Source organism: Heterocephalus glaber, unplaced genomic scaffold (genome assembly GCF_053883595.1).
Source record: "Heterocephalus glaber isolate CG9 unplaced genomic scaffold, H.glaber_assembly_v1.0 deba00001509, whole genome shotgun sequence".
Lineage (NCBI taxonomy): Eukaryota > Metazoa > Chordata > Mammalia > Rodentia > Bathyergidae > Heterocephalus > Heterocephalus glaber.
In genome coordinates this window covers 30,625,623-30,747,518 of record NW_028258325.1, presented here as the reverse complement: position 1 = coordinate 30,747,518, position 121,896 = coordinate 30,625,623, and the positions used below count along the sequence as shown (strand labels likewise).

The following is a 121,896-nucleotide window of genomic DNA, read 5'->3' as shown; positions in this document are numbered from 1 at the left end:
TGAGGTTATAAGGAGATAATGAATGATTGGAAACTCGAAGGACTACTTTAAGGGAGAATTTGCAAGGTGCAATACACGGGCACAACATTGAAAAAACAAAACCCTCTTTCTCTTCCCACATCTGCCCGGCCCCAGAACCCAGGAAGACAGACGAGCCGCAGCAAATCCACGACCGCCCGCGGCTCCCGCGAAGTGCCGGCAGCTTCAGGTCAGGCAGGGCTTGGAAAGGAAGCGGGCGATGTAAGAGGCGGGGCCGGGCTTCGGTGGGCGGGGAAGGGGGCGGGGCCATCGCCTAGCCCCTGCGGCGTCTGCGTTTGGAGAGGAAGCAGAAGACACGAGAGGCGGGGCCAGGCCGAGGGAGGCGGGACTTTGAGGGAGCGGCCCCACGCAGGCGGAGCCAAGGGCAAGAGAAGAGGCGGGGTCGGACAGAGATGGGCGGGGCAGGAGGAATGGGGCGGTCGCCTAACCCGCGGGGCTTCGGTGTTTGGAGATGAAGCGGGAAAGCCAGGGAGAGGTGGGGCCGGACTGAGGTGGGCGTGGCCTTGCCGGCCGGTCCCAAGGCGTGGCGGGAAGGGGCGGGGCAGAGCCGAGGTGGGTGGGGCCCGGGTGGAGCCACGGCGGGGCGGGGTTGAGGCGCTCGGGATCCAGCCCAGCCACTTGATTCGCCCGCCTGCTCGCGGCTCTGCTGGCCTCGGCGCGGGACGCTGCGCCCCGGGCAAGTAGGGCGAAGGGACCAGGCGATGGCTTCGCAAGGGGCCTGGGGGTCTGCAGTCCTCGCCGCTGCCGCCTTCGTGGGACGCGCCATGAGTTCGCCGCTGGCGGCCTCGGGTGAGTGCCGAGTCGGGGCCGGAGCACCAGGTGCTCAGTGGGGTCCCCGCTGCGCCCCGAACTGTCGAGTTGCGGCACAGCCGCGGGACCCCGGCGCCGAACCTCTAGCTGTCTGGGGTGGCCGGGCAGGGCACGGCGCATGGCAGCGGCTGTCGGCCCTCCCTTCCCGCCTTTCCTTTCTCAGGCCTCTGCTGAGGACCTGTACCGCCCCAACTCTGAGCCCTTCAGGGAGTAGGAACCGTGCCTGGTGTCGCCTTCCGCAGGTGCGATTTCTACAGAGCCGTGCTCTTCTCACCCCGGGAACCCCTTTCCTGCCGCCCTTGTCCTCAAAGTCCCAGAGAGCGGAAGACCGTGACACGGGACTGGGTGCTCTGTCCTCGTGTTCCTCCCTACTTCAACCCCTCCCCCCTTAAGAAAAGCCTTAGAACCTCGAAGAGTTCCATTATCTTTCCAAGTTTTCATTTATTTTAGTGGTTGATGGATTCGTGCAACAGGTCAGGGATTCCAGATTTCTTCCCATCCCTTGTTTTCTGGATGCATTCGGCTTGGAAAAAGAGAAGGCACATTTGTAAACTTATACTTGATTTTTCTTCTCTGTGTCGGTTCCTGTCATCACAAAAGAAATTTGTGGTCAGGGCAGGAAACTACCAGCAGAGATGCTGAAGTCTTCTTGTACCCAACCATGATGAACTGTGAGCAGGAGTTTTTAACTGAAATCTCTCTGGAGGAGGTGTAGCTCTTACAAGTCCTGTCTCACACTCTTGTTTTTATAACTGCAGACACTACAGATTCCTTACTGTTCTTCCTCCTCTTCTTCCTCATAGCAAGTTTTTAAAAAAATAAACTTAATTCGTCTTGGCCATTTGGGGTTACAACAGCCTGGACTCTTACGTCAGCAGGCCTTTCCAAGCTTGCCTTAGGTCCAAATAATAAGCAACTGGAAAGCTTCCAACAATGACTGTCTCCTCCATAGAGATGCACATGCTGCTCTTCCCTCCTGAGAACATTCCAGTCACTTACATCTTTTCAACTGGCTTTTTTTTTTTTGGTACCGGGGATTAAACTGGGGACCTTGCACTTGCGAGGCAGGCACTGGAACCACTGAGCTAAATCTCCAGCTCCCCACTGGCTTGTTAATGTGGCTTTTGCCTTTTTTTTTTAGGAACCAGAAAGGGTTAGGAAGGAACAGACTGGATAATATGTCTCCTGAGCCTGTATCAGCAGACCCATATTTCCTTCAACCATCCATGCTGGGGAAGAGGCAATAATTGACATGTTTTATTGAATGAGAAATTTTGATTTTCATTCTGTGTTTCAGTGGGCATATAGGTATATAAGTAGGTTCACATTGGACTTGAGATTGTAGACTGTGCTTACAGGGTTAGAATGAATTGCTCCAGAATTTAGGAAGAAGAGTTTGAGAGTAAAATTGTTAACAAATTTAGCACATGGTATGTATAATCAGCCATCAGCAGGAGAATTCAGCCCTAGAGCAGGTTTGTGTTTCCCTGGATCTCTGAGCAACATTCAGGTCTTAGGACATACTGTGATTGAAGAGAACTCTTGTCTAATTGCACAGTAACCTTTTTTTAAATGAAAGTTAATACTTAAGAAGAATGAGGTATCTAAAAAGGACACAAAGTATAAACTTGTTAGTGTGCCTTAATAGTCAACATCTGATCTCCTTGGAGTCAGATGAAAAGTAGGAAGAGATAGGAAGTGATGTTGAGAGCGTGCTGCATGCCGGACTTTGGGTTAGGCACTTTATATATTTTTAAAAAACTTTACCCTCATAACCCTATGAAGTATTGATTTTCATTTTAAAAAACTTTACCCTCATAACCCTGTGAAGTATTGATTTTCAGTGGGGCAGCCGAGGCCCACCATCACATAAGTATTCTATCAGTCAGCAGAATCATTAGGAGAGGTATGTGTGTATCTTTATGTTTATTTGTGATAACAGCCTGCTTGATTCTAAAGTTCATTCTTTTTCCACTGTACCCTACTGATGCTCAGAGAAAACTGAACATAAATTAACCTTGGCAGTGTAGCTCAGATTCTAAGACAGTTTAAGATATCATAAAATTATAAGTGTGTGGTTAGTTAGAAGTTGTGAAAAAGGACGTACAGCTCTACAGTGAGTAGTGGCAGAGTCTCTTACTTCCTTCCTAGTGGAAGAGTCTCAAACTTCTGTTTCTTAGCAGCAGCATTCAAAACTATATACCACAAGCACTGCAAGGGATGATTTTCCACGTGTTGGCTTATTTATGTTCTTAGTTCTCTGGTTAGTCAACCTTTGAGCTTATTAGTTTCTCTACCAGACAGGGAAGGATGGAAATGGTCCAGGTGCTGATGAGATGAGAAGTATATAATCCTTGGGTTCTGTGGGTTTCCATCCAGCCTCCTGATTCTTCATTTAGATGCTAACGATAAGTTTTGTTAAATTCTTCATTCTCCTTTGGCCAGGTAGCTGCCCAGCTGTATATCCCCATAATCCAGAGGATGGACTGATTTGAAAAGCACCCCTTGGAGTTTGGGATTCCGTGCTCAAATTTAAGTTAAAGAGGAAATGAAAAATTTGAAAAGTGCCCATCATTTCCTCTCCTTTGTCCCCCCTCCACACATACCAAGAAATGAATCAAGCAAATTATTTGGGGAGTTTGAAGTAGTTGGATTTGAATGAGAGTGATCTTGGTTCCAAGTGCTAGAAACAAAAATTTCATCATTACTTTTTAAAGAGTTGTTTGGCTGTGATGTAGAAGCCTAATTACATATTAAGCCAACAGAAGTAAATGATTAAAAATTGACAGAATGATCGGAGTTTTCATTGGTTAAAACTGTCATCTTAAGTGAGTCTTACTATTTTAAAGCATGTACTTCAGTAATTGGTAAAGATTTGGTGGGCTGCTGAAAGCCAGTAGAATAATGAATCTGGTGTGGCTTACAAGGACAAAATTTGAATTTGGGGTTAATATGTTGTAGCAACTTTATTCTTTTTGTAAGAAGAAATTCACTTATTATTACTTGTTATGTGGCAGGCACTGGTCAAAATACTTATCCCAGTTAATTCTTAAAACATCCTGTGGGCTGTATAATTTTATTCCTGTGTTTACAGATAAAGAAATCGAGTCTCTGAGAAGTTGAAGAAGTCACCCAGCTGTGTAAGCTGTGTTCTGACATTGATTTAGATTTGTTCAATACAAAGCCCATTCTTTTGTTTCTTGTGAGTAAGAAAATTCGTTTTATTCTAAGGTATTTGTAAATACTCAGAAGTAACAGGGTGGTGACATGATATAGTGGAAAGAGCACTATGCTTTAATCAGAGTCCTAGACTTGAAGTCAAAAGTTAAAGGAGACCTTGCCTCCATTTCCTCACCTGTGACGTGGCATCATGCCAACTTCTGTCTTCCTGGCTGCCAGTGAGGATCAAATGAGCTGTGATCTCTTTATTTTATTCTGTATATCTTTTTTTTTTTTTTTTTGTCCTGGGGATCGAACTCGGGACCTTGCGCTTGTGAGGCAGGCGGCGGAACCACTGAGCCGAATCCCTGGGCCTGTATATCGTTTTTTAAATTTTTATTTTTTACTATATTGCTTTCCCAGAGTGTCCCTTAGGCTTGATATATATTATAATATCAGTTAAACTAGTCAACAACTAGTAAAAAATAAATTAGTTAAAAATCTAATAAATATAGGCTACATGTTCTTTAAGGCTTTTTTTCCCCCTCCAGTTCTGGAGGTGGTGGCTTTGCAAAGGTAGGTTCATTTTCATTTTCTAAAAGCCCAGAATAGATACCTCAGATTCATGAGCTTGCTGCTGTCCAATAGTTCCATGAAAAAGCCTTTTCCCATTCATTCCCACTCAGCTGAAATACTAAGAATTTTTGGAATTTTTTCTCCCCCCAGGTATTTAAAGTTTATGAGGAAAGGGAAAGAGAATCACCTTTGGTTCCATTACTCTGATCACTTGCTGTTGTTAGTCTGTCATTCTGGTCTTCTTGACATGTACCTTTGGCTTGGACAGGATCACAATGCAGTACAATCTTAGTGCATCTTGGCCTGCTAACCTTATGTGTGAAGTGTTCGCCATTCCCTCATACACTCAGAAAATGGCTGCATAATGTTCCTTGTACAGGATCACTGTTTTTTGGTTTTTTTTCAACCTCATTTTATATCCTTTTAGGAAGTTTCAGTTGTCACTGAAGTTTCTAAGTGAGTTTAAAGATGGTTGTTTCAGTGAACACCTTTGTGCATAAGCTTTGTCTAAGTTAAATATTGGAGGACTCCACAGAAAATGAATTCCTGAAAAATCAGTTTGGGGTTCAATGATATTCACATTTTTGAGGCCCATTGATGACTCCATTGTTGATCCACAGGCTGGCCCAGTTTATGTTCTTACTGCAGTGGTCTGTCAGACTCACTTTTCACACTCAGTGTTGTTCTTTTTGAAAAACATGCTTGCTAATTTGTTAGGCAAGAATTGGTACCACAATTGTTTTAATTTGTATGCATTTGATTACTCATGAGCTGATATTTTCTCTAGCGTTTGAGCCATTTTTAAATGTCTGGAATTCTTCCTGGAAAATTTTCAAATGTAAAAAGCTCTGAAAACAAATTTTTTGTAGGCTTTTGGCATACTCTGTTGTTGATAAAACATAAGCTAAATCCATATGCGATTCTAGAATACATATTTATCCGTTTGAGTATTCATATGTTTTCTGCAATACTATTACCAAATTTGATTTCTGAGTGCTACTTGATATTTGCTAAATGCACTGCATTGCCTTTCTAGAATCACAAAGCCTGAATTTTTTTTTTTCCCCATTAACTTTATTGGTACATTTTAGGTATAAAATACAGTTACATTCATCATTGGGATCTTGTACCATTACATGAGTATCTTGGTTCTTATTTTTTATCCCCTTCCCTTGCCCTCCCTTCACCCCCTCCACCCTTCCCTATTTGCAAAGATCTTGTTTTCATTTTTTTCCTTTTCTCATATTTTTTCCTTTCCCTTTTTTCCCTTCCCCTACCCCTCCCAATTCCCCTGCTCTTTTAGACCTTTTCTTCCTGTTACACAATATCAGTTATACATTTTTTAAATTACAATATTAAGATCTAGGAGACATTACCACAGATTTTACAGAATTTAAAAGGATATAGAAAGCATATTACAAAAGTCTTTTTTGAAATAAATTTGACAACTTCTAAGAAGTACCTTGGAAGACAAACTAATGAAACAAACTCTGGAGGAAATAAAAAATTTGAATAGCACCTATTAAAGAAAGTATATTCCTAGCTTGAAAACCTACCTATATGACAACAGCAGGCTCATAAACATTTTAACTGATAAATTATATCAAACAGTTAAAGCAGAAAAAAGAAGGAACACTTCTCCCCTCATTTTAGGAACTCAACATTGTGCTAATCCTAAAACTGGATAAAGATAATAGAAGAAAAAAGTATGAACATAGATAGAAATTTGTTTAACAAAAGAAACTCTTAGAAGTCAAATCTGGCAGGATGTAGAAAGTGGTTTTGTTATAGGGATGGCAGTGTTGGTTCAGCATTGGAAGATCCACCCCCAAAAGTCATCATTTTAACAGAGGACAGGAAAAAGCCATATGATCCTGTCACTAGTTGGAGAAAAACTATTGGACTAAATTCTACAGCTGTTCATGGTAAAAGCTATCAGGACACTAGAAGTAGAACAGAAACTTCTCAACAGATCAAAGACATGTACTCCATACTTCCAGCGAGAATGCCTTATATGAATGGAGAAGATACAATGCTTTCTCCTTAAGGTGGGCAACAAGGGCAGATATGCTTACCCTTTATCTGTCCATTAAACTTTGAAACCTAGTCCCCACCAAAATAGTCTGGCAATAAAATGACACAACTAGGATAGGATTGGCAAGGTAGAAGCAAAATCTTTATATGTAGATGAAATGATCATCTACAGAGAAAATACTGAGAAATCTCTAGGAGCCCCTAGAACTTGTACTTGAATTTAGCAGGATTAGAAAACACAAGGTATATATAAAAATTCAGGTCTGTGTATACTTGCTATAAATGAAGAATTGGATATTGAAATTTAAAAGTTAGGTAGGAGTACAAAGAACCTAGAAAAGTTAAAACAAAAACAAAAACAGTGTTGGAAAATGTTTAGTACCTAATTTTAAGACTTCTTCTAAAGCTACAGTAATCAAGGCAGTGTTGGTGTAAGGAAAGACATATTGATCATTGGAATAAAACAGAGACTCTAGAAATAGAACCACACGTATATGGTCCACTGAGTTTTGAAAGATTATTTAACATTAGCATTTTATAGAATATAAACTCAATTCAACAGCCGAGGAGGAGATAGTGTTTTCAGCAAACGGCACTAGAACACCTGGTATCCATATATAAAAAATTAACCTCAACCCTTTTTTTCCCACACATGAAAATAACTTGAAGGGATCTATGAACCTAAATAAGAAAGCCTAAAAGTATAAAACTTTAAGAAGAAATTATAAGGGAAAATATTTATGAATTCAGGGTAGGCAAGAACTACCTAGGATACAAAAGACATGATGTATAAAAGAAAAAAATTGATAAATGGGATGCCATCAAAATTTAGAACTTTAAATGACATTGTTAAAATGAAAAGTAGTCCTTGAACAGACCATATTTAGAATGCATATAACCTATGAGCAGAATATATAAAGAATTCTTAGAGCTCATTAATAGACAACCCAATTAAAATGTAGACATAAGATAATAAATAGCCAGTATAGCACAAGGAATGGTGTGCAACACTAGAATCAGAAAAATACTAATCAGTACAATAATAAGATTGAATTATACACTCATTAGGGAGATGAAGTTCAAATTTTAAAAGCCTTGTCATGACTTTTTCTTTTTGTTGGATTCTCCCACTTTGTGTTTAATTTGTCATGCCCAATGGATTCATTCTGCTGGGTTTCCTGGGGTTGTGATCCTCATTGTCTTTTCCTAGGATATTGTCTAAAATTTTTTGGAGTGCCGGTTTGGTATTCATGAAGTTCCTGAGGTGCTCTTTGTCATGAAAGTATCTTATTTCTCCATCCATTTTGAAAGATAGTTTTGCAGGGTCCATCAGTCTGGGTTGGAGGCTGTTTTCCTTTAGGGCTTGAAATACATCACTGCAAGCTCTTCTTGCCTTGAGGGTTTGCACTGAGAAGTCTGCCGTGATTCTGATGGGCTTTCCTTTGTATGTGATTTGTTTCTTTTCTCTCACTGCTTGTAGAATTTTGTTCCTCTGTTGGATTTTTGGAATCCTAACTATTATATGCCTATGTGTAGATCTTTTTGATTAAGGCTAGCTGGAGTCCTATATGCCTCACTTATCTGTATGTCAAGTTCTTTTCCCCTCCTTGGGAAGTTTTCTGCCATCACTTGTGTGAACAGTTTTTTTATGTCATCTGCACTCTCTCCTCTTTCTTCCTTGCCTCCAGTCAGTCTTATATTATTCTTCTTTGCATCGTCTAGCAGCTGCTGGATTGATTTCTCATGTTCCCTTACAATTTTAAAGCAATTTTTCTTTTCCTCTTCACTAATTGCAATCTTATCTTCTATATGTGAAATTGTATCCTCACATTGGTTCATTCTGCTGCGCAGACTTTCGATGGAGTTTTTAATCTCTTGGAAATCTGTTTGTATCTGTTTTATGGATTCCATTTGTTTCCTATGTTGGGATTCCATCATGTTCCTCAGATCCTCTATTTTTTTATCTGTGTCCTCTCTAGATTTATTAATCATGTCTTGCACCATGAGCAAAATCTTGGCTGTTATCTGAGTAATTATTTCTGATTTCATTTTTTCCAGATCCTCTTTTGTTGCCAGTTCAGAGAGTCCAGGTGGTTGAGTATCAGATTGTTCCATCTTGTTTCCCTTTGGGGTTGCTGTAGGTGATCTGGAAGTCTGTTTTTGAGGCTTGTTTATGTGTCTTCTCATTTCCACGGGGGCCGGGGTGCTTTTGGCGCCCACGAGGCTCATCTTCTCTGCCCTAGGAGCCTGGGATGGAGGCGGGGAGCTTCCTTCTGAGCGCTGGAACGGGCTCACCTTCTCTGCCCTGGGAGCTGGGGATGGCAGCGGGGGAGCTTCCTTCCAGATGCTGGGACCGGCAGAGCTTCTCTGCCCTAGGAGCCTGGGATGGAGGCAGGGAGCTTACAAAGCCTGAATTTTGAAGCACATCTCACCTCCAGAATTTCAGATAAAGAATTATGGTCCTGCAGTTCTTCCTCCTTGATGCATGTACTTGTGTCTTTTGAGGAGTTAAATGTAAATATCCTGTTGCACAACAATAAATATCTGACAGATTTTTAAAGTAGCAAAAATCTTGTGAAGATTTTTTAAAATGGCCAAATATCCTATGAAGAAAACAACTCCTTAACTGCATAGGACTTCAGGAAAAGAAATAGTACCCTGATATTCTAGTGTGGAATGTGATAAAATAAGGATACCTAGACAAGCTGAGTTTTCATTTATTCTGGGTGGCTTTATGGATGAATGCCCATTGTAATGGAACCTTGATGGATAGATGGAGAAGTTGGGCTTAATTTCTTTGCCTTCCTCTGCCAGTTACTGACACAGCTCTCTTTGTAAGAGAAAGAAACCGAATCTGCTCAAGGGACTTTCTGCAGGATGGGATGGGTGGAGGGTTGGAAATACCCCAGGCAACCTGAGTTCTGTGCCCAGTCATCTTACCTTGAGAATCCTTTTGCCAAACATGTTGAACTCAGGGGACCTCGTTTTCCATTCCCATTTGCAGTTCCCCAAGGCCCTCAGCTTCTTGTCTTTGTTCCTTTGGCACTGTCCCAGGATACCAAAAAGTGACAACTCGCCAGCCTGGGGTTTCCTGTTTTCTGTGCCACCCACCAACCCTCCCCTACACCACTCCTTCAAGATTTCCTTGCATAGTCCTGTGTACAGCTGCATTCCACTAATAAAAGTACCTACTTATAATTATTATAACAAGTAGGCAAGTACTGCCTTGTTGGGGATATGGAGAAGGTATGGTCATGCTGCTTCATGGAGTTATTGTCACAGTTACATGAGATAAAGTAAGTGAGTGGTATAGTGTTTGGTGGGTACTAAGTGCCCAAAAGGTATATAATTATTATTTGTTCTTAACCAAACACTTACCTCTTGCAGCTGAGGATGAGAAAGTTCCTAGCCACTCCAGAGATCTCCTTTTGGGTCCTCTGCCACTACCTGAGGCAGCTCCTATCCCTCTAGCTCTTTGAACTGGGTGCTGGTGCTGTGGGAAGGGCAGAGTAGGCTTTGGGGAAGCAGTGGTGGGCAGCACCCCAGGCCCCAGGCACGAGGGGAAGGGGCCAGGGGGTGGAAGTGGATTTTGGGACAGAGCATTAGCTGTGAAAGTCAGGCATGGAAGAAGCCATTGCCTTTATCAAGGTAGAATGTGATACTGTCTTTTGGAAGAACTTTGGAAGATTCAGCAATTGGTTTATTTCTAGCCAGTCGATCTGTAGGTGTAATCTCAAAATTGTGGCATTTCCTATGATGTAGTTATCAAGTCAGTGTGCGTTTTGGTTTTCCAGGGTCTGAGTGGCTCTTGGGCATCTTCTCATTGCCCAGTGGTGAGTGCTGTGGTGAAGTAGCCTCTCATGATGAGAAAGCAGAAGCTTTTCGTATTAGGACTGGAAGGGACCTTGACAGTCTCAAAGCTTACTCAGCAGATGAGGAAACTGACTGTGATATAGCAGGCTTCGTGACTCCCTGTAGGACTTTCCCTTTCTGTTCAAGCTGTCTCTCCTTTGAAGTGTGGCCAGCTTTTCTGCTTTTACAAGTTTCCTTGGTCTTCACGCTCAAGTGTCTGGTTTCCCACTCTTTAGATCTGAGATGGAGCATGAGAAGAATGATTTTGGTTGGCTCATGGGAATAATTGTTTTGTTCTTAGCAAAAAAAATTTTGAGTTCAAAGGGGACTCTGATGGTCATCTTGTTATTAATATCCTTCTATTGCGGATGGAGAAACTGAGGCCAGAAAGTTTCAGTGGCTTGTGAAATCAGGTGTGGCTTAACCCATAGAGGAGCCCATAGAGAAGACTATGTGTGTCTTGTTCACACATAGTAGATCCAAGCACAGAACCCAGAATAGAGTAGAGATTTGAAACTGAATGAAGGAAGGAAGCCAGAACTAGAATCCAGGTACTGTAACTCTTGGTCCAAGGCTTTTTCTTTACAGTAATGTAAAGAGTTATCTTTCCAATATTTACCTCCAAATCTTAGCTGTAAGTCTTCATCCTTTCCCCTGAAGGCAAGAGGCCCTTTCTTCTGCTATCTTTCATGGACCTTGTTGTTTTGAGGGCAGAAAAATCCACCCACAGAATAAAAAAGAATTGTTATAACAAGTAAGCATGTGCTGCTTTATTGAGGATACTAAGAGGAAGTCTTAGTGAACTTTTTCAGTGCAGAGATTTTAAAAACCCAAATCCACCCATGAAGCTCTTTTTAGAGATGAACTAAATTGAATTGTGTTTCTACAACGAGTGCTTCAAATGCATCTAAGAATTGTGTATATATCCAATTCCTAATATCAAACTAGTTTATCACATTCTAAATCATTTCACAGGTACCTTAGTTCATTTTCTGTTGCTGCAATAAAATGTTCTATCTAGACTGAATAATTTAGAAAGAACAGGAGTGTATTTACTCATGGTTCCAGAGGCTGGGAAGATAGAAGGATGGCTCTGGCCTCCACTTGACATCTGGTGAGGGCCTTCTTTTTGCATTGTGACATGGCATAGGACATCACGTGGTGGAGACAGAGCAAGTGTCCCAGCTGAGGTCTCTGACTGCTTTTTTTTTTTTGTGATGCTGGAGATCTAGCCAGGGAGGGGCTTATGTGTGTGGGCCAAGTGCTCTAACACTGAGCAGCATCCCCCACCACAGCTCAAGTCTCTCTTCCTCTTCTTATAATACTGTCATAATAGCCTTACCCTCATGATCTCATCTAGTCCCAGATGTCTCCCCTCAAAGGGCCCCCTCCATACACTATTAACATTCAAATTTGGGGATTGAGTTTCCAACCCATAGATTTTGGGAGACACATTCAAACTGTACCTGTCTTTAGTGATAGAGTGTTGCTAGCACCTCAGTAAGTATTGTATGGCCCAGGGCCAGAGTACCTAACCCAGGGCTTAGGGTGGAGAAACAAGAATCTAGTACAGGTTGGGCAAGCTTTCTGGAGAAAATCAGTTTAACTTCACACATGCACAGCTATGGTATAGTTAGCCAGATGCAAAGAACTAGTTGTCACAGGAGAGAGGATGGGCCATGCTTTGGATGTGGCTTGGGTGTGTCCCCAGGGATTCATATGTTGAAATTTAACCTCTATTGTGGGTATTGAGAGGGAAGCTTCATCTCACTAAGGCATCTGACTATGGTGGGGCTTTTGGGAAGTGATTAGGATCATATAAGGTCATCAGGGCCTTATAAGGTCATATAAGGCCTTTATGATTAAATACTAATGGCTTCATGAGAAGAGGAAAGGAGACCTCAGGAATGATACACCCCCCCCAACACATAAACACACACAAGGACTCATGTGTATTTGTGCACACGTGCTCCTCTTGCCATGTGATGCCCTATACCTTCTTGGGACTCACAAAAGGCCAGATGCAGGCCTTGAAACTCTCAAACCGTGAACTAAATAAACTTCTTTTTCCTTAAAAGTCACCCAGTCTATGTTATTGGCAACAGAAAAATACTGGAGGAATAAGCAAGTAAAGCTGCAGCAGTGGCTCCCAAACCCGAGTGTGCAGGAGCCCTGCTGGAGAGCCGACAGCCAAGGTACACGTTGTAGGCCCTGCCCCAGAGAGGCTGCAGCTGTAGGTTTGAGGGGGAATTTGCTTTTCTCCACATTTCCCAGTGATCCTGGCCAGTTATCAAATGTGAGCAGGAGAGCTGGGAGAAGAGGTGGAAGAAGGAAGTAGGTTGTGTCCTCTTTAGCCAGAATTCCCTCTCAGCTTCTTGGGCTGTCCATACCCTGTCCTTTGCTCATACTTAGGCTGAGGTCAAGGGTGACATGTCCAGGAAACACTTCTGCGTATTCCTGCTCACTGTCGCCTCTGTGAATGCACATGTTCCATGAATACATGTTACAGCTGTTCCGTGTTATTTAACCCTTAATTACATGCACGGTTTTGCATTGTGTGTGTTTTGTCTAACTAGGCCATCTTGAAGCAGCTAAGTATGTGAGATGTGCTCCAGTATTTGGTTTCTTGCTCAAATTTAATTTCTGCAAGCACTGTGGGGAGTAAATGGCTGAATTCTCTGTTTTTTTAGAAGTGAGGAAACTGAGACGAAAGAAGAACAAATATGAACAGAAGTGAGATTTCTTTCTCAATTCACAGTGGGGAAGCCAAAGTTAGATATTGTTCTCAAATCTGTGCCCTGTATCACTGGTAGAAGGAAAGTTTTAGATTTACTTTGTCTCATTTTTCATTTTTATTCCATCTACTTAAAGAGCAAACCAAGGCATCTTAATGAATTGAACACAAAGTTTTGTTTTTAGTGGGAATTGGTGGTTTATCTTAGGAATTCATCAGGAATCATCCACTAGCTTTTAAAGTAAATATTTAAAGGGGGTAATTCAATTTACATGTCATTCGATTTAGAAAGCATTTGTATACAATTTTGGCATGGTAAAGATAGGAAGGATAAATAGCTTTCAGTTGCTAAAAAGAGAAATTAGACAATTTTGCCATTGACCTTCTTAACTAGGAAAGTTTATCTGAGTGGTTGAAGATTCATAAATACATGATAGGTAGGGCTAAAAGCAAACCAACAAAAAATTTATTTCAGTACTGGTAACATGCCAAGCCTTCCTCACTCATATGTATACACAAACATAATGTGGTTTTCTGAGATTCTTTTAGAGAGTGGAAATTTGAAGAATTCATTAGTAACTTGTGGACACTAATTTTCAGTCTCTAATAGGCCTCTTAACTGCATGTCCCTAACACAGCTCTGTGAATTCTCCACATTATAAAAAATGGCAGGCCAGGATTGCCTGGCACTGGCAAGGTGGCAGATGGCTACTGAGCAGCGTTCCTTCACTTTTCATTGCAAGTTTGTGCTATACACTTGTGTGGCCTGAATGCTTTTCTTGTTTCCTCAGTTCTTTCCCTTTCCTCCCCCTCTGTGAAGGACATGACACAAAACAGCCACGAAACAACACAGGCCTTGGCCAGTGCTGAAAGCTGAGTGATAGAGCCAGGAAACTGGTCTTGAGGGGGAAACTTACTTCACATGTATATTTGCCAAGTCAGTATCTTTCATTAGTCTGGCAGGCAAAACTTGCAGATATTTTTTTTACCTACAGTGTGCAGTTAATTTAAGAATGCAGTTTTCCTTATTTGAGATACTGCTAGGTATTGTGTCAGATAAAAAACAAATTTAGTTTCTATCCCACACAGACTTGTGATTGAGAAGGGAGAGATAAGCTATGAACAGCTATGTCCTTCTGGTACAATGGGGAATGGGCATGGCGTACAAGAGAATCACAGACCAAGTGCTGTGTGGGATCACAGAGGAAGGAGACTTTCCTTCTGATGAGTGGGGTGGAAGGGACTTCATAGCGTAGAACTTGGTATGGAAGTGATCCTTATAGGAGTGTTGGGGACAGCGTACTGGTCACATGTCAGCCTGAGCAGAGGCGTGGAGATGGAGCAGGAAAGTCAGTGCAGATCCGTGGGGACAATGGCTCCTTGGTGAAAGCTGTATGAGAAGGGAACCTACAGGGGACACTGAGGCTCGGCTGTGAAGCACCTGATATTCTTCACTTTGTTGTGCAGGCAATGTGGGCTGAGGATGGGTTGTGGGTGGGAGGACATAGAACCAGACTAGGCACTGCCCTGTGACTGGGCCCCCAGGTGCTGAGCTGAAGAGGATCTGAGTTTGCCACAGGGCCCCATGCAAACAGGGAGAGAGAGAGAGAGAGAGGGAGAGGGAGAGGGAGAGGGAGAGGGAGAGGGAGAGGGAGAGGAGAATCAAGCAAATAATACTTGTTTTGTCCTGTATACATTGCTGGAGGATAAAATGAATAATATAGTCCTTTGTATGTAACACAAATATGACCAATTCAATATAAGTCTCATGCAATTTCTAAGATATATAAATAGAAACAGTTGTTTTTGGTTTAAGGAATACTGGGAAATGAGACCTAGGAAGTAAGTGCAGTGTATATGGCCTTATTAATGGTGTGAAAGGCAAGAAATGTTCATTAATGGTAAAAGCTAGCTAATTATTTGTCTTCAGTTAGAGTAAATCCTTGGAAATTATACAAATCAGTGTGACTACTGGGTTCTGAACTGTTAAACTCACTCACCCTTTCCTCCCTCCCTCCCTCTGTCTCTCTCTCTCTCTCTCTCTCTCTCTCTCTCTCTCTTTCTTTCTGTTTTGAGGATTGACCCAGGGCCTTTGTTCTGCATCTGCAGCCTTTCTGTCTTTCCTTTTTTCTTTTAATTTTTTATTTAGAGACAGGCCTTTGCTAAGTCAGTAAGTTGCCTAGGCTGATCTTGAACTTGTGATCCTCCTGCCACAGCTTCCCACAGTGCTGGGATTATGGGTGCACACCCCACTCTAAGCATTTATTTTTAGAAGACTATAGAATATTTTCATTTTTTAGCCCTGTTGTTGGTCAAATCCACATTGTTTTCTTCTACTTCCAGAGCTGGAGAGCTGTCAGTGCTAGGGTGATCAATGTCTGTAAATAAAACGCGCAGATGAGCCTGGGAATGATTTTTGAATTCCGGCTTGGTTCTAGGATCCATTTCTGTCACTTTCTGGGAGTTCCTTTCTCAGTCTCTCAGTGTTTTAGAATGTGATTGAATAGCTTTTGGGCAAAGAAAAACAACCAGTGTGAAAGTCATGTACTGTCTTAGTTACTTTTCTTGTTGCTGAGACAAAAAAAAAAAATCAGACACCCAAAGTTAAAGGAGGAAAAATTTATTTAGCTCAGTTTATAGAGGTTTTAGTCCATAATCGGCTGGCTCCAAGGCAGGGTGACTTCGCAGAGGAGAAACAGTTTATGGTGGACAGAAGGTAGCAAAGCAACAAGGGAGAGAAAAGGCAATCCTCTTTCTGTCCCTTATATTGTATGCCGCTACCAGGATTAGGGTAATGCCAAAGCAGTGTACTGATTTAGTAATCACACACCCTTAATCCCAGCATCACACTGTCTAGATTCAGCCACCTCTGAAAAAGCCCCATCTGTGACTGCATAATGTACCTTGATGCTTTCTTATTATGAAAGTAGTAGTTACACAAACTGTGGACGTGGTGTCTCAGGATGGGTAGGAATGGGAGAAGACTTGAGAGAGGAAAGATAATTGTTTTGCTTGACCCGTATGATAGACTAGTTGGCCTTTTCATGCTAGTTCAGTGCTGCACCTTGAAATCTTAATATGTAAAGACTCTTGATGTTGAGTCAGCGTGGTATAATAAAAATGTATGTATTTTGTCTCTGTTCTTGATTTCTGGCATAGAACTTCTAAAATCCTTAGGGATTATTTTATGGTAGGAACGTCTTTTGCTATTTACAATGAGCCCTATTTAGGCAGCACTTAAGTTTTTGCCAGTGAGTTAACTCTTGGTGGGGCACCTAGATAGCTTTAGGATGGAACTGGTTGCCTAGGAACCAACCATGTGTCTACAAGGTGGGTGCTTTCACCCTGGCCTCTGATTGAGGGGAGGTTGGGTTCAGACACTAGCACGCAATGGCTTAGTCAGTCTTAGCTATGTGATAGAGCTTCATAAAAACCCTGAGACTCCGAGGCTGCAGGAGCTTCTGGGTGGTGATCACAGGATGTGCTGGGAGGTGGTGCATCCAGAGAGGGCATGGAAGCGCTATCCTCCCTCTATACTTTGCCCTTTGTCTTTTGCCCCGTACAGCTCTTTCATTTGGCTGTTATGGAGTTGTAGCCTTTGTAATAAATCTGTGATCATAAATATAGTATATTCCTGAATTCTACAAGTCATCCTAGTAATTACTGAAACTGAGGGGGGAATCATGGGAGCCCCCAGATTTGTGTCGGCTAGGCAGAAGTGTGGTTGTCCTGGAGACCCTGTTTGAGGTTGGTGTCTGAAGTAGGGGTCATCTTGTGTGACTGAGTCTTTTACCTGTGGAGTCAATGTTTAACTCTAGATATTTAGTGTCAGAATTGAATTGAATTGTAGGACACCCAGTTGGTGTTGGAGAAGTGGGTATTGGAGAAATGAAGCCATCAGGTTTTTCTCATTGGGAAAACCTTACTTATAATTTTTGAAACATTGTGCCTGGAGTAATCTCTGAAATTACACTTGTTTTTTATTTTGAAAAAAGCTTAAAAGCATTTAAAAAAAATCAGTTGGAAAAAAAATAGATTAGGCCAGGCCTTACTATCTTATGTGTTTATATTGTGTTTGACAGTATAATAAAGTGAAAGTTATAGCTATTATATAGTTTTCTTTGACTCTTGTTCCCTGTGGTATAGACCAAAGGTTTCACAGCATTGTATCTGCCTCCAGTAAATGGAAATGTCTAGTATGTCAATATTTTGGATTGTAATTCTAGGCATTTCCCCTATCAAGAGGTTTCCAGTACTGTGTTCTGGTTTACCTCTGTAGTATTACTATTACTATTAGGGTGAATCGTGTAATATTGCAGTTATTTGACTAGTTTTGACCTACAGTAATGACAATTTTTTAACCTAATAGTAATGAAGGGCTCTTTATTGATTTTGTAATGTACTATACTGATTAATACTAAGATATTTTTGAAAATCTAAAAAGTGGAAAAGTAGAAAAATAACTTCAATGTTTCACCAACCAAAGATAAATATTGACTGTATTGGAAAAGTATTGTCTAACAGGCTACTTTTTCCTATATGTAGGAAAAATACTTTCAAAAAAATATTTTTGTGATTATTCTGTGTTTAATTAAAATAAGGGAAAATGAGAAAATACAAAGCACACTGAAAAGAACATAAAAATAATTCTAATCTCACCACTCAAAGATAACCACTGTAAATGTTTTGGTGTCTTTTTGTTTTCCTTATAAAAATTGGGATCATAATAGCACTGAATACTGCTTTGCATGTGTTTTTTTCATGTAACATTTTTTCATAACAATTGAGACTATTTTGGACAAAGTAGGATAGGATAAATCTTATTTCTTACAGATTGTTTCTTTTTAAGAATCAAAGGGAAATTTAGGATTTCTAAAAAGTAATAAGCAGTTTCAACAGTTACATGCAGATTAGGCATTTAAATTTTGCTTCTTATAAACGATAGGCTTTTTCAGGAAAAATTTGTTTTTGTTTTTACTAAAAATAGATACATTTTCTTGGAAAGGATGTAACTTTTTAAAGCACTCTCTTTTCTCATTAGCTAATTTACTAGAAAAACCATTGTGTCACTGGAGATTTATTATTGGAGTCAGACGTGCAGGTTGTCTCCTTGAGGGTCTTATCCAAGTACACAAATACCATATTACCTATAATATAGACAGACTATGGGTAATTTAGTTCCATGGAATTTTAGTTACTGTGGCAGTCAAGTATGGGGCTCTTGGGCTCTGGGGCTGTGAGGCCAGCTGCCTGGATAACAATATCACCTTTGCTACTTGCTGTGTGCCTGGTGTAAGTTACTTGATCTCTCTATGCATAGTTTTTACATGTGTAAAATGGTATTGAAGGTAATAGTGAAGCAAGGAGATTAGGGAAAGTTAGACAGATAGGCACAGGTCCTGAATAGTTAACCTAAAGTAAACTAAATGTCTCGGGTTAAGTGAGTTTACATACGAGAAGGCTACATTTGAGAAGGCCTGAATAATTAACTTAAGCAAACTGACTGTAAGGGTCTAAAGGAATGCAAGGGAAAAAGAACAGGTGTCTAAACAAATGGGAGAGACCTCAGAGAAAGTGAAATGCAAAGGAAGCAGTAGCTTGCATTCTGGACATTAACAGTCCACCTGTAACCAGGAGCATCCCTGCCTTATGTCACCTTTCCCCGTCCCAAAAACTGTATAAAAGGCCAAAGGATTTAAACATCTACAGTGTCTGCCTTATGGAACCCCTCCCCAAAGAGTGGAGTGCTTTTCCTTTTATTCCTTCTTATGATAAACATGCACTTGGCCATTCCCCACTGCTTGCTGCTTGCTGTTTTGTTGGCTTCAATCTTACCCCCAAACGACCTAAGAGCTAGAGGGAGCTGGTTACAGTAGTACCTACTGTAAGGGTTAAATGAGTTATTATCTATAAAGTACTTGGAAGAGAAACTGCAAATATCTATCAGTGTGTGACTATCATTCATAGTATTTTTTCTGTGTCTAGATTGTTGCTATTGATTTTCAGAATTATTTGAACTTTGTGCTCATGACCTTCACTTTCATTTCTCCACTTATAATCCACTTTCCTATGTTTAGGGTTTTCTTTATTGTTCCTATTCGATCTTCTCCGTGTTCATCTTTCCTAATATACTGTTTACTTCCTGTCCTTTTCCCTCTTGTCCTTTGCATCGTCTCCAGAAGCAGGATGGGGATTTCACACAGGGGACTTCATCGAGGACAGGACTTTGTGGCTCCATGGTTATTCACCTTCACTTCCCACTTCCTAGATTCTCAGAAGCCAGATCACATGTATGTCTTGCTGGAACACTGCCTGGCTTAACCTGTGACTAATTGGAAAACCCTCCACTTGGGACTTTTGTAGTTTTCCATTTAATCATTATTGGCTTCCTTTTCCTGGAAGGAAGTAAGCTGTGGGCTGGTGTGTGGGATCGTGGGCGACCTTTACCACTGAGGTTCTGGTTCTGCCTGCCAGAGCCTTACCTTGCAGACTTAGGGATTCTGCACCCTCCCCACAGCAACACAGCCTCCTCCTGTCCAGCTTCTGTGGGCCATGGTCTTTTCCTGTGTGATTGACTTTGGATCCCCCACTGAGCTTGTTTGGAGAGCAACTGTTTTATGCTGACAGTAATAATTACCTCTGATGATAATAATCATCACAGGAACCCTAGCTAACAATAACTGAGTACCTACTCTACTGAGCACTTGGGTGACCCATATTAATCTCATTTAATACTTGGCAATAATTTTGTTATTGTCCTCACTTTATAGATAGGGAAACTGAGGCACAGAGAAGTTCAACAACTGGCCTGGGGTCTCACAGGTAGGATGCAAGTTGAACATGGTGCAGTCAAGAAAAAGCTGGCTGCTTCTTTTCTTCTTAGGGAGCAGCCTTGGCTGAGTCTGGGCCCTGCCTGCAGCAGACCACGGTTCAAACCTCAGCCCAACCATTCCCTGTATGAGTGGCTGTTCTTTATTGTTGCCATTTCTAAAATGGGTTTAATAACGATCCCTTCTCAGAATGGTGGAGATTTAAAAAATAGATAATGAGCTGGGTGTGGTGGGCAGACCTGTCATCCTAGCTCTGTGGGAGGCTGAGTTTGAGCAGTCTGGGCAACCTAGTAATTTAGTGAGACCCTGTCTTTAAATAAATAAATAAATAAAACAAAAAGGGCTGAGGATGTAGGTCAATGTGAAGGGCCAAATTCAATCCCCAGTTCTGGGGTGGTGGTGGGGGCATTAAAGCTTTCAGTAAAGTTTAGCTGCTCTTAGTAGCTGATGGTAGAGTAGTTGAGCATTTCAAAGGCCAGGAATATGGAGATCAAAACCCCCCAACACTCTGCGGATTAATCACTGTCTCCCTGTCTCTCTGCTGTGTTGGGGTGGAGCAGGCCCTGGGCCCAGTCTCCCTTTCTTTGGCCCTTCTCAGCTCCAGCCACTCAGCTCTGCCCCTTGCTTGTTTCCCCATGTGTTTGCTTGGGCTGCTAGAAATGGTTTGGCTGGCTTCCCAAGCCCTCCAGGGCTGCTTGTGCACAGAAACCAGGGATCTGGCTCCCCAGGGCTTGGTGCTCTGCACTAGCTCACTGCGTAGGTTCCTGGGGATCTGCTCATTCCTGAAGGAACACCTGCTGGCCTGGCTGTTGCTACTTCTGCTGGAAACTGGCCATCTGGGCCTGTCTTCTGCTTCCTGTTTTATGGCTTTGTTCTGGCACTTGCTCCTTAGTCTTCCTCCCATAGTTTAAATAATTTTTGAGTCCTTGCTTGGCCTTCTGCAAGGAATGTACATGAATAGATCTGTTATGAATCGCAGACCTCTGGAAAGTGGTTAGTGGCCTTTGGTGAGGTTACTTAAGGTTGGATTTAGTGTCCCTGTAGGTATCTGGCAGATTGAAATGAGATGTAGTCCTGTGAAAATTGAGCTGAGGGCCAATTCCCAAAGCCGAGTTTAGAAATGTGCTGCTATTTGTAGCCTTCTTTTGAGTCTTTGCAAACTGGACTCTTCTGTCGGTTTGCTGAGCACAGGCACATACTGGTACAGTATTACCATCATCTGAAAGGGTCTATCTAGCAGGTGTGTGAAGCTATTGGCTGGGTCATGTGTCTAGTTCCCAGGAGAATCTACTCATTTGTGTTTTGGGGAATGGTTGGTGTTTGTTAGGTTGGGTGTAAGTTCACTGGACATTCTTTCTCACCCAAGTAGGAACTTAACAAAACCACTTCTCCAGTTAGAGTGACAGAGGAGACTCCATCCATAACCTGGGAGTCCTCTGTCTGCTCCCACAGGTGCCATGTTGCAGATGTCTGGGGTGTCCTTGGTGGTAGAGGTCAGAGGTGCCAAGAAAGGACACCCTCCCTTCCCTCTGCTTGGGGACACAGAGGTATTGGATTTAAATTGGGATTTTACTTTGAGTTCTGTGTCCCATTTGTCTTTGGTGAGTGTCACCACAGTGTGACTGAGTGGTGTGCTCTTGCGATGAATGGCCAGAGAGATGACAGTGGGGCTGAGTTTTAGTTTTTCTGTAGGAGTCATTCCTCTGTCTCTACCAGTATGGTAATGTCATGTGAGGCCTCTGATTTATTTCCAACATGAGGATGTCATCAAACATCCTTGCGACTAAGTGTCTCAAATAACTAATAAATGTGTCAGTGCATTGAAAAGCATCATGTTATTTGGATGAAAACTTTTATATCTTATACAATGTGTCACTGATGTGTATGATTGAAAATTTCCTTTTCCCTCCTTCCCTTCTCCTTCCTTCCCTCTTTCCTGCATCCCTCCTTTTTTTCTTTCCTCCTTTCCTTCCTTCCTTCTTCCTCTTTCCTCCTTTTCTTTGTTTCTTCCTAAAAGATTTTCAGATGCCATTTAACTAACACTGCTGGTCCAAATTGTGTTTGTGGCAATTATCATAACTTCCAAGTACCGTGGTTTGTGAGTAATAATGTGCACACACACATATAGGTGAATGAGATGCTTTTTGGTAGATAGAAAAAGGTCTTCCTTTCACTCTTGTCTTTATGATAGCTATGGAAGTATGAAATATATTTTAACTGAGTGATCTTTTGACTTTTTTTGCAGTTAAAATTAATATTGGGAAATGTGCTGATGAGATTTTTGAAAAATTAAGCCAGTACAAATTTCATCTCATTGTAGCTAACTTTAATAATTTTTCATGCGGATGTCTTTTACATTAAAAGAAGATGCATGTGGAGTTCATTATTAACCATATACGATGGGACCATTTGGAGGGAGGCAGCCTTCTAGCCTTGCATTTTAGGGCCCTGGGGGGGGCAGGTAGGTAAACCTGGGCTGCAGGCCAGCTCTCTGGTCTGCCACTCAGTAAGACCTCAGGCCACCTCTACTCCTACACTGCTAGTGAGAGTGTGGGTCCCAAGTCCCATTGCCTGGGTCTCTCCTGTCCAGCCACACACTGGGGTGTATTACTGAATCCCTCAAGCCTTGTTTTCCTCATCTGCAGCTGGGGCAAAGAGAGAACCTTCCTTACAGATGTTGTGGAGATGAGATGAGATGAAACACAAACATTTAGAGCAGCATCAGAAATGACAAACACTCAGTGAGTGTTACATGATGTGGTTACAATGACTTTAAAATAGAAAGCCACTCTTGATAACACATCCCTTTTCCAGACAACCCAAAGGAAATATATTAGGTTTCTGAAGTTTCATTAAGGTCACTTCAAACAAGTGACATTTTAAGAATTCCATTTGAGGGCCGGGGAGTTAGCTCAGTGGTTCCACCACCTGCCTCGCAAGCGCAAAGTCCTGAGTTCAATCCCCAGTGCCAAAAAAGAAAAAGAAAAAAAAAAAAAGAATTCCATTTGTTCCTTGAATGATCATAGTTTACAATTGGAATGGTACAGATGGGTCTTTAGTAAAACTCTGTGCCATCCACTGGCCACCCAGCCCCTTCCTAAGAGTCATTCAGGGCCACTAAAGCTATAAAAATCTTGGAGATAACCACACTGAAGACAGCAGAGGAGGAGGGGCAGGGGAACAGGAAAAGAACGGGGTGAGGAGTGGGTGCTGTTTCCCAGGCGTGCAGTCCTTTGGGCCCTGTCCCTCCTTACAGCCCTTAGAGGATTCCACTCATGCCCTCTGCCCCTTGGGGTGTGCCTGGGACCCCCCAGCCTTCTTTTCCTCAGGAAAGTGGTTGTGGCTTCCTGGTCTGTGTCCCAGAGCAGAGCTGATGAGTTGACCTCCTCCCATTCTGGGTCAGGCCTGGTCAGATGAGCTTTCTGTTTTCTCCTGAATACAAACCATTGTTTGAAGCAGAGGGAAGATTCCAGAAAGAGAAGTTGCACTCCTTGCCTCTCCCTTCTCCAGGAGGGTGTGGGTTGGGCTGCAGCTGTTGTGTGTTGTGTGTTCAGCCTTTTGGTGCCCCTTGGGGAGCTGTGTTCAGTCTGGGTGTTCTGTGGCCTTAAGAAGTAACTTCCAAGCCAGGTGTGGTGGTGCACACCTGTACCCACAGCCACTTGGGAGGCCACGTAGGAGCATCGAAAGTTTGAGGCCATCCTGGGCAACCTAATGAGACCCTTTATCAAAATAAACACTAAAAAGGGGCTGGGGATATAGTTTAGGAGCAGAGCACTTTCCCAGCAGGAGTGAGACCCCAGGTTCAATCCACAGCACATCCCCCATCCAAAAAAACAAAACAAAAGAAAATTCAGTGGTAAATCCCAGATAGAGTGGAGAATGGTAGGGACTTTCCATGACTCTGCAAAGTCAGTTTCCCCCCTTTAGTTTAAATTGAAATTCAGGATGGTAAATATTTACATTTCATCGTTTTTAAAGTTTCTGCATATTGACATCACTCTCCTTTCAGTCCTTTGTTCTGGGGGCAGCCTGGGGTTCAGGATGATTTCCCTTCTTTCCCCAACCTCCTGCCTGCAAGGAATGTTTGTTCCTCTCATGTCCAGTGACACAGTTTTCCCTTTGAGGTTAAATATGCAGTACCCTCTTCTTGGATGGTCCCCTTCCCGCCTTAGCCTCTATGTCTTTCCACAAGTGAAACCCAGTTTAGGGTGCAGGTGCACCCCAAACAATTCCTTTTGAGTAATGGGATTGGAACAGGAGTCCATTGTCCCCTTAAAAATGATGATTGTCATTAATAATGATAATTTCTGAAGGGTCCCTGTACCCAAGTGATGCTGTACATTGGGGGTTCAGACACTGGGATTGCTGTTGCTGTGCATTTCACTGGGGAGCTGTTTGCGCTTCCCATCTGTTTCTAAAGTGGTTTTTGCTGCCCTAAATCAGCCTTTGGTACTCATGTGTATGGTAGAATTTTGGGAACTTGGACAAAATAAAGAGCACTGAGGTTGTGTGGATGCAGTTCGGGTTGTGGGATATTGTTTCTCTGGTGGATGGACTTTGCCGGCAGACACAGTCTGGGGTCTCACCCTGGCCCCCACCCTTCACACCTGCATTGGCAGCGAGGGTGGGGCTGCAGTAGCTGTTCACCTAGGAGTTGATCTGAGGCTGGTGCAGCTTAAGTTTCACTACAAAGTTTAGTGCTTATTTATATACTGACTCATATTGTCCTCCGATCCCCATATAAGCTCATTCGTCTCCTCATCCATTTAAAACTCTTCGAGTTTGGGAAGGATGTGTCTCCATGACTGGCCCTTGTGAGGCACTGTTTCAGAGGCTCTGTGACTCTTCCATCGCCACAGAGAAATAACTTTGGGGGGTTTTCAATGTAGAATATTATTTGCCTCTTTGCTTCTAACTGTAGAATATTCTTTGGTTCTTCTGCTTTTATTAGTGTATGTAATTGATTTAAACTTAAAGGTGGTCGTTTCGCACTGGCCAGTAAGTCCTAGCACCACTGAGGCAGGCTGGAGAGTCAGTCTATGGACTTGTTACCAATGCAGTCCTAAAATAGATCCACCTGGGCTTTGTCCAGGCTCTTACCAGTGTTTAACTGGGTCGTGTGACCCTGGGCAGGTGACATCCCTTCCCTGAGCCTCCTCTTCTGCCTCTCTAAAATAATAGTGCTTGCCTTATTGTGTTATGACACCTGGAAACCCTTGAGATCCACGGTCTGAACTCTAAATTATGTAACTCCTCCCTAACCCCTGAGGTCAGATTGAATCTATTAATGTTCATGCGGCAAACCAAGTGGAATCGAGATTGCATCTCTGTATATCAGGACAGTACAGGTTTTGCTACCAAATGAGTTTGTCAGGTTTTATTTTGCTGTGGAGTGAGTTGGAAGAGAGTTGGCGGATTGACTTGTGGACACGGAGGAGAGGTTTGTGTTTTTCTGTCCAGTAGCCTGGACCCAAAGTGATCTGTGCACGGGGGTGGAGAAGTTGGGGAGTTACAGGGTTTTGAGAACTGTGAAAGATACAGGCTCTTGTTTGTAGGTTTTTGAGAGAGGCTCCCAGAGGGTGGCTTGTTTAATGTCACAGAGGTAGTTGGTGGCAAAGGTGGACGAAGAAAAACCCTTTAGAGAGAAATCGATGTCTAGCCATCTCAGTCAGAAATCTAGACCAAGAACAGACTATTCATGGATACTGTGACTTAAATGTTAGCCTTTTAAAAGTGTGCATATATGAGTGTTTTCAAAGCTGTTTTTCAACCAAGCTTGGCAAGAGTTGTCTCCTCACCAGCCAGGTCTCCTTTCCGTCAAGTCTGTTGAGTCTGTCCTGGGAAACCCTAGCTTCTGAGAGCGCACACCCTTTCCTGATAAGAGGTGCAGAATTGCTATCAGAGCCATCAAGGTGCTCTTGGCCTTGGCTGGCTCAAAGCTGCTTGGGAGAGGTTCCGAGGGCCACCTCATCTGGAGTCTCTGGTGACTGCCATCATCTCCCCCATTATTTGGCAGCCCTCACGGTGTGCCCACTGGGCTAGAGGAAGTCCCTTTCTGTGCCACCCTGTCTCCACTCCTCCGAACAATGAGGTGAGTTGGGAATATAACTGTTACTTGGAAATGAGCTAGAGAATTGCTTTTGACTTTTTTAGATTGACTTCCATTCCTTATACTTTTTCCTTACTTCCCTGCGGTCTTCTCTCTTTTTTACCTTCGGTCTCCATTTGCAATTTTCTCAGCAGGATCTTAGCAAAGCACACATACCTAGAAAGTGCTCAGAATATGGTGAATTAACTAAATCCCAAAGAATTTTGATAAACACTGGCCTTTGTTTGCTGTCATTTAATGCTGTGGAAGGGAATCCTGCTTATCAGTCTGAGCTGACAGTTGTCTGAATGGCTCCTGCTGTGTGCTGAGATTCTCACTGAAATGATGGGTTTGTTCTTGGAGAGGCAGCTAGACTGTGGGGACCCAGGTTATGACATTTGTAGGTTATGACATTTGTGATTTGGGAATTGGGACTGGTAATTGAGGGCAAATTTGCAGTTATTCATCTCGTTAACTGCTTTGGAATCTGACTGATAGGGAATATATGGTATTTCTAAATATATCAAGTTTCTTGCTGGGCTACGTAGAACCAACTTATAAACCTTTTTTATTTGGGTAGACACTAAGGGTAATAAGCAGGTGGGATCCATTCTACATGGCTTGAAACCAGCACAGCCATTTAGTAGCCATGTGACCTTGGGAGGCTTTCTTAACCTTTCTGTGCCTCCATTTCCCCATCTATAACATAGGGATAATGCTGGTGAGCATTTTATAGCTTTATCATAAAGATGTAATGCTTAGCTTTCTGTTGCCTCATAAGTGCCCTATAAGTGTGATAGTAGTTCATTTTATTTATATATTTTTTATTTTTAAATTTTTTTTAGTAGTTCTTTTTAGTAGTAACACTGGTATAATAGTATCAGACTTCAAAGCACTTCTGGATTCATCTCAGTCCAAGCTATTAACTTCCTTATACTATCCCACTTACTTTCCACTCTGGCTGTATTGCTTATCCCTTACTGTCCTGGGCTTTGCAGCCTGCATTGTACTCCCTGAATATGTTAATACAATTGAGGTTGGAGTGCACATTTCAGCTGTGTACTGAGTGCACTGTGCAGTCTTCACGGGGTCCTCCCCTTCCTTCAGTCTCTCAGCTAAGCCTGCCCTCTCTTAAAGCCCCCTCTCTGCCCCTGCCTCCTAGTTCTCAGTCACTTCTGATGCAAAAGAAACTAGAGGCTATCAGCCACCTCTTTCCTCAACTTCCTTCCACCTACTGTAAAGGACGGGCTTAGGAGGAAGTGTCTCTTTTCCAGTTCACAGACTTAATCTGTCTCCTTCACAAGGAAATCATTGTTTCAGGGTACTTATTCCATATTCTTTTTCAGTCTCTCCTTTTCACTCCTGTCTTTGACGCATTAACAAACACTGCTATGGTTTGAGTGTATCTCTCAAAGGTTCATGTGTTGGGAAGCTAGATCTCAGTGCAGTTGTGTTGGGAGGTGTGGCCCAGTGGGAAGTGTTTAGGTCATGGAGTTGGAGCCATCATGAAAGACTAAAGTCTTATGTGAGTTCTCACTCTTCTAAGAGTGGATTAGCTGGGCCAGGGATTTAGCTCAGTGGTTCCGCTGCCTGCCTTGCAAGCGTAAGGACCCGAGTTCGATCCCTGGTACCAAAAAAAAAAAGAGTGGATTAGCTATGGCTACAGCCTTATTGTTAGAACAAGGTCACTATAAAGCGAAGCTATGCTCATGTTGGCTCTTTTGTATGTGCCCACTTGCCCTTCTGCTTTTCTTTTTTTCCCCCCAGTACTGGGGATCAAACTCAATACCTTGTGCTTGCCAGGCATGTGTGGCACCACTGAACTACATCCCTGGCCCTGCCCTTCTGCTTTTTGCCATGAGTTGAAGCAGCACAAAGCCTTCACCGGCACCATACTCTTGGATTTCTTTGCCTTCACAACTGTGAGCCAAAATAACCTTTTTTCCTTATAAATGATGTAGTGTCAGGTGTTCTGCGATAGCAACAGAAAACAGAATAAGATAAGACAAAACAAAACAAAAACTCCAAAGCAGTTTTCTCCCTTTACCCTGAACATGAATTACTTTCCATCTTGGCTCATTCTGTGCTTCTGGAAAAAGTAGACTGAGCTCAATGTCTCCATTCTTCAATCCGGGAATCTAGCTTCTGCCTTGCCTTGTGGTTCATTGGAAACTGCTTCATCCATGGCCTCCCCTGGGGCCCTGGGGAGCCTGCTGTGGTCCCACCCCACTCTTCACTCTCATGCAAGGGTGCACCCCATCCTCGCAGGACTTGCCCTCTGGTGCCCACAGACCCAGGTGTGTGTCTCCTGGTAGACTCAGCTCCAAGGGCTGTGGCTGGCCTTGTCCTGTGGATTGTTTTTCCTTCCCATTTTATTCTATTTTTCCAATTTATTTTCCTTTATCTTTAGGATTTTAAAAGAATGTTTATACCAAGAAAGTACAGAGAAATAGGGAGTAAAATCCAAAAAGAGAGAAGTTTTAACATTCCACGCGGCTTCCTAAATTAGAAACTAAAGGTTTTCTATGTGTTCTTAGAGTGTATGTGCCCTGATTTGTCTCTGTTCTTCTCTAGTCTTTCTCAAGATCCCTCTTAGTTTTTTTGTTTTTTTTTGTAAGAAATCTTAACATGAGTTCTCTCTCAACAATCTTTAGGTACACAATACAGTACCGTCAGATCTCTAGAAATTATTTTTTTGTGTGTGTGTGACAGAAACTATATCCTTTGAACAGCAACTGTCAATTTCCTTCTCTCCCAGTCCTTGGCAAGCACCACTCTACTCTTTATTTCTCTGAGTTTGGCTTTTATAATCCTCCTTTATCTGTGGTTTGGCACCCTGTGGTTTTGCTTACTCATGATCAAATGTGGTCTGAAAATATTAAAAGGAAAATTATAGAAATAAAACATTCAGAAGTTGTTAATTTACATACCGTTCTGAGTAGTGCAATAAAAACTTCAGCCATCCTGTTGTGTGTCCTGCTTCATCTGGCTTGGGACGCAGATCTTTGTTTGTTCAAGATGTCCATGCATTTATGCCACCAACCTGGTAGTCACTTAGCCATCTCAATTATCAGATTGTTTCTGCGTCAGTGTGTTTGTGTTCAAGTAACACTTATTTTACTTAATAATGGTCTGAGAGCACAAGAATAGTGAAGTAGCAATTCAGATACCATACACCAAAGAGAAGCTGTAAAGTGCTACTTTTACATGAAAAATTGAAAGTACAATAAAATTTTAAGAGATGGACCACAAATTTTTAACTTTTATTACAATATGTTGTTATAATTTTATTTAGTTATTTTTAACCTCATACTATGCCCAATTTAAAATTTAAGCTTTTTCATAGGTGTGTTTACATGGGAAAAAACATAGTATGTACAGGGTTTGGTTCTATCTGTGATTTCAGCTGTCCACTGTGAGTCTTGGAACATACTCCTTGCAGGCAAAGGGGAGAATACTGTATTTTAGATACCTCCCCTAAGAGAAGTCATGTGGTATTTGTCCTTTTAGAACTGACTTACTTTCACCCACGTTATTGCATATGCAGAATCCATATATTTCCATTGGATATATACACCATAATTTCTTTATCCCTTCATCTGTCAATAAGCTTGTAGGTTTTTATACCTAATCTATTGTGAATAATGCTGCATGAAAGTACAGGTATCTCTTCAAGTTCCTAATTCCAGTTCTTTTGGATACATACCAGAAGTGGGATTTCTGGATCATGTGGTAGTTCCACTTTAATTTTTGGAGGAACTGCCCACTATTTGTCACAGCAGTGGCACCACTTTTCATCCTCTTCCTAGTTCAGTTGCTCTTTTGTATTGCATCTGACCCAGCTGACCACTCATTGCTTCTGGAAACTTCTTCTCTGTGTCTGAGGGAGGAGCCCTGGCTTCTCTTCCTCGGCTCCCTCATGGAGCAGAGCCAGTTGCTTGGTAGACATTGCTCTGGATGTGCTCCTGCATACTTCTATGTCTATGTGTTTGTCTTAGTCCATTTTGGGCTGCTGTAACAGAATATCATAGACTAGTTAATTTGTAAACCATATGAATGTGTTTGGCTATGGTTCTGGAGGCTGGGAATCCAGGAGCATGGTATGAGCATCTGTGCAGGGCTTCCTGCTGCATCATAACATGACAGAAGGGAAAAGTAACCATGTGTGACGAAGAGAGGAAGGGTAGAGAGTACACTAGTCCTTTGATCAGGAGCCTACTCCTATGACTAACCACTTCCAGGATAATGACGTTAATTCATTTACAAGGGTGGAGCCCTTGTGGCCTAATCATTTCCTAAAGGGCTCACCTGTTAATACTATTACAGTGGTCATTAAATTTCAACATAAAGTTTGGAGGGGACATTCAAACCCCACAGCATTGTTCAAAACTGATCTCATGATGTCCTCCCCAGGCCGAGTGTGTTAGTTTGCTAGGGCTACCTCGCAAAGTTACATAAAGTGGGTGGCTTTACATACCCTAAATTTATTGTCTCACACACTTCTGGAAACTGGAAGCCCAAGATCCAGAAGTCAGCAGGGTTGTTTCCTTCCTAGGGCTGTGAGAGATTCTGTTCCATGAGTCTGTTCTGGCTTATGGAGGTTTTCTGGTCATCTTTGTGTTTCCTGGCCTGTAGAACCATCATTAGATCTCTTCCGTTATCTTCACATGGCATTTTTCTTACGTCCATGTCTGTCTCCAGATTTACCCCTTTTATATGGACATCAATCATATGGGATTAGGATCCTCCCAATGACCTCATTTGGACTAAATTGCCTTTGTGAAGATCCTGTTTCCAAGAATTGATTACATCCTGGGCAAAAGGTTGTTAAAAATTTCAGTTTGGTTGGGGTTGATACAATTCAAGGCATAACACCAAACAAAATGGCTTTTTCCACATATTTCCTGTCTCATGGATGGCAGCAGTGTCTGTGTTGGTCAAGCAGGAACTTGGGCATCATCTTTATATGTCACTAGCTGTTGTATTAACTTGAGGTCCAAGAACTTGCAGAAATTGTAAGATTTTGAAGTTGGCTGACAATCTCTGCTGCACATCTTTAAGTATCTATAACCTTGGTACAAAAGCAATACATAATTTTAGAAAGTTACAGAAAAACATGAAGATAAATTTTATTCTACCATATAGAATCACTTAATATTTTAATTGTTTCTTGCATTTTTGGTTGATTACTAGTTAAATCATATTGCATGTGCAGATACTGAATCCAGCTTTTAAAATTCAACATTGGACCACTTGTGTTTGACCATATCTCCACAGAATCATCATGAATAGTTTTAAATAGTGTGTATTATTCCATTAATGATACATAACATCAACTTAGGTATTTTCTTCTTATCCTATTATCAAACATATAAGTGTTGCTGTTTTTTGACTTTTATAAATGATGTTGAGACAATCTTTTTTGTTTGTTTGTTTTTGGTACTGGGGATCAAACTTGGGTTCTTGCACTGAGCTAAATCCCCAGCCTGACAATCTTTTTTTTTTTGGTACCGGGGATTGAACTCGGGACCTTGCGCTTGCGAGGCAGGCGCCGGAACCACTGAGCTAAATCCCCGGCAGTAAACTTTTTTTTTTTTGGTACTGGGGATTGAACTCAGGACCTTGCGCCTGCAAGGCAGGTGGTGGAACCACTGAGCTAAATTCCCAGCCTGAGCCTGACAATCTTAACTATTAATTTGGATTCAGTAAATAATTTGTTCATAATTCAGACATGATTCAGCTGAGAGTAAAGGAGAAAGACAATGTTTTCAATTTATTAGTGTTAATTGAAGTAAAGCTAAACCTATATAGGTTAACTAGTGTTTTAGGCATTATTTGTAAATAATTACTTAGATCACAGTAGAGTCTCTTAATTAGCATATGTTTGTGATATATAATAATCACACTAATTTTGGGAATAAATATAGACAGATATCATATCTGATCATCTTATCCCTTTTCCCCTTCCGGCATTCCCCTCTCCCCTTTTCCCTAGTTCCCCTTTTCTATCTTCAAAACATAGATTTTCTAATCAACATTTTTCTTGTCAGCTCTTCCCCGTAAGTCCTTAACAGAGCTGTGCAGAACTTCCTGGGGTGATATAATTCTGGGGTGATATATATTCTGATCTGTCCAGAATGGCAGCAGTTAGCCAAATGTGAATTTGGGTACTTGACATGTAGTTAATGCAATGGAGGAGCTGAAATTTTAATTTTAGGTTCTGCCGACTTCAATTTATGTTTGAGTAGCTACATGTGGCTAGTGGCTACCAAATTGGGTAGGGCAAGTCTGTAATGATGATTACTAAAACACTTTCATAGTGCTTACCTTTCCATAGTCACTCTTCTGAGTGCTTTACATATTAATATATTTAATCCTTACACTGATTCAACAAGGTAGTATGTGGCTACTATTGCTGTGTACCACATTTCTCCAAAGTTTAGTGGCTTAAAGCACCAACAATTATTTATTTGGCTTAAGGATTAACAGTTTGGGCCAAGTTTATCAGAGATAGCTCATCTTTACTCCCTGCAGATGGGCCACAGGATCTGCTTCTAAGCTGGGTTAGATTACTGGTTGGCAAGTTAGTGCTTGCTGCTGCTCTCTGTCCATGGGGCAGGTAAGAGTCCTTAGCATGGTGGCTGAGTTCCAAGAGCAAGTGCTGCAAAATACCGGAAGAGGAAGTTGTCAGTTTCTTAAGGCCTGAGACCAGGAAACTGACAAAGCATCAACCCCAACACATTCTACTGGACAAGCAAAGCAATGTGTGTAATAGGGGAGGAGATGGAGGCTTCACTTTTCAGTGAGCAAAGTATCAAAATATTGGAGGTCATGTTTTAAAATTATTGTAGATGGGTACAGCAGTCATTTGATTTCATTTTATAGATAAGGAAACTGAGCACCAACAAATGAAATTACTTGCCCAAGGTGAGTCTACTAAGTGGCCAAACTATAATTTCTGCCAGGCAGCCTACATTTTTAACCTCAGTACTATATTATATCTCTCTGTAATTCATACATTCAAGACAGGCATGCATGGTGGCACACACCTGTAATCCCAGCACTTAGGAGGGTAAGGCAGGAAGATTGCAAGTTCAAACCCAGCTTGGACAACTTAATGACTTAGTGAGGTCCTGTCTCAAAATACACAATTAAAAGAGGGCTGGGGATGTAGCTCAGTGCAAAGGCCTGGGTTCATTCTCCAGTACCACATACACACACACACACACACACACACACACTCTCACACAAAAAATACATATCTTCTATTTTTTTTTATGGTACAATCATTATGAAGTGAATTATACATATTTGTAAAACACAAAGCTTTGTAAAGATGTAGTATGTGTAAGGGGTTGCTCAATGTCAAATTCATAGTGAAGACACATTCTTGGTCACCTAATCCACGAGGTGGTGCTGAGCTCCAGTTCTGAGCCCCTGTGCTTTCCATTCCCTGTTTCCTGATGCCACCTAAAGAATTTAGCATAGCCAGATTGAAACGGACCATGATTCTGAGAAAAACTCCCAAGTCTTTACCTATTCCCATTGTATAGAGTATTTATAAAATTAATCAGTCAATCAAACATTTAGAACTATAAATAAAGTTCAACAAATCTTTCTGGGTTTTACTGATAGGCTTGAAGTTAAACCCTAATTTAGGTGGTAGATTTATTACATATATTTAGGGGTGGATATACCTATCTCTCTCTCTCTCTCTCTCTCTCTCTCTCTCTCTCTCTCTATATATATATATGTGGATGGGTTTTATATATATACATATATACACATACACACACGTGTCACTCATTAGCCACATATAAGATGGAAATTATACCTGGACCAGTTTCCAGAATAAAATAAATATAAATTTATTATAGGAAAAAACCAGACACAGCTGAGGTGGCTACTCCATAGTCAGAGCAGTGCTGGACAATACATCTCATATTTATAGGGTCTCATTCTAGTTTCCTACACATTCTGCTTTCTTAACTCAGGAAGAGCATTGGCTTGCTCCTTTGATTAACCATTTGTTTTCTTTCCCATTTTTATCACCAAAAGTGCAGTTGCCTGCTTGTTTTCTGTCAGGCAGCTGCTTCAAAGTCCTGTTAGCTCCCCACCTCAGTTATGCATCTACACTCTGGTGTCAGACTGTGTGGTTAAAATCTATCTCTATAAGTTGTTCACTCTTTGGCCTTGAGCAAGTGACTTAGCCTACTTTAAAGTCCTGTTAGCTCCTCGCCTCACATGCACATAGTCATGTGTTGCTTAACGATGGGGATGCATTCCAAGAAATATTTCATTAGGTGATAATGTATTTACACACCTCAGTGGTACAGCCTACTACACACTTGAGCCATAAGGTGCAGCTTGTTGCTCTTAGGCTCTGAACCTGTACAGCATGTTACTTGTATCAGTCACCTTTCCTACTGCTGGTGCAAAATTCTTGATACCCACAGCTTAAAGGAGGAAAGGATTACAGTATTGGGGCTTATGGTTTCAGAGTGTTTGGTCCATGATTGGCTGGCTTCAAGGCAGGAACATCATGGCAGAGGGGCGTGGTGGAGCAAAGCTCTGTGATAACTGGGAAACAGAACAGGGGAACAGCGCCAATGAGAGATACCCTCCAAAGGCAACCTCAAGTGACCCACTTCCTAACAGCGCATTCAACTAAGAACATCAGTGGATTAATCCACCTGTGAGTATAGCATCCCATGATCCAGTCACTTTTCCTTGAGTTACATAACCCAGTCAGGTTGACAATGAAGCTTAACTATCACATTACTATACTGAATACTATAGGAAATTATCACACAGTTGGTAAGTATTTGTGTACTCAAATGTAGAAAAGGCACAGTGAAAATACTAGGTGATAGGTGATAAAATTTTTTTAAATAGCAAAACATTTAGGTGATAAATATTCTTAAACTTCATTATAATCTTAGGATCCACCCTTATATATATGTGGTCTATTGTGGATCAAATGTCATTATGCAGTGTGTGCCTGCATTATATATATGTAGTTTCTTGGGAGAGAAATGAGAAAAAAATTAAAGCTTACCTCAAATTCTAGAAGTTGCCTGATAAAATAATGACTGCAGCTTTCACAAACTGAAGGAAACAGTTCTTTGCATTTCAAAGCCAGTGGATTTGTCTATGTGTGAGAGAGGTGGCCCTTTGTACAATGGCTTCTGATTTGCAGATTAAACTTGTTTGATACTGTTTGCTGCCATGATGAGCTCTGCTCATTTCACACTATTTGTTCTCACTATAATTTTGACAATACTCATTCTTTTCTTACCAAATATTCTTCTTTTTTTTTTTTTTGGTACTGGGAATTGAACTCAGGACCTTTCACTTGCCAGGAGGCAGGTGTGGCACCACTGAGCTATATCCCTAGCCACTTACCAAATATTCTTGAGAAAGGTTATAGCTTGAGAAAGTGTCTATAGCTTTCTAATTTCTGTGTTTCTTAAGGAGTTTATGTGAATCTTCCTGATGTAGAAAGCCCTATGTTATCATTTCAGAATCAGAATGTTCCAAGTGCTGAGAGTCTACTTCAGCCAAATTCCATGTTTTCCTTGAGTCTTTGCTGCCTTTCTCCCTATTTGTTCATATTGTGATACTTTGCAGATTTTCTGTACTGTTTGATCTTTCTTTTAATTGGCCACACCTTATAATTAGGTGCTCTGGGCTTTCTGCATCTTACTTTCCAGGGGCCACATGGCACCCCAAGGTGACTGTGACACTTACCTCTGGTATATACAGCTAACGGTCCCTCTTTCCCAAACCACACTGCCTCACAGACCAGCTTCCCTGTTCTTCATCTCATAAGACAGGTCCTCAGTGTCATTTTTTCTCCTAATGAGTGTTCCTGAGTGTTCCTTCTGCATCATTTCTTACCATCTGTCATGATCTGGCTGTGTGCTGACTTGCTTAATGCCTGTTTCTGATGCTACCTACAAGCTCTGAGGTGGCAGGAGCTGTACTTTATGTTGTTCATCGTTCTACCCAGCTCCCAGCAGGGGCTTATCACATAGTACGCATGCAATAAATGGTTGGCAAATGGATAAACATGCACAGGCTTCCTTTTTTATATTGATGCTCTCTGATTATTTCCTCTTCTTCATACTCTAAATATGTCAGTTTACTGAATCCTATTAAAACATAAGTTCCATGAGGAGATCTTTGTTTTGCTCAGTGTGATAATATTTGCCTCCCAAGTACCTAGAATGATGCTTGGCAAGGTCATATTTTCATGTTTCTGTGACATGGCCATGTTCTGTCTATATTGCTGTGTTACAGAAGTAGTTCTAAGTGCTTTGCATGCAGTCATTTATTTCATCTTCACCGTTGTCCTTGCAAGAGTGGGCAGGTACTGTTAGTGTAAGAAACCAAGGTATTAAGATGTTAAATCATTGTTCATTGTCACACATATGCTAAATGCTGGAGCTAGGTATCCAGCCCTGGGCTCCTGAATCCATGCTGTTCACCACTGAGTACCATGTTATAATATCTTTTAATGTTTATGTGCATATTCCATGTTGAATATATCACTAAAACCCTGTGCCTCGTTGCATACTCTGTGGGATTCTCAGCAGTTGAAGAAGTACTAGTTGTCTTCAAGAGATTTAAAAAACCAAAAGTGGCCCAAGGTAGGAACAAGTGTGTAAATGGCAAAGGTGGGAACTTGGTCTGTTTTAGGCCCACCCTGGGCTCTCTCCCTTTGTGCTGAGCTGAAGGACCCCCGCCGCACATTCTCAGCATGGCCTGAGGTTTGAGGAGCAGACAGACACTTATTTATTTATTTATTTACTTATATTAATACATGCTTATGGTGCATAATGTTTACGTTCCTTGTGTGGAGTTGGCACATGTGTATAACAAATCTTAATGCCTTTTTAAAAATCCCCTTTCTTTCTCTCTTCTTTCCTTTCCCTGAATCTCTTGGTCCCCTTCCCTTTTAAGAAAGATCTGTCTTTCTACTTCTTACTATCTTTTTTGCTCTTTATGTATAATTTGGGTTCCTCATATGAGAGAAACCACGCGGTATTTCAGCTTGTGTAGGCACTGATTTAACGTGAACACTTCCTGAGGATTGTCAGGGTTTTTGCCCCTCATAGACATCTGACAGCCATGTCTGTTCTTTCCTGTAGACAGTGGTAGCAGCCACATGTTGCCCTCCAGGACAGAGACGACCCCGTCACCTGCAAACGATACAGGGAACGGACACCCAGAGTACATTGCATATGCGCTCGTCCCTGTATTCTTCATCATGGGTCTCTTTGGCGTCCTTATCTGCCACCTGCTTAAGAAGAAAGGCTATCGTTGTACCACAGAGGCTGAGCAAGATGTCGAACAGGAAAAAGTTGAAAAGATAGGTAAATAACCTGGCTTCTTTTTCTTGGTGGGATGGGGTAGGGAAACAGTTTTTAAATAAGAAGCCGTACTTGCATACTTCCTATCTCTGCGAGGCACAGTGAGCCATGTGAACAGCAGCTCTGGGTAGCAGTGTACCTTTCCCAAGAATCACACCTAGAGTTTGAACCCTTGCTTTCGTTAACTGGCTACCTAGTAGGTATTTACCTGCATTGGTCCTGTGGCCTTGGGCAAGTTACGTGCACTGTGAATCTCTGCTGTGTATGACTGAGCTGAAATTTATCTCTAATTCATGTAGTTGGCATTTTAACTTAATTTAAATGAGGATAATAGTCTCCATTCTGTAGGGTGGTTGTGCAATTTAGAGAGGAGATTTGTTAGTGGTTGGGACATATGGTCTCTCAGAAAAAAATTAATCCTTACTGTTACGATTGAATCTGAGTCTAATAAGAATGGTAGGAAAACTAAACAAATGTCATCATTTTTGTAGTCTTACTCTGCATTCTGTAATATTACATTTTTGTTCTGTCTTGAGCCTGCATGATTGAAATATGATTATGTAGTAAATGATTGTGGGAACAGTGCAGGAAAGTATGATAGGAACCAGTGCCTTAGTATGAACCCCATGGTGTCCCATCCTTTCCTTGTCACCTGGAGTTTTAGGGAGGGTTTGAATAAGTCTGAGCCATGAATCCTGTTTTCCTGTCATTACTTTCTAGTCAACTTTTTGGGAGGTTTTCTGACTTGGGCCTTGATTATTAGTAGATAACTCTCCATATCCCGTAGAGCCCCGTTCGGGCAGTCTTTGCAGAGAGGTGGCATTTGGAGTAGGTCACCCAGCGAGCAAAACCACAGGATGGCAGGGGAGAGGGACCTCATTCCTTGCCAGCTTGCTGGTCTGTTTGTCTTTTCCACCCCCACTGACCTTTGAGGCAGAGGCAGAGCATGATGGCAGGATGAGTCATGTTTAAGCTTATGACCAAACCAAAGTGGAGCATTTGTCAACAGAAAGTGGGGCCTGCCCCTCTGCTCCTTCTTAGATGTCTGTAGGTTAGAGTTAGCCATCAGGTTCTGTGCTGTCCCTCTGAACATGTGCATTCATGTTGGAGAGTAGCCAACCCTGGGAGAGAGAAGACTCTTTTCCTGTACACCTAGATTGTTCTTGATGAACCTGATAGAGGTTTCCACCCTCCTTCTTTCCTTCCCTGTGTATTGAAACAAGTTATACAGCTTGGTTTCTGAATGGAGCCTTGATAGTTTTTCAAAGACCATCACATTATATTGCTGGTACAGAGTCCTCCAAAGTAAACTGAGTTTATGGGCAAATAACCAGGGTCAAAATTTAGATAATTGGGAAGTATATTCAAAAGGATGAGAGTTTTATAAATGAGAATGAATATCTAACTTAAAAAATAAATCAGTGCTCTTAAGTTTATGCATTAAGCTGGAATTAAAAGCTAAGGAAATTTGTTTCTTTTGTCAGCTTTCTTCTTTGCATTTCCTCTGAGGGTTTAAGGAAATGATGAGAAAAGTAATAGCAGTCAAGAGTATATGAATGCATTTCTATACTGTTGTTTAGAAAGTGAGTGGATATTTGACCATGAGAAGAGATTGATAGACAACTCTGATACTTTCTTTTTATGTTTGTTATGCCAGTAAAGTCACAATACATGACACTGGAAAGTTTGGGTCTGAAGGAGGAAAGCTAGAATCTCTGCATCACACATGACTACCTGAGCTTCCTGGAAGCTGTTCAGTGAGGTCTTGGGCCCTGACACTGAATATCTAATTGACTTTCTGCCTGTGAGTGGCCAAGTGTGATACGTTCTCCCACCCTCTTTTCTCTTTCAGAGCTGAATGACAGCATAAATGAAAATAGCGACACTGTTGGGCAGATTGTCCATTACATCATGAAAAATGAAGGTATGGATATTTTAGTGTTCAGAGCAATTTAGTATTCTTGTTCTATCACAAACCTGCTTTGAAGAATCAGGATTGGAATGGGCTCGCATTGATTTTACCTAAGCTCCCTAATTCCTAGGCTTCCAGCATTATCCAGGTGCGGGGAATTCACATTAGTATGTTTCTGAGTGCCAGCTGACCTCGGTGTTGAGGAGAGCCAGCCCTGGGGCTGATGGCTTCTGTTCCAATCCCGAGCTCCCTGCTTCCAAGTTGTGTGCAGTTGGAGAAATCCCATTACTCCATGAAGCCTCAGTTTCCTCCTATGACATGGGAGTCATAATAATATTTACGTCACAGCACTGTTGCAAAATAGCATGTGAAATACTGTGTAATAATTAGCACTCAAATATTATCTATTACTTTGTTTGTACTTAAAAAATTGTGGTAAAATATACATAAAATTTGCTACTCTAACCGTTTTAAAGTGTAGAATTCCGTGGCATTGAGTTCATCCACCGTGTTGTATAAATATCACCACTGGTAGTTACAGAACTTTTTATCATCCCAGACTGTAACTGTACACATGAAGCAGTCACTCCCTATCCCTACTCCCCCAGCCTCTGACAGCCATGCCTCTGCTCTGTCTCTAGATTTGACTGTTCTGTTTCTGTTATCTGTTCTTAAGTGTGAAAACATTTAAATAGCTTATCCCTTGGAGTACATGTCTTTCTCCTGTGAAATGTATTCTAACCCTTCCTCTTCTTCAATGGAAGCTTCATTGCATTGTGACTGATGGTCATAGTTCTGACCACTGGTATTACCTTGAGAGCATCCCGCCCTGTTTTCTGTTGCTGTCACTAAACACCACACACGCTACTTGGGAAGAGCAGAGGTTCGTGTGGCTTGTGGTTCTGGAGGCTGGCATGTCTGTTGGTGGCATCTGCCCTGCATCTGCTCAGGGCCTTCTCCCTGTATCGTGACATGGCAGAGAGTATCACATGGCATTTGGAGCAGTTGTGTCTGAGAGAGAGCTTGCTTTGTGCCAAAGTCACTCCCTCAGTAACGCATTAATCCTTGAGTGGATAAATCCACTCTGGGCAGAGCCCTCATGCCCGTCACCTTCCAAAGCTACCACCTCCAGATACCATATACATATGATTTTGGAGACTAAGTTCCGACACATGAATTCTGGGGACCCACCCAAACCATAGCAGATTCTATCTCAGTAGTTTCTGAGATGTGGAGACTCGTTGCCACGTATTCAATAGCTGTGGATTCCTATACTTTGAGTTCTTGTGCCAGTTTAAAAGCACATGTTTTCCCTGGTCTGTCTTTGTTCTAATTGGCACTGGATGAGTCATGTAGCATGCACTGATAAGAGCAGGGCCATTTGTCTAAAAGCTGAAGTCCTTATATATTCATCAGTAAATACCTGCTCTTCTGCCCTCACCACTCTGCCTGCAGATTCCCCCACCCCTATCTTGCCCAGACTGTTTGTCAGTGTGTTCTGCTCTTGTCTGACTGTTTTTCACTTGGAGGAACAGCAGTTTCAAATGCTTCCGCATAATTTCCGGTGCTGTTTTTAGAGTGTGCTTTATATGTATTTGTCTTAGTTAGATCTGGGAGTTTTATGTGTGTAATCTCATCGAATCCTCAAAACATCACTATAGTGTTGACATTGTTATGCCCGCCTTACAGGAGAGAGGGAGTTTCCAAGGAGTTAAATTCACATGGGTAGTGAACAGTCCATCTCTTTCCATCCAGTTCTAGATACTGTGTGCCTTTAAGCCACAGTGTTGCCTCTCCTCTCTCTTAATTTGCAGTTTTCAATTTCTACAGTCTGTAGAAATCAGCCATACTGTATTCATGGTGGTATTGTTTTTTTATCTATTTAAAAAACATTTTGTTAGTACATATTTGCAGTACATAATGATTAAATTCATCGTGGAGAGTTGGTACATGTGCATAACACCTATTAATTCTATTTATTTCCCCTCCCCCCTTCTTGTTTATGATTCAAACACGTCTTTAATTTTGGAAATTAATTTTAGTTCAGGCAACTGTCTGTTGGAGGTCGGATCTATTAGCTGCCCTGTTTCCCTACACCCTCACGCCTCGCTTTTGACACAAGATACGTGGGCTTTTTCCATACTAAGCATTTCTCTAGCTCTCCAAACACCAGCTGGGTGTCCTACAATTCAACTCAACTCTGGCTGTGTGTGCCTGAGAGTTAACATGTGATCCCTCCATTAAGGGCTCAGTCCCAAACACTGTCCCTGGTTTAGATGCCAGTCACCAGTCCAGGCCTCTGGTACTTGTGACCCACAAGGTATCAATCATAAAATTTCCACAGACTCCTGCTTGGGTTTAATAGTTTGCTAGAAGGTTTTTTAGAACTCAGGGAAACATTTTATTAACATCTATTGGTTTATTATAAAGAATGTAACTCAGGAACCACCGGAGTGAAGAGATGCATAGGACAAGGTATTGGGGTGAAGGGTGGGGATACAGCTTGCACCCCTCTACCCGGTCCCCAGTGCACCACCCTCCCAGCACCTCTGTGGGTCTAGCAGCCAGGAAGCTCCTGGAATCTTGAAAGTTCCAACTCTAATCCCTCAGCTTTTCTGATGACTGGCCCCACCCTAACCCATCCCAGTAGACTCAGGGGCTTTAGTGGCTCAATATGAATATCAGACATTCCCATCTCTCAGGAAGTTCTGAGGTTTTAGGAGTTCTCTGACCCACCTTCCTGCTGACTTTTCCTCCCTACATTAAGGGTTGGATTCATGCCAGTTCTATCTTTTCTTTTTTTTTGCTACCGAGGATCGAACTCGGCTCCTTGCGCTTGTGCAGCAGGCAGTGAAACCACTGAGCTAAATCCCCAGCCCTGCCAGTTCTATCTTTTAATCTGTGAAATAGAGCCAAACTGAATAGCTTTTGGGTGGTCAGAGTTTTCTTGCAGATGGAAGTTTGGAAAATACTAGGGACTCTGTAGCTGAGCTTCTTCGGCGGGCCCTTAAACTGTCTGCAACAGTGTAAACTGAGAGTACTGCGGTTACTCCTCGAGATCCTTGATTATTCCCACGAGGCCAGAGATCCCTTTGTGAAGTTCTTACCTTGACACTGTTTATACATGGCAGAAAGGACACCTTTACAACCAATATGATTACGAAATGGGCTCTGAAAGGTGATGCGCTGATTGTGCAGTCCTGCTCTTCTAGCTATTCAGCCTGTGCGGGTGATGGGTGGACACCCGGACACTAGAGGAGAAGGAGAGTGGCAGGGTTTAAAGCACCTGCTCTCTGCTCACACAGACCAGAGATTGTGGCCGAGTCTGTCCCTCTGTACTTGTGTAACCCTGGCCAGTCATTTACTATCTTTAAGCCTCAGTTTCTTTATCTGTAAAATGAGGGTGATAATTCCTCCTATGGTTAGGGTCATTGAAGAGTCCAGTATGGTAAGGCCTGTAAAGCTTTTAGCTGGCATATAAATTTTGGTGGTGGCAATGTTAGTTACAGCTTGGGACATTTGGGGAGTGTATAAGGAAAAGTTTGAGGAAATAGTGGTAGGAGACACAGCAGGACATTTTTTTCTTGCTTGATTTTGACTTTTGTGCCTATTATCAAGAAGAAATTCAGGAGGAAAAGAGAGGAAGAATTTTCTAGAAAAACCTACTAATTAGAAGATTTCTTCTATTCTTTTTCCCTTTAACTGGTTCCCTCACTTGTGGAAGGAAGTATAGTTGACAGAATGTTGGCATGTGTCAGGAAACTGTCTCCTGGCTTATTGGAATTATGAGCAATATGCAAGGAGGAGAGAGATAGCCCGTCCTCTGTATCCATGAATTCAACCCAAAATTGAAAATGTTCAAAAAAATTGCATCTGTATTGAACACGTGCATACTTTTTTCTTGTCATTTTCCCCTAGACAACACAGTATAATTGCTGTTTATATAACATTTACATTACATTTGGTATGATAAGTAATCTAGAGATGATTTAAAGTGTGCAGGATGTACATGGGTTATATACAAATACTACTTACATAAAGGACTTGAACTTTTGTTATCTTTGGGAGGTCCTGGAACCATTCTTCTGTGGATACCATGGATAACTCTTTATTCAAGAGAACTTACCATTCTTTTATTATAATTTCACAACCAAATTAAAACATGTGTTTAAGTCCTAACAGTGGTGTTTCAAAAGTCTTCTCATTACAAGAAGACAGAAATGTTCCCAAGGGACACGTTACTGAAATTTACTCCCTGGTATAGACTTGAAAGTTGGCCCAGAGGTGGGGTATGAATGTTTGCGCACATGTGTATAGATGTGGACGTGTGTGTCAGTCCCACATGCTCCCCCTGCTCAGACAGGGTGGGTGTGAATGACGTTTGCATAGAAACTAGAGTTTACTCTTAGAAACTTCACTCAGTGCAAAGGGGCTGTTGGGTAATTATTTCTGAGAGATAGGGATGAGTCACAGGAATTCATGAAATCATGAGAAATACAAGTACACAAGAAACAAGCTTGAGTAGTGACTCTAATATATTTTATCTTCCTGGTATCACTGTATAATTTGGTGTTTTCATTTTAGAGGCATTCATCATTTTATGGGTGATTAATCTCAGGCAGCTATTTAAACTTTTGTTTTTAAAAAACTCATTACTTTAAGTGCTCTTGTTACTATCTTTGTTTTCATACCCTTTGTTATTTTTCTTTTCCTCTGTTCATAGTTTTGAAGTTTGATAAATGATAACGTTTAGTAAGTGTGAACTGACAAATTATTGTATATCTTGTATACAATAAGATACACAATTGTATGTGGGATTGTATATCTTTATTAGTCCTTTTTCTGTTACAATATTGATATACCTGAAGCTGGAATTTTATCAAGAGAAGAGGTTGATTTAGTTCACAGTGTTGGAGGCTATAGGTCTGAAGTCAGCCAGCTGCATTGATTTGGCTCTCTCTGGTGATGGCCCGTGTGGCTGGGTCACATAACAGTGGGTGGCATCATGGGGAAAGCATGTGCCAAAGGGAAAGGTCACATGATGAGGGAAGTCAGAGCAAGTCATGAGTTGGGCTGCCTTTATTTTTTGGTGCTGGGAATGGACCCAAAGCCTCACCATGTTAAGCAGATTGTCTATCCCTGAGCCTCATCTCCAGCCCTCTTTTTTTAACAATGTTCTTTTGAGAACCAACCAGGGTACCATGAGAACTGTATCAATTCTTTGTTGTTGTTGTTATTGTTGTTGTTGTTGTCTTCTTTTTGAGACAGGGTCTCCCTAGGTAGTTCAGGCTGGCCTTGAACTCACTATGTAGCCCAGGCAGGCCTCAAACTTGTAGCAGTCCTCTTACCACAGCCTCCCAAGAGCTGAGGTTACAGGCCTACCCCACTGCACCCCGCTGAGAAGTGTATCAATTCCTTCTGAGGGCAGCACTACCTGTGACCTAACCACCTTCCACTAGGCCCCGTCTACCTCTTAAAGGTCCCGCCACCTCCCACATTGCCACACTCGGGATAGTCTTGTAACATATGAATCTTTGGGGGAGATAAACCACTTCCAACCTACAGCAATATCCAAACCCTTTACCTGAAAGAAAATTGTTTTCCTGGATCCTTTTTATTAATCAGAAAGAAAAATACTTTAATTATCTTTGTGTGTGGGAGAGATACTGTGGGTCAATTGTTGGTATTTTTGTAATGTCAAGAACCTTGTTTTAAGTCAAAACTTGTGTTTAGAAGTGAATTTTGACATCCTCATGGAAACTTATGAAGGGCAAAGAAAATGTTTCTTTTAGCAAAGAGTGGTATGTTGTGTTAATTTCTCCCTCCCTTCCTTCCTTCCTTCCTTCCTTCCTTCCTTCCTTCCTTCCTTCCTTCCCTCCTTCCTTCCCTCCTTCCCTCTCCCTCCCTCCCTCCCTCCTTCCATCCCTTCTTTCTTTATGCAGTACTGAGGATTGATCCCTGGGCCTTCTCACTGAGATACATCCCCAGCCCTTCTAAAATTTTTTCAAAATTTTGAGAAAAGTTCTCTCTAAGTTGCTTAGTTGAATACATAAGACTGGGACTTGCAGTCCTTTTGCTTCTGCCTCCAAAGTGCTATGATTATGGGTGTGTGCCATTATGCCTAGCAAATATGTCTTATTAAAAAAAAGATTCATGCACTCTCAAGGGTGTGTCCCTCAGGAAGATGAAAATTGGATCTTGGGGGAGCCAAAAAATTCTTACTCTCTTACAACACAGCTGTGCACAAAGAACAGAAAAAGACAGGTAATATATCTTTAGGGTTTCACTTTCCCAGGAGGCTGATAAGGGGAAAATGTGGAAAAAGGCTTCTGGGTGGGGCTAGAAGGAAAAGCAGGTTGAGAAGGACTGTATGTAAACCCCTAACTCTGAACTCCCACACAGCAGGGTTGGAGCTGGACTCAATTGTCCTCTTCTGGGGATGTCATTTGAATGAATGTTCAATGTCCGGTGGTAGTGGCTAACATGGTAAATAGTGATTTTTTTTTTTAAATTCTTTCCTGTCTCGAGAATCTATTGTGGTTAGTCATATGAACAGTGCTTTAAAGATCAATGGAAAAGGTTAGGAGTCAGCATTAGTATTGGGCCTTGCCAGTTAAATAGCCAGGAGAAACAGCATTCCCGGAGGCTTTATGCACAGGAGCTGCAGGGAAGGGGCCCGGGTGTGACCAGGGGACCCCAGAAGCAAGGATTTGGTTTGCTTTTGTTGCAGCCTAGCTTCCTCCTATCCCACATATTTGGAGGTTGTTTTTTTTTTTAAAAAAGAGAACATTTGAAGCCTAATTTAATCTATCCTATATTATAAAACATATGTGTTGTGATCAACACTTAATTCTCTGACACATGTCCAGACTTCAGGGTCCGAACTGTCCAGAGGCAGAGCTAAGCCAGTTGGCCCACCTCCCTCCCTTACCCTGGGGTCCTCATCCGTGAAATACAGGAATTACGTTATGTGTTTTTTCCAGCAGCTTTTCCGATGTGATAATGCTGTGACTACTCATTCATCCTGTGTTAATTCTTTAATTTCATTTTTATTCCTTAGCAAACGTGGATGTTTTGAAGGCGATGGTAGCAGACAACAGCCCGGCTGATGCTGAAAGGTAAGTGCACCTCCTCCTCCTCCCACCTAGTGGTGCATTTTTTATTTGTTTGTTCAGCTATGACGTTTGAAACGCTGTTCAGCCAGAGCAGGTTTCCCGACTTGGCTCTGTGGATGTTGGGGGCCAGTACCCCTTTGCTGCAGGTGTCTGTGCACTGTGGGATCTTTGACAGTGTTCCTGGCTTCTGCTCACCAGATGTCCGAGCACTGCCCCTCTTTGACCCCGCAAGGTGCAACAAGCCCAAATGTGTCCACATTGTCTGTTCCTGAGGGCCCTCCCCTGGTGCAGAGCTGCTGTGGAGAGATCCGGGCCGGAGGAATGAAGGCATAGGGCCAAGAGCACGAACACAGCTTTGGGACTGGGAGCTTTTGGTCTAGTCTTCCCTGCACCGCTTCCTGGCTGCTTGTGCTTGGGTGAGCTTGCTGACCACACTGAGCTCCAGTCCACCATCTATAAAATGGAGATAACCCTGTCTTGTGTTGACTTCATTAGGTTGAAGGAATGGGAAATATTGGGGCATTGAAACTGCCTTCCTAATAGGGGGATTATAAGCAATTTGTGTGGGCATACCCGCCAAAATGTGATTTTATATTTCTGATTCTAGGTTATGGTCACTAAGCACCATAGTCCTTCATAATTAAGGACAAATGTATAGTTTTCATTTTTCCAAAAAGGAGCATGTATTGAGTGCCTGATGTGTACTGGGTACTGTGCTAGACATGGCATTCACAGCACTTTGCCCTAGAGGAGCTCATTGTGGGCACAGAGGTGGGCATGTAAGGCATTACAGGAGATGGAGCCTGAACCTGCTGCAGGAGCAGCACACTTGGGGGATCTAGGAGCTCTGTGGGGCTAGCAAAAGTCACAGTGACTTAGGGAAGAGGCATCATCTGAACCTGGTGTTCCAGAGACAGGGCTGTTTATTCCAGGACAAAAGGGGCTGGGGTACAGTGTTTGACCTGGGATGGCCAGAGAATGTGCAGTGGTAGCAGCGTGAAGGCCAGGAGGGCTAACTGGGCCTGAGAGCCATGGCAAGAGGTTGGATCTTTTGCTGCTTCATGAATGGGCATGCACATAGCACAGGTTGAATATTAATGCATGTGCCACCCTGGAGGGATGAGATGAGCTTTGAGTGCAGAGAGGTGAGCTTGGGAAGCTCCGGTGATGTGATTCACAGATGGACACAGACTGCTCCCACAGTCCAGCCCTGACTGCTGCAGATAGCTAGGTTTACGACCATATCAGCTTCTGGTGTCTTTGTCTCAGTTGTCTTTGGGTATCCTGTGGTAGTTGTCAGGTTTTACACACAGGTGGTGCCTGATAAATGATTGTGGGATGAATGTAGTTGAAAGCATGAATGCAGCTTTGCAATATTTGGTGATAAATTCACATTGTTTCTCTCTGGGAGGTTCCTGTTATGGGTTTTTAAAAACTTAGAAAACATCCCTAGAGTACAGCAGGGAAATTGATTTGCTGAATGTGGATCCTGTCCCCTCACTTGTGGTCTGTACCTTTTTAAAACATGAGTGAGTTGGGCAGGTGTTTTGGGTCCCTTTCTGCATCTCATGTGCCAGGCTCTGTGATGCACCACCGGCTCATTCCTCTCTGTTTTGCCCTGTCCTGTTCTAATCCTTCCTCTTGTAGTGGCCAGAGCCTGGATATGTGCCATTTGAAAGGAGCCAAATCTGGCCTACATACACTCGCTTGCTATGTTTTGGCTGATCTGGCCAAATTTCTTACAGATGATTGGAAGTGGTTTCCATTGTTTCTGAATCACCATGTTGTGTGTTCAGTTACACCGTGGTTCTTGCAATTCAACTTTCTAGGTTTGGATCTCCGATCCACACTTCTTTGCTTGTTACTTAGCATCTCTAACCTTGAACACCCTCTGTTTTATTTCTACTCTTTGTGGTCCTGAGGATCAAAGCCAGGGCTTCCCACATGATAAGCAAGCCCTTTACCACTGAGCTTTATTGCCTGGCCAATCCTTCTTTATTTTTTTCTTTTTGAGATAGGGCCTCAGTATGTAGTTCAGGCTGCTCTTGAACTCACTATGTAGGACAGGCTGGCCTCAAACTTGTGACAATCCTCCTGTCTCAGCCTGTGGGTGCTGGGATTACAGGCATGTGCCACTGTGCCCGTACCTGTAAGGAAATTATTAATGCTTGCATCATAAGGTTTTTTAAAGATTAATTGAATTAACACAAAATTCTTGGAATCCCAAGTCTTAATTTTTCTTTTTCTTTTTTTTTTTGGTACAGGGCGGGGATTGAACTTGGGACCTTGCACTTGCGAGGCAGGTGACAGAACCACTGAGCTAAATCCCTGGCCCAAATTTTTCATTATTAATATCAACACCATCAACATCTGTTTTGAGCATCACTGCTGATAACTCGACCTGAAGCTTTCTTCCTTTGATGCAATAGTCCCATTGGATTGAATAGTCTTACAATTATAAACCCTCTTATAATTCCATTGGACTTTAAGTTTTTCTGTCTCTCAGGGCATTAGTGTTCAGAGGATCATCCTGCTGAGAGTTCTAGGCAGATGCTGAGCTGCGTGTGAGCAACTAGCATGACTGCATGAGAAGGGAGATGCATGTTTTGGAAAGAAAACTCATACTCCTAAGTCAAACTCTGTATCATCATTAGAAGCGGTGGCTTATTTGTAGCCAATTAATTGAATTCTAGAAGTGATAAATCACATTATGATTGTTTGAAATGTGTTGTCACCGTGTGGTCCTGAGAGCTGAGTGCCTGTGTCTAAGGTCAGTCTACAGAGTCCATTTGTACAATTGTTTTCCCCATTTTAATCCTATTTCTTACATGACAGGGAGAGAACTCTTTGGCTGGGAATTCTTTCATGAAATCAGTGCTAACTTTTCCTTTCCTCTTCTTCCCACCATAGCCCCTTGACCCCTACTACCCCCGGGAGCCCTGTGAGTCCTGGGCCCTTGTCACCAGGAGCTACTCCAGGGAAGCACATCTGTGGCCACCATTTGCACACCGTGGGTGGAGCTGTGGAGCGAGATGTGTGTCAGAGGTGCAGGCACAAGAGATGGCACTTCATAAAACCCACCAGCAAGTCCAGAGAGGCTCGACCACGACGCCAAGGAGAAGTCACAGTTCTCTCTGTGGGCAGGTGAGGTCCTTTAGAATTCTCCTGGTTTGTGTGGGTTGCTATGTGTTAAATGTGAAGTATGTGCTCCTAAGCCTGGCTCAAGTTAGACCTGTGGGCTTTTGGATGTTTTCTGATCTGGTTATTTTCAGTTACAGGAGACTCCTGAAAGGCACCTATTGCTAGATCAGGAGATGTATTAATTAAGGGAACCAATTGATTACCTATAACAAAACTGAGAACCACAACTATATACAGCCTAGACCTTTAGTTTCACTTATGGAAATGTAAGCACACAATCAAGGAACAGTGTTTTGGCTGGCTCATCAACCTTTTCCAGTTCTAGGCCCCTTCATCCCATGGCTGTGCCAGGTTTGTGAGCATAAGGGGGTTTGTGGAGAATAATGCACCAAATGTTTCTACTGAGATAGTCCTGGGAGTGGCGCATATCACTGTGGCTCATAATCCACTCAGAATTAATCACCTGGGGACTCCTGACTGGCAGGAAGCCATGTTGCCAGGTGCCAGGCAGAAGAGATGAGAGGGATCTGGCACTCTGCAACCTCTGCCACATCAGGTCCCTTGCAAACTGTGCTGACTGCTTACTTTAGTTCATCTCCACTGTGTCCTGGGTGTCTCTGTCCTAAAGTACCATTTCCTTGTGAAAGAAGACCCTGCTATTCGAGGGACACATTAAGCTGACATTAAGCATTTTTGCAGTTCCTGTAGTTAGAGTGCTTAAGTCCTTGCAGGAAGCTCATTGCTAGGGCCACCTTTGGAGAGGCAGGTAGATCGCCAGTGCTGGAGACTGGGTAAGCATGTTACCAAGGCACCTTCTTTTTCTATGGAAAAACCTCTGGCCAGAGGAGGCTGACTCATTGCAGCCTTGAATCCTCACACCACTGCTTACAAATGTTACTGAGGCCCCGTGCCTCAGTTTCCCCCTGCCTAAAGTGAGGATGACATACTCACGCATCCCATAGGGTTGCTGTGAAGACTCAAAGAAATGACTCAGGGAAAGTTTTGAGACCTATTTGGGGCACTTCTGTACCCAGGAAATATCAGCCACTTTTGTTATTATCCTTATTTTAATTTATTTGGGTTTCATTATTTTGTTGCATAAGCCACAAGAAAACTGAGGGCTCTTTGCCACTTGCAGCAAAATGGTACAACTCTTGACCACAGTGTTTTATTAAGAGGTAGAGTCATGGGAATTTATGGATACAGACGAGTGGGAACCTGTAACTGTTTGGACAAAGCACATTTTGTTTGCTTTAAAAAAAAAGTCTGCTGAAATTTTCAACCTATATTCAGTATGGCTTCTCGAATACCTGAAATCCACCTCTCTTTCTGGGCTATTGGGCCCTGTGAGGATTTAATGTTTACAGGCTGTTTTTCAGCCTGTGTTGCTCAAGGGTCTTCCAGTTTGACAGAGTACGTCTGTGTACCCAACTTTGCCCCTGCTCATTTCCTTCCTCCTCCTTATGGTCGGTGATCTCATTTGGAACAAAGGAGAATTTTATTTTATGTCATTTTAAAGGAAATTAAGACCAGAACTAGAAAGATATGCTATTGAAAGACTATAGGGATGGATTATAATATTCTAAAAAATTACTCAATTAATGAAAATCTCTTCCTTTACTTCAATTTTTTCCTTAATCGTTAATGAAAACTTTATCTATATAAAACAAACAGAAACAAACCCCCTGACCATACCACCAGCTAGTACTGAAAGAACACACCTTTGTTTGTGTTTGTGTGTGTGTGTGTGTGTGTGTGTGTGTGTGTGCGCGCGCATGCGCATGTGTGCACTAAGCTAAAAGGATCTGATAGGATTGAATTTTTGTGAGGTGGTTACCTAGTGCCTATTTGGCTTATGACTGTCTAGTTTGCTAACCCAGTTATCTTTTTCTCTGAGCTTCTATGGTTACAGAAACTTTTGTTAAAACCCATGTCATTGTTAGAAACTGCAGTGGCGAGGCTCTTTAATATTTGAATACCTGTATTTTCTAATTTACTTTCATACTCTATAAAATATCACTGTAGTCTGTGATGTAGTTGAGTCACAAAAGCTGGACACGTGGGCAGGGCACAGGGGGATTTGCTGGTCAGAAATGTCACTCTTGTTGAATATATTTTCCATTCCTATCCTAACTTTTGGCTGAGTTTGTTAGGGGTCTTACAGATAAATACTTTTGGACACACTCCTATTTCTTTCTTAGTGAAAAAGCAAAGCCATCACATCTCCCTTTTTCCTTCCTCAGATTTAGAGTCACAAAAGTGGAACACAAGCCAAACCAGAAGGATCGGAGAAGTTTGATGTCTGTTAGTGGGAATGAAAATGTCAACGGAGAGGTGCCTGTGACACCGGTGAAACGAGATCGAAGTGGCACAGAGTAGAAGGTGAGCTGTAGTTTGGCAGCTGTGGGGTGTGGTGGTGCACGGTGGGCAGAGGTGCTGAGAGCCTGTGCCAGTCTGTGCCACATGGGAATGACCCTGCACAGGGAATGGGAAAGCGTTTCTGGAAGGCTGAGGGGACTGAGTGGTCACACGTGTGTGTTAATTCCCTTTGTCAGTGGAGGGGAGAAGTTCTGTTTTGGTGCTTCTCCAATGGTCTTCCAGGCTGAGAGGGGCTAAAGATGCTCCGGAAGCAAACTGGAGGAGTTGCTCCTGAGCTCTCTGCTAGCCTCTGTGTGCTAGTTTTTTCTGCCTTGCTTTGGGGAGATACGGCCCCTTCTCCTACCTTAGGAGGCACGTAGGGGCTTTCTGTGAAGAGGAGAAGCTGAGTAGATCGGTTTGCCTTATGGCTCTGAGGCAGTTCCTGTTAAAAAGAAGGATGATGAAATGAACAATAAAAGTAGCTTATATTAAATCAGTATTCTAGTCTTCTGGACTTTGTGCCGGTGTACATCTCTGATGTATGTCATCATTATAAACGTCCCTAATGGGTTGATGAGATCTTCCCCCTTTTACGGAGGAGGAGACTGATACATGGAAAGGATAAGGTACACATTGAAGATTATATAGCTGGAAAGAGGAGCCAGGATTTGAACCAGAGTCTCTAACTCTTTTTTTTTTCTAGTACCGGGGATTGAACTCGGGTCCTTGCGCTTGTGCAGCAGGCGGTGAAACCACTGAGCTAAAAATCCCCAGCCCTAGAGTCTCTAACTCTTAAGATCAAACACAGCCGCCTTCCCTTCAACCTACGGTGCTGATGAAGGGTGAGCCCTGATTTCAAACTTCATGGTTGAACATGGTAGCCTCTCCTCATCTGTGGGTACTTACACTAGTCACATCCAAGTATTTAGTAGCGACAGATGGCCAGGATGCACCCTGTTGGATATAGATTGTTTCTATCATCACAGGAAGTTTTATGGAGCAGAGAAAACAGTACCGTAGGTGTTAGAATTGGACTGCAGGGTGACGGTGGTAAAGAGAAAAGCGTCCTGAAAAATGTCAGGGAGGGCTTGTCTGGGAAGAGAAGTGCCTATTCAAGTCTAAGGTGAGGAAGCCCAGGCAGGTGAGCTGCCAGGAAGGTGGGGGTGATAACGAGTGTGTGGGGATGGGGTCATTACTTTGGCAGGGCACTGAGCGATGGAGCAGGTTGTCTGTGTAAGAACCTGGCTTAATCTAGCCCCTGATTAGAGCATGGCCAGGATTGGGAGAGGTGCAAGAAATTAGGATTGCTCAACTGGCTTTTTGGCCCAAATTCTGTCTGTATTTGACTATGGGAATTTGAAGTAATCATCTCAAGTCTTGACCACATGTAACTGGTTTACAATGTGCTGTTTTCTGCAAAGCACATTGTCATCCAGCAGGATTGTATAAAAGAGGATTGGGGAGCTTCACTATTTGGAAATTTTACTTATGTACCCTTAACCTTTATTCTCCTCGGACGTGAAATAAAGGTATTAAGTACGTTTAGTTAAGGCCATTGCCAATGGTGTGCCTGGCATACAGGTGATGCTGTATAGAGGGTATTCAGACTGCGGTGTGCTGTCGTTATCCACAGTGTGCCCACCGGTCCTAGAAAGGGTCTACTCTGGGCATCCAGCTTGTTGTAATTTTGAAATTCAAAATAAAAAAATTTATTTTGGAAAAGCAGAAAGAATTATAGGAATGCCCCTGTTCCAGGAAATAAATTAATTATAATACAGCTTTTGGGGTCCTCTGTACCTGGCATACCTTGACAGACCATTCCACTTGTTAACTTATTTGATCATAGGACAGCAATAGGTGGATGCTAGGTACTACCTCATTTTGCTGATGAAGGTATTAGGCACAGAGTTTAAGCATCTTGTTTAAAGTTATTAGCAATGAAATGATGATTTTAGAGTCAAAGCCAGGCAGCCTGGTATCACAGGATTCATTCATTTAAGTCAAGGACAAATAGGTCCCAACTCGGGTTGGAACTTACTGGGGTGACACCATGTGATTCTTCCAGTAGGGCGTGGACTCAGAGAAAGAACTGGAGGAATGTCATTGGCATTTTAAAAAATCATATATCCATTAAGTTTTTTCCTGCTAGTTTGCATGTATGTCCCATACAAGGAAGAGTATAGCTGGGATATGTAATGTGACTTGAGTTTTCAGCTGGGGCAGTGTGAAATTTTTCCTTCTGCCCCAAAATCTGTGGCTCTCGACTGAATCAGATTTGCCCTAAATGTAGCTGATAAAGTAGTAAAGGCATAGTATGTGTCTTTTATACAGTTGAATATGGTGTATTTTTTTCCTGAAAGATATTTTTGTTCAAATTGGGAGTTTTATTTAAGCTGTTTTACTGGATTCCTTTGTTTTACTACAGATCCAAATATTTAAATGCAAATGCAGATTCACTCATTGATTTCTTTTCTTTCCTTCCCTCCCTGTCTCCCTCTTTCCTTCTTGCTCTTCCTCCTTTCTTTCATTTTTTGTAGCAGAAACTAGACTTGGTGTAGTCAGTCCTCTGCATCCATAGGTTCCACAACTGTGGATTTAACTGTAGATCGAAAATACATTTTTAAAAATGTGTTTGTCCTGAACATTGTGCACATTATTTGTCCTTGTCACTATTTGCTAAATACAGTGTAACAGCTACTTACATGGTATTAATATTGCTTTTGTTATTTAGAGTAATCTAGAAATGATTTAATGTTCGCAAGAGAATGTGTGTAGGTTTTATGGAAATACTGTGCCATTTTATATAATAGTATTGAGCATTCACTGATTTTCATATCCTTGGGGATTCCGAGAGTAAATTTGCCATGGACACCAAGGGACACCACTGTGAATGTTCAAGTAATTTGTTAAGGAGATAGGGCAGGAGTTCTCTCTCCCTCTCTTTCTTTTACTCTTTTAAAAACAAAATGTGTTATTTGTCCTCTCCTCCCCCTTATTTTTCTCACCCTGCTTCTTTGGCCTGAATCATTTTTTTTTCTTGTGGTTAGATGTAACTTATACTCTGCCTGATTTATTTTGGCAATGCAGTTAAAATGGTTTCTTTTCTTTTCCCCTCAGAAAATGTGTTTTGATTTCTTCTTAGAAGAATAAGCTTTTGTTCTTCAAAGTTAAATAAATCGAATTGCTTTCAGTCTCCAAATGCCACTGCCTTGTCTTCATTGTCACTGGTCTGTTGCTTTTTAAAAACGATACTGCGCTAAGCATTCTGTATCACATGTTTCTGAGATGTATGGTCCTTTTTCCATTTTTCATTGTATTTTACTGAAAACACTGCTTTGGTGCGTTCACATAATGATATTTCAAACATTTTCACTTTCAATATTCAGTTTTTTTGGTCCATTTTAAATAGATTATTTGCCTTTTATAGCTCTTCAGTTGAAATCCTTCTAAATTCTGAATATTAACCACTTGTCAGGTATATAATTTGCCATCATTTTCTCTTGTTATATAAATTGTCTTTTCATTTTGTTGTTTTCTTTGTTGTCCAGAGGCCTTTTATTTTATTTTATTTTTTTGGTACTGGGGATCGAACTCGGGTCTTTGCACTTGCACAGCAGGCAGCGAAACCACTGAGCCAAATCCCTGGCCCTGCCTTTTAGTTTGATTTAATCTCATTCAATTAGTTTCACCTTTGTTACTTATACTTTAGATGTCATATTTAAAATAATCCATACCCAGACCAGTGTTGTGAAGATTTCTCCGTTTTCTTACAGGAGTTTTACAGTTAATTTTTTATTAAAAACATCAGTGGACATTTCTTTTTATTTTAAATGTTTTAATTATTGAGGCTATTATTAATTTTTATTTTAGTAAAGTTTTTTACTTTAATAAAGTGCCTAGATTTAATTTTAACTGTGCCACTTATGTACCGATAATTTTAGGCAAGTTGCTTACCCTTTTCAGCCCGAGTTTCCTCCTCTTTAAGATGGGCTCATTGTCAGACTTAAATGACATGTTACATGTTTAGCTTTTAAACTGGTTCTTGGCATAGAGTTAGTATCTACTGAATGTTCACTCCCATGAAAAATTTTCATGGCATGCTGGGTGGTCTTATTTATTGGGCCATTTCTGAAGCATCAGTTTTGGCACTGTGAAGCTCTGTTTAATTCCTAAGAATATAAGAGCTTTGGATTTTCAGGACATCTCAGAAATAGGTAGTATTGAACAAATTCCTTCAGAATGTGGGCTACTTTCTCGTTTGTGTTAAGGATACATTGGAAATAACTGCTTCCCCCTTTAAGAGGTGAAATCAAAATTAGGAAAACAGGGATTGAAAGTTTTACTGACCTCACTTCTTTTCGTCTTAAAGATCAGAAGAAGGGGTAGACACAAATGTAGTGCAGACTGAAGGTTTCTGTACCTCATCCTGCCTGCTTTGCTGGTGCTGTGCTGTGGATAAGTCTGCTTCATGTCAAGACTGTTTTGTGGCTCGTGCTTCCACCTGAGCATCCATGGACAATCACAAGTGCTCCTGATTCTCACAGATCTCACTAAAAGCAGTAAGCAGTAACCATGCTACTGCCTGAATGTTCAGCTGCCTGAAGATATCCTCTGCCAGATTAATGAGTCTGCCATCCTTAATCTCAGTCTCCCCCAAAGTCTCAGAACATGGGCAAAATGTAGACAAAATTTTCTATTAGAGTAGAGCACTCATAACCTCTAACCTGACTGCCAAGGGAGTCTTTCTTCCAAACTGAAATCTCTAGCAGAGCCTGGTCTTTATCATTGGCCTTTTGGTCAGCACTCTAGTCTTCTGGGCTGCAACTTGAGTCTCTTATTAAACTTGGCTTATAGCATCCTAGGCCTTCTTCGGCCAGCATCTCCAGACCTTTCCAAACTCCTCCAGTGAACCATTTCCAAAGGCTTCTGTGCCATATGGTCGGTCACATAATATCAGCAACAACCCCACTTTTCACGTACCAAAATCTGCCTTTTTTGTGACTTAACTTTTCTTGTCACTGTAAATGGGATGGTCTCCTAGGTAGGAGTTAAAACTCTTGCTGTGATGAGGCATTCCATCCCAGGCCTGACATCTCTTGCTATTTTTCTCAATACAGAAATGCCAAGTTCCAAGAGAGCACAGAAAGAGTAGGCAAAAATAGTGAAATCCCTATTTTCTACATAATAGCCTAGTTTGAAATTTTTCTAGTTAATTCTCACAGTTTTTACATTTCTGTCTCTCAGGACTTTTTAATGTTTATCTCTGCCCCTTTTACCTTTTTCTGTGCTAGTATATTTCATTTTTATTGACTCCTTCCTGAAAGGAATCTCACATTTCACTATGGTCAGCTAGATGGCACAAATCTCTGGTTCAGCTTTGTTAGGTTGCAAAAATGCAGTTTAGGGAATTAAGTTTATAACTAAAAACTTGATTTGTGCCATTTTGGGGGACAGTGTTACATTTCTATCTTCACCTAAGTGAATAAGGATCCTTTAACTCATCTTTTTGGAAAATCAGTTTCTCTCTGTCTCTGTGCTCCAGTCTCTGTCTCTGATTTCTCCTGTCCCATAATGGCCGCAGATCACTATGAGTATTATGAATGACAGAAAAGGACAATATAGGGCTCAGTGGTGCCACAAATGCCTGGCAAGCACAAGGTCCTGAGTTTGATTCCAGGTACCACCCCACCCCACCCCCACACAAAGGTAAAGGACGATATAGATGATATTGGAATATGTATCTTGAAGGTTGAGCTATAAAATGAGTGAATAAAATAATCTTAATTTAAGACCTCTCTATTAACTTTTTGGTACTTCTTCATTTCCACAGGTTGGTTTCATCTCTGGTTTGCTTGACTTTTACAGGCACACACACTGTTGGGAAGTCATCTGTTTTTGTTGCTCAGGCTCACGTAGGTTCACCATCATGTATGTGTGTTTTGGAGGGCCCTGGTGGCTTGAGAATTTTAGTCTTGCCCAGTCTTCATGAAAGTAAAAGGGCATAAAGCTATCAATTAGATGAGTTATTTAGAAAAAAGCCCTTTGGAGAGCAGGAAAGCACAGTATTTTATAATGTTGACAGGTTTATTTGTAACGCAGTATAAATGTAGACATAAGGAGAGCCAGATGTTAGACATAAAAACCCAACACAGAACCCTTGAGGTTCAGTGGAAAGCTCATGGCTGGTGATGTATGTACCCCAGTAGTAGAGTGCTTGTCTAGCATGAGTGATGCCGTGGGTTCAACCCCAGGAATGCAAAAATCTCAGAAAACAAGAAAGACCCCAGATTGAACACTGTATCTGCGTTCTTACTTGCCCAGTGAAATACCAACCAAGACCGAAGCATCTTAGATGCTCAGTAGAGACCAGAAGTTAACCCCATTTGGTGTGGCTTTGGAAAGACACTCTACCTGATACATAGAAAGTTCTTTGAGACTGCAGTCATCGCTCTGGAGCTCGTTACATGACAAAATATGCCAGTGGAGTTAAAGAGCCTGTTACCCTGGAGAAATGCTGCAGGACTCATAAGGAGAAAGCCCACCACCACCTTAGACACACATGTCACTTTTGAAGCCACCTTAGAAGCATCCTAGATCCTCCCAGTCTCCTGTGGCTCTCAAACTTTATTATTTTTCCATTTCTCAAGTGTGTTAGTTACTTTTCTCTCATTGGTGAGACAAAATACCAGCACCCAAAGTTAAAGGGGAAAAGGCTTATTTGGCTTGATAAAGATTCAGTCCATAATTGGCTGGCTCCAAGGCAGGGTGGCACATGGCAGAGGGGCAGCAGTTCATGGCAAACAACAATAAGAGACCTTAATGGTGTCTCTCTCCGTCTTTTACCCCATTCAGACCACCAGGATTAGGGTGGTGCCAAACCAATCACTCTGTTGCAGTGGTTTAGTAATCACACGACCTTAATCCCAGCATCACACATTCCAGATTCAGCCACCTCTGAAAAAGGAAGCCTTACTTCATCCGAATGAGGCTTTGGGGGGACATCTAAATGTAAGCCATCAAGCTTTGATAACGAGAGCCTTTTAGGATTGTGATACTTAAATTTCGTTTGACTGAATGCTAGAAGAAGTGCATCATGGGGGAAGGGATGAGGCAGGATGGGCTGGGAGTGGGATTTCAGTTCTTCTTTGTCTTTAAATATTCAGGAGGATCAATATGTAATGTTTTCCCCTTCTTGAAGCGTTACCTGTTTTTGTTTTCTCTTGCAGCAGGGACTTTATTTGAAGATTTCTAAGAGACTGAAAACTTACAAGCTATGAAGTTGCCTAAGGAAGATTTTTATATATTTTATAGTCTGTCATGACGTCAGCAAGCATGTGGATACAGCCTGAAAGGGAATGTTGTTGCTGCGCTGGATACAGAACTCAGTTTACCTTGAGAAAAGTTTTAGTTTTAAAAAGTCTGATGAAAAGTTTATTACATTTCTAGAAAAGGAAAGAACTTCTTTTTTTATCTCATCAACCACCCCCAGCCACCACTTTTCCCAGTCACCCACCTCTGGTCTTGGTGTCCACCCTGCAGTTTTCCCCTTAGGATCACTAAGTAACGTACAGTGGAACTGTTTGTGTACAGTCTGAGCTCATGCTGTGTGTGCGTGCGTGCGTGCGTGCGTGCGTGTGTGTGTTGCTATTACCCCTTGTTGTAAGGTGATCTTCATACATAGTTTGGCTCTTACAAAAGATGAATCTTTTGTGGCAAAAGTTCCCTGAACATAATCCAATGTATCTCTGAGTAATTGACTCCCCAAAGACCATAGAGTCAGATGCGGCCAGATGCTAGACTTTGAGTCCCTACGCCAAGAATTTGACATTCACTCCTGCTACCACCATGCCACTCCTCAGGTACTTACACAATGTTGAAGGACCTTTTGGTTTTGATTTTTGTTTTCATTTGAGCTAATCGTTTTTAACTTCTTGGAATAAAGGGAATGGCTTAAATTCACTAAAAAAGAAAATAGGACAAACTGAGCCCAAAACAAAACAACCCTACTTCTCATGCAACACAGGCCCATGCAACTGCTGCATGTTTTCCTTGTGCTGCTGCTTTCCATCTTCTAACTAATGCTTAGTATTTAAGATACGTAGTGGCTTCTTTCCCTGAAGGCCTTGAAATAGTCTCAGGCTCTCCACCCCCACCCCCGTCTCTCTCCAGCTTTATACTTTATAAAACACCTGAAAACACAGAGGCAAAAGATAGTATTTTTAATAGGTCTGAGTTTAGGGGTCTGGAAATCTCCAAGACCAGCCTCCAGCCTCCACGTCAGTGTTGGTAAGGTGCCTTGGGTGCGGCTTTTATTTCAAAGAGTAAAAAAGCACCTTTCTCATTTGGCTCCTGAAAAAATGATTTCCATAAAAATATACTTCACAGTATTTTCACAATATAAATACATATTTTTGACTCTTTGGCATCAAACTAAAAATATCTAACCTTTTCAATGAATGGTAGATTCAGTTTCATGTGACTTCTTACTGACCATTAATAAACAGCATCTGTGTGTAGCTTCGTATATATGGCAAAACAGAAATCAGTATAAAGTCAATTTCATTGCAGTCCAGAAAGTACCAGTCTAGTAATCTTAGGGGTGTGCATTAGTGTAAATAATACATAGGCCATCTAGGTCAATTGTTTTTCTTTAAAAATTAAACATAGTATTTTGCCTAAGATATTCAAATATTCTGCCCTCTAAATGTTGAGGTATAAAATGTAAGATATTCTTCAGCTTTAATTATTTTTTAATTTTATTCAAGTCAGAGCACTTTTTATAGCAATATAGCTGCCAAGAGAATATTCCAAAATATTTAAAATTGTATTTATACCGAGAGTACATTTTAAATATTTTCTCATACTTGAGCAGTTTTTGTCTGGCTTTCTTCCAAATATGCCAAAAGTTAAGCATTCAATGTTTTCAACACATAAGCTTTTTACTGGTTTGTACTATCTGATGAGAATTCTCCAGAGTTCCCAAAGCAACTGATGTTTACAGCTCTTGTGTTTTTCCTCCTTCTTTGAAGGATCAGGGATCCATGATGAACTCACTGTACAGAACACTAATAACAGATACAGCTTCTTGATGTAATAAATGCGTTGGCTACCACCTTGATGTAAAAACTTCGTAAAGGAAAATTTTCAATGTTTTGAATGTCAACTGTATTTTTAACTGTCTGGTTTGTACTTTTACAACTTTTGTACTACCAAAGAAGAGTTAAGAATAAAAACCTTAAACACCATGCGTTGTTTTGTATGATTCATTTATCGGTGCCTTGTATACTGAAGATACCATTGCAACAGGATGGAGCTTAATCTTCCAGGGCCTAATTTCTTATGTCCTAACTTAGCAAGTCGTCATTTGACTGATAGCCTTCATTGGATTTTCCCTCCTGTAGTATCTCAACCCTCTCCATAATTAGAGTGGACCATTGGCTTATGAACTCTATTTGTTCTCAAGGCCTGGTTGTAACTCACCTTGGTCAGTGAAGCCTCAGGCTTCTCTATACAGCCTTCAAAGCCTCGCCTGTATACAGACAGATTTCAGTGTCCCGAGAGAGGCACTGGCCCAAGATTTCTCAATTAACGTCACAGGAAAGGATGTTGTAATGTTCCTTTCAGAGCTCTATTTAAATCTGTATCTGAGACCATCTGGAAGCACAAGTGGCCGTCATTTGGGTCATAAGACTTTGGTCATAAGTTAAATCTAAAATTCAGTCATAATCCAAGTTGTTTGTCAGGCTGGTCATAACTGGAGGGTCCACTGGTATTTTTTAAAATCTGAAATAATTTTTCTCAGAAAAGTTGTAAAAACAATAGTTCATATACCTTTTACTTTATTCCCCTTTAGGTAGTTTTACATAGCCAGAGAGCAAGTGATTAAAACTAAGAAATTAGCATTTGTTCAGTGCTTGCTTCAGCAGCATATATACTAAAATTGGAACATTGGTTCTATACTGTTAACTAAAGAACAACTTAATTTGGATGTCACCACTTGTCCTGGTAACACCTCTTTTTGATCCAGGCCCCCGTTGCGTTGGATTGTTGGTGTTCTCAGTCTCCCACGATCTGTGATTATAGCTAGGTCTACTGTTATGCTTCATGATCTTGACACTTGTGTGGTACATGGCCCAGTTCTTTTGTAGAATGCCCTGCCACTTTGGCTTCCCTGCTGTTTCTTACGATAGATTGAAGTTTTGCATTAGGGAAAAGTCTACCGTAGGGTGATGTGTTCTTCCTGTTGTATCACATCAGGGGAACATGATGGTGACATGTATCACCTAGTAATATCCAGCAGGTGTCACTTTGGTAAATTTAGTATTTTTTTCTCTTTGTAATTAATAACTCTTTGAGTGGAGATACTTTGAGATTAGACAAATATCATGTTTGCACTTAAACTTTCAGAAAGTTTACTATCTCTGATTTTGCTAGTGTTCCCATCAACAAAGTACCCCTAACTGGGTGCTAACACAAAAGAAGTTCATTCCTTCACAGTTTCAGAGGCCAGCATCTGCAATCCAGTTGTCTCCAGTGTTGGTTCCTTCTGAAGTCTCTGAGGGGAGTCTGGTCCAAGCCTCCTGACTTCCAGTGGCTGCTGGCAGTGCTTGGCATTCCTTGGTTTTCAGCTGCTTCACCTCCAGATCTCTGTGCAGGCCTTCTGCCTGTGTGTATGTCCCTGTCCTCTCCTGTCCTTATAAGGGCAGTCGTCTGGATTCAGGGCTGATTGTAATCCAGTGTGACTTCACCTTAACTCCATTACATTTTCCCCAGATTCTGTTTCCAAAAAGGGTCACAATCATAGGTCCTAAGCGTTAGGACTTCAGTATCAACATGTCTTTTGGTTACACAGTTCAGATGCCCACTACACCATCTACTGGTGGGCCTGGGCTGCAGTAGGTATTATTGTGATCCTTCTTTCAGGTTCCTTTGTCCTTTGATGTGGCTCCATTCTTTGCCTTTTCTCCGTCTTCCCTTTTCCCTTAATCTTTATTACTTTCTGTCACCTCAAGATGCTCCAGGCTTACCATTTTTATGTGTTCCTTGCCACAGCCCTGGAACCAACAACAAATTAAAGGAACCTTGAGTCCTTTTATTAGAGAATGATATTCAGAAGTAAAGGATAAGAGATGTGCTCACTGACACTGGATGTTTCAGCTTCTAGCCCTCCCTTGTACACACACACAGCCACACACACATGCGTGCACATGCACACATCTTTTGGTGTCTCTGTATCTTAGAAGCCCAAGATGTACTGATACCTCTGACTCCAGTCCTATTCCTTGGGATTCATTTTAACCTTTATCGCTTACCTTATTTATATTTTTTCCTCTTATGATAAGAAAACCTGGCTCTTATTGCCCACAATATTTGTGTGTGTGTCCAAATCTAGTGGTATGGTTCAGATCTAAAATATCCTCCCCCAAATCTTACATTTGTTGAAGGTGATTGGATCTTGGGGGAGCTATACTCACCAATTGATTCATGCGGTGATGAGTTTTAGAGTTCATTTTCTTTTAGGAGAGGAAGAAGTGGGCTACTGGGAGCATGGTGTGAAAAGCTGTATTCTGTTTGCTGACTCCTGTGCCTCTCCCTATCTCTGTCTCTCTCAGCTTCCTGGCCACCATGAGTTGAGCACCTTTTACTTCGCTTTGCCCCTCAGCCACTCCTGTCTCTGCCTTGGAGATAGCCATGCAGATTGAAAGCATGAGCCAAAAATAACTCCTCAAGTAAGTTTGTGTCTGGTATTTTGTCCCAGCAACAAGAAAGTTCTTACCTACATAGTTCTTAGCCTATACAGAGTCTGAAAATACACTATTTTGAAAAAATATATTTAGCAATCAGTGTAGTGCAGGTATATATGTCTTTGTGTTTTTAGCCTTTACATATCCAGTCAGAACTCTGCTAACATGACTAAGAACAGCTCTCTTATACTTATACCTACCTTCTTCAGGGGAGTTATGTGATCCCTTGGTAAGACAGAGTCATTTGTCACTCTGTACAATATCACCTTCATATAATGTTTTTAAATGTAGATATACCAACATCACTCTTTGTAGTGTCTCATTGAAATTTTATTTGGAAGTGTGTGTGTGTGTGTGTGTGTGTGTGTGTGTGTGTAACTGGAAAAACTGACATGATTTTTGCCCCATGATCCAGAACATAAGCACCATGGAGGACTTTAGAAATTCCTTACATTCCCCATGTCTTTGTTGAAAGGGGTCAGCCTTTTTGACAGATGCAGAATGGGTGGTGGTGAGTCACTGGCTGTCATCTGCTCAGCTCCTTGGGGGAGCAGGGGCCAATTGGGAATGTAGCAGATAACAGGCTCATCGGCCATGCAGGCCTGGGCTACTGGTTCTGCCACCTGCTGACGGTGGCACGCTGGTAGCTCGGGGTGACTCTGCCTGGGGTACTGTCCCTGGCCCTGCTGGGTCTGCTCCTGCCCTTCCATACTTGGTCTACATAGCCAGGCTGCTCCACTCTAAGCCCTTACAGGGCCTCCTGTCCACACAGCTGAATATCGGTGGCTTGGAGTGGAGCACACAGCTTAGCACTTGTTGCTGAGTATTTGGGTGTGATCCAAATGATGTCTTGCACATAGGGTCCCACTTGCCAGTTCTTACATCCTCTGACCTTTGTTTTTGGTGGATCACGTTGGTTTTTACCCAAGGATTCTGTCCTTTCCTCATTTCCCACCATCAATCTGAAGGTCTGTTATCAGTCTCCCTGAGGGTCTTTCACTGGGACTACAAGCACCTGAAAGGTCACCTGGGGCCTCTTTGTCCGGAAACATCCGCTGCCCAGGTGAGTCCTTGTTCACCTGGTTTAGCTGGTGTCCAGATGGGCCAGTCATCCACCTTGCACAAAGAGGCTCCGTGCCCCATCTGCTGGCCAAACTTGTGAACTACATGGATATGGCTTCTTGGCCATTTTTTGATGAAGACGTCATTTTTCAGGGTGGGGCGAGATTTTGGGGGGGGGATAGAGAGAGAGAGAGAGAGAGAGAGGGCGAGAGAGGAGAGGGGGAGGGAGGGAGGGAGGGAGAGAGAGGGACTGCTCCCCCTCGCCCTAGACAAGGGCTATCTGGGATCTCACCTCCCTCCACCTAGATGAGGTCCACCTGCTCAACCTTCTCTTCTCAACCCCTCTTACCCAGAGTGCTCTGTCTGACCCGGCTCAGGTGCAAAGTGTGCTCAAAACCTAGTACTGGTCACACTCTTGGGAACTGGGATCCCCTGATGGCTGCCCAATCTCGGGGATGCCTGACTTGGTTGGCCGTACACTCTCTCTGCTTCAGGAAACCGATTGAAGACCTTCTTTGCTTTGCCCAAAAGCCCTGGTTTCTGGTGTCAGACATCACTATGGGCAACCTCTCTTCCTGTATCCTTTTTCTCCCCTGGGTTATGTTCTTACAAACCTCAAACTTCTCCATCTCACCCTGACCTGAAGCCAGATCATCTCATTGTCCGTTATAGTTCGTCCTGGTCACAATACAAATTAGACAGTGAATCACATTGGCCCCCAAAATGGTACTTTCAACTTTTCAATTCTCTGAGAACTAGACACCTATTGCCGGCAGTTGGAAAAATGGTCAGAGGTCCCATATGCCCAGGCATCCCTCGCTGGTCGCAGACTTCCCTCTCTGTGCCTCTTGTGACCCCACTGAACTTCTCATCTCAACTCCTCTGTCAGCTCCCTCTTCTGCGCCTGCCCACTACCTCTCCTCTCTGACCACCAAGCCTTCCTCCCGGGCCTGCCTCCCCAGGCCCCCACATCCTCTGCCCATTCCTAACCCACCCCGACCTCAACAGCCTCCCTCTGCCCCTGCAGCCCTTCCTGCTCTCCCCACCCTCTCCCATACCCCATCTGGTCTCCTTTTAGCCTCCATTCCAGCCCCAGCCCCCCTCCCCCTCCAGCTGCAACGCTGAAGCTGCTTAGCTTCCGTCAGGACCTCCTACTGTCACTTCCTCTCCTCCGGCCCTACTCTGTCCACTTATCTGACACTTCCAACCCTCTTCCTTATCTCATCAAGACCATTCCAGCCCCCTCTCACACTAGGTCTGAACTGCAGTTGGTTTTTCTTCCCTACCCCCTGCTCCTCAGTTTCTGCTTTGGGAGGTAGAGGGGTGGAAAAAATAGTCCAAGTTCATTCCCCTTTTTTTCTGTCTGATCTTTCTCAAATTATTCCGTGCGTGGGTTCCTTCTTCACAGACCCCACTAAATATGTTCAAGAATTTCAATATCTCACTCAGTCTTATGATTTAACCTTACTTCTAGTGTCATCCTTACTTTTACACTCTTCCCCTGAGGAGCAAGCACAGACAGATTTGGCCCCTCACTCAGTCCTATGAGGAAAACAGGAGGCTTGAGCCTGATCTAGGGGATGGAGCTACAGCCATCGCCAGGCCAAGCCCCCATGAGATCAAAATCTGTCCCAGTTTATGTCTCACCTAGCCTCCACTTTCAGAGAGTTTACTGCTCTAAACCCTGAGAGTCCAGAAGGACAACTTATTTTAAGGATGCATTTTATTACCCAGTCTGCTCCAGATATTTGCAAAAAGCTCCAAAATATTAAATCTGACCCTCAGATTCCCATCAGAAATCAATCAATCAAGCATTTCAATAATCGTGATATGGCTGCCCTCCAGTAGTATATTTCTGACTTGCAACTGCTTGCATCCACTGTAAGAAACCCACCAAAAGAGCTGAAAGCCAATCAGGAGGGAAATAAACCTCTAGAGATCCAAAAGAGGTCCAGGACCCTGCTTTAAGTGTCACCAGACTGGCCACTGGGCCAAAGACGGTCCCAACCCAGGACTCCCTCCCAAGCTATGCCCTATGTGTGGAAGCTCTCACTGAGAGGCGGGCTGTACTGGGGTGACCAGGCCCACCTCAGGGGTCCCCTCCCAGGGCCACTCTCTGGGGCTCAAGTGCTTGATGTCCTGATCGGTTGGACCTCAGATGATTGACGCACCTCAGAGGTCTCAGATGCCCCTTGGACCATCACAGCTGCCAAACTCTGGGTAAATCTTGCCATGGAAGATAAGAGTGTTTCATTATTGTTATTATTATTTTTGGTACCGGGGATCAAACTTGGGTCCTTGCGCTTGCACAGCAGGCGGCGCAAACACTGAGCTAAATCCCCAGCCTGAGTGTTTCATTTCTGATCAATACAGGGGCGATCCATTTCACCCTCTCTTCATTCTCAGGATAGCTTACTTTAGCCTCAATTACTGCTGTAGGAATTGACGGCACTGTGTCCAGGCCTCTTAAAACCCCTCTGCTCTTATGCCAATTGAAAAAGCAAATGTTTACTCATTTGTTTGTAGTCATTCCCATCTGTCCAATCCTGCTCCTCAGATGAGATATTTTAACTAAACTCTCTGCCAGCCTCACTATTCCAGGCTCTGCTCCCCACCCTGCTGCTCCCCTTCTCACCCTTCTCCTGACCCTCTGTCTAACCACACTGGCAGCCTAACTCCAATATGTACTGCCATCTTCCTTTCCTACTCACATATATACCCCTGGCCCTCAGATTCACTGCCTGCTTAGCTTCAGCAGCCCCCCAGTATCAAGCCACCAGGTACAGAAAACAGGCAAAAAGGGGTCCTATTGATAGTTAGGAGAGTCTTTTCCAAGTGGGCTAGATATTCTGGCTTCTCCCCATGTTAGATCCTCTATACCCAATCTTTCTACTTTTTTTTTTTGGTACCAGGAATCAAGTGTGGGGCCTTAAAATAAAAGAAAGAAAGAAAGAAAGAAAGAAAGAAAGAAAGAAAGAAAGAAAGAAAGAAAGAAAGAAAAAAAGAAAGAAAGTTAGTTCTACCAGTAAAAATGAAGAAATGTCATTAGATAATTATGAGAATAAAATGTTCAGTTTGGGCACTTTTCAATCCCATTTTCTGACCCTGCCAGGTTATCTTTATTGCTTTTTTCAGTTTCTTACCTGGTTGCCTGTGTGCATGTGGGTGCTGCCTTGGATACTGGCAAAAATAACTGCATTCTCTTTCAGAGGAATATCCATCCCTTGAATCCATTCAGGAAAGTGATGAGACTATTTGAAGCAATTTTGTTTCAGAGAAGCAGCCCAAACTTTGCTCTGAATTTGAAACCCAGCTCTGCCACTCACTCCTGTGATATTGGGGAATCTTCTGAATCTTTCTGAGCCTCAGTGTCTTCCTCTGGACAATGACCTGCCTCATAGAGGTTTCCAAGCCTGAAAAATGCATGCAAATTTACAGTCTGCCATCATCTCCATGTCCTTCTCTGGAAGGCACCTCCATTGGAAGTCGTAGTCATTGACTTATGTGGTAAAATAAATACCTGGGAATGAATACTTCATAAGAAAAATAATTTTATTTTGCCCTGTGGTTTTATTTATTTATTTATTTATTTTTGGTACCAGGGATTGAACTCTGGACCTTGCGCTTGTGAGGCAGGTGGTGGAACCATTGAGCTGAATCCCCAGCCCGCTCTGTGGTTTTACAGGCTGAAATGTCCGAGCTGGGGAAGCTACATCTGGTGATGGCTTCATGCTGTGCCACATTAACAGGGCAAGGGGCCTCAGATGGCAGGAGCATGAGCCAGAGGGGCACCTGAGCATGTGAAGGAGAAGAAAACACGAGGCTGACCTTGTTTTATAACAACCTGCTCTCCAGGTAACTAATGCACTCCCAGAAGACCCAATCTACGCCAGTTACTTTCTCCAGTGACTTAACAATCTCAAGAAAGACGCTAATCCACTTATGTGGTTGGAGCCACTCTGTCCTAGTTATCTCTTCAGGGTCCCCCCACCCCTTCACACTGTTACACTGGAAATAAAATTTCTGCATGAGGTTCAGCCATAGTGTTTGGTAATGGGCCTGTGCACCTGTCCTTCTAATAGCTGGTGAAAGTGGACATTGAGTGGCCTTGCACATTAGCTTTGTCTAGAGATCTAGCTGAGCCAGTAAGTCTCTTGCTGTGAACATAGCCAGTCAGCATGTGAAGTCATCATGGTTGACCACAGAGTGAAGGTGAGTTCTCATTGTGAAGAGACACAGGCTGGGGGTAGAAGGAAGACCTGAGGATGATGAGGCAGGGTGTCCATGGGAGTGCTGAGACTTCATCAGCTCAGCACTGTCCCTTCTGTGAAGCTGCCCTGCTTCCTCCTAGAAGACCCATGGTGCCCTGCTCCCCTGACCATAACTGGGCATGGCCAGGGTGAGCGTGCTACCCAACTGCAATCTGGCTTCAGGGAGCCCCTCCTTGGGAAGTTTGCAAACTGCAGTTGGAGATAGTGGTTTATTTTTCTGGTGACCACAGCTGGGGTCTGGTGGAGACCAGCTGGTTAGAGGAAAGGAAGGGACATTGGAGAGGGAAGACTGGGGTGCTGGTTGCTTTGAGGGCCTGTAACACAGTTGCCCTTCTGAGTTTCCTAAACACTTCAAGGACATTTTCCCCTTTTCCTTACATGGTTTGGGTTTCTGTTACTAATGACAACAACAACAACAACAACAGCAAAAACAACGATGGGCACAAACAAAACAACTCCTGACCAAGGCAGTTAATCATAGAGAAGTACATTTATGAGGAGTCACAGAGGCACAGGGATCATGAAGCCCTGGATGCCAGCTCCACCCTGACATGGTTCAGAGTTGCCTTGCATCTGTGGCCAGGAGTCCCAGCCATGGTGTTTTCTGCTCTGAAAGGTTCTCACCCACCCCTTTCCCCTTCCTCTTCTCAGAATCTACTTCCATAAGTTTCCTTGACTTGGCCCAGGGCTCATGATTACAGCTCCCAGAAGAGCACAGATTTGGCACTCAGATGCTTTGCCCCATCTGGGGCCTTCAACTCTGTGGGCCACAAGCTTCTAAGGACAGAGTGAAGGTAACACGTGCTTTTGTGGGTGTTTGTGGGATTCTGCCCAGCCTGAATGTGTTATGCACTTAGCACAGGACCACATACAGTTGGTGCTCACTCTGTCATCACTGAGACTCCATAGAACAAGGAGCTGCCGGGCTCTTCTGACACTCTCCAGTGAGACACATGATGGGAGTTTGGTCTCCATTTCTATATATTCAGTATAAATGCATTGTTTTTCATGTGTTTGAATCAGGTTGAATTCTGGTTAGATCTGAAGGTGAGAGGGCACAGATTTGGAGGGCTAACAATGATTCTCAAAAGCTCCAGCTTAGTATTCAACCTAGGCCCAGTTGGGACTATTTCGGTGAGTGCTTGTGTGCCTGAGGACAAGGTATTTAGCTTTTCAATCCTCCATTTCCCCAGCTGTATAACAGGGAGGTGGCAATCATACCCATGGTGGATTTAAAGTGGTGATGCATGAGCAGGAATAAAACAGCAGCTGGCTGTACTAATGGCTTCACAAGTGGTAGTTTTTCAATAAATGAAGCTATATTTGCACCTATAAAAATATAAAAAAACACAGTTTGGTGTCTCCCAAACATTATTATTAATTTAGACTTCTTTATCAAGATTTGTATGACTTAGCAAATTATTTTGAAATAACGTCTTTGCAAATAATTCCCCTTCATTATCAGTGTCTTTCTCTGATAAGATTTTAATTTAAACACCATAGCAGTCTTTGCTGTTTTATCATCTGGCTGATGATTAATGTCATGAAAATTTTATACACTGCATCTTACAGCTTCCCAAATGGGGTATATTTTAAAATTTTGTTTCAAGCATCAACAGGAGAGACCAAGGACAACAGTTGATGAGCAGAGACCATGAACCAAATGCACAGCTCTTCATAGCATTAAAACATTTTGCAGGATAGGAAAAGGATGAATAGGACCTGGAAATGAAATTTGTTTTTCTGGGATTTTCCCCTGGGGATCAAACACAGGGCCTCACAATGCTATCCAAGTACATCACCACTGAGCCACATCCCCAGCCTTGGGATTTTTCTTGACGTTATAATTCATCTCAACAGACATTCATTGCATCGCTTTTCTGTCAAAGTAGAAAGATTTCTACTAAGCAAATATGTTAACCAGCCTGTTCCTCAACAGCCTCCCTAGTCTTAGGGAGTAGTTATGGTCTAGTTTTGACAAGCAAGAGGAATAATATTCTTTGCCTAAATTTGGGGCTCTAGGTCATAGTTTATGCTAGTTGTATATTAACTCTCTAGAAAGCTTAAAACAATAAATACAGAAGTCTCCTAAAAGCCAGGCTCGAGGGCCATACAGGTCGTGTGCACAGTCGCAGGCGAGTGGCCTCAGGGTGTGCATGTTCAAGCATGCTTGTCTTCTCTAGTGCATGTCTCACACACTTGTGCACATTGTATTGTTAAAAATATTAGCCTCACTTTGTTTATTTACAAAGAGATTTTACATGGGCTAATTTGTTTGGACTTCTACACTAATGGTTTTCTAAGCAGGTTTCACATACCCCAGGTGTGTAGGAAGAAAATATTAAATCTCTAGTAGTTAATTATTGCCTTCTCCTGGTATGTGCTATAATTTTATTTTTATTTTTATTATTTTTATTTTTTTCCCATTGTTTATTGGTACATTTTGAGTATAAAATACAGTTACATTCATCATTGGGATCTTGTACCGTTACATGAGTATCTTAGTTCTTTTTTTTTTTTCCCCTTCCCTTGCCCTCCCTTCATCCCCTCCACTCTTCCCTATTTGCAAAGACCTTGTTTCCATTTTTCTTCCTCTTCTCATATTTTTTCCTTTCCCTTTTTTCCCTTCCCCTGCCCCTCCCAATTCCCCTGCTCTTTTAGACCTTTTCTTCCTGTTACACAATATCAGTTATACATTTTTTAAATTACAATATTAAGATCTAGGAGACATTACCACAGATTTTATAGAATTTAAAAGGATATAGAAAGCATATTACAAAAATCTTTTTTGAAATAAATTTGACAACTTCTAAGAAGTAAAATTAGGTACTAAACGTCTTACAACACTGTTTTTGTTTTTGTTTTTAACTTTTCTAGGTCTTTTGTACTGCTACATAACTTTTAAATTTCAATATCCAATTCTTCATTTATAGCAAGTATACACAGACCTGAATTTTTATATATATCTTGTGTTTTCTAATCCTGCTAAATTCAAGTACAAGTTCTAGGGGCTCCTAGAGATCTCTTAGTATTTTCTCTGTAGATGATCATTTCATCTACATATAAAGATTTTGCTTCTGCTGTGCCAATCCTATCCTAATTGTGTCACTTTATTGCCAGACTATTTTGGTGGGGGACTAGGTTTCAAAGTTTAATGGACAGATAAAGAGTAAGCATATCTGCCCTTGTTCCCTACCTTAAGGAGAAAGCATTGTATCTTCTCCATTCATATAAGGTGTTCTCGCTGGAAGTATGGAGTACATCTTTAATCTGTTGAGAAGGTTCTGTTCTACTTCTAGTCTCCTGATAGCTTTTACCATGAACAGCTGTGGAATTTAATCCAATACTTTTTCTCCAACTAGTGACAGGATCATATGGCTTTTTCCTTTCCTCTGTTAAAATGATGACTTTTGGGGGTGGATCTTCCAATGCTGAACCAACACTGCCATCCCTATAACAAAACCACTTTCTACATCCTGCCAGATCTGACTTCCAATAGTTTGTTTTGTTAAGCAAATTTCTATCTATGTTCATACTTTTTTCTTCTATTATCTTTATCCAGTTTTAGGATTAGCACAATGTTGGTTTCCTAAAATGAGGGGAGAAGTGTTCCTTCTTTTTTCTGCTTTAATTGTTTGATATAATTTATCAGTTAAAATGTATATGAGCCTGTTGTTGTCATATAGGTAGGTTTTCAAGCTAGGAATATACTTTCTTTAATAGGTGCTATTCAAATTTTATATTTCCTCCAGAGTTAGTTTCATTAATTTGTCTTCCAAGTTACTTCTTATAATTTTATTTTTTTACTAGTACAGGACAGGACATTTACTTATAAACATGCCTATTTTGGGGTGAGTATGCAATTTTTTTTTTTTTTTACTGATAATCAGTACAAGATCAACTAGGCATTGCTGTCCCTTAGTGTTTCTAAGGGTGTTTAGGGAATTACAGGGAATTACCATGCAGCCCATCCCAACCCCACTCCTGGACCTATTGAATCTGTATCTTTAAGAAGTGAGGTCCAGAATCTGCTGGTCCAGCAAGGACTCCTGTCAATGCTGGAAAACAGGAAGGATCCTCACTTCACAGGTGAGAAAACTAAAGCTCAGAAAAATTAAAAAACCTAAACTCAAGGTCAAGAGCATGAGGCACAGCCAGATTCCAGGCTTGTTAGGACTAAAGAGCCATAAGCAGGTGCCCAGTATGTGTTCCATGGTCAGAGGCTCTGAAGACCTGGAAGTCACCACCTTTGTGATCCAGAAGAGCCAGCCCCTGGTGCACCTTTCCCATGACTGGAAGTCAAGACATTAAGGGAAAAGTGAGATCTGAGTCTCTTTACACCAATACACTTCCTTTGTTTTTCCTTTCTCAAGATTTTAAAGATTGAGTTCAAGACAACTGGAAAATGAGTAAGCCAAGCTTGAAACTGCTTGGCTCCAACAAGGTTTTTTAAAATTTAATTTGGAACTTTAATCCTCAGAGAACACGGATGAATTATGGAAACTAAACCATCACTGCCCAAATTCTGTGCATACACCTTTCCATGGACCACCACAGTGCCTGGCTGTTCCACTGGAGTGGCTTAGTGTGAGGGTGAAGAGCTCAAAAACAGTGATCTTTTCCATTCAGATTTGTGCTTCTGCAGCCTCCTGTGCACCTGCATGACATCATGTCATCATCTCCTAAGCGGCATTCGGAATCCTCAGTTGGCTGCCCAATGTCTCCTCAAACGAGAGTGGTGAGTTTTTCTTCTTTCACTTAACAAGTAACAATAACCTGTGAAGTTCCCACTGTGTGCCATGGGTGACTTCAGAGCTGGATGAAAGGCATGTATTCCTAGTTGCTTTAGTTGCAAAAAAAAATTTCTAATAGTTGACACCCTGGGACTTGCTTTCCTGTGTGGGTAAGAACCAGCTGCAGGTAGCAACCTGGCTTCATCTGGTGGCTGGGGCTCTTCACTGGCTAGCAGACTGCTGGGTGTGTCTGCCAGGATCTGAGGCATGGGAGAAACTTGCACGTTTAGCTACTTATTGAGCTACTTATTTTTTCATAAATTATCAGAGAACACACTCATAAGAAACAAATGTCAGCTTATCTGTGTTTCATTGACACCACCTCCAGAAACGAAGATTTTAAATGAATGGGGTTTAACCTAGAGAAAAAAAACCAAACCCAAACCAGAAAGCAAGATATCTCAAATTTCCATCATAAAGACAGGTTGTGCACATAGGAGCCCCTTTGGTGAGACTTCAACTCCAAGTTCAAGACTGCAGGCAGGTCCTGGGTTGCAGGAGTGCATGAGTTCCATCTGCTGGTGGCTGCACAGATGACCAAACGAGGGAAGTCAGCAGATCTTTGCTCAAATATTTGCTTTTGGCATCTCATTCTCTTTTCCCAGGGTCTTGGGCTTGGCGGTACTGATGAGAGAGGTAGGAAGAGGACAGAAAAAGGCACACAGGCAGGGGTTGAAAGGGAAATGACAAATGTCTATTCTTTCTTTCTTTTTTTTTTTTTGTACTGGGGATCGAACTTGGGACCTTGTGCTTGTGAGGCAGGCAGAAGCACCACTGAGCTAACCCCTGGCCCGCAAATGGCCAATTTTTACTGAGCGTGGAAAATGAGCATGTTATCTGCTAGACACCTACACTTCTCTTCACACTGTTATGCATCTGATTTGTGAATTAAAACAATTTGCTACTCTCTGACTTGGCAAAGAAAGGAGAACACTTCCTTTCATATTTATTTGATAGTTTAATTTCCCCTAGTGGAAAAAAGTTTATATGGATTTAAAAACAGTACTTTATTTTTATATAGAAATTAAATCATCTTAAATCAAAACTAATATTCAATGTGTGATGTAACTGGCTAGGAAGAGTGGGGAATTATGAAGTCGGTGCCTAATGATACTTAGTGATTCACAACCAGAATGCATCTGAGTCTACAATTGGCCAGAACATCTGAAAAGCTTTGTTTATCTTCCATATCACTTTCTGAAAGAGTTGGCACCAGACTACAACAGAAGGCACCACACAGAGCAGGATGCTCAGACCGCCATAGACTACTTGCTAGATAAAGCTGCAATCAGAAAATTCTTTTCCACTAAACATTCTGACTTTTCTTCTGAGGTCATTTGGTGAAGTTTGAACATTGGGATGAGGATGAAAAGGGTTAGATGTGTTTAAAAAGGATTGAAATGTTTTCTGGCTGTTTAACCTTTTGAAGCAGTTAGTTACCTGACAGAGAATCTTTGCTACTTGAGAGAGCTGCCAGTTATGTGCACTTTGCAGCAGCTCTCAAATGTCAAATGGTATGTGTGCGCCATGCAGAAGGGTATTTCTGGAAAGGGATGAACTGTTTGTACCAATATCACTTGTCCGAATATTCTTCTCCCATGCATTTTGGAGATACCAGAAGGCAGCTGGGATGGCAGGAGCTGTCCATTTCTTCTTCCCTAGAATGAAAGTCTTTAGCTCCTTTTGTGTCATACTCAATATGAACACAAACTTTCAAACTCTTGTAAACCAGCTGTCCTACAGGGCTTTGGGCTTTGTGGGTCTGGTGTGATAGATACTGTGAATTGGATCACCTCAAACACAAACAAACAAATAAATATCCAAAGCAGAAAAAAAAAAAGGTCCCAGCATCCAATTTTTTCTCTTCTCAGTGAATATATCCCAAATGTATTTGGGAAAGTCAAACACACAGCTAGAATCATGGTTTTTCCTAATCCCTTTTGGAACTAATGTGGTCAGATGTCCACATGTGGACCAAAGAAGAGGAAGGGGAAGGGGTGAATGATCCATCTGGAATGTCCCGAATAGAAAAGGATTTTTGGTCTTTCATCTTTTTCCCATATGAAAAGCAAATGTAATGTCTGGAATTTCAGCCTAATTTTCAAGTGAGGAAACCACAGGAACAGGTCAAATTGAACAATGAGGAACTAAATCAAACCTATTGCATCAGAGGGAACACGGGGGTCACTGATACATGGACGGGTCTCCTAGCCTGGACTCCTCTCCTAGAGGTGAAAAGACTTTCATTTACCACATGACTGAAAATATTCCCAACTCATGAACTAGGGAAATTGTGGGAAATAATACAGAATCTGAATTAATAAGCATCTAATGTACTAAGTCCAATGTTAAACACACATAGAATGCAATTAATACGGCCAATCGTTTGTATTTGAAGGCCTCTGAGAAACCAGGTACATAGAGATGATTTGTCATTGCAATACCAAGGAACTCCAAGTTGTGAATGTTTTATTAAGCATATTGTAAGAGAACCATCCTTAAAGAAGCTGTAAGGCTTGAAATCATGTTTTATGTTAAATAATTTCTAAAATGAAAGGAAAATTTTATAAATACGTCAAGCATTAGAGTGTTCAGTGGTGAGGATGTAAAAATCTTTAAAGAGTTTAAGTAATAGAACATCATTTCTGAGTGCCTACTGTGTCCCAGGCAAATGTGTCAGTCTTTACAGTACATATTATTAGGTTTTCACTTAGCAGATAAACCATGAGAGAAGATGAATTTTTTGCTGCAGGTCAGTGAAATTTCAGGGCCCAGGTAACAAAACAGTGAACTAAAATATCTTGCATGCTTATATGTTCTCTCCACAATTTTGGCCATCTTCACTCTTCTCAGTTCTACAAGGAGCTATGTCAGAACCACCCTGAGTCCACCCGCAGAGACAAAGAAGTTGCAATATTTTATTAGGATCAGACTTTTAGTAGCATAACACACTCCATACACGGCTTTGCTGTTCCCCAAACTCATGAATTTAAAGCCCAAATATGACACAAAAGTTTTCACAATTATTTTGTCCAAGCTCCCCAGTCACAAAGGAGATTAAAAAAAATCACAAGGCAAAAAACATGAAGGTCCAGGCATTTTACTCTCACGCTAAAGATTAACCAACCAATCATTTGTTTCCTGGTCACTTCCGGTTCTCCTGAAAGCTTCTCAGCCTAACTGGTGTCCAACAAGTGGTTAGTTATCAGTTCCCTGGGTGACTGTCCCTGAACATGGTAGGGACTTTGAAGGGGGAGTTACCTTTACTAGGTCAGGGCCAACATTTGTCTCTCACAAGTAACACAAAGGATTTACAGTTGACTTGGGACTGGGAGTGGGGACAGGACAGCATTCTCATGCCATCTGTACCAGGTGTTCCCAAGGACTGTGACAGTTGGCAAGCAGGGTGCTCAGTTTCTGCACGTTCCATGGACAGGGGCACAGCAGCTCACTCTGATATTCTTTCTCCTGTCCCCAGTGAGGGCCCATTGACGCAGTGAGGCTCCAAGTCTTTGAGAAGCAGCACAGCTCAGGCACCCAGAATAGGAACAGATGCTGGAGGTAAACAACTCCTAAGCCACACCAGGGTATGGTTGCCAATACTAAGCTCCTGTCCCATGGAGCACAGGTGTCTTGCCTTGTTCAGCATTGCACTGGCTCACTGGCCACACTGATTCTCCCCACTAATCTGCCTTGTCCACATCTTCTTCCACAGTACCCACTTCAAACAGTGTAAGGGCTTCAGCCACTACTTCATCCTCTTCTTCTACCTCCCCATGGCTGTCTGCAGCCAGGTCCCACAGCAGAGGGTGATTCCAGTCTGGCAGTGGGAAGCCCTGGGCTTGTCCTTCCAAGACTGGACTCTCTGCCTCAGCAGGAGCTCTGCTGTCTCCTTTTCCCATGGCTGGAGTCTTTTCCAAGCAGGGCAGCACACAGTCCTGGCTCCTGGAGTCCTTGCCATCAAGGAAGGCTGAGCTGGGTAAATGCCTTCTGCAGGGCTGCCCCACGAGCTGGTTGGGGATTCCTGAGGGACTGGGGAGGCTCTGGAGCCGATGCCTTTTTTGCTGTCTCCAGGGTTAGCACAGTGTCCATGTCCTGTGTCCCTCTGAGAGAGCAATCCTGGGTGAGTCCTGCAGGGCCCCTGTGGGGCAGCATTCCTGCCTCTGCTTTCCATTTGCCTCAAGCCCTCACTGGGGAGGGCATTTTTAGGCACCAACACCTCATGTCTCTGACCGGCTCTTAGCTGAAGAGTGTGGTCGTCATCCAACTTGGAGCTACTTACTTCATTGACATAGTCTGGGGATGGATCTTGAGGTAGGACACAGAAGCAGCTGGGGGTGAGAGGAGCAGAAATCAGTTAGTTAGAGAAGCTAGCTGGCCTGTGTACTACCTCCTGGAATTACCCCTTTAAACCTCTCTGTCTAAATCAAAGAGATATTTGTCATATCAAAAATGTCCTGCCACTGGAAAGAGAGCTTAAGAAGAGATCCAAAAGGCTGTGAGTAAAAAAGTACAAGGTGGTTGATGAAATTTTAAAAGAAAAACTAAGGGAAACAATTGTCCTTTAAGAGGAAGAGAAAGGGTTAAGTACTGAAGATACATCTTTGCAATGGAATATTATGCAGTGATTAAAATGGTAAGTGGGAAATCTGTAGTAGCATGAAAAAGTAGCTGTTCCTCGGTATGTGCGGGAAACTGCCTCCAGGGCCTTTCAGACCCCAAATCTGTACATCCTGTAGTAGTCCATAGAAAATGGAGAAACATGTGAATATAACTTGTGGACATTTTCCCTTACACTTAACTATCCATTGCTACATTACTTAAACCTAAATTTCTTTTCTTTTCTTTTTTTGAGACAGTGTTTGACTATGAAACTTGCCTGACCATGAACTTCCTATGTAGCCCAGGCTGGTCTCCAGTTTATGGCAATTCTCCTGCTTCAGCCTCTCTAGTGCTGGTGTGACAGGTATGCCTCAGCATGCCCGGCATAATAAATATTTTCTGAATAGAGCCAAACATCACATAACTCTGGTACAGTAAAACATATATGTGTATGTGTGGAGTATTTGTTAAGGATGCAAGGTCATCAGTTAATTTCATTCCCTTCTATTGGGATTCACATTACATTTTTGTAAAATGTAATACAGAAAAGAGTGAAGGCACATATGTGCCTGGGGTGTTTATTTTCATAGATCCCATTTCAGGCATCCTCTGAAAACCAAGCTTGTCTTTTTTTTTTTTTTTTTGGTACCAGGGATCGAACTCAGGTCCTTGTGCTTGCAGGGCAGGTGGCGGAACCACTGAACTAAATCCCAGGCCCAACCAAGCTTTCCTTTTCTTGAAGCTCTTTGGAGAAATGGATATTTGATCCAAACCAAATCCAGTCACACAGAATGACTGTGATCTCCCAATGCTCTGAGAATTGAGCAAAAGTTTAAAAATCTAGGACACACACAAGTCCTCTGGGATCAAAATCTCACCAAATGCAGAAGGAACAGCACTGTGTATTGCACCCTATACCAGCTATATTCACTGAATGTGTTCACGACTTTTATTACCATGGTTATGATTATTATTTTAATATATCGCTAATGTCTGTTAGTTTTGTCACATATTGGATTACAACATGGTATTTTCATACCTGTATATGAAAGGTTTTGATAATGTTCTTCATATACATGTATACATATGTATATATATACATATATACATGTATACACGTGTATATATACGTATATACACATGTATATACACGTGTGTATACGTACGTACGTATATACACATACGTATAAACACATACGTATATACACATACGTATAAACACATACGTATATACATACGTATATACACATACGTATATACATACGTATATACACATACGTATATACATACGTATATACACATACGTATATACATACGTATATACACGTATATACGTATACACATGTATATATACGTATATACACGTATATATATATACACGTATATATATATATTTTTGGGGGGTACCGGGGATCGAACTCGGGTCCTTGCGCTTGCACAGCAGGCGGCGAAACCAATGAGCTAAATCCCCGGCCCATGTTCTTCTTATTTTTGCACTGCTGCTACATGCATGGTATTTCAAAATGACTTGTAAATCAGTGATTACTCAATTTGGAAAAAGTGTTTGTTGAACTTTACCTTTGTATCTTTTCAATACCTTTGAGCTCCATCTGGATTATTTTTTGTTATCAGCTGGAAAAAAAGTAGAGAGGAGAGAACACATGAATGGCATGGTAGCAGGACTGCGGTTTGCTTTTATTCCCCTAAATGCTCAACTTGATGAGCACCAAATTTCAGCAAAGAGCAACACATGGATCAGGGAAGGCACTGGATACCCAGGACAACATCATCTCTCTGACAGGGCCAATTCAGACCTCTCTAAGATTACTGAAAGTTGTCTCTTCCAGACCCTGCCTCCATTCTATGAGTTAGGTATTTTATTCCCGTTTGCACAGAGGAGTAAAATATGGGTGCAAGAAGGCTAGAGAGTGAATGGGCCTCTCTTGTGCCTCATCTGTTGCCTCTTGTGGAGGACCCTGGCAACTTCCTAAGGCACAGCCCACTGCACCGCAACAAGAGTCGCAGGAGGTTCTGAGATGACTCTTTGCTAGGGCTTAGCTAGTCAGGTCTGACGGGATGCTGCAGTGACTGTCCCCAGAGGAGATATTGAGATCTTGGCCACTTCTTTGTCTCACTTCCCAGGTGCCATGAAGCGAGCAGGCCTCCTCTGCTATGTGTTGTACCACCATATGCCCGAAACAATAGGGTCAACTGACCTTATGAGCCCAAAGAAACCTTCCCTCCTTCTGTGTAGCATCAGTCAGAATTCAGTAGAGAAACAGTTATAACACAAGCTATAGAAATACATATGACTTTCCAAGACTGACTTACAGTGGCCACCCACAGAGTCGGATGAGGAAGAGTGCAGAGGGTCTGTCTGCACACTGGAGACTGGAGGATTTGGTCCAAGGTCTGGAGCTCACTGGAGTGTCCCCTGCTAGGGCAGTGTGAATCAAGAGGGTGGTTGGTCAGCAGTGCAAGACTTAAGAGTCTACACAGGAAGGCTGAAGGACCCTTATTGGAAACCAAAGAGTGGCCTACAAGGCAGGAGATGACCTCCTGGGTGAAGACTGGGGCTCCTCTAAAAGAGCAGAAGCAGCAGTGTCCTTCCCCACTTCCCTTTTATAACATCCAGGCCAAGAGCTTCCCTAGGGTGAGTCAGCCCCACCCAGGGTGGTACAAGAGCTTCCCCTAGGGTGGATCTTCTAGGCCCTAGGGCCTGGAGTTGGAGATGCTTGTCTTACTCAAGCTGTCAAGTTGACAAAAACCAGCAACCATCAAAATCTACCCTTTGGCTACCTGACAACCAGATGTATATCTTTAAATCAGTCTACAGATACAAGAACAAGCTTATGATTTTGCCTAACTTGTTAGAACCATTCTGCATACAACCAGAAATGCACTGCTTCCCTGCCCAGAATAGAAGGCAAGTTTTCTTTGAGTGATGCTTACTCTTAACATTTCATGATTTGAACATTATAACATAGGCTTGACAATCCTGAAAAACCAATACTAAGAGAGCAATAGTTCAATTACAAACCTCCTTTCTGTAGCTGATCAGGGGGTTGTAGCTTGTATTCAGGAAGACCTCCTTTTGTTATCCATTCTGTATTGGCTTGGTCTTCAGTAAGCACCTCAGCAGGCATTGATCCTTTCCCTGGTGGAGTGACCCATACCTTCACTCCTGATGGGTCTGGACCATTTATCATTCTACCTGGATCAGGTTCTTGTAGTTTCTCCTTGACTTTAATAATGGGGCATGGTAATACCAAGGCATCCTATGGGATCTCCAGAGCTCTAAGTATATTCCTCCTTTCTTCCACTGTGGAGTTGGAGTCCAATTTCTGCTTGATAGTCTGGGTCAATTACCCCAGGAATTCTGTGAGTCTAGGGATGGTAGTTTTGGCAGAAGCATTATGTGTTGGGATTGCAGATGCTTATCCAGAATGTGTCCATACAAGTGAGAACAAAGCCCAGTCCCTTCTGTGATGGAAGTGGTCCAATAGACTCAACAGGTTGATCAATTCAGGGAATGGTGCTATACTGGGGTCTCAGTGTTGGTCTCTGCTGCTGGAACAGTGTGAATTTAGGAGTGGCTATAGCCAGATCAGACTTTGTGAGTGGAAGTCGATGTTGCTGAGCCGGTGCATAACCTCCATCCCTGTCACCATGGCCCCTCTGTTCATGGGTGGCTAAAGAAAGAGGTGTGCCACCCTTCACAAAATGGGTCATCTTATCCACTTGATTTTTAAAGTCCTCTTTTTCTGATGTTCTCCTTTCGGGATCATTCACATGGGAAACATATATTTGTACATCATCTGCCTGTATGGAGTCATCTATCCACATAGCACTTTTCCAATCATCTTTGTCACCAATTTTACATTTATGTTTCTGCCAAGTTCCTGAATATTTGGCCAGATCATTGTTTACATCCCATAAATCAGTACACACTCACACATCTGACCATTTCTCCTTCCAGGCAAAATATAATACCAGGTGCAATGCCCAAAGTCTGGCCACTGTGATGATTCCCTATCATCACTCTCCATAAGGGATGTCCTGGAAAGTGGCTATAATGCCTCAGCTATTCATGTGCGGGTAGTGCTGCATAACATGCAGAGCCATCATAAACCAGGTCCTAGCCTACTCTTTCTCTGACAGCTGATCATGTGGTCCAAACTGTGAGGCCATAGGTGCATGTTGGGAAGCTGAAGGCAATAGAGCAGGCATAGGAACCATTGGCATCTGGGCAACTTCCTCATGTAATTTACTTGTACCCTCTGGACCTGCTCTGACTCAATCACATACATACCATTTCCATTTTATGATAGACTGTTGCTGTACACGTCCAACCATATGACTCAGGGTATGAGATTGTATCCAGGACATGATAGGCAACTCAGGTAGTATGATGACATGGTGTGCCACGGTCAAGTGTTCAGGTTCAAGTCAACCCAGTAGCCAGCCTAGAGCTGTTTTCAAAGGGACAGCAATTGTCTACAGATGATGGTAGAGACTGGCTACAAAATCTTAAAGGCCTTCATTGTGATTCACCTATCTGAGCATGCCAGACACTCCAAATCCTGTCTCTCCCTGCCAATGACACTTCAAGTATCATTACATCTTTTGGATCAAATGGACCCAGAGGCAGAGATCTTGAAAGCTGTTCTTTCTCTCACTTCTCTGTGGCCATGAAGTGAACAGGCCTCCTCTGCCCCATGTTGTAACACCAGTTGACCAAATCTACAAGGCCACCTGATCATGTGAGCCAAAATAAATCTTCCCTCCTGCCATATATAAGCTTGAGTTGCTGTAACACATTATTTGAAATAAACAAATGGAGGAAATGTTTATTTGGATCATGGTTTCAGAGGTTTCAATCCATGGTTCCTCTTACCATAGCTCCGGCCCTGTGTCTTGGAATGCATCATGGCAGGAAAAAGTTATTGGAACAAAGCTATTCACTTTATGGCAGCCAGGGTGTTTCTCTATACTGATGTGCAAGTTTTCCATTAATGAGGCAATGTGAATCCAGTTATGATCCCTGAACTCTGTTTTCATGCAGGTCAAAGAAATATCTCTGGGATTTCTTGGCAAAGAAAGACTCAGTTGTCACCTGCACACTGTCCCCTGCATTTTCTCAAGCTGGCTCCCACCCACCCTATTTACATCTAAACAAAATCTCTATGTGAAACTGGCCACTTTGATCTAACCTAGAAAATCATGAAAAATTTGTACGGAAGGATCCCTATGTCAGCCTCCATTTTGAATTCCCATGCTTTAAAAAAACATTAACAGCAACATGGTATTAGTCAGCTTTCCCATTACTGGCACACAATATCCAACACTCATAGCACAGAGAAGAGCTTTAATTTAGCCCATGATTCAGGGGACTCAGTACATGGCTGACTTGCACAAAGGCAGGAACATCACAGTGGAAGGGCATAGAGGAGCAAAGCTGCTTATTTCTGGGGAGCAAAGAAACACAGCATGAGAACAGTACCAGAGAGGAAAGGGCAAGTGACCAGATAAAATAGGCCAGGACACACCTTCATGACCCACCCAGACAAACTAAAAGTGTGCTTCACTGATCACTCAGGCAGTTCCCAAGTCACTCTAGTTGACCCAATTAAACATAACCATCCACATTATCAAAGCACCTGTCTCTTTGTCTCTAAAATTATCCACACCAGGAAGAGATCAGGTATCACTTGATATCTCTGTCTCCCTCATTCTTTCTCCTTTCTTTTTCCAGTTATGATAGATTTCTTAGGATGGTACTTTATAAGCCTTTGCTTATAGGGAAAATAACTGTTGCTTTCTAAGATCATGGGTTGCTGCTCGTCCCAGTGCATGGAGGTCACCATCAGATCAAATGATTTTGCTAATGTGACTCACTCTACTCATAAGAACTTTGGATGGCTCTTACAGTGCAACTGTGATATTTACTGACCATGGAATCAATGGTGAGGCCTCCAAACACCATGGAAGTTGGAAAAGTACTAAGTGGCCTTGGAGCATGTGTTTGTGGGGCACTGCTGGATCCCTCCTAGAAGAAACTTCATAGAGATTGATTTCAGAAATCTTTACAGGCTTGATAATTCTTTAGAAAAATTTGGAAGACAATTATTTGCAAGTTTGATATAAAAAGTGGGAAGCAAATGTCAGACTGTGTCCTGTGTTTCCCTGGAAGGTCTGGAGTTTCTCGCTTCAAGCAACTTTCTCACTTCAGTCTTCTGAGTAGATGGAACTGCAGGCACATGAAAGCTGCCTCATGAAGTGGGATACATGGTTGATCTGTGAATAGCACTGTGCAGAAATCTTGTAAAAGTAAAGAGACTAGGGCCGGGGATTTAGCTCAGTGGTTTCGCCACCTGCTGTGCAAGTGCAAAGACCTGAGTTTGATCCCTGGTACCAAAAAAAAAAAAAAGTAAAGAGACTTGTTAGTCCAGAAAAATTTTTGATATGTTTCTAATTGAAGTCTTAGGAAGAAGATTCTCATTAGAGTAAAACCATATGAATGTAAGTTTTGTGGAATACTCTCCATATGCCAGTCACCTCTTAAGAGCTGCATAGTTACAGACACAGAACAGAAACGATATGATAATGAGGACTAGGAAATGAAATCATACACTTATAACCAATGTGGTAAAACCTTCAGTTATCACGAATGCTTGCCAAGACATGAAAGAAATCACATGACAGAGAAAACATACCATTGTAATGAATGTGGAAAATCAATCAATTCTCTTAAAAAATCACTCAAGACATACATGACATGGCACAGTAGAGATAGACCTTATGAATCTCAGATGCATGGAAAAGACTTTTTCAGTTACTGTTCATTTCTAATACATGAAAAGACTCCCACTGCAGAGAAGCCATATTATTGTGAAAAACATGGACCAGCTTCCACACATTTTAGGACCATTGGAAGACATAAAAGCATGCACACTTTAGAGAAAACATGACATTTTCAAACACGTGGGAAATTCTTTAGTGACCCTGGTTGTTTTAAAGTTCATGAAGGATTATACATTGGAAAGAATAAATGAATTCATTTACCCATGAATTTAAAGAGTGTGGAAAAGCCACGGTAGAGTCTGGACATTTTTAAACCCATGAAAGGATTCACACAGGAGAGAATCCCAGGAGTGCAAATGGCATGGAGAAGTTTTCACATATTATAGGCCCATTAGAAGATATGACAGGATAAACACGTGAGAGAAACTGTATAAATGTTAAGAATATGGTCTTTGTAGATAGGGAGGGCTGGAGGGGTTGAAGGGAGGACAGGGGAAGGGGGAAAAATAAGAACCAAGAGAGATTATGTAAAGGTGCAAATTTCCAATGATGAATGTCATTGTATTGTATACCTAAAATGGACCAATAAAATAAAATAAAAAAATAAAGTATATGGGAGCTCCTTTAATGACTGTAGTTCTTTTAAAGTCCATGAGAGGATTTACACTAGAGAGAAACTTTGTAAATATAATCATTATCAGAAAGCCTTTAGGTTTCTAATACTTTTTGAATCTATGGAAGGATTCACAGTAGAGAGGAAACCTGTAAATGTAAACAATGGGGTAAAGTCTTCAGGGATTCTTTTTGAGCACATCAAAAGACTCACACTGGAGGTAGTCTATGGGTATCATGGATATCTTCCAGTTCATCTCTTCCAGTTCCTCTGGAGCTAGTGAAAAAACTCATAGTAGAAACATCTCTATAACTGTAAGGAATATGAGGAGTTTTTCAGGCTTTTTAGTTCTCTTCAAGTCCAGGAAATTATTGTCAGTTTAGAGAAATTCTGTTTATGTAGGCAACTCAGAAATGCTTCCAGATATTGTGGACCTTATGAAGTCCATGAAATTACTCACACTGGAGAGAAACTGCAAAACTGGAATCAGTATGGTAAGCATGAGGAAAGGAATGAGGGAAAGCCGTCAGGGATTTTTGTTCTTCCTAATTCCATGTATGATTTTCCACCAGATAGAAAATGATGACCTTAATCTATGTGTCAAAACCTTGGCTCTTTTTTCCCCAATTATTAATACATTCACTAGAGTAAAAGCTTATGGGTGTAAGCGATGCGTGAAAGCTTCGAAGGATTCTGTTTCATTTCAAGTCCATGGAAAGTATCAGGATGGACCCAAATATGAATGCAACCAATACAGGAAAGCATGGACAAGTTCAAGTTTCTTTTGAGCATAGGAAATGAGTCGCCTGGGGAAAACTCTTACGGATGCAAGGAATGCAGGAAACGTTCCCTGAATCTCTGTTTATCCATGCAATAATTCATTCCTGGAAGAAAACCTATTAGTGTAACAAATGTAGAGAAACTTTAATTGCTTTAAATTTTCAAATATGTCTGCTGCTGCATCCTGTAGTGAGACTTTACATGTATCTAGTATGTGAAGAGAACTTCCATGCTTGGGTGAGCTTTCTGACCACACTGAGCTCCAGTCCATCACCAGTAGAATGGAGATAACCTGTCTTGTGTTGACTTCATTAGGTTGCTAGAAAGAATGTGAAGTACCTGGGGCATTGAAATAGCCTTCTTAATATGGGGATTATAAACAGTTTGTGTGGGCATACCTGTGTGATTAAATCACCAATATGTGATTTAATATTTCTGATTCTAGGTTATGGTCACTGAGCACCATAGTCCTAGTCCTTCATAATAAAGGAAAAATGTATAGTTTTCATTTTTCCAAAAAGGAGCATGTATTGAGTGCCTGCTGTGTGCTGGGTACTGTGCTAGACATGGCATTCACAGCCCTTTGCCCTGGAGGAGCTCAGTGTGGGCACCAAGGTGGGCATATGAAGCATTACAGGAGATGGAGCCTGAACCTGCTCTAGGAGCAGCACACTTGGGGAAGTCTAAGAGCTCTGTGTGGCCAACAGAAGTTACGGTTACTTAGGGAAGAGGCAACATCTGAACCAAGTGCTCCAAACACAGTATAGCTCATAGAAAGAATGAAGTCCAGCACAAAAGGGGCAGGGGGATAAATATATAGGGAACGTTCTGCAGCCTGACTTGCAAGCACAAGGTCCTGAGTTTGAGCCCATATATATGTATAATATATATGTGTATATATATGTATTATATATGATATATATATATGTATTATATATGATATATATATCATATATATATATATATTGCACAGTGTTTGACCGGGGATGGCCAGAGATTTTTCAATGGCAGCAGAATGAAGGCCAGGAGGGCCAACTGCATCTCAGTGCCACGACAAGAGGTTGGATCTTTTGCTTCTTCGTGAATGGGCATCCACATAGCACATCTTGAATATTAATGCCTGTGTGCCACCCTGGAGGCATGAGATGACCTTTGTGTTAAGAGAGGTGAGTTTGGGAAGCTCTGGCGACATGTTTCACAGATGGACACAGACTGCTCCCATACTCTAGCCCTGACTGCAGACAGCTAGGTTTACAACCATATCAGCTTCTTTTGTCTTTGTCTCAGTCATCTTGGGGTATCCTTTGGTAGAAATCATCAGGTTTTATACACAGCTGGTACTTGATAAATGCTTGTGGAATGAACACAGTTGAAAGCGTGAATGCAGGTTTCCAACATATGGCGACAAATTCACATCGTTTCTCTCTGGATGTTCCTGATATGGGTTTTTTAAAACTTAGAAAGCATCCCTAGAGTACAGCAGGGAAACTGATTTGCTGAATGTGGATCCTGTCCCCTTATTTGTGGCCTGTACCTCTTTAAAACATGAATGGGTTGTGCAGGTGTCAACAACCCAAATCTGATGTGTGCCATTGCTATTCTTCTGTGGGCTTTGGGGCTCTTTGTGCTTCTGATGTGCCAGGCTCTGTGATGCACCAGAGGCTGATTCCTGCTCAGTCATACCCTGTCCTGTTCTAATCCTTCCTCTTCCAGTGGCCAGAGCCTGGATATGTGCCATTTGAATGGAGCCAAATCTGGCCTACATACACCTGCGTGTTATATTTTGGCTGATCTGGCCAAATTTCTTACAGATGATCAGAAGTTTCTGAAGCACCATATTCTGTGTTCAGTGACACTGTGGTTCCTGCAATTCAACTTTCTAGGTTTGCATCTCTGATCCACACTTCTTTGCATGTTACTTAGCTTCTCTAAGCTTCAGTGCCCTCAGTTTTATTTCTACTCTTTGTGGTCCTGGGGATGATAGCCAGTGCCTGCAAATGCTAACCACGCCCTTACCACTGAGCTATATCCACCTCCCCAGTCCTCTTTTTTTTTTTCTTTCTGAGATAGGGTCTCACTATGAAGTTCAGACTGCCCCTGAACTCACTGTGTAGCATTGGCTGGGCTCAAATTCATAACCATTCTCCAATTTCAGCCTTCCAGGTTTTGGGATTATGGGCGGGTGCCACCATGCCCTAACCAGTGTTCCTTTTTCAAGTGAAAATTATTAATTATTATATCGTGAGGTTTTTATAAAGACTAATTGCCTTAACATAAATTTCTTAGAATGCTGTCTTAATTTTTCATTATTAATATCCACACCATCAACATCTGTTTTGAGCATCACTACTGATAACTTGACCTGAAGCTTTCTTCCTTTGATGCAATAGTCCCATTGGATTGAATAGTCTTACAATCAGAAATCCTCTGATAATTCCATGGGAATTTCAGTTTTTCCATCTCTCAGGGCATAAATGTTAGAGGATCATCCTGCTGAGAGTTCTAGGCAGACACTTAACTATGTGTGAGCAACTAGCATGACTGCATGAGAAGGGAGATGCATGTTTTCGAAAGGAAACTCATACTCCAAAGGCAAACACTCTATCATTAGAAGTGGTGGTTTATTTCTAACCAATTAATTGAATTCAAGAAGCAATAAGTCACATTATGGTTGTTTGAAATGAGCTGTCCCTGTGTGTGCCTGAGAGCTGAGTTCCTATATCTAAGATCAGTCTACAAAGTTCATTTGTGCATTTTTTAATTCGAATTGATTCCTACTTCTTACATGATAGGGAGAGAATGCTTTGGCTGGGATATCTTTCACGAAATCTGTGCTCCCTTTTCCTTTCACCTTGCTCCCCACCATAGCTCTCTGACCTCTGACACCCTTGGGAGCGCTGTGAGTCCTGGGCCCTGGTCACCAAGAGCCACCCCCAGAGAAGCACATCTGTGGCCATCATCTGTACACTGTGGGTAGAGCTATGGAGCGAGATGTATGTCAGCCTGGAAGACACAAGTGGTGGTACTGCATAAAATCCACCAACGAATCCACAAAGGCTCAACCACCATGATAACAAGGGGAAGTCACAGTGCTCTCTGTGGGCAGGTGAGGTCCTTTAGAATTCTCCTGGTTTGTGTTGGTTGCTAAGGGTTAAATGCGGAGTATGTGCTCCTAAGCCTGGCTCAGGTTAGACCTGTGGGCTTTTGGATGTTTTCTGACGTGGATATTTTAAGTAACAGGAGACCCCTGAAAGGCAGCTATTGCTAGATCAGGAGATGTATTAGTTAACGGAACCAATTGATTCCCTGTAACAGAACTTAGAACCACAACTATATACAGCCTAGACCTTTTGTTTCACTTATGGAAATGCAAGCACCTGATCAAGGAGCAGTGTGTGGCTGGCTCATCACCTTCTTCCAATCCCTGGCTACTTCCTCCCATGTCTGGACCAGGTTTCTGAGCAAAAGAGGGATGGTGGAGATTTATGCACCAGAGGTTTCTAGCAAGATAGTCCTAGGAGTGGCGCATATCACTGGGGCTCACAGTCTACTCTTAGAATGAAGCACTCGGTCACTCCTGACTGGTAGGCAGCCAGGAAATACCGTGTTGCCAAGTGCCAGGGAAAAGAGAAAAGGGGGATCTGGCACTGTATAATCTCTGCCACATCAGGTCTGTAGCAAAGTGAGCTGACTGGTTCCTTCAGTTTACTTCCACTGTGTCCTGGGCTTCTAGTCCTAAAGTATCATTTCCCTGTGAAAGAACATCTTCTTTTTTGTTTTTTTTTCCCTTGGACACATTAACCTGACATGAAGCACGTTCTGCTGTCCTGAAGTTAGAGTTCTGAGGCTCTTGCAGGAAGCTCATTCCTAAGGCCCCCTTTGGAGAGGCCCAGGCTGGGGACCGGGGAAGCACTGAGAAAATGTTGTTACCAAGGCACATTCTTTTGCTACCAACAAACCAGAGGAGCCTGATTCATGGCAGGGACCTTGTTTGAAAGCTTGCACTACAAATGTTACTCAGGCTCCATGCCTCAGTTTCCACCTGCCTAATGTGAGGATAACAGTCACACCCACATCATAGTGTTGCAGTGAAGACTAAAAGAAATTACTCAGGTAAAGGTTTTAGATCTGTTTGGGGTACTTTGCACTCAGGAAACATCAGCCATTATTGTTATTATCCTTATTATTTTAATTCATTTGTGTTTCATCCTTTTGTTGCACATGCCACAAGAAAATTGAGCGCTGTTTGCCTTTTGCAGCAAAATAATGCAACTCGGCACCCCCTGCCGAGGTCCCGAGTCACGTGGAAGATGCCGAATCAGCCCGCTGCAGACAGGCAGGTCTGCGCATGCCCTACCGAGGTCCTGAGTCCCACGGAAGATGCTGAATCAGCCCACGCCCCGGCAACAATCCAGTGGACCTCCAACCCCCAGCTCCTCGGTACAGCCACCTGTTCCACACTACAAAGACGCAGAGGACACCAGACCACCAGACCATGGTACTGAGTCCCACTGCTCCTGGTCCAGGGGAAGGGGCTTCCCAGCCACCATCTCTCCCGCTGCTCCCAGCCCAGAGGAAAGGGCTTTTGGGCCACCTTCTGTCCCGCCGCTCCTGGCCCAGAGGAAGGGGCTTCCGGGCCACCATCCCTCCCACCGCTCCCAGCCCAGAGGTAGGGGCTTCTGAGCCACCATCCCACTGCTTCTGGACCAGAGCAAGGGGCTTCCTGGCTATCGTTCCTCCCACTGCTCCCAGCCCAGAGGAAAGGGCTTTTGGGCCACCTCCTGTCCCGCCGCTCCTGGCCTAGAGGAAGGGGCTTCCGGGCCACCATCCCTACCGCTGCTCCCGGCCCCTGTCCCACCTCTCCCAGCTCAGAGGAGGTAATCCGTGCAGGCGCTAACAGCCCCCTCGCCCCCAGTCGAAATGAGAAAACACGTAAATAAGTCTCAAAACCAGACTTCCAGATCACCTACAGCAACCCCAAAGGGAAATGAGATGGAATACTCTGATACTCAACCACCTGGATCCACTGAACTGGCAACAAAAGGGGATCTGGAAAAAATGAAATCAGAAATAATTTCTCAGATAACAGGAGAAATTGTGCCCCTAGTGCAAGACATGATTAATAAATCTAGAGAAGAGCTGAGGAACATGACGGAATCCCAACATAAGAAACAAATGGAATCCATAAAACAGATGCAAATAGATTTCCAGGACATGAAAAACTCCACTGAAAGTCTACACAGCAGAATAAGCCAATGTGAGGACAGAATTTCAGATAGAGAAGATAAGATGGCAATTAGTGACCAGGAAAAGAAAAATTGTTTCAAAATTATAAGGGAACATGAGAAATCAATCCAGCAACTGCTAGATGATGCAAAGAAGAATAACATAAGACTAATTGGAGTCAATGAAGAAACAGGGGAGAATGCAGATGACATAAAAGATCTCTTCACATAAATAATGGCAGAAAACTTCCCAAGCAGGGGAAAAGAGCTTGACATACAGATAAGTGAGGCATATAGGACTCCAAATAGCCTTGATCAAAAAAAAACTACACATAGGCATATAATTGTTAAGATTCCAGAAACACAACAGAAGAACAAAGTTCTACAAGCAGTCAGAGAAAAGAAGCAAATCATATACAAAGGAAAGCCCATCAGAATCACAGCAGACTTCTCAACACAAACCATCAAGGCAAGAAGAGCTTGGAGTGACATATTCCAAGCCCTAAAAGAAAACAGCCTCCAACCCAGATTGATGGACCCTGCAAAACTATCTTTCAAAATGGATGGAGAAATAAGATACTTTCATGACAAAGAGCACCTTAGGAACTTCGTGAATGCCAAACCAGCACTCCAAAGAATTTTACACAATACCCTAGGAACAGACATTGAGGATCACAACCCCAGGAAGCAAAGCAGAATGAACCCATCTGGCATGACAAGAAATTAAATGGAAAGGGGGAGAATCCAACAAAAAGAAAAAGTCATGGCAATGACAAGTCAATACGTTTCAGTTATAACCATCAATGTTAATGGTCTCAATTCACCAATCAAAAGAAATAGACTGGCAGAATGGGTCAAGAAGCAAAATCCAACAATATGCTGCATTCAAGAAACACACTTCATTCAAAAGGAAACTCATAGACTGAAAGTTAAAGGGTGGAAAACAATACTACATGCAACAGGAAGCCAAAAAAAAGCAGGAGTAGCTATCCTCTTTGTAGCTCAAGTAGATTACAAACCAATACTGATGAAGAGAGACAAAGAAGGAAACTACATCCTTGTGAAGGGAAGAATCCAAGAGGAAGAGATGACAATCATAAATATCTATGCAACAAACACTAGTGCACCCAAATGTATAAAACAAATATCAACGGACATGAAAAGTCATATATGCCCTAATACAATTGTAGTGGGGGACCTCAACACCCCACTGTCACAAATAGATAGATCAACTAGACAAAAAACAAGCAATGAAATACTAGAACTCAATCGAACTCTTGAACAAATGAACTTAACAGATGTTTACAGAGTCTTCCACCCCACAAAAACAGAATACACATTCTTCTCAGCTGCACATGGGTCATTCTCCAAAATAGACCACATACTCACACATAGAACATGTTTAAGTAAGTGCAAAGGAATTGAAGTTATCCCCTGTATATTGTCAGTCCATAGTGCGATGAAATTGGAGATCCATAACAAAGAAAACTCGAAAAATTTCATAAAAGCATGGAAATTGAACAACACATTTCTGAATAACCAATGGGTCACAGAGGAAATTAAAGAAGAAATCAGACAGTTCCTTCAATTAAATGACAATGACAATACAACACATTGGAATCTATGGGACAAAATGAAAGGAGTCTTACGAGGGAAATTCATAGCAGGGAATACGCATATTAGGAAAACAGAGGGAGCCCTATTAAACAACCTGATGCTGACCCTCAAGCTTCTAGAAAAAGAAGAGCTATACAACCCAAAGCCCATAGAAAGGAGGAAATTATAAAGATCAGGGCAGAAATCAATGCAATGGAGACTAAGAAAACAATACAAAAAATCAATGAAGCCAAGAGATGGTTCTTTGAAAGAATCAATAAAATTGACAAACCCTTAGCCAACCTTATCACAAAAAGGAAAGAAAAGGCCCAAATTCATGCAATTAGATATGAAAAGGGTGAAATTACAACAGGCCCAGCAGAAATCTAGAGGACCATCACTACCTACTTCCAGAACCTATATGCCAATAAGATGGACAACACAGAAGAAATGGACAGATTCCTAGATACATATGAATTACCAAAGTTGAATGAAGAAGACCTAAAAATTCTGAACAACCCAATATCAACCAATGAAATTGAAAGCATAATTAAAAACTTATCAACTAAGAAAAGCCTGGGCCCTGATGGCTTCACTGCTAAATTCTACAAGACATTTAGAGAGGAACTTCTGCCACTACTGTTGAAACTCTTCAATGAAATTGAAAGGGAAGCAATACTCCCAAATTCATTCCTGGAAGCAAGCATCACCCTGATCCCCAAAGCAGAGAAAGACCCAACCGAAAAGGAGAACTATAGGCCAATCTCACTAATGAACATAGATGCAAAAATCCTTAATAAGATACTGGCAAACAGAATGCAGAATATCTTCAAGCAGATCATACAGCCTGATCAAGTGGGATTCATCCCAGGGATGCAGCGATGGTTCAATATATGCAAATCAATCAATGTAATACACTATATCAATAGAGCCAAGGACAAAAACCATATGATTATCTCCATAGATGCAGAAAAAGCATTTGACAAAATCCAACATGCATTTATGATAAAAATCCTACAAAAAATTGGAATAGATGGTCTCTACCTCAAACTGATAGAAGCCATCTATGAAAAACCAACAGCCAGTATCCTACTAAATGGTCAAAAACTGAAATCCTTCACACTCAAATCAGGAACAAGACAAGGATGGCCACTATCACCACTCTTGTTCAATATAGTTCTGGAAACATTAGCCACAGCAATTAGACAAGAGAAAGAAATAAAAGGAATAAAGATAGGAAATGAAGAAGTCAAATTGTCATTATTTGCAGATGACATGATACTCTATATAGAAGACCCCAAGAACTCCACCAAAAGTCTTCTAGATTTAATAACCAAATTCAGTCAAGTAGCTGGTTACAAGGTCAACACACAAAAATCAATAGCTTTCCTCTACACAAATGACAGACTCACTGATAGAGAAATAGGGCAAATAATTCCTTTCACAATAACATCCAAAAAACTGAAATACGTAAGAATCATCCTAATGAAAGAAATCAAAGACCTCTTCTCTGAATAGTATGGCACTCTGAAAATAGAGATTGAAGATGATATCAGAAAATGGACAGACATCCCCTACTCCTGGGTAGGAAGGATTAATAGAGTGAAAATGGCCATACTTCCAAAACTGCTGTATAGATTTAATGAAATTCCAATTGAGATCCCAGCAGCATACTTCATGGACCTTGAGAAAACAATCCAAAAATTCATTTGGAAGAAGAAGAGGCCCAGAATAGCAAAAGCAATTCTAGGTAACAGAGACATGGCAGGGGGTATCACAATCCCCAACCTGCAACTCTACTACAAAGCTACTGTGATAAAAACAGCATGGTACTGGCAAAGAAACAGACCTGAGGACCAGTGGAACAGATTAGAAGATGCAGAAACAGCTCCAGACACACTCAGCCATCTCATCTTTGATAAAGGAGCCAAACACCCTCACTGGAGGAAAGATAGCCTCTTTAATAAATGGTGCTGGAAAAATTGGGCTTCAACTTGCCAAAGATTAAAACTAGACCTGTATCTCTCACCATGCACTAAACTAACATCAAAATGGATTAAAGATCTAAATATTAAAATAGAAACTCTGAACCAGTTGGAACAGAGGTTAGGTAGAACCCTTGAAGACATCAATGTAGGAAAAGATTTTATGAACAAAACCTCAGTTGCCCGTGAACTAGCACAAATAATCAACAAGTGGGATCTCTTCTTATTAAAAGTCTACTGCACAGCAAGAGAAACCACCAGCAGGGTGAAGAGACAACCCACAATGTGGGAAAAAATCTTCACCTGCTCTTCCTCAGACAAAGGTCTACTATCTCGAATCTATAAAGAACTTCAAGATCAGACCTCCCAAATTTAAAGACCCAATCCAAAAATGGGCATCTGAAATGAACAGACATTTCTCACACAAAGAAGTAGAAATAGCAAATAAATACATGAAAAAATGTTCAACATCACTGGTCATTCAAGAGATGCACATGAAAACAACACTGAGATTCCACCTCACCCCAGAAAGAATGGCTGCTTTCCTGAAATCAAGCAATAACAAATGCTGGCAGGGCTGCGGGGAAAGAGGAACCTTTCTCCACTGCTGGTGTGAGTGTAGACTGGTACAAGCACTGTGGAAATCAGTATGGAGATACCTCAAAGAACTAGGACTGGAAGTCCCATTTGACCCTGCTATTCCACTGCTGGGGATCTTCCCCAAAGAATTAAAAGAATCATACCACAGTGATATATGTGCACCCATGTTCATAGCAGCACAGTTTGTAATAGCTAAAACTTGGAAACAGCCCAAATGCCCATCAACTGGAGACTGGATAAAGAAAGTGTGGCTTTTTTATAAAATGGAGTACTACTCAGCCATAAAAAATGAGAAATTAGAGACATTTATAGCTAAGTGGATGCACATTGAGGCCATACTCTTAAGTGAAATAAATAGGATACACATGTGTAAATACCGAATAGTTTCTCTGGTGTGAGAAACTGAAAGTGTAAATAAGGACTAAATGTATAATAGGTAATGTGAAATAGGAAGAAAAGGGGCAAAGGGGAAGGAAGTGGGAGGGCTGGGGAAAGGATAGAAGGGAATGGGATTAATATGAGAAAATTGAAAAATGGGAACAAAATCTTTGTAAATAGGGAGGGCTGGAGGGGTTGAAGGGAGGGCTGGGCAAGGGTGAAAAATAAGAACCAAGAGAGACTATGTAAAGGTGCAAATTTCCAATGATGAATGTCATTATATTGTATACCTAAAATGTACCAATGATTGGAATGAATAATCGATAATGCAAAATAGGAAGAAAAGGTCCAAAGGGGTAGGGGTAGTGGAGGGGCAGGGGAAAGGAAAAAAGGGAAAGGAAAAATGCTGAGAAATGGGGAAAATGGAAATAAAGTCCTTGTAAATAGGGAAGGGTGGAGGGGGTGAAGAGAGGGCTAGGAATGGGGTAAAAATAAGAACCAAGATGCATTATGTAAAGGTACAGTTCCCAATGAGAAATGTAATTGTGTTGTATACCTAAAATGTACCAGTAAAAGAATTTAATTTAAAAAAAATGATGCAACTCTTTACCACAGTGTTTTATTAAGAGGCAGAGTCATGCAGATTTATGAATGCAGATGAATGAGAAGCTGTAGCTGTTAGGACAAAGCATCAATATCTAAACTGCATCCTCTGAACATATTTTTCTTCAGATACATTTGGTTGAAAAGCATAGATGTATGACACTCTCAGATCCAAGTGGCCCAAAGTTAATATTAATCCATTTGTTTTTCCTTTTTATGTGGGTAATGTTGTCAAATGTGATATGCAGCTAGTTGAACATTTTAGAAAAGCTTGATTTTAATACAAAGTGTTCCATTGGACACTGGTTGTATATAAAAACTTTACATATAACAAATTGAATTTGAGAAAAAGAAAAAATAATTAAGAAAAATCTGAAATTCTTAACCTAGATTCAATATGGCTTTTCGAATGCCCCAAATCCAACACTCTTTCTGGGATATTGGTCAGGGTGAGCATTTAATGATTGCAGGCTGTATTTCAGCAGGAACTGCTCAAGAGTCTTTCAGTTGAACAGAGTAGGTCTATGTATCCAACAGTTCCCTGCTCATTTAAATCCATTTAGTTGGTGATTTCATTTAGGACCAAGAAGGATAATTATATTTTAGATCATTTTAAAGGACATTAAGAGAAGAACTAGAAAGAAATACTATTGAAAGCCTATAGAAATTTCATTAAAATATTCTAGAAAATTACCCAATTTTTAATGGAAATGTCTTCCTTCAATTCTTTAATTTTTTCCCTTAATCATTAAGGAAAAGTTGATCTTTAAGAATTGTACAGAAGCAAACCCCCCAACCCTAATACAAGCTGATACTGAATGAACACATTTCTGTGCATGTGTGTGCGTGTGCGAGTGCACACACCCATGTATGCACTGAGCTAAAATGATTTGACAGAATTTTTTGTGAGGCTGTTTACTAGTGCCTATTTAGGTTATGATAGTCTAGTTTGTTAATCAGGTATATTTTTCTCCAGTCTTATGTGATTAAAGAAACTATTGTTAAGACCCAAGGCATTATTAGAAAGCACAATGCTGAGGCTGTTTAATATTTGAATATCTATTTCTAATTCACTTTCATACACTGTAAAATAACCAGTGTAGCCTGTGATGTGTTTGAGTCACAAGGAGTGGGAGGGATCGGCAGGGTACAGAGGGACTTGCTGGGGAGAAATGTCCCTCCTGTTGAATATGTTTTCCTTTCCTGCTCTAACTTTTGGCTGAGTTTGTTAGGGGCTGTGTAGATAAATACTTTTTGCCTCACTCACAGTTCTTGTTTAGTGGAGAAGCAAAGCTGTCAGATCACTCTTGGAGGTTAATCAATCCTTCCATTGCCTAGAAAAAGGGATGGTGAGAGCTAAAGAAAAAAGACAATAGTGACTTGCATAATTTCAAAGTATGGGGGGGCCAGCAAGTCAGTGCCTCAGAGCAGCCAAAGAGAAAAACTCTCTGAGCTTACCATATTTATTGGGTTCAGAGAGAGTATCAATGACTCTGGGATCCCTGATAATGCTAAATTGAGGAATATCTTAAAATAGGAGGAAGTATCAGATGACTGGCAGGCTGGTGGTAATCCTATGACAATGAGGATCTTGTGCTGATGAGGAAATCAGGTCATTGAGGAGCTTCAATTGATTAGAGTAGTGAAGTGAGCAAAAGGTCCTTGTCCCTTCAACAGTATGTGGGATAAATTAAACTGATAAGGAATTTGTCCCACCCCAGATGAAATCCATTCTCTTTTTGTATAACTATTGGTTAACAAAGAATCAGTATGTCTTCAGCAGATGGATTCTTGCCTTTGAGCTTCAGAGCATCAAGGTTCTGTTGAGGCCTCAGTTGTGACCTGAGACAAAATGGAATTATGTTTCCTCCTGCTGTAGCCAGATTGCGAGAGAGAAGATGAGGCCTCAGACAGACCTAATCACAATTGAAATTTGAAACTATCCCCAAAATTATGTAGAATAGCTCCTAAAAAACACCTCTTGTACTTACTACAAATATCTTTATTACTGGTATTTAGGGAATGGCCATTTCTTGGATTGTCTTCCATTTATAGTTGGCCTTTGGGCTGTGAGTCTGTAATGGCCCTTAAGCAATCTCAGTCTTGTTATACCAGGAAGGACAAATGACAAGAGCAGTCTCTTCAATTTGGCCAGAGTAATACAATGAGCATCAACAATAGAATCAAACACAGCTTGGAAATTCACAAAATGTGGGAGCTACTGTTCTGACACCTTTAACCACGTGAGAGATGACTTTTTTTTTTTCTTTCTGTTTTTGGTACTGAGGATTGAACTCAGGACCTTGTGCTTGCAAGGCAGGTGGTGGAACCACTGAGCTAAATCCCTGGCCCGCAACTATTCTTGTCATCATTCTAGGTAAAGTGTGATTTGCAAAAGGCTGGAGCAAATAAACCAATGCTTTGTCCTTTGAATGGGAAACCAGTTTTCTTCCATGTGTTACATGAAATAAAATATCCTCAATAGGAACTATTTCCTGAAATACCTTCTTAGAAATATTACTCTTTCTACCAAATATTTTGGAGCCATTGCAAAGCAAAATGAATGGTTCTTCATTTGGCAAATTGAATTTTAGAAGATTCTGCTTTAACAAATCAATGCAAAATACCTAGGATAAATTGATACTGGCTTAGCTTTCATCTACTCTTTCCTTTCTGTTCCAGCTCGAATAGCATTGATCCTATTCATGTTTATTATATGTAAAAAGGTAAGTGTGTAGACCTGCTCTCAAAGTTTGAATGGAGCCATTTGGTCCTGAACTTGACAGAAGAGTTCATTTGAACAAAGGTAGTAGTTTTGCTTGTGGAGGTGTGGTTAGGCCTGGTCTTGCAGGCACAGGAAATTAACCAAGTTGAACCTGAGCCCTCTAGTCAGTCTGCTAGGTTTAAATACCAGCTTGCTTGGGATGCAGGCAAGATATGCCAGCTTGTTACACCTTCATGGAAAATTCAAGGAATGCAAACTCAGGGCATGGCTTTGAGATGTCCATGGAATAACAAGGGAATCCAGGGGGTGCAGTTGGAAATGCTCCCTCAGTGTCAGTGCTCTGGTTGTTGTGTGTTAATTCCCTTGGTCAGTGGAGGAAATAGGTGGTGTTCTGGTGAAAGTTTCTCTAATGATTTGCCAGGCTGAGAGGGATAAAGATGCTCTGGAAGCAAACTGGAGGAGTTGCTCCTGAACTCTCTGATAGCCTCGTGTGTCAGTTTTTTCTGGCTTGCTTTGGGGAGATATGGCCCCTTTTCCTAGCTTAGGAGGCGCATAGAAGCTTTCTTTAAAAAGGAGAAGCAGTGTAGAGAAATGTGTCTTAGGGCTCTGAGCCACTTCCTGGTAACCTTGGCAAGAAATCCAAGAGGTAAGGGCCAAGGATGATGAAGTGAATAATAAATCAGTTTGTATTAAATCAATATTGTAGTCTTCTAGATTTTGTGCTGGTATTCACCTCTGAGGTTATCATTAAAAATATCCCCAATGAGGTTGATAAGGTCATTCTACTTTTACAGATAAAGAGAGTGATACATGGAAAGGGTAAGGTACACATTGAATATTATACAATTGGAAGGAGGAGGCAGAATTTCAACCTGGGTCTCTGACTCGAAGATCAAACACAGCCACCTTTCATTCAACCTGCGGTGCTGATGAAGGGGGAGCCCTGATGATCTCAACCTTCACGGTTGAATATGGTAGCCTCTCATCTGTGATTACTTAAATTTAATTAAAATTAAAGTTACTCGGTACCATGATAGTCACCTTGACTACGTTTGTGTACCTGACTCCATTTCTGTAAAGTTGAGCGATTCTGGATGGTGGCCTTCCCTGTCGTGTCCCCCCACCCGCCCTGCGTGCTTTGGGAGTTCCCTCAGTTAATGTATAACAGACCACTGCATCCTGTGGGAGTCTGCAAGTCTATGTTATCTTTGTGACCTTTTGACAGAGAAGTCTGCAACTATGCTATCTTTACTACTTTGTAAACAGAAGACTCCTGCACCTGTGTGATACTTTGTTTTAATTAAACTGTGTGAAATTGCCCCTGACTCCACTGATTTAGCCAAGTTCTGCTCCTGTGAAATTCCACTTGTGCTCCCCCTTTCCCTGAGACCTACCCAGATAGAAGAGCCCTAAAAAGTACTCTGTCAGCTGCCTTTCCATTGTCCAGAACTTTTCTGGCGTGAGCCACTCTTGATCCCGGGTTTATGACAATCATAAAGGACTTGATTTAATTCAGAGTGTGGTGCATCTCTATTGTTCCAACTCACCTGGCCCTGTAACAGTACTTACACTAGTCTCAGCCAAATATTTAGTAGCCACAGATGGCCAAGATGCACCATCTTGGATATAGATTATTTCTGTCATCACAGGAAGTTTTATGGAGCAGAGAAAGCAGTACCTTAGGGTGTTAGTTTTGGACTGCTGAATGACTGTGGTAAATTAGAAAAGTATCCCTGTTAAACTCAGGGAGGGCTTGTCTGGGAAAAGAAGTGTCTATTCAAGTCTGAGGAGGGAAATCCAGCCAGGTGAGCTGCCAGGAAAGTGGGGGTGATAATGAGTGTGTGGGGATGGGGTCACTGTCTCAGCAGTGGGTTGAGAGATGGAGCAGCTTGCTTGTGTAAGAACCTGGCTCAGTGCAGCAGGAACTGCAAGATGGTTGATCCTATTGTCACACTCCCCTGTGTTTGAGCTTGGCCTAGACTGGGATAGGTGAGAGGAAATAGGATTGCTCACCTAGCTTTTTGGCCCAAATTCTGTCTACATTTGACCATGGCCATTTGATGTAATCATCTGAAGTCTCAACCCCTTATATCTGGTTTATAATTTTTTTCTGTATATATCCTTTTATTGGTACATTTTAGGTATACAATATAATGACATTCATCATTGGAAATTTGCACCTTTACATAGTCTCTCTTGGTTCTTATATTTTCCCCCTTCCCCTGCCCTCCCTTCAACCCCTCCATTCCTCCCTATTTACAGACACTTTGTTTGCTTTTTTTCATTTTATCATATTAATTCCATTCCCTTCTTTCCTTTCCCCTACCCCTCCCACTTCCCCTTTGCCCCTTTTCTTCCTATTTCACATTATCCATTATACCTTTCAGTCCTTACTTAGAGTTTCAGTTTCTCACACTAGAGAAACTATTCAATATTTACATGTGTGTCCTATTTATTTCACTTAAGAGTATCACCTCAATGTGCATCCATTTAGCTAGAAATGTCTCTAATTTCTCATTTTTTATGGCTGAGTAGTACTCCATTTTATAAAACAATCACATTTTCTTTATCCAGTCTCCAGTTGATCAGCATTTGGGCTGTTTCCAAGTTTTAGCTATTATGAACTGTGCTGCTATGAACATGGGTGCACATATATCACTGTGGTATGATTCTTTTAATTCTTTGGGGAAGATCCCTAGCAGGGGAATAGCTGGGTCAAATGGAACTTCCAGTCCTAGTTCTTTGAGGTATCTCCATACTGATTTCCACAGTGGTTGCACCAGTTGACACACAAACCAGCAGTGGAGCAGTGTTCCTCTTTCCTGATAGCCCTGCCAGCATTTGTTATTGGTTGATTTCTTGATCGCAGCCATTCTTTCTGGGGTGAGGTGGAATCTCAGTGTTGTTTTCATTTGCATCTCTCATATGACCGGTGATGTTGAACATTTTTTCATATGTTTATTTGCTATTTCTACTTCTTTGTGTGAGAAATGTCTGTTCATTTCAGATGCCCATTTTTGGATTGGGTCCTTAAATTTGGGAGGTCTGATTTTTTTAAGTTCTTTATAGATTCTAGGTAGTAAACCTTTGTCTGAGGGACTACTGGTGAAATTTTTTTCCCACATTGTGGGTTGTCTCTTCACAATGCTGGTGATTTCCCTTGCTGTGCAGAAGCTTTTTAATAAGAAGAGATCCCACTTGTTGATTGTTTGTGCTGGTTCACGGGCACCTGAGGTTTTGTTCATAAAATCTTTTCCTACACCAATGTCTTCAAGAGTTCTACTTAACCTCTGTTCCAGCTGATTCAGCATTTCTATTTTAATATTTAGATCTTTAATCCATTTAGATTTTAGTTGAGTGCATGCTGAGAGACATAGGTCTAGTTTTAGTCTTTGGCAAGTTGAAACCCAATTTTTGCAGCACCATTTGTTAAAGAGGCTATCTTTCCTCCAGTGAGGGTGTTTGGCTTCTTTGTTGAAGATGAGATGGATGAATGTGTCTGGAGTTGTTTCTGCATCTTCTAATCTGTTCCACTGGTCCTCAGGTCTGTTTCTTTGCCAGTACCATGCTGTTTATATCATAGTAGCTTTGTAGTACAGTTTCAAGTTGGGGGTTGTGATACCCCTTCCATGTCTCTGTTACCTAGAATTGCTTTTGCTATTCTGGGTCTCTTCTTGTTCCAAATGAATTTTTGGATTGTTTTCTCAAGGTCTGTAAAGTATGCTGCTGGGATTTCAATTGGGATTGCGTTTAATCTATATAGCAGTTTTGGAGGTATAGCCATTTTCACTATGTTGATCCTTCCTACCCAGGAGCAAGAGATGTCTTTCTATTTTTCGATATCCAATTCAATCTCTTTTTTCAAAGTGCTATAGTTTTCAGGGAAGAGGTCTTTGATTTCTTTTGTTAGGTTGATTCCTAGGTATTTCAGTTTTTTGGATGCTATTGTGAAAGGAATTGTTTGCCCTATTTCTTTCTCAGTGAGTTTGTTGTTTGTGTAGAGGAAAGCTGCTGATTTTTGTGTGTTGACCTTGTATCCAGCTACTTTACTGAATCTGGTTATTAAGTCTAGAAGACTTTTGGTGGAGTTCTTGGGGTCTTCTATATAGAATATCATGTCATCTCTAAATAATGACAGTTTGACTTCTTCATTTCCTATCTTTATTCCTTTTATTTCTTTCTCTTGTCTAATTGCCTTGGCTTATGTTTTCAAAACTATATTGAACAGAAGTGGTGATAGTGGACATCCTTGTCTTGTTCCTGATTTTAGTGTGAAGGATTTCAGTTTTTGACCATTTAGTATGATTATTGGCTGTTGGTTTTTCATAGATGGCTTTTATCAGATTGAGGTAGAGACCATCTATTCCAATTTTTTGTAGGGTTTTTATCATAAATGCATGTTAGATTTTGTCAAATGCTTTTTCTGCATCTGTGGAGATAATCATATGGTTTTTGTCCTTGGCTCTATTGATATAGTGTATTACATTGATTGATTTGCATATATTGAACCATCCCTGCATCCCTGGGATGAATCCCACTTGATCAGGGTGTATGATCTTCTTGATGATCTTCTGCATTCTATTTGCCAGTATCTTACTAAGGATGTTTGCATCTATGTTCATTAGTGAGATTGGCCTATAGTTCTCTTTTTTGGTTGGGTCTTTCTTTGCTTTGGGGATCAAGGTGATGCTTGCTTCCAGGAATGAATTTGGGAGTATTGCTTCCCTTTCAATTTCATTGAAGAGTTTCAACAGTAGTGGCAGCAGTTCCTCTCTAAATGTCTTGTAGAATTCAGCAGTGAAGCCATCAGGACCTGGGCTTTTCTTAGTTGGTAAGTTTTTAATTATGTTTTCAAATTCATTGATTGATAATGGGTTGTTCAGGATTTTTAGGTCTTCTTCATTCAACTTTGGTAATTCATTCATGTCTAGGAATTGTCCATTTCTTCCGTGTTTTCCATCTTATTGGTGTATAGGTTCTGGAAGTAGGTATTGATGATCCTCTGGATTTCTGCTGGGTCCATTGTAATTTCATCCATTTCATTTCTAATTGCATGGATTTGGGCCTTTTCTTTCCTTTTTGTGATAAGGTTGGCTAAGGGTTTGTCAATTTTATTGATTCTTTTGAAGAACCAACTCTTGGCTTCATTGATTTTTTTGTATTGTTTTCTTAGTCTCCATTGCATTGATTTCTGCCCTGATCTTTATAATTTCCTCCTTTCTATGGGCTTTGGGTTTGTGTAGCTCTCCTTTTTCTAGAAGCTTGAGGTTCAGCATCAGGTTGTTTAATAGGGCTCCCTCTGTTTCCTAATATGAATATTCCCTGCTATGAATTTCCCTCATAAGACACCTTTCATTTTGTTCCATAGATTCCAATATGTTGTATTGTCATTGTCATTTAATTGAAGGAACTGTCTGATTTCTTCTTTAATTTCTTCTGTGACCCATTGGTTATTCAGAAGTGTGTTGTTCAATTTCCATGTGCTTATGAAATTTTGGGGGTTTCTTTTGCCATTGATCTCCAATTTCATTGCACTATAGTCTGATAATATACAGGGGATAACTTCAATTTCTTTGCACTTACCTAAATATGTTCTGTGAGTGATTATGTGGTCTATTTTGGAGAACAATCCATATGCAGCTGAAAAGAATGTGTATTCTGATTTTGTGGGGTGGAAGACTCTGTAAACATCTGTTAAATTCATTTGTTCAAGAGTTTGATTGAGTTCTAGTATTTCATTGCTTGTTTTTTCTCCAGTTGATCTACTATTTGCGACAATGGGGTATTGAGGTCCCCCACTACTATTGTATTAGTGCTTGTATGGTTTTGCATGTCCGTTAGTATTTGTTTCGTATAGTTGGATGCACTATTGTTTGGTGGATAGATATTTATGATTGTCATCTCTTCCCCTTGGATTGTTCCCTTTACAAGGGTGTAATGTCCTTGTTTGTCTCTCTTAATCAATGTGGACTTGAAATCCACTTGATTTGCAAAGAGGATAGCTACGCCTGCTTTTTTTTGGATTCCTGTCACATGCAGTATTGTTTTCCACCTTTTAATTATCAGTCTATGAGTTTCTTTTTTTTTCCCATTAAGTTTTTTGGTATATTTTCAGTATAAAATACAGTTACATTCATCATTGGGGTGCTGTACCTTTACATGAGTATCTTGGTTCCTTTTTTTTCCTCCCCCTTCCCTTGCCCTCCCTTCACCCCCTCCAAACTTCCCTATTTGCAAAGACTTTGTTTCCATTTTTTTCCTTTTCTCATATTTTTTCTTTTCCCCTTTTTCCTTTCCCCTACCCCTCCCACTTCCCGTGCACCTTTAGACCTTTTCTTCCTGTTACACAATATCAATTATACATTTTTAAAATTACAATATCAAGATCTAGGTGACATTACCACAGATTTTACAGAATTTAAAATGCTATAGAAAGCATATTTCAAAAATCTGTTTTGAAATAAATTCGACAACTTCTAAGAAGTACCTTGGAAGACAAATTAATGAAACCAACTCTGGAGGAAATATAAAATATGAATAGCACCTATTAAAGAAAGTATATTCCTAGCTTGAAAACCTACCTATATGACAACAGCAGGCTCATATACATTTTAACTGATAAATTATATCAAACAATTAAAGCAGAAAAAAGAAGGAACACTTTTCCCCTCATTTTAGGAACTCAACATTGTGCTAATCCTAAAACTGGGTAAAGATAATAGAAGAAAAAGGTATGAACATAGATAGAAATTTTTTTAACAAAACAAACTATTATAAGTCAGATCTAGCAGTATGTAGAAAGTGGTTTTGTTATAGGGATGGCAGGGTTGGTTCACCAGTGGAAGATCCACCCCAAAAGTCATCATTTTAACAGAGGAAAGGAAAAAGCCATATGATCCTGTCACTAGTTGGAGAAAAACTATTGGACTAAATTCTACAGCTGTTCATGGTAAAAGCTATCAGGAGACTAGAAGTAGAACAGAACCTTCTCAACAGATTAAAGACATACTCCATGCTTCCAGCGAGAACACCATATATGAATGGAGAAGATACAATGCTTTCTCCTTAAGGTGGGGAACAAGGGCAGATATGCTTACTCTTTATCTGTCCATTAAACTTTGAAACCTAGTCCCCCACCAAAATAGTCTGGCAATAAAATGACACAATTAGGATAGGATTGGCAAGGTAGAAACAAAATCTTTATATGTAGATGAAGTGATCATCTACAGAGAAAATACTAAGAAATCTCTAGGAGCCCCTAGAACTTGTACTTGAATTTAGCAGGATTAGAAAACACAAGGTATATATAAAAATTCAGGTCTGTGTATACTTGCTATAGATGAAGAATTGGATATTGAAATTTAAAAGTTATGTAGGAGTACAAAGGACCTAGAAAAGTTAAAACAAAAACAAAAACAGTGTTGGAAGATGTTTAGTACCTAATTTTAAGACTTCTTCTAAAGCTACAGTAATCAAGGCAGTGTTAGTGTAAGGAAAGACATATTGATCATTGGAATAAAACAGAGAATCTAGAAATAGAACCACACATATATGGTCCACTGAGTTTTGAAAGATTATTTAACATTAGCATTTTATAGAATATAAACTCAATTCAAGAGCCGAGGAAGAGATAGTGTTTTCAGCAAACAACACTAGAACACCTAGTATCCATATATAAAAAATTAACCTCAACCCTTTTTTTCCACACATGAAAATAACTTGAAGGGATCTATGAACCTAAATAAGAAAGCCTAAAAGTATAAAACTTTAAGAAGAAATTATAAGGGAAAATGTTTATCAATTCAGGGTAGGCAAAAACTACCTAGTATACAAAAGACATGATGTCTAAATGAAAAAATTTGATAAATGAGAGTCCATCAAAATTTAGAACTTTAAATGACATCATTAAAATGAAAAGTAGTCCTTAAACAGACCATATTTAGAATGCATATAACCTATGAGCAGAATATATAAAGAATTCTTAGAGCTCATTAATAGACAACCCAATTAAAAAGTAGACATAAGAAGATGATAGCCAGTACAGCACAAGGAAAGGTATGCAACTCTAGAATCAGAAAAATACTAATCAGTACAATAACAAGATTGAATTATACACTCATTAGGGAGATGAAGTTCAAATTTTAAAAGCCTTGTCATGACTTTTTCTTTTTGTTGGATTCTCCTGCTTTGCGTTTAATTTGTCATGCCCAGTGGATTCATTCTGCTGGGTTTCCTGGGGTTGTGATCCTCATTGTCTTTTCCTGGGGTATTGTCTAAAATTTTTTGGAGTGCTGGTTTGATATTCATGAAGTTCCTGAGGTGCTCCTTATCATGAAAGTATCTTATTTCTCCATCAGTTTTGAAAGATAGTTTTGCAGGGTCCATCAATCTGGTTGGAGGCTGTTTTCCTTTAGGGCTTGAAATACATCACTCCAAGATCTTCTTGCCTTGAGGATTTGCATTGAGAAGTGTGCTGTGATTCTGATGGGCTTTCCTTTGTATGTGATTTGTTTCTTTTCTCTCACTGCTTGTAGAATTTTGTTCTTCTGTTGGGTTTCTGGAATCTTAATAATTATATGCCTATGTGCAGATTTCTTTTGATCAAGGCTATTTGGAGTCCTATATGCCTCACTTATCTGTATGTCAAGTTCTTTTCCCCTCCTTGGGAAGTTTTCTGCCATCACTTCCGTGAACAGCTTTTTTATGTCATCTGGACTCTCTTCTGTTTCTTCATTGACTCCAATCAGTCTTATGTCATTCTTCTTTCCATCGTCTAGCAGCTGCTGGATTGATTTCTCATGGTCCCCTACAATTTTAAAGCAATTTTTCTTTTCCTGGTCACTAATTGCAATCTTATCTTCTATATCTGAAATTCTATCTTCACATTGGCTCATTCTGCTGCATAGACTTTCAATAGAGTTTTTAATCTCCTGGAAATCTGTTTGCATCTGTTTTATGGAATCCACTTGTTTCCTATGTTGGGATTCCATCATGTTCCTTCACTCCTCTATTTTTTTTAATCTGTGTCCTCTGTAGATTTATTAATCATATCTTGCACTATGGACACAATCTCTGCTGTTATGTGAGAAATTATTTCTGATTTCATTTTTTCCAGATCCTCTTTTGTTGCCAGTTCAGGGAGTCCAGGTAGTTGAGTATCAGAGTGTTCCATCTCATTTCCCTTTGGGGTTGCTTAAAGTGATCTGGAAGTCTGGTTCTAAGGCTTGTTTATGTGTCTTCTCATTTGGACAGGGGTGGGGTGGGGTGGGGGGTGGGTGCTGGTGGCACCCGCTCAGCCCACCTCCTCTGCACTGGGAGCTGTGGCACACCTACCTGGAAGCCTCTTCTATTCTGGGAGCTGTGGCTCATTGACCCAGAAGCCTCCTCTGTGCTGGGAGCTGTGTCATGCCTACCCCTAAGCCTCCTCTGAGCTCAGGGCTGTCTGGTATATATTTTGATATTGGCTGCAAAGGACAGTGTCATCCAGCAGGATTGTATTGGGCAGATTCACTATTTGGAAATTGTTCTTAAGTGCCTTTACCCCTTATTATCCTGGAATGTGAAATAAAATTATTAAGTACATTGATTTAAGACAAGTGGCAATGGTGTGCCTAGGATTCAGTTGACACTCTACAAAGGTATTCAGACTGTGCTGTGCTGTCCATATGCACAATGTACACACCAGTTCCAGAAAGGGGTCTTCTCACAGCTTCAAGTTGCATGTAATTTTGATATTAAAAATAAAAATTTTTATTATGAAAAGTTGAGAGAATCATATGAATGTCCATGATCCAAGAAATTAATTTTAATATAGCTTTTGGTGTCCTCTGCACCTGGCATACCTTGACAGGCCATTCCATGTGTTAGCTTATTTAATCATATAACAGGAATAGGTGGATTCTAAGTACTACCTCATTTTGCAGATGAAGGTCTTAAGCACAGAGTTTAAGCATCTTGTTTAAAGTTATCAGCAATAAAGTGATGAATTTAGAGTCAAAGCCAGGCATCCTGGTATTGCAGGATTCATTCATTTAAGTCAAAGATAAGCAGGTTCCAGCTTAGGTTGGATCCTACTGTGGTGACACCAGGTGATTCTTCTAATACAGCATGGACTCAGAGAAGGAAGTAAAGCAATATTCATTGGTATTTTTAAAAATTATACATTCATTACATTTTTTCCTGCTAATTTGCATACATGTCCCTTACAAGGAAGAGTATGGTTAGAATATTTAATGTAACTTGATGTTTTAGCTGGAGCCACATGAAATTTTTCCTTCTGGCTCAAAATCTGTGGTTCTGGAGTGAATCAGATTTGCCCTAGAATGTAGCTGAGTTACATTGAGGTAAGCTACATTCCAGGACTGCTTTTCTTCTTCTTTTTTTTTTATCACAGATTCTATTATTTAAATGCAAATTCAATTCTCTCATTGATTTCTTCATCCACTTCCTCTCTCCATCTTGCCCTTCTTTCTTCCATTGTTTTAGGAAGCCCATGGATAAATACTTTTTGATTCACTTATAATTTTTGTGTAGTGGAGAAGCAAAGCCATCAGATCACTATTGGAGGAGAATGAATCCTTCCACTGCCTAGAAAGGGGGACAGCCAGGGGTAAGAAAAAAAGGCTAAATGACTTGGATAACATCAAACTATATGGGGGTCATTGGTCAGTGCCTCAGAAAAGGAAAAGACAAAAACACTCTGAGCTTGCCATATTTATTGGGTTCATAGGGAGTATCAGATGACTCAGAGGGTCCTGATAATGGTAAATGCAGGAGGATCTTATACTAGGAGGAAGTATCAGAGGACTGGGAGGGTGGCGGTAATACCATGAATGAGGATCTTCTGCTGATGAGCATCATAGGTTAATGAGGAACTTCCACTGATTAGAATAGTAAGATGACCAAAACCTTCTTACAACCATAGGTGGGATGAGTTAAGCTGGGAAGGAATTTGTCCCTCCCCAGGTAAAAAGTCTTCTCTTTTTGTATTATTACTCTGCACCCAAAGAGCAGGGATGTCTTCTGTGGATAGAATCTTGCCCTTGAGCATCACAGGATCACAGGACTATTCAGGTCTCAGCTGTGTCCTGAGGCAACACAGAGGTTTCTGTATGTCACACATGAGTGGCAGGGAGAAGACTAAGCCTCAGACATCCCTAATCATAATTCAATTGTGAAATGATTTTTTTCCCAAAATTATGTACAAAGGCTCCTGACAGATCACTGCTTTTCCTTCTTTCCTCACATTTAGTGACACAAAAGCAGAACACAGGCCAAATCACAAGAAGTAGCGAAGTTTGATGTCTGGAAGAGGGACTGAAAGTGACAAGGGGGAGGTGCCTGTGACACCGCTGAAGAGAGATCCGAGTGGCACAGAGTACAAGGTGAGCTGTAGTTTGGCAGCTGTGGGGTGTGGTGGTGCACGGTGGGCAGAGGTGCTGAGAGCCTGTGCCAGTCTGTGCCACATGGGAATGACCCTGCACAGGGAATGGGAAAGCGTTTCTGGAAGGCTGAGGGGGCTGAGTGGTTACGCGTTTGCGCTCACACAGAGGCCACTGACTCAGTGCCTTCAGGGTCTTGGCTGTCATGACCATGAGCCTAGAGGGCACAGATGGTACAGAAATATGGAATGGTGGGGACTGGAGTGAGATAGAAACCACAAGGCAGGAAGTGCCTGTGTCATTTTACAAAAAAATAAATAAAAAGGAGTAAAAGAGGGAGACAAAAATCTAGAATTTTAAAAAGTGAAATCACAGACTGATAAATGTTTGCAGCTTGTTAAATTTTCAGCAAAAACTTCATTCAGGCTGAATCACAAGTATTCTTGTCATCATTCTAGGTAAAGTGTGATTTGCAAAAGGAGCAAGTGAACCAGTGCTTTAACCTTTGAATTGGAAACCAGTTTTCTTCCATGTGTTACATGAAATAAAATATCCTCAATAGGAACTTTTTCCTGAAATACCTTCTTAGGAATATTACTCTTTCTACCAAATATTTTGGAGCCATTAAAAGCAAAATGAATGGTTCTTCATTTGGCAAATTGAATTTTAGAAGATTCTGCTTTAATAAATCAATGCAAAATACCTAGGATAAATTGATACTGGCTTAGCTTTCATCTACTCTTTCCTTTCTGTTCCAGCTCGAATAGCATTGATCCTATTCATGCTTATTATATGTAAAAAGGTGAGTGTGTAGATCTGCTTTCAAAGTTTGAATGGAGCCATTTGGTCCTGAACTTGACAGAAGAGTTCATTTGAACAAAAGTAGTAGTTGTACTGGTGGAGGGGTGGTCAGGCCTGGCCTTGCAGGCACAGAAAACTAGCAAAGTTGAGACTGAGCCCTCTAGTCAGTCTGCTAGGTTTAAATACCAGCTTGCTTGGGATGCAGGCAAGATATGCCAGCTTGTTATACCTCTCTGGCAAATGCAAGAATGCTACCTCAGGGCATGGCTTTGAGATGTCCATGGAGTAACAAAGGAATCCAGGGGGTGCAGTTGGAAATGCTCCCTCAGTGTCAGTGCTCTGGTTGTTGTGCATTATTTCCCTTGGTCAGTGGAGGAAATACATGGTGTTCTGGTGAAAGTTTCTCTAAAGATTTGCCAGTCTGAGCCGGGGTAAAGATGTTCTGGAAGCAAACTGGAGGAGTTGCTCCTGAACTCCGATAGCCTCTGTGTGCCAGTTTTTTCTGGCTTGCTTTGGGGAGATATGGCCCCTTCTCCTACCTTTGGAGGCACATGGGCACTTTCTACAAAGAGGAGAAGCAATGTGGACAAGTGTGTCCTAGGGCTCTTAGCCATTTCTTTGCAACTTGTCAAGACCATTCCAACCCCCTCTCACAGTAGGTCTGAACTGCAGTTGGTTTTTCTTCCCTAACCCCTGCTCCTCAGTTTCTGCTTTGGGAGGTAGAGGGGTGGAAAAAATAGTCCAAGTTTATGCCCCTTTTTTCTGTCTGATCTTTCTCAGATTATTCCGTGCATGGGTTCCTTCTTCATAGACCCCACTAAGTATGTTCAAGAATTTCAATATCTCACTCAATCTTACGATTTTACCTTACTTCTAGTGTCATCCTTACTTTTACATTCTCTCCTGAGGAGAACAGACAGATTTGGTCCCTTGCTCAATCCTATGAGGAAAACAGGAGACTTGAGCCCAGTTTAGGGGATGGAGCTACAGCCATCTCCAGGCCAAGCATCCATGAGATAAAAATCCATCCCAGTTTATATCTTGCCTAATCTTCACTCTCAGAAAGTTTACTGCTCTAAACCCTGAGAGTCCAGGACAACTTATTTTAAGGATGCATTTTATTACCCAATCTGCCCCAGATATTTGCAAAAAGTTCCAAAATATTAAATCTAGCCCTCATATTCCCATCGGGAATTGATCGATCAAGCATTTCAATAATCGTGATATGGCTGCCCTCCAGCAGTATATTTCTGAATTAAAATTGTTTGCATCCATTGTAAGAAACCCACCAAACAGCTGAAAGCCAATCAGGGGCAAAATAGAACCTTTGGGAATCCAAAAAAGAGGTTCAGGACCCTGCTTTAAGTGCCACCAGATTGGCCACTGGACCAAAGACTGTCCCAACCCAGGACTCCCTCCCAAGCCGTGCCCCATATGTGAAAGCCCTCCCTGAGAGGTGAACTCTACTGGGGTGGCCCAGCCCCAGCAGGGGTCCCCACCCAGAGCCACTTGCCTGGGCTCAGGCGCCCTCAGTTGGACCTCAGATGATTGACATGCCTTGGAGGTCTCAGATGCCCCTTGGACCACCACAGTTGCCGAACTCTGGGTACATCTCCCAGTGGAAGCTAAGAGTGTTTCATTTCGGATCAATACAGGGGTGATCCATTTCACCCTCTCTTCTTTAGCCTCAATTACTGGCATGGGAGTTGATGGCCCCGTTTTCAGGCCTCTCAAACCCCCTTTGCTCTTATGCCAAATGTTTACTCATTTGTTCTGTCATTCCCACCTGTCCAATCCCACTCCTCGAATGAGATATTTTTTCACTCAATTCTCTGCCAGCCTCAGTATTCCAGCCTCTCTTCCCCACCCTGCTGCTGCCCTTCCCACCCTTCTCACACCTACTGCTACACCTTCCTCCTACCCCGTGTCTTCTCCCTCCCTCAACCCACGTGTTTGAGACATCTCAGTCTCCTCCATCATTCAACATCACCTGTCCCTTCACATCCCCCTAGTTCTTCCCACTGACCACGTACATTTAATTACTCAGAGCCCACAGCTCCTTTCCATCTTGAAAATCATTGGCTATTTCTGTCTCTGGATTCCAGGTTTTACAATGCTCACAAAACCCCTTTGTAAACTAACTCAAGGGGATCCCCTCATACCTCTTAGGCAACAATTCCTTCATTCCCCATTCTCCCCTATTTCCATCAGACTGACCCAAATTCCAAAAGATATATAAATGCCTAGCTTTTGTGTGTCTAGTCCTTTTATTTGCTTCCTTCATTCAGTTTGCTTTAATCTTATATGGTCTCACCTTCATATTTCCAGCCTCAAATCCTATCTTAACTAGATAAAACATCTTTGCTTTTGGGGCACTCAGGGTGTAACTTCTCCCCAGAACAGACCAAATTGTTTTCCTTCCTTCTCACCCTCCTCCTGTTGAATAATCAATAAAAAGACCTTAAACACCTGCCTTCCTCCTGGCTATGCCTTTTGTCCCAGTTAGACTCCCGTTGATTCTTTCTCTCCGGCAAGCCCTGCTCTAGCACCCCAGCCCCTCCCCACTGCTGTTCCCAATTACCTTTACAGGACCTTCCTGTTAACTCATTCCCTGCTGAACCTGCACAATCTGTCCTAGCCAAAGACCACCACTCACTCCCCTCAGGCTTATTTGCTGGAGTCCCTTCTGCCCTACCCCAAAATGACTCCTCAGAGTCAGACTCGATTCACTGGAGTCCCCATCCACAGATTGAGTCACTCGAGGTGCTCTACTACTGGCTAGAAGAACTGTCCTCTATGAGCCCCTTACCCACTCCCCTTCAGAGAAAATACACTTACTTGCCTTTCTCCTCTTCTTCAACCTCTCAGCACCTCCCACCTAGGCACTACTCCACTCACTCATGTACTGTCATTTCCTCTTCCTACTCACCCACATACCCCTGGGCCTCATAGTCCCTGCTCGCTTAGCTTCAGCAGCCCACCAGGATCAGCCACCAGATATAGAAAACAGGCAAAATGTCGTCTTACTGATGGTTAGGAAAGTGTCTCCCAAGCAGGCATGATGTCCTTGCTTTCCCCCATGTTAGGGTCCCTAGTCCCAAGCTTTCTACTATTACTGATTAGAGCCTCCATAATAAAGTTTTTGACAGATTTTATCCAGGAACAGATCTGATCCAGGACATCCAGACAACTCCGCCCAACTGCCCACTACACTGCTGTCCCATGAAAGCCTCCAGCTGACCCCTGGGTCCCACATGAACTTTCAGCTGATCCCTGAGAAGGACCAGAAGGTTATCACACTTCTGATACCTCCGCTGCCTCACTCCAGGACTAACCCCACTCCCTACCCCCCCCCCCCCCCCAGGATGCCCACTGCTGTCCCAAGTCATGCTGGAAGAAGTCATGAGAAACTACGCCCCCTATCCTTTTCTTTCTTCTTCTTTATAGCAAAACAGGTCAGGATGACAGGTCACCCAGGTTGGACCCCAGGCCAAACAGACCTGCTACCCACATCCACAGGAGCACAGAGATAACAAGAAGCCAGCAGCTACCTTGCTGATCTCACCACAGCCCTGTTTATCAGCCAGCCCCGGGCCCATCACCCATGGGACTCTAAAATTTCCACCCTCTTGAGCAGTGCCCCATCCCCCACCTAAAATGCCCCATATAACAATGAGCATCCTCCTCTCAGTGCCAATGGCCTTCTCCCCCTTGATCCATCTGCATTCAGATGGCAATACCCTCATTGCATGTTGCTTAGATTCTGCCTGCCTCATTTTTCTCAATTGTACCTTGGTCTGACCTTACACATTGTACTTTTACAGATGAGGAGACTGATACATGGAAATGGTAATATATCATATAGTTGGAATATCGTATAGTTGAATCAAATATCGTATAGTTGGAAAGAGAAGCCAGGATTTGAACCTTGGTCTCTGACTCCAAGATCAAACACAGCTACCTTTCCCTCAACCTGCAATACTGATGAAGGGGGAACCCTGATGATCTCAACTTTCATGGTTTAACATGGTAACATTTCCTCATCTGTGCTTACTTAAATTTAATTAAAATTAAAAATTTCACTCAGTACTTACACTAGTCACATCCAAGTATTTAGTAGCCACAGATGGCCAGGGTGCACCCTTTGGATACAGATTATTTCTGTCGTCACAGGAAGTTTTATGGTTCACAGAAAGCAGTACCCTCTGTGTTCAATTTGGACTGCTGAATGACCAAGGTAAATTAGAAAAGCATCTCTATTAAAGTCAGGGAGGGCTTGTCTGGGAAGAGAAATTTCTATTCAAGTCTAAGGTGAGGAAGCCCAGCCAGGTGAGCTGCCAGGAGAGTGTGGGTGATAACGAGCATGTGGGGATGAGGTCATTATCTGGCAGGCAGGGCTTTGAGAGATGGAGCAGGTTGCTTGCGTAAGAACCTGGCTCAATCCAGTAGAAACTGCAAGGTAATCCATCCACTTGTCACAGTTGCCCTGCTTTAGACCATGGCCAAAATTGGGAAAGGTGGGAAGAATTTGGTTTCTTCACCTGGATTTTTGGCCCAAATTTTGTCTACATTTGACCATGGCCATTTGATGTCATCATCTGAAATGTCAACAACATATGGTTTGCAATTTGATATTGTCTGCAAAGCACTCTATCATCCAGCGATATTATATAAAAGAGGACTGGAGAGCTTCACTCTTTGGAAATTGTACTTATGTCCCCTTAACCCTTATTCTCCTGGATTGTGAAATAAAAGTATTAATACATTGATTTAAGGCAATGCCAATGGTGTGCCTGGGATACAGGTGATGCTCTATTGAGGGTATTCAGACTGTGGTGTGCTGTTGTTATCCACAATGTACACACTGGTCCTAGAAAGGGTCTACTCTGAGCTTCCAGTTTGCTGAAATTATGCAATTAAAAATAAAATTTTTTATTATGGAATAGCAGAGAGAATTATAGGAATGCCCATGATCCAAGAAATAAATTAAGTATAATGAAGCTTTTGTGGAAATCTGCACCTGGCATAGCTTGACAGGCCATTCCATGTGTTAACTTATTTAATCATAGGACAGCAATAGATGGATGCTTATTAGAATGTCATTTGGCAGGTGAATGTCTTAAGGACAGAGTCAAAGCATATTGTTTAGAGTTATCAGCAAAAAAGTGATGAGCTTAGAGTCAAAGCCAGGCAGCCTGGTATCACAGGATTCATTCATGGCTCCCAGGACGGGTTGCAGAGTGGCAACAGTTCCCAGTGGACAGATGGTAGCAAACACCAGGGACCTTAACAGTATCTTCCTGCCCATTTTATCATACTTAGACTACTTAGGGTGGGTAGCACTCACACACTTACTCCTAGTACTCTCCAGCCTAGCAAAACCATGAATCAATCACACATTCTAGATTCAGCCACCACTGAAAAAGCACAAGGCTTTGGGGAACATTTAAGCACAAGCCATAACATATGGTAAGAAAACCTGGATTTATTACCTATAATATTTCAATGGTGTGTGCATATCATATATTATATTTTAGATTTAGAATGTCCCCCAAAAGCCCGATGTGCATTCAGAGTAATCGGATCTTAGGGTGTTATATTTTTCAACTGATTCATCCTGTGATGAGCTCTTTGGTTGATTTGCTTTTAGCAGGTGAAGAGGAGGGTTACAGTGGGCATGATGTGAAAGTGTATTCTTTTTTTTTTTTTTTGGTACCAGGGATCGAACTCTGGTCCTTCTGCTTGAGCAGCAGGCATCGAAACCTCTCAGTTAAATCCTCGGCCCCCTTAGAGTGTATTCTTATCAGTGACTCCTCTCTCTCTCTCTCTTTCTCTCTCTCTCTCTGTGCCTCTGTCTGTCTTTCTTTGTTTCCCTGGCTCTCAGCTCCCTGCCCATCATGTATTGGGCATGTTTTTACTTCACTTTGCCCTCAGGCCTTTCTGTTCTTGCCTTGGAGACAGCCCTGTGGACTTAAATGATGAGCCAAAATAAACTCCCCCTTTAAGTTGTGTGTGCTATTTTGTCTCAGCAATAACAAGTGTATTAACATAGCTAACTTACCTAGAGTCTGAACATATATTGCCTTGAGAAATGTATTTATGAATCAGAGTATAGGTCAGGTACACATGTCTTTGCTTTAGCCTTCAGGTACCCAGTCACAACTGGGCTACCATGACCGAGTACAGCTCTCTTATTCCTATCCTCTTCAGTGGAGTTACATGATCCTTTTGTAAAACAGAGTCATTTGTCATTGTCTGCAATATACCTTTCATGACCTGTTCTAAATGTAGACATAACAAATGTCACTCTTTGTAGTGTCTCCTTGAATTTTGATTTGGAAGGCTGTATGTGTGTGTATGTGTGTGTAAGTGGAAAAACTGACATGATTATTGCCCTATAATAAAGAGTACAAGCACTAGGCATGACTTCTGAAATGACTGAAATTCACCATGTCTTTGTAGAAAGGGGTCAGCCAATTTGACCAATGAGAATGGGTGGTGATGAGTCATTAGCTGTCATCTGCTCAGGTCCTTGGGGAGTAGGGCACAATTGGGAATATAGCCAATGGCACATGCTCACAGGCCATGCAGGCCTGGGATACTGGTTCTGCTGACTCTTGACAATGGCATGCTAGCATCTCCAGGTGACTGCCAGGGGTTCTGCCCCTCACCTTGCTTGCTCTGCTCCCATACTCTCATCCCAGGTCTGTCCACATATCCATGGTGCTCCTCTTTAAGCCAGGACAGGGAGGGTCTCAAGCACATACAGCTGAGTGCTGGGGGCTTGGGAGAGCAATCACACAATTTAGCACTTGTTGCTGAGTGGGTGTGATCCAAATGATGTGTTGCATGTGAGGTCCCCCTTTCCAGTTCTTGCATCCTCTGACCTTTTTTTGGTGCAACAGGTTGGTTTGTGTCCAAGTATTTTCTCCTTTCCACATTTCCCACCAAAGTTCTGAAGGACTCTTATCATACCTCCCTGGGGCTCCCTCACTGTGTCTACAAGCACATGAAAGGACACCTGGGGCCTCTTGTACAGCAACATCAGCTGCCCAGGTGTGTCCTTGTTCACCTGGTTGAGCAGGTATCCAGATGGGCCAGTCATCCACCTTGCACAAATAGGCATTTTGCCCTATCACTTGGCCACAAGTGAAAATTGCAAAGGAGATTGCTTCTTGCCTATTTGGTGGGGATGCTGTCTTTTTCAGGGCCTCCTGTACAGAAAGCATCCTTGATTTTTTTCTAAACCCGATAAATGAAGAAATAAATAAAATATTACCTATATGAATGAACCCATAACAGTAGTTATTATATGAGATAAAATATCAAGTTTGAGCTTTTCAATCCCTTCTACTAAACTTGCCAGTTATTCTTTATTGCTTTTCTCATCAGCAGCTCAGTTTCTTAGCCGGTGGCCTGTGTGCTCATGAGTGCTGTCTCGGATACTGGCAAAAATAACTGCCTTGTGTTTCAGAGGAAGACCCATCCCGTGAATCCATTCATGGAAATGATGTGACTATTGGAAGCAATTTCATCTCAGATCAGCAGCCAAACTTTTGGTGTGAATTTGAAACCCACTCTGCCACTCACACCTGTGATATTGGGGAATCTGCCTTATATTTCTGAGCCTCAGTATCTTCCTCTGCACAATGACCTGTCTCATAGAGGTTTCAATCCTTGGAAAAATGCTTGCAAATTTACAGTGTCTGCCATAATGTCTACCTCAGTCTCTGGAGGTCACCTCCATTGGAAGTCATGGTCAATGACTTATGAGTTGCTATAAGGTGTCGAGGAGTTTATAAGGTAAAGAGGTTCATTTTGCCCTGTGGTTTTAGAGGCTAAATGTCCAACCTGGAAAACCACATCTGTGGAAGTCTTCGTGCTGTGTCATGGTAACAAGGAAAGAGCCATCAGATGGTAGGAGCATGAGGCAGAGGGCCAGGTGAGCTTGTGCAGAAGAGAAAACACCAGGGTGATCTTGTTTTACAACTACCTGCTCTCCAGGTTACTATTGCACTCCCAGAACACTCAATGTACTCCTAAGAGAAGCAATCATTTCTAAACCAACTCAACAGACTCTAAAGAAAGACATTAATCCACTTATGTGGATGGAGTCACTCTGTCCTAGTTATCTCTTCATGCTCCACCCTCACCCTCAACACTGGTACACTGGAAATTAAATTTCATTATGCATTTTGGCTACAGTGCTTGATAATGGATCTGTGCACCTGTCGTGCCAAAGATACTCAGAGAGGATGGTGACTGGCCCCACACATTAGCTTTGTCGAGAGATCTAGCGGAGCCAGCAAGACTCTTGCTCTGAACTTAGCCATTCAGCAAGTGAAGTCATGATAGTTGACCACAGAGTGAAGAAGGGTCCTCATTGTGAAGAGGCACAGGCCAGGGGTAGAAGGAAGTCCTGAGGATGACGAGGCAGGGTGTTCAGGAGAGTGCTGAGACTCCATCAGCCCAGCACTGTCCCTTCTAGGAAGTTGCTCTCCTTCCTCCTAGAAGACCCCTTGGTGCCCTGCTCCCCTGACCAAAAGTGGACATGGCCAGAGTGAGCATGCTACACAACTGCAATCTGGCTTCAGGGAGCCCCTTCTTGGGATGTATATAACCTGCAGTTGAAGAAAGTGGTTGATTATTCTGGTGGCCATAGCTGGGGGCTTGTGGAGGACAGTGGGTTATAGAAAAGGAAGGGAAATTGCAGAGGGAAGACGGAGGTCCTGGTTGCTTTGGAGCCTGTGGCACAGCTGCCTTTCTGTGATTCCTAAACACGTCCAGGACATTTCCCCTTCTCCTTTCAGGGTTTGGGTTTCTATCAATAGTGAAAACAGCAGCAGCAGGAACAACAGCAACAACAACAACAACAGCAATGATAAACACAAAAACTCCTGACCAATGCATTATTCACAGAGAAACAGATTTATGAGGAGTCACAGAGGCACAGGGGTCATGAGGCCCTGGATGCCAGCTCCATGCTGACAGAGTCTAGAGCTGCCTTGGCTATGTGACCAGGAGTCCCAGCCATGGTGTTTTCTGCTCTGAAAGGTTCTCACCCACCCCTTTCCCCTTCCTCTTCTCAGAATCTACTTCCATAAGTTTCCTTGACTTGGCCCAGGGCTCATTATTACAGCTCCCAGAAGAGCACAGATTTGGCATTCAGATGTTTTGCCCCATCTGGGGCCTTCAACTCTGTGGGCCACAAGCTTCTAAGGACAGAGTGAAGGTAACACGTGCTTTTGTGGGTGTTTGTGGGATTCTGCCCAGCCTGAATGTGTTATGCACTTAGCACAGGACCACATACAGTTGGTGCTCACTCTGTCATCACTGAGACTCCATAGAACAAGGAGCTGCCGGGCTCTTCTGACACTCTCCAGTGAGACACATGATGGGAGTTTGGTCTCCATTTCTATATATTCAGTATAAATGCATTGTTTTTTATGTGTTTGAATCAGGTTGAATTCTGGTTAGATCTGAAGGTGAGAGGGCACAGATTTGGAGGGCTAACAATGATTCTCAAAAGCTCCAGCTTAGTATTCAACCTAGACCCAGTTTGGACTCTGTCACTGACTGCTTGTGAGACTGAGGACAAGGTATTTTTGGTTCTCCATTTCCCCAGCTATATAACAGGAGGTCGAAATCATAGCAATGGTGGATTTAAGTGAGCTGATGCATGATCAGGCTTAGAATAGCAGCTGGCTGCACTAACAGATTCACAAATGATAGTTTTTAAATAAATTAAGATATATGTGCACATATAAAGATATAAAAAGTGCAGTTTGGTGTCTCCTAGACATTATTATTAAATAAGACTTCTATATCAAGAGTTGTATGACTTAGTAAAATATTTTGAAAAATGTTTTTGCAGATAATTCCCCTTCATTATTAATGTCTTTTTCTGATC

The 121,896-nt window shown here is 41.9% G+C and overlaps 1 protein-coding gene and 1 long non-coding RNA gene across 6 annotated transcripts; one reads left to right on the top strand and one right to left on the bottom strand.

The window, feature by feature from the left end:
* Window positions 1-465: 465 nt before the first annotated feature.
* On the top strand, window positions 466-61,268 carry Rell1 (RELT like 1). 5 transcript variants are annotated; one of them, XM_004867680.3, is made up of 7 exons: window positions 466-828; window positions 37,276-37,500; window positions 39,350-39,421; window positions 46,470-46,527; window positions 49,435-49,668; window positions 51,909-52,047; window positions 59,250-61,268. In XM_004867680.3, exons 1-6 carry the CDS (start codon window positions 741-743, stop codon window positions 52,042-52,044), a joined length of 813 nt encoding a protein of 270 aa, XP_004867737.1. In that variant the 5' UTR covers window positions 466-740; the 3' UTR covers window positions 52,045-52,047; window positions 59,250-61,268. The 5 variants fall into 5 exon arrangements, with proteins under 5 accessions (XP_004867737.1, XP_087043572.1, XP_087043574.1 ...); XM_087187446.1 differs by having other exon boundaries at window positions 640-828; window positions 59,253-61,268; XM_087187448.1 differs by lacking the exon at window positions 59,250-61,268 and adding an exon at window positions 57,889-59,181 and having other exon boundaries at window positions 640-828.
* LOC110346282 (uncharacterized) lies at window positions 9,982-12,237 on the bottom strand. Its single transcript, XR_002390219.2, has 3 exons — window positions 11,450-12,237; window positions 11,090-11,165; window positions 9,982-10,708 (listed from the first exon to the last, which is right to left on the bottom strand). It is a non-coding gene; the product is annotated as an uncharacterized LOC110346282 (long non-coding RNA).
* Window positions 61,269-121,896: the final 60,628 nt, after the last annotated feature.

Excerpts from the sequence above, each read along its gene's own strand:
- Rell1 (XM_004867680.3), top strand. The coding sequence starts at position 741 with ATGGCTTCGCAAGGGGCCTGGGGGTCTGCAGTCCTCGCCGCTGCCGCC. Across the intron at positions 37,501-39,349 it reads GGAAAAAGTTGAAAAGATAG|AGCTGAATGACAGCATAAAT; the intron begins GTAAATAACCTG and ends TTTCTCTTTCAG. Across the intron at positions 39,422-46,469 it reads TTACATCATGAAAAATGAAG|CAAACGTGGATGTTTTGAAG; the intron begins GTATGGATATTT and ends TTTATTCCTTAG.